General features: G+C 48.9%; 1 protein-coding gene, 1 long non-coding RNA gene and 1 other non-coding gene across 3 annotated transcripts; 2 read left to right on the forward strand and 1 right to left on the reverse strand.

Moving 5' to 3' along the window:
• Positions 1–9,301: 9,301 nt before the first annotated feature.
• LOC116271909 lies at positions 9,302–9,439 on the forward strand. Its single transcript, XR_004180648.1, has one exon. It is a non-coding gene; the product is annotated as a U4 spliceosomal RNA (small nuclear RNA).
• A 17,498-nt stretch (positions 9,440–26,937) lies between these two features.
• LOC103882367 lies at positions 26,938–40,613 on the forward strand. Its single transcript, XR_002521610.2, has 3 exons — positions 26,938–28,648; positions 29,404–29,497; positions 40,290–40,613. It is a non-coding gene; the product is annotated as an uncharacterized LOC103882367 (long non-coding RNA).
• Positions 40,614–58,137: 17,524 nt separating this feature from the next.
• On the reverse strand, positions 58,138–117,702 carry MYOM3 (myomesin 3). The gene is made up of 37 exons (XM_003891324.5): positions 117,407–117,702; positions 112,896–113,074; positions 112,427–112,507; positions 111,506–111,665; positions 110,352–110,509; positions 103,892–103,987; positions 102,114–102,202; positions 99,631–99,675; positions 99,041–99,178; positions 97,162–97,323; positions 96,395–96,536; positions 94,705–94,904; positions 93,986–94,039; positions 93,403–93,530; positions 90,551–90,734; positions 88,534–88,705; positions 85,126–85,247; positions 84,535–84,722; positions 83,870–83,996; positions 82,584–82,762; positions 78,524–78,638; positions 77,678–77,834; positions 76,522–76,631; positions 74,328–74,372; positions 73,483–73,619; positions 70,622–70,766; positions 70,397–70,456; positions 69,631–69,698; positions 68,523–68,633; positions 66,703–66,790; positions 66,122–66,160; positions 65,757–65,865; positions 64,352–64,515; positions 63,679–63,715; positions 63,468–63,490; positions 61,325–61,380; positions 58,138–59,734 (listed from the first exon to the last, which is right to left on the reverse strand). Exons 2-37 carry the CDS (start codon positions 113,054–113,056, stop codon positions 59,471–59,473), a joined length of 4,314 nt encoding a protein of 1,437 aa, XP_003891373.2. The 5' UTR covers positions 113,057–113,074; positions 117,407–117,702; the 3' UTR covers positions 58,138–59,470.
• Between the last annotated feature and the right edge of the window lie 7,370 nt (positions 117,703–125,072).

A 125,072-nucleotide genomic window follows, 5' to 3' on the forward strand; every position in this document is an offset into this window, starting at 1 on the left:
CCCCCTGTTTGTTTTGAAAGTTGTAATTTTAAAGTAGCATTGGCTTTTTCAGTAATTGCTTGGCCTTGACTGTTAAATGGAATACGGGTGGAATGGTGAATATGATATAAAGAAAGGAAGGCAGCCAATTTACAAGAGCGATAAGCAGGGGCATTATCAGTTTTTAATTCAGCAGGAACTCCCATAACCACAAAGCAAGTAAGTAAATGAGTGATAACAGAGTCAGCCTTTTCAGAGGGTAATGGTGTAGCCCATTGGAAATGTGACCAGGTATCAATTGTATGATGAACATATTTTAGACGACCAAAAGAAGAGACATAAGTGACATCCATTTGCCAAATGTGATTTTGTTGAGTGCTGCGAGGATTAGTACCTGGACTTAGAAAAGGTGCAATAATAGGAGCACAAGATGGACAGGCCCTGACAATAGCTCAGGCTTGTCGGCGTGTTATAGAAAATTGCCGTTGTAATCCTAAACTATTAGTATGATGCAATTGGTGCTCATCCTGAGCACGTTGGACACTGCCGATAAGTAAGGAATCAATTTGACTATTGCCAAAAGTCAAAGGTCCTGGCAAAGTAGAGTGAGAACGAATATGAGTGATAAAAAGGGGGGCAGTGCGAGAAGTAAGAGCTATAAATAATAAAGAAAATAATTTTTGTAAAGGAGTTTGAGGGAATAATGGCAATGAAGTTTGTGAAATATATTGAGTCACATAAACAGCATATTGGGAATCACTAACAATGTTATAAGGGGTTTGAGGCCAGTCTTGAAGTACCATAAGAATGGCAAAAAGTTCTCCCTGTTGTACTGATTCAAATGGATAGTGAGAAATTTTAGAGTTATCCTGTGTCCAATATCCAGCTTTTCCGTTACTAGATGCATCAGTGAAAAAGGTGGGACCCTTAACTGGGGTGTAAGAGATGGGATTATATGGCAGTAAAGGATATTGTTGTAGAAAAGCAAATAATTTATTACTAGGATAGTGCTGAGAAAAAGAACCAGTGTACTCAGCGCAGGACTTGCCAACCTTCATGAGTCTCTAGTAGAGATTCAATTTGTTGTTTAGACAATCGGGTAATAATTTTTATAGGGTCAACACCAAGCAACTGATGAACTTGATGTCATCCTTTAATAATCAATTCAGCCAATTTATCAATGTATGGGTGAATTTTTTTAATGGCTTTATTAGCCAAAAATAGCCACTCCAGAATATTATTATCTTGATGTAAAATGGCCGTTGGTGAGTGAGGAGTATGAAAAAGACATAAAGAGGGTGGAAGATTGGGTGCAATATAATTAAGTTGAGCTTCACTGATTCTATTTTCTACAAATGACAACTCTTCTTCTGCTGCAGGGGATAGTTGATGGGAACTATTTAAATCTGAATCCCCTTCTAAGGTAGCAAATAAATGTTGAAATTTGTAAGTAGGTATGCCTAAAATGGGGCGAAGCCAATTCATGTCTCCTAGCAATTTTTGAAAATCATTGAGGGTTAAAAGTTGATCTCTTCAAATTTGAACCTTCTGAGGCCGAATCTGCTTTTCTGCTGAAAGGTATCCCAAATATTGAATAGGAAATTGAGTCTGTATTTTCTCGGGAGAAATTTGTAAATTATATTGAGTTAATTGCTGTTGCAAAGCTTGAAAAACTTGACTTTGCAGGACTTCATCAGGAGTTGCTAATAGAATATCATCCATATAATGGTATATCAATATAGTAGGGAATTGACATCTAACAGGATTTAAGGCTCTATGAACAAATTCTTGACAAAGAGTAGGACTATTAAGCATACCTTGAGGGAGAACTTTCCTTTGGTATCTTTGAGTAGGCTGTCTATTATTATATTCGGGAACAGTAAAGGCAAATTTTTCATAATCTTGGGGCTTTAATGGAATAGTAAAAAAAAAATCTTTAAGATCTATGACCATTAATTTCTAATTTTGTGGGATAAGGGCTGGATTAGGAAGACCAGGTTGTAAAGTCTCCATAGGTTGAATACAAGCATTAATAGCTCTAAGATCAGTTAATAAGCGCCATTTTCCACTTGTCTTTTTAATGACAAACACAGGGGAATTCCATGCAGAAGTACTTGGTTCAATATGCCCCTCGGCCAATTGCTCCTTAACTAAATCTTTTAAAGCCTCAAGTTTTTCTTTAGACAACTGCCACTGTTCCACCCATACAGGAGTTTCAGTTTTCCACTTCAATTGTAAAACTTGAGGCTTGTGGACAGTGGCTATGAGTTTAAAGGATTGTAGCCCATCTTGAACATCATATTTTTCGCAGCCGGAGAAATATGAGGAATGCTTAGAAAGGCACCAAATTGTCGTAAAAGATCATGGCCCCAAAGGTTAATGTTAATGAGAACTATATAAAATAATACTTTTCCCTGTTGTCCTTCAGGTCCTATGCAGCTCAGGGGCTCAGCACTTTGGTAGACTACAGAAGCAGTACCTAGGCCAGATAAAGTGACCGATACTTGTTTCTTTTTCCAATGAGCAGGCCATTGAGCCAAGCAAATAATTGATACATCTGCTCCTGTATCAACTAATCCCTCAAAAAGTATCCCATTAATTTGCAACGAACATAAAGGTTTTTGATCAGAAACTAAAGTTTCCCAGAAAACAGTTTTCCCAGTACTACCGAAACCTCCTTGACGAGACACATCTCTAGACAGAAAGGGAAAAAAAGGCAATAAAAGCAATTGTGCAATACATTCCCCTGCCTCTAGGCGCATAAATTGTGAGACTTGTACCATAATATGGATTTCATCAGTAAAGTCAGGGTCAATAATTCCTGGGATCGCTATTAGCCCTCACAGAGCACTGCTACTTCGACCTAATAGTAGTCCTACATGCCCATCAGGCAAAGGGCCACATACTCCAGTAGCTAATTTATATATACCTCCATCGGGAGACAAAGCATAAGGTTGGGTAATGGCCAAATCAGCAGCAGCGCTTTGCCTAGTAGCAGCATAGAGCTGAGAAACAGGTATAAGATGCGAAACCTTTAAGGATGGCTCGAGGGTGTTCTCTGATGCTGTAGACCATGGCTTACCGGTTATTGTTACAGACTTGTATTGTAATTGTTGGGGCCCCAAGCCTGTGGGCCCCGATTTCCGTTTCCCAGGAGAGGTAATAATGAATTGCCATGTTTATCAGTTTTTGAGCGGCATTCGTTTGTCCAATGGTGACCTTTACCACACCGTTTACAGTCCCCAGAAGGTAGCCTTTTGTCTTTTGAAGCAGAAACGCCCAATTTTTTCTGACACTCTTTTTTAAAATGGCCAGGTTTCCCACATTGAAAACATATACCTTGTTTAGAATTACTCTTTAAGGCTTTGGAAATTGCACCAACAAACAGTTGAGCATTATACATAGCCCCTCCAACACCAGCACAAGCTCTAATGTATTCATCTAAATTAGCTCCACTGGCTTTTAAAGGTCTCAGTAATTTTTGACATTCGGGGTTAGCATTTTCTTTTTCTTTTTTTTTTTTTTTTGGCCGGGGTCCCCTCTCCCCCCCCGGGTGGGGTGCAATGGCCGGATCTCAGCTCACTGCAAGCTCCGCCTCCCGGGTTCACGCCATTCTCCTGCCTCAGCCTCCCAAGTAGCTGGGACTACAGGCGCCCGCCACCTCGCCCGGCTAGTTTTTTGTATTTTTTAGTAGAGACGGGGTTTCACCGGGTTAGCCAGGATAGTCTCGATCTCCTAACCTCGTGATCCGCCCGTCTCGGCCTCCCAAAGTGCTGGGATTACAGGCTTGAGCCACCGTGCCCGGCCCTCGGGGTTAGCATTTTCAAAGGACAACGTCTGCAACAAGATTTTAGAGGCAGGGCCAATGCCTACAGTTTTTAATACAGCATCTTGAAGACGTGCCACAAAGTCGGGGTATGGTTCATTTGCCCATTGTAAGATCTTTACAAAGGATAAAGAAGTTTTATCCGCTATTTCTACCTTGTTCCAAGCTCTTAAAAATAAAGTCTTAATTTGTGTGAGGGCTGTATCATCTAAGCCAGCTTGAGCATCAAGCGTGGCATATTGCCCCATTCCAGTGAGTTGTTCTTCAGTGGGTCCCAGGGGGTTACGTTTAGCATTTTTTCTAGCCTGCACATGTGCCTCTTCCATCCACCAGCTTCGCAGCTGTAACCATTAAGAACGATCAAGAACAGCCTTTCCCAAAGTTTCCCAATCAATAGGAATAATTAAGTTTTCTGATGAGAAGGAATCGAGAAGACTAAGAACAAATGGGGACTGGGGCCCATGATTAGAAATGGCAGTTTTCATTTCTTTTAAAAACTTAAATTGTAATGCTGCAAAATGAACATTATTACTACCATTTGGAAATTGAACGTTAGGGGCAAAAGGGACTCGTGTAATTGGAAACAAATCTAACTCTTCAAAATCTCCTTTATCACCCTCTTCTTCCCCTATGGGAGGGAAGGGTATAGAAAAAACCCTTCCAAATAAAGGCAAAGGAGCCGGGGGTGGTGGTAAAGGAAAATCCTCCTCCAATGGAGCAGATGGAAGGGTGGCAGGGAAAGCCTGTAGTGGTGATTTAGGAGAAACAGGAGCAGTGACACCTTGCAATTTTAACAATTGTTGTAACATATCCAGAATACTCTGCATATCAGAATTTCCTTTGGAAGGAGACCGTGAGAGAAGCACTGGTTCTTCCTCTAACTCCCTATCTTCAGCAACTGGAGCGTAAATAGGCTCCTCTCCAAGGGCAGCTCCTTCTGTTTTTTTATTTGCTGCACCCTCCGCGGCAATATCGCCACGTTCAGAGTCAGTTTTGAGTAACTCTTAAGCTTGTGTAATTGAGCTGCATAAAGTCCACAAAGTTAAAGGCATAGTTTGCCCACGCTGATGTGCCTGTTGCAGGACCTTAACCACTTGTAACCATTCTTTTTGATTTAGCTGTATTTTAGTCTGATATTGAAACCAATAACAATGCTGCTCAACATGGGCAAGCAATCGTTTCAAAGTTTTTTCTTTTACTTCCACTTCTATAGACAATAACAATCCTTGGAGCAACTGCAAATACTCAGAGGCCAAAGAGGTGGAATTCCCCATAATTTTCCCGTGGGTCACCCTTCTTTATTTACTTACTGGGGTTGGTTCCCCTCCGGTTCCTTGCTTTCGTGAAGCCACGGACCCTGCTCGCTGTGCCAGATGTTGGGGTCTGCGTGTTTCCTAGACAAAGGAATGAACACACAAGACAACAGAAGACAAGACAAACATGCCGGCCGCGCCGAATGACAGGCTCTGATTTATTTTATACAGTCGTTTGTGGAATGTTGCCAAGTCACAAGATACATGTTGTTTTTCTGACCTTTCCCTGACTTTCTGGTTTTTCAAGATGTTTACACATTAACCAGTCCCCAGGGTCTGCTGTTTGCAGCTGGCTCCTTTGTCCTTCCTGTTTGCAGGGAAGGAACGTCCTGCTTTGTTTGCAAGAGCAGGACTTATCGGAAACATCTCGTTTGCGAGCATGTAGTCCTCTACAAGGCGGAGGTTACAGTGAGCCGAGATTGTGCCATTGCACTCCAGCCTGGGCAACAAGAGTGACACTTTGTCCCAAAAAAAAAAGTATATATTATATATATATATGTATATACACACACGCGCACACACACACACATATATACACCCATTGTAAGTGCACAATTCAATGATTTTTAATAAAACATATAGAGTTTCTATAGATAGACATATCCAAGTCATATAAATATGTAATAAAGTTGTAGAATTGTGCAGGGTATTTTAAAAATATATATCTTTCATTGTATTTAGTCATAGTTAATTTTTATTTCTTTTTAAATTCAAAATAGTTTAGAGATTAAACACATCAGTAAACAAATTTATTAACATTATGTTTAGAACCATGTTCTATATCAATCATTATTTATTTTCAAATCTGGAACAGTGCAAGGAACCATACAGTTATGGGAGAAAAAACAATCATGCTTTTTTTTTTTTTTTTTTTTCACGTGGAGAAACTTCAGGCATGGAAAGCAAAGAGGTAGAGATTCAACTGTTTAATTTCACTGCTGTTCTTGTAATCCGGTGACTTGCTTAATACACAGCCTGCAGGCAGGAGAATCAGGTGACTTGGAGCCCTGGGTGAGAAGGTGAAGTTGTTACCCAATCCTGATTTAGGGCAAGGCGACCTCTGTTTTAGGACTGTCTTAGGTATTTTTTTTTTCTTCTTCTGGGTCCGAGTCTCACTCTGTCATCCAGGCTTAAGTGCAGTGGCGCAATCTCGGCTCACTGCAACCTCTGCCTCCCATGTTTTTATCCCGCTTCAGCCTCCCAAGTACCTGGGATTACAGGCATGTACCACCACAGCTGACTAATTTTTGTATTTTTAGTAGAGACAGGGTTTCACCATGCTGGCCAGGCTGGTCTCAAAATCCTGACCTCAGGTGATTCACCCACCTCAGCCTCCCAAAGTACTGGGATTACTTACAGGCGTGAGCCACTGCCCTGTGCCAGGACTGTTCTAGGTTTCGACTTTCCTCCCTCTCTGGATTCTGTACACAGTGTTTCACTTTAGAGCATCTTTTTCTGTCTTTTTTCTTTATTTAAGTCTGACTCTTTCTTCCTCTTTGCTCTGTGATAACTGTTGGGAAGAAATGGCTTCTTTATTATTCACTTCGAATGGGCATTTCAGCTTAGGTCCTTGCCTTGAGGATCAAAATATTATCATCTTCACTCATACTCCTTACAAACATATCACCCTCTCTCACATGGTGAAAGACAGCAAGAGAGATGCCAGGCTTTTTTCAAAAGCCAGACCTTGTGTGAACTACCAGAGCAAGAACTCACTCATTACCATGGGGATGGCACCATGCCATTCATAAGGGATCTGCCCCTAAGATCCAAACACCTCCCACCAGGCCCACCTCCAACACTGGAGGCCACATTTCAACATGAGATTTGGAGGAGACACACGTCCAAACTACATCATCATCCAAAGATAAGGATAGTAATTTATGCCTAATAGAATTTCATAAGGAACAAATGTAGTAATACATGTTAAGCATCTTGCACATGGTAGGTGATCAATACATATTTACAAATGTCAATAAATATTAACATTATTATTATTCTCATTCAATGTACATGATTAGGAGTTAGTTTAAGGGAGGAGACCCCCCCTTATATTGTCTTATGCCCAATTTCTGCCTCCAAAGAAAGAAAAAGTAAAAACTAAAAGGCAGAAATGAAATCCACAAGCAGACAGCCTGGCGCCACACCCTGGGCCTGGTAGTTAAAGATCGACCCCTGACCTAATTGGTTATGTTATCTATAGATTATAGACATTGTATAGAAAAGCACTGTGAAAATCCCTATCCTGTTTTGTTTTGATCTAATTACCAGTGCATGCAGCCTCCAGTCACGTACCCCCTGCTTGCTCACAACCCTCTCACGCACACCCGCTTAAGAGTTGTGAGCCCTTAAAAAGGACAGGAATTGCTCGCTCGGAGAGCTTGGCTCTTGAGACAGGAGTCTTGCCAATGCCCCTGGCCGAATAAACCCCAAATAAATCCCTTCCTTCTTTAACTCAGTGTCTGAGGAGTTTTGTGTGCGGCTCATCCTGCTACAAGTTAATAAGAGAATACTTTGGTCAATCAGTACTACATATTAATATAGTTTCAGCTCTGCCAGCAGGAACCAAGATCAGGAAATAATGAATATTAAGAAGATAAAAGAGGCTGGGTGTGGTAGCTCATGCCTGTAATCCCAGCACTTTGGGAGGTGGAGGTGGGCAGATCGCTTGAGGCAAGGAGTTCAAGACCAGCCTGAGCAACTTGGTGGAACCTCATCTCTACAAAAAATACAAAAAATTTAAATTAGTTGGGCATGGTGGCACATGCCTGTAGTCCCATGTACTTAGGGGACTGAGGCGGGAAGATCTCTTGAGCCTGGGTGGTTGAGGCTGCAGTGAGTCATGGCTCACACCACTGCACTCCAGCCTGGGTGATAGAGTGAGACCTTGTCTCAAAAAAAAAAAAAAAAAAAGGATAATTAAAAAGTAAAACCTTAACTATTTGCAAAATTGAAGAGTATAATCAGGGCTGTTATATATGGATATTCAGGTTGTACACTGCCCAACACAGGAATGTAGTTTACATAGACTGTAATATGAATGATGCTCTCTGGATTTGTTCAGTGCACAACTCTTAACAGTTATACATAGTAGCCTCCAAGATAATAGATAATAATGGTCTTCAATGAATAATTGGATGTCTTTTAATAAGGAAAGCAGAAAGCAATTAAAGATGTTTTTGGATTTCGTGATTGGAAGGGTCCTGGGAGATGATCTAGTTCAATCCCCTCCGCATATTTCAGATAACAAAAGTAAATCAGGGGAGGGAAAAATACAAGGTTCATCCAGGGCAGAACTGGGACAAGAACTATGTCTCCAGGCTCTTTGCTAATTGCCCTTTGTGTTTATGCACAATTTCATTGTTGGTAGGAATTAGCATTCCAAATCACATCTTAAAACCCCTAGAGAGAAGGAAGACGTGCAACGGCTTTGCATCTTCTAGCCTTTGTCAGGAACAAACCCAGGATGGCTAAGCAGGAATGTGATGAGTTCTGGGTCTTTGCTCTTCAGTGTCCTGCACGTCTTCTCAGCGTGAACAATTCCTGTTGAGCATTGCCCCTTTGAAAGCTTTTTGTTTGCCCCTGTCTTCGACTTGATGTTAGCTGGCAAGCGATGTGGTTTGCTAATGACCTCAACCAGGTTGCTAGCTTGGTAGTAATCTGAGAACAGAGTCTCTGGAGACCAGCTGAACTCTTTTGAAGTTTGCTGTGGTGAATTGATGTACTGCTTCAGATTTTAATTCAAAATCAAACAGAGCCTAAGTAGGGACGATGGGAGGCTACGCTACGGGAAGCTGATGTTGGGCATTAAGTACCTTGGGTTTTAAATTAATAGCCAGCTATGCATTACCTTTTCCCTATCCTCCACAGTCAGGTATTTGTCAGTAAGTGGATATGTGGGAGGCATTGTGCCACTAGGTGCTGTGGGAAAGCCAGGAAGAATCAAACCCTAGGGGGTGCCTTTGGAAGAGAGCTGTGTGCAGATTTTGAACTTGAGCCATACCTTGAAAAATTGGTACATTTGGAGCAGAAGAGGTAGAAAAGAAAAGGAGAATGGGGAAAGAATTTTGGGTGGGAGTAATGACAAGCTTGAAAGCTTATAGGGAGAAATATACAAGGTGTGTTTGGGAAATGAAATACGGATCAATCTAATCAGTAGTGAGAAGTTATGAAAGGAAGATTGAGCTTTGTGCGATGGCAATATCGTAGCCAATGAGGTTTATCTGAGGTGTGATTGTTGCTAATTGGGGAAGAAAAAAAAAAAGACTTTGGTCTAGCCTGATAGGTCCTTAAACCCCAAATGTGGAAGACTTTATTTATTTAAGATGGGATCTCACTCTGTCGCTGAGACTGGAGTGCAGTGGTGCAGTCATAGTTCGCTGTAGCCTTGAAGTTCTGGGTTCAAGTGATGCTTCTGCTTCAGCCTCCTGAGAAGCTGGAACTACAGGTATGCGCCACTATGCCCAGCTAATTTTAAAAGAATTCACTATGTTGCCCAGGCTGCTCTTGAATTCCTGGGCTCAAGTAATCCTTTCACTGTGGTCTCCCAAAATGCTGGGATTACAGGCATGAGCCACTGCACCCAGATGGATTTTGACTGTATATAACCTGAAGATAAATAGGGAGCCCCAAAAGGTTTACGGACAACAACACTATAGGATGAGGAAGTGTTGGTAACTAACTTCAACTTAGTCTTTGAGTTATTGAATATCCAGATGGGATTGTGATTGGGCTAAAAGATGATTTAGCACCACCCAGAGATAAATTTAGAGGTGGACTAAATTGAATTAAATTAAATTAATTAATTTATTTATTTTGAGATGGAGTCTCACTCTGTCACCCAGGCTGGAGTGCAGTGGCACCATCTCAGCTCACTGCAACCTCTGCCTGCCGTGTTCAAGTGATTCTCCTTTTTCAGCCTCCCGAGTAGCCAGGATTACAGGTGCCCGCCACCACACTTGGCTATTTTTTTTTTTTTTTTGTATTTTTAATAGAGGCAGGATTTCACCATGTTGGCCAGGATGGTCTCGAACTCCTGACCTCAGATGATCCACCCGCCTTAGCCTTCCAAAGTGTTGGAATTACAGGCGTGAGCCACTGCGCCCGACCAGAGGTGGATTTTATATCTCACGTTTTTGAGGAAGAGAATGGGTCTTTGTGGGAGAGATAATTTGCATACTCAAGGAGAAGAGCATGAAGTAGTTTTAATTGTTGTATGAATGTTAAATATAGGCTGCGAGCGGTGACTCATGCCTGTTATCCTGGTACTTTAGGAGGCTGAGGCAGGCAGATCCCTTGAGCTAGGAAGTTCAAGACTAGCCTGAGCAACATAGTGAGTGACCTGTAGTCTCAGCTACTCAGGAGGCTGAGGTAGGAGGATTGCCTGAGCCCAAGAAGTCAAGCCTTCAGTGACCCGTGATTGTGCCACTGCCATGCACTCTAGCCTGGGCAACAGAGTGAGACTCTATCTGAAAAAATAAAGAAAAAGAAAAAGTTAAATGTAGGTAGAGTGACAAAATATGCTGGATAACCAATAGCTTGTGCTGTTGCTCTCACCTGCCCTTCTGCACTCTGGTAGACATTTCAGAGAGTGACAAACTGTATTTTCTAGGCTTCCTTGCTAACTGGCTTCTGTTTATGTTCTCATGATGAAAGGCATTGGTGTGATACTGGAGGACAGAAGGAGGAATTGACTCTCCTCCTGCTTTTGGATTCTGGTGGCATCTTGGCCAGCAGAGGTAACTGATGGTGATGGTGCTGGCTCCAGTGAAAACGGTAGTAATGCAGTGGCTAACACCTGTAATTCCAGCACTTTGGGAGCCTGAGGCGAGTGAATCACCTGAGGTCAGGAGTTTGAGACCAGCGTGGCCAACATGGTAAAACCCCGTCGCTACTAAAAATACAAAAATTTGCCAGGCATGGTGGCGCATGCCTGTAATGCCAGCTACTAGGGGAGCTGAGGCAGGATTGCTTGAACCTGGGAGGCAGAGGTTGCAGTGAGCCGAGATTATGCCACTGCACCCCAGCCTGGGCAACAGAGCGAGACTCCGTCTTGAAAGAAAGAAAGAGAGAGAGAGAGGGAGGTAGGGAGGGAGAGAGAGAGAGACAGAAAGAAAGAAAAGAACGAAAGAAAGAAAGAAGGAAGGAAGGAAGGAAGGAAGGAAGGAAGGAAGGAAAGAAAGAAAGAAAGAAAGAAAGAAAAAGAAAGAAAGAAAGAGAAAGAAAGAAAGAAAAAGAAGGAGAAAGAGAGAGAGAGAAAGAAAATGGTAGTAATGGATCTGGGAGGTGACTGCAGGGACAGGAGCAATGACTTAGAAGTACAGACTCTTGGGTTCCTGTTTAGACAACTGGGATCCCACAGCCAACAGAATCCTTAGAGACAGAATCCTCAGAGATCCTGTCTCTGAGTTTTAGGTAAGGTTTTTGTTCCTCTGTCCCAAGGTGGCAATGGTTTCCTGAAGTTACTGATCTTTGAGTAATTTCATCTCCCCTCTTTTGATACTCCTTTGTTTTTTAATATTCTTGTAGCCAGTTTCATTAATTTATTCTATTTGAAATACCTAGAGTGATTTTCTTGATTAGATCCTGATTGATACAGTACCTAGTCGTCTTCCTTTTTCTTTTTTTTTTTTTTTGAGACGGAGTTTCACCCTTGTTGTCCAGGCTGGAGTGCAGTGGCACGATCTCGGCTCACTGCAACCTCCGCCTCCTGAGTTCAAGCCATTCTCCTGCCTCAGACTCCCGAGTAGCTGAGATTACAGGCATGAGCCACCACGCCTGCCTAATTTTGTATTTTTAGTAGAGATGGGGTTTCTCCTTGTTGGTCAGGCTGGTCTTGAACTCAACCTCAGGTGATCTGCCTTCCTCAGCTTCCCAAAGTTCTGGGATTACAGGCGTGAGTCACCGCGCGTGAGCCACCACGCCCGGCCGTCTTTCTTCACTTGGCTTCTAGGATGCCACACAGGTTTTTCTCGCATTCTACCAGACATTCCTTTTCAGTCTCCCTTGCTGATTCTTCCTCTTAAATCTGACTCTTAATGTTGGGAATGATTTTCACATAAATATTACTAATGGTGACTTTCTTTCCAGTGTCCTGAAGATCTAAATTTATCTGTAATATTGCCCTATCACTCAACATAGGAATTCATCTCATTTTACATGTGAGGAAATTGAAGATTTCTTGCCCGAGGGACTATTTCAGGAATATCATCTTGAGAAATTAGTTCACATATTGCTTCTACCTGTGAGGCTGAAGCTTTGTCTCAGACTGTTAAAGCTAAAAAGAGCCAAAGAGATTTGCTCATGGGTGGGATACTCCCTCAGTAAAAAATCTACAGTCTAAGCTCTGGTCATCTTCTTTACAGGTTTAGAAACTACTTTTTTGTTGAGCTTACCCAGAAACACATCAAATTTAATACAAATGCTTATACTTTTCAGATGTTAATACTATAAAATGTAAGAACCGTTTTGAACAATGAATTATTGATGATGGGCATTTGTGGTTTTACGGTAACTAAAGCATTCTAACAGTATTGAGTGTTCTCATTCGTGAATATGGCATCTTTCTCCACTTATTTAGGTCTTCTTTAATTTCTCTTAGTGATATTCTGCCAAAGTGTTCAGGATTGACGTTTTGCACGTGTTTTGTCAAATTTAAGAATGTACTTCTTGGGGGCTGGGTGTGCTGGCTCATGCCTGTAAACCCAGCACTTTGGAGACTAAGATGGGAGGATCACTTGAGGCCAGGAGTTTGAGACCAGCCTGGGCATCAAAGTGAGACCCATCTCCACACACACAGACAAAATAGTTAGCTGGGTGTGGTGGCATGCGCCTGTGGTCCCAGCTACTTTGGAGGCTGAAGCAGGAGAATTGCTTGAGTCCAGGCGTTCAAGGCTGCAGTGGACTATAATGGTACCGTTGCATGCCAACCTGGGTGACAGCCAGACTCTATCTCGAAAACATAAAAAATAAATAAATAAAAATGAAAAATAAAAAAGAATATGCTTTTTGTACAATTTTGTATTCAGCTTTTTTTTTTTTTTTTTCTGTCAAGCTGTTCTTTATTTCAGGACGAGGGCAGGGCAAGGGCTCGGTCTTTCTTGGCAGTGGCTTTCCTCATGGCAGCCAGGACGTTTCCCAGCTCCTCCCGCTTCCTCTTGGCGCGGATATGCGTCCCCACCCTTTTCTCTTCTTTTTTTTTTTTTGAGACAGAGTCTTGCTCTGTCGCCCAGGCTGGAGTGCAGTGCCGCGATCTCCACTCACTGCAAGCTCCGCCTCCCAGGTTCACGCCATTCTCCTGCCTCAGCCTCCTGTGTAGCTGAGACTACAGGCGCCCGCCACCATGCCCGGCTAATTTTTTGTATTTTTAGTAGAGACGGGGTTTCACCGTATTAGCCAGGATGGTCTCGATCTCCTGACCTCGTGATCCGCCCGCCTCGGCCTCCCAAAGAGCTGGGATTACAGGCGTGAGCCACCGCGCCCGGCCTTCTTTTTTTTTTTTGGAGACCAAGTCTTGCTTTGTTGCCCAGGCTGGAGTGCAGTGGCACAATCTCGGCTTACTGCAACTCTGGCTCCTGGGTTCAAGCAATTCTCCTGCCTTAGCCTCCCGAGTAACTGGGATTACAGGCTGAGCCACCGTGTCTGGCCTCCACCCTTTTCTTGATAAACTTGGAGGTCTTCAGTAACTCCATGGCGTGATGCTCATAAGGGGCGAAGCCACATACCTCTTGGATCATGTCCCGCACAAACTTGGTGTGTTTGGTTAGGCGCCTGCAGCGGCAGCTGTGCCTGGGATTGCTCATGTTCTTGGTCACCCTGTGGCCCTTGTTGAGGCCCATGGTCATAGGGTAGTGCAGAGCCATGGCTGCTGCTCTCTAATGGCAGCCGTGGCGGAAGGCAGTTTTTTTTTAAATAGTATTATTTCCAAAGCATTTTACCATGTCTTTAAAGGGGTTTATTAAACATTGGTAATGGCTGCATTAATTCAGTTGGCAACTTTTAAACCACTGATATTACTGGTTTTGCTGAACACTTTTACTTAATGGTGATGGCTGTGCTTTGTTTTATAGCATCAGCTTTGCTGTGTTAAACAGAAGGTCTAGTGTTGCACTGAGCCCCTTGGGGAAAGTAGTCCAGAGAATTTGGAGGCTCAGTTCCAAAACCAACATTCCAAATAAAGAGGGTTTTTAGTGAAAATGTCAGTTTACCTTGAATATTTTTCCAGTCATGTAAGTAATCCTCATTTTCTTCCTAACATTAAATGTATTTATTTGTGATCTCTGGGCTACTTTCATCATGATAACAATTTGCTATATTTCAGGGATTTTCTTGTGGGGAGAGGGGACTATTTTTTTTTTTTTTTTAGACGGAGTCTCACTCTGTCACCCAGGCTGGAGTGCAGTGGCATGATCTCTGCTAACTGCAACCTCCGCCTCCTGGGTTCAAGCAATTCTTCTGCCTCACCCTCCTGAGTAGTTGGGATTACAGGCGCATGTCACCACACCAGGCTAATTTTTTTGTATTTTAGTAGAGACAGGGTTTCACTGGGTTGCCCAGGCTGGTCTCAAACTCCTGAGTGCAGGCAATCTGCCCACCTTGGCCTCCCAAAGTGCTGGGATTACAGGTGTGAGCCACTGCGCCCGGCGAGAGGGGACTATTGGTCTAATCTTGAATTTGAATGCTCTGTAGTACTCTATATTGCTATATGGCTGTGCTAAATGCCATCACAAATAGAATAAACAGTATATATAATTTGTTTATCCATTTCTTCAACAAGCGTTTAGTGAGCCACCTTCTAGTATATGCAGTGGGAATCTGTTATATTCTGGAGTTTCAGAGCTGAATAAACATAGTATCTCTTGTCCAGGAACTTCCAGGCTTACACCTATGATCACATTAGAAATAAATCAATGCAGGCCATTGCTGACACATTCCTGGAGGCCTGACTCATGCCCACTCACTCTTTTACCCTCCCTCTGCTTTGTTCAATTGTTGATAGAGTCCTGGGGACTCATTAGAGCTATCACTGGCCAGTTTACCTGGATGAGAGTGTCTTCAAAAGCATCACCAACTTAAGACAGGACTGATTTCTTCCAGAATGCTCTAAATTTCCCCCTGCCCATTAACACATTGCCAGGACAGATTCTTTGCAAACGTTGTGGCCAGTTGGGCCTGCCCTCCCTCACAACCCTCTAATCCTTGATTTAATGTTCAAAATATTAGCATCCCCATAATCTATAATACCCTCTATTACCCTATGACCTCTTCTTTTATAGCCTCTTCTCCATTCTACTCTGTGTTTCCTCTTCCCGCTGCCTTGCTCCTCTTCTTTTATAGCCTCCTCTCCATTCTACTCTGTGTTGCCTCTTCCCGCTGCTTTGCCCCTCCAAAGATCCCCCCTGCATCTGCTGAAGGCTCATCCCATGCTATGCAAACCTTTCTAGAATGCGAGCTCTTCATGGAAACTCTGTCTCTACCTCTACCTCTGTGCCTGACGGAAACCCAGACATCGTCTGAGATTTCCTCTGTAGCTCTCTCAAAAGGATGCCACTCCTTATCTACTTCTCAAATACCTGGGATCAGGAAGTGGGTAAGGATTCCTCTTTCCTTTTCAGGGCTACTTCTGAATCATTGCTAGTATAAAGCCCCTTGGTCTTTCAACTCTGCTATGACCTAGTTATACTCCTGTCTGTTCTGCCCCTCTCCCCAATTCCTGGCTATTCCTCTCATTTGTTGAAGGTTTTCAGAAGTGATATTATTAAGAACATGGGATTTAGAGTCAGGTATGTCTGGGTTCCAGTGTCAGGTGTGCCACTTACTAGCTGTGCAATCTTCAGCAAATTATAGTATTTAATCTCTGAGCTAATTATAGTACTTAATCTCTGAACTTAAATTTTCTTCGATGTAAAATAAGATAATGACAATCACCTTGGAGAGTGGTTACTGGCATTCAACATTCATTCAACTAGAAGTAAGTGGAATAAAATAATTATACATTGACATATGTTCTGTGAAGGGTTTAGGATAGAGAATAAAGGGGCACTCCACTATGGAGGAGGTTCGAAGGCGAGGTGCCATTTGAGCTGAGACCTGAAGGAAGAGAGGGAGGGTTAAATGAAATAAAGTACATGGAACCACTTGGCACAGCACGGGCCCATAGTGAACTCAGTGTTAGTGGAAATCGTTTTCCTGGTAAGGGTGGTGGCAGAGGTGAATAGCTTTCAAAGCTGCTGTAATTGTAAGCTGAGTTGATCCTGGTCCAAGTGAAATAGTGGCATTAGTGCTTGGTGGTGGTAGCAGCAGCAGAAGCAGTAGTTTCTCTATCAGATCAGGTTTTCTTCTCTCCTCTCCTGTCCTCTCCTCTTCCTTCCAGAGAACAGAACTAGGGGCTGTAGATTGACCAACCAAGGAACTCTACTGCAGGGATAGCAAGTCCCCACTACTTCTGCCCTGCAGGACTGTACAAGTGCGATGGACCAGAGACAGCTGAGCATTTGCCATGTTCTTTTTTTCCCAAAGGGAGTTTTTATTGCACTTATCCTGTTAGGGAGAGATAAATTGTCTTTAAGCTTACAGATCTCTAGTTATAAGAAGCCATATCGTGACCGTAATCCTCTAGAGATCCTGGACTTTGAGCTGGATTTAGTAACTGGATGTAACTTTATTGCTGTATCCCCGGGGGAGGGCCAAATGCATTTCCTTTTTCTTTCTTCTTCTTCTTTTTGTTTTTTGAGATGGAGTCTTGCTCTGTCTCCCAGGCTGGAGTGCAGTGGCGCGATCTCGACTCACTATAACCTCTGCCTCCCAATTCAAGTGATTCTCCTGCCTCAGCCTCCTGAGTAGCTGGGATTACAGGCATGTGCCACCATGCCCAGCTAATTTTTGTATTTTCAGTAGAAACAGGGTTTCACCGTGTTGGTCAGGCTGGTCTCGAACTCCTGACCTCCAGTGATCCACCAGCCTCAGCCTTCCAAAGTGCTGGGATTACAGGTGTGAGCCACTGCACCTGGCCTCCAAATGCATTTTCTTTGTGGGAAGATGATGTGTTTGAATGTTGCTAGCCAAAGGGAGGACCGTGGCAGCAACTGCTTATTGCCTATCTCAGATCTACTCTCTCTCTCTATTTCTTTTTGTTTTTGTTTTTATCTGAGGCGTAGTCATGCTCTGTTGCCCAGGCTGGAGTGCAATATGGCACGATCTCGGCTCCTTGCAACCTCTGCCTTTATTTCTTTTTTATAGAGAGCCCTGATTTTGTTCGGGGTAACAATGTGCTGGTTAAAAGTAATGTCTTCCTCAGCCTCCTCGAGGCGGTGGCCATGGGGCACATGAACTTAGGGTTTCAGGGAATGTTGATTTCTATCTTCTTCTTCTTATTTTTTTTTCCTGAGATGGAGTCTCGCTCTGTCGCCAGGCTGCAGTACAGTGGCATGATCTCGGCTCACTGCAACCTCCACCTCTGGGGTTCAAGTGATTCTCCTGCCTCCACCTTCCTGAGTAGCTGGGACTACAGGTGCCTGCCACCATGCCCGGCTAATTTTTGTATTTTTAGTAGAGACGGGGTTTTGCCATGTTGGCCAGGCTGGTCTTGAACTCCTGACCTCAGGTGATCTGCCCGCCTCAGCCTCCCAAAATACTGGGATTACAGGCGTGAGCCACTGCGCCTGGCCCTAAAAAGTTATGTTCGCGTCCTAACCTCCAGTATCACACAATGTGATTGTGTTTGGAAATAGGATTGTTGCAGACATAATTAGTTAAGATGAAGTCATTGCTATAATCTGAATAGTCACCCTCTCACCATGCATATGTTGAGAGTCTGATGGCCAAGGTGATGGTATCAGGAGGTGGGGGCTTTTGGGAGGTGGTTAGATCATGAGGGTGGAGCCCTCAAGAATGGGATTAGTGTCCTCATAAAATAGACTCCTTCCAACATGTGAAGACACAGTGAGAAGGCTCTATGAGAAATTAGACTTTCACCAGACACTGAATCTGCTGGCACCTTGATCTTTTTTTTTTTTTTTTTTTCTTTTGAGACAGGATCTTGTTCTGTCGCCTAGGCTGGAGTGCAGTGGCATGATCTTGGCTCACTGCCACCTCCACCTCCCAGGTTCAAGTGAGTCTCCTGCCTCAGTCACCCAAGTAGCTGGGACTGTAGGTGTGCACCACCACACTCGGCTAATTTTTGTGTTTTTAGTACAGACAGTCTCACCATATTGGCCAGGCTGGTCTCAAACTCCTGACCTCAAGTGATCTGCCCACCCGGGTCTCCCAAAGTGTTGGGATTACAGGTGTAAGCCACCATGCCCAGCCCTGCCACCTTGATCTTGAACTTCTCAGACCCCAGAACTGTGAGAAAAAATTTCTGCTGTTTATAAGCCACCCAGTCTATGGCATTTTGTTATGGTAGCCCCAGTAATCTAAGACAGTAATAATGGAGTAGGGTGGGTCATTAATCCAATATGATTGGTGTCCTTATCAAAAGACAACATGAAGACACAGACGGAGGATGCCCCATGTGATGGCCCAGGCAGAAAGTGGCATGAGATGGCTAAGAAGAGGGGAGGAAGGATTCCACCCGGAGTCTTGAGGGGGCGGAGGCCCTCTGACACCTTGATTTTGGCTGTCTAGCCTCTAGAACTGTGAGATAATACATTTCTGTTGTTTTCAGCTCCCCAGTGCGTGGCACTTTGTTTCTGAAGCCCTAGTGCACCCTCTCATCCATCCACTCTCCATCCCAGGTCACCAGGCTCTCATTTTGCCACAAGAGCCTCTAAACTCGTCTTTGAGCTTCCAGTGGAGTTTCCTTTCCATTCATGCTCCATACAACAGCCTGAATGAGTTTTTTTTTTTTTTTTTTTTTTTTTTTTTTTGAGACGGAGTCTGGCTCTGTTGCCCAGGCTGGAGTGCAGTGGCCGGATCTCAGCTCACTGCAAGCCCCGCCTCCCGGGTTCACGCCATTCTCCTGCCTCAGCCTCCCGAGTAGCTGGGAGTACAGGCGCCCGCCACCTCGCCTGGCTAATTTTTTTTGTATTTTAGTAGAGACGGGGTTTCACCGTGTTAGCCAGGATGGTCTCGATCTCCTGAACTCGTGATCCGCCCGTCTCGGCCTCCCAAAGTGCTGGGATTACAGGCTTGAGCCACCGCGCCCAGCCCTGAATGAGTTTTCTAAAGCTCAGATTACTCACCTGTTCACACACCTTTCAGTGGCTTCCAAGGATGCTAAAGATAAATTCTGAATTCCCTTACCTGATACAAAAGGCCGTATGTGCCTTCCCAGCATCAACTTGTACCAGACACTTTTTGTTGCTCTCAATGACTGCAATTGCCCCAACGCTCCTACTGCCTGACCTCTGGGCTTTTTTTTTTCTTCTTTCTTTCTTTCTTTCTTTTTTTTTTTTTTTGAGATGGAGCCTGGCTCTGTCGCCCAGGCTGGAGTGCAGTGGCACGATCTCGGCTCACTGCAACCTCTGACTCCTGGATTCAAGAGATTCTCCTGCCTCAGCTTCCCGAGTAGCTGGGACCACAGGTGCCCGCCATCACACCCAGCTAATTTTTGTATTTTTGGTAGAGAAGGGGTTTCACCATGTTGGCCAGGCTGGTCTTGAACTTCTGGGCTCAAGTGATCTGCCTGCCTCGGCCTCCCAAAGTGCTGGGATTACAGGCATGAGCCACCGTGCCTGGCCTGACCTCTGGGATTTAATTCCCATTCGATATCCCTTCTTCGAAGAAGTCTCCTCCTAACAGTTAGTGCTGTACGCTCTCTTCAAGCCCAGTTCTTACCCCATCAGCACACAGATTCCATTTATTATGATGCACACTTCCCTGTCTATCTGCCTCCCGAATCTGTAAATTCTTCAAGGGCAGGGCAGTGTTTTCTTCAGCACTGAAACATCAGTGACCAACAGTGACTGTCCCATTTCAGGTGGTCAATTCATTGGATTTAGGGGAACAGATGGCTGACTCTTCTTGCTATCTTTTTCTCCATGAGTTTCATATTTTGAAAGATTTTAAGCATTAAACACAATTTATTAATTAAGTTAACCTTTGTGGACTTACGAGAGGATTAATGCATGGTTTTCTTTTTTTCTTTTTAAAATATCAAAAACAGCTTGAAGAATCTCCAGCCTGTTTTCTTTTTTGGGAAATAACTTATCACCTGGTGATCCTGGGTTTTGAATTTAGCCAATTCTCCCAGGTAAAGAAACTGAGGCCGAGAGAGGTGAAATGACTTGTCTGAGGTTTACAGTGAGTTAATAATGGCACCAGGCCAAAACTCAGGTTTCCTGACTTCAAATCCAGGATTCTTTCTGCTCTCTTATAATAGACAGGGCTTCAGGAGACCTGATATAGCCAGTTATGTGCTGGTAAATGTTTAACAACTGGCTCCATAGGAGGAAAAAAGAAAAAGGTCTTGATTTATAGCATTTGTTGATTTCTGTGGTGTAAATAACTTGACCTTGTCTAATTTCAAGCTACCTGAAGTAACTGAACATAAGGGTTGATTCAAGCGGACTCCAGCACACTACTAGATACAGCCCCTGATTTTAGACTTTGCAGGTTTCTATTCTGGAGAAACTTCTATACTCTCTTTCTTAAATATTTGTAGTGCTTGGAGACTCCCATCCCCCAGACACTGGCTGTTGCCAGAACATGCGAAACTCTTGCAGTCAGATGATGCAAAAGGCTATAAATAAAAATAAAGGATCCCACAGGAATGACCTGCTGAAAATATGACAAGATGGAAAACTCATATAAGTACAGAGTGCTGTTCATGGTCATGTGTTAGAACCAAAAGCCAGCGACAAACTCTGGAAAGATGAGTTAATGGAATACAAGTCCCTAAAGCATTTAGGCCGGGAGGAAGTGCCACCTCCTCTCTGTAGCTTTTCTGATTTATCTCGGGCGGAAATAATTCCTCCTTCCTTGGTAGATCCCAAATACTTACACTCAGTTGTTTTATTTTATTTTTAGAATTGCATTGCATCTAGAATGTATTTTACAGAATACATCCAAACTCCTTAGTTTGGCAGAGAGGCCTTTTATTAAATGAGTTTTCAAAGAGGTGGGTGAAACAACAGGAAGAACACAGGCTTCGGGACTTGGATTCTGGGATCAACTCCTGCTGTACCGCTTACTGCTGTGAGACTTCAGGCCAGTTTCCTAACCTAGGCCTCAGTTTCTTCATTATTTTTTTCTTTTTTTTTTTGAGACAGAATCTTGCTGTGTCGCCCAAGCTGGAGTGCAGTGGCACAATCTCGGCTTACTGCAACCCATGTCTCCCAGGTTCAAGCAATTCTCCTGCCTCAGCCTCCCAAGCAGCTGGGATTACAGGTGCCTGACAACATGCCTGGCTAATTTTTTTTTTGTATTTTTAGTAGAGATGAGGTTTCACCATATTGACCAGGCTGGTTTTGAACTCCTGACCTCAAGGGATCCACCTGCTTCAGCCTCCCAAGATGCTAGGATTACAGGTGTGAGCCAGCGCATCCGTCCAGTTTCTTCACTCTTGAATACCTTCCTTATAAGGTTGACACAGACGGAAATGACAGAAGACATGTCAGGTGCCTAATACACCACCCGTTATGTGCTAAGGATGCAAGAAATGACCTGTTCTCTCCTTTTACAGGTGAAACATTTCCTGCTTGTTCAAATCTTCTTTATATTTTTGGAGATATGCTTTCCTATTAATGAATTAGTTCATTTACACAGACTCCTAACAAATATTTAGAGCAAAATTCTCTGTGGACTGAATCTCTGAGTCTACTGTCTTTAATGTCTAGTGGTTTTATTTGTTTGTTTTTTTGGGACAGGGTCTTGCTCGACATGTCGCCCAGGCTGGAGTGCAATGGCACCATGGCGGCTCACCGCAACCTCTGCCTCCCGGGTTCAAGCGATTCTCCTGCCTCAGCCTCCCGAGTAGCTGGGATTTCAGGTGCCCACCACCATGCCTGGCTAATTTTTGTGTTTTTAGTAGAGGTGGGGTTTCACTATGTTGGCCAGGCTGGTCTCGAACTCCTGACCTCAAGTGATCTGCCTGCCTCAGTCCCCCAAAGTGCTGGGATTATAGGCATGAGCCACCGCACCCAGCTTAATGTCTAGTGGTTTTGCAGGACTAGGACACAGATACGTTCTTGGGCTCAGGGGTATAGGTATACCGCTTCCCAGGCAGAAAGTAAGATACCATGAAAGTTGTTCTTAAATGTGATCTAAGTACTAGAGGAAGGTGATGAGGGGGCCTCATCAAATGGAGGATATAACCAGAAGTGACACCGGTACCCCTGCTAAGGACTGGGCACTTACGCCATAGCATCTCCTTCAACCCTCACACTAACCCTGTGGTGGTAGAATGACTTCCATTTCGCTAATGACAAAACCAATGTTTGCAGAAGTCCATGCATTTACTCACCAATCTTCCTTTTGTACCTGCTACATGCCAGGTACTGTTCTAGGTGCTGGAGATAAAGCATGGGCAAAACAGACAAAAATCCTTGTCCCTGTGCAAGTGACATTAACAAGGTGATAAATAAGATAAGGAAGTAATCCCAGCACTTTGGGAGGCCGAGACGGGCGGATCACGAGGTCAGGAGATCGAGACCATCCTGGCTAACACGGTGAAACCCCGTCTCTATTAAGAAATACAAAAAACTAGCCGGGCGAGGTGGCGGGCGCCTGTAGTCCCAGCTACTCGGGAGGCTGAGGCAGGAGAATGGCGTGAACCCGGGAGGCGGAGCTTGCAGTGAGCTGAGATCCGGCCACTGCAGTCCAGCCTGGGCTACAGAGCGAGACTCCTTCTCAAAAAAAAAAAAAAAAAAAAAAAAAAGATAAGGAAGTAAAATATAGAGCATGTCAGGTGGTGCTAACAGCATGGAGAAAAATAAAGAAGAGTGGGGGAGTGTGAGGGATGGGTGAGGCTGCAACTTGATTTTTTTTTTGAGACAGAGTCTTGCTCTGTCACCCAGACTGGAGTGCAAGGGCACGATCTGGGCTCACTGCAACCTTGGCCTCCCAGGTTCAAGCAATTCTCCTGATCAGCCTCCCAAGTAGCTGGGATTACAGGCATGCGCCACCATGCTCGGCTAACTTTTATATTTTTAGTAGAGACGGGGTTTCACCATGTTGGTCAGGCTGGTCTTGAACTCCTGACCTCAAGCAATCCACCTGCCTTGGCCTCCCAAAGTGCTAGGATTACAGGCGTGGGATTACTGTGCCCAGACTGCAATTTGATTTAAAGTGACTAGGGCAGCTGGGCAAGGTGGCTCATGCCTGTAATCCCAGCACTTTGGGATGCCAAGGTGGGTGGATCACCTGAGGTCAGGAGTTCAAAATCAGCCTGGCCAACATGGTGAAACCCCATCTCTACTAAAAATACAAAATTAGCTGGGAATGGTGGCACATGCCTGTAATCCCAGCTACTTGGGAGGCTGAGGCAGGAGAATTGCTTGAACCTGGGAGGCGGAGATTGTAGTGAGCCGAGATCGTGCCATCGCACTCCAGCCTGGGCGACAGAGCGGGATTCCATCTCAAGAAAAAAATTATAGGCCGGGCGCGGTGGCTCAAGCCTGTAATCCCAGCACTTTGGGAGGCCGAGACGGGCGGATCACGAGGTCAGGAGATTGAGACCATCCTGGCTGACACGGTGAAACCCCGTCTCTACTAAAAAACACAAAAAACTAGCCGGGCGAGGTGGCGGGCGCCTGTAGTCCCAGCTACACGGGAGGCTGAGGCAGGAGAATGGCGTGAACCCGGGAGGCGGAGCTTGCAGTGAGCTGAGATCTGGCCACTGCACTCCAGCCTGGGCCACAGAGCAAGACTCCGTCTCAAAAAAAAAAAAAAAAAGAAAAAAATTATAGTAATAACAAAATAAATACATAAATAAATAAAGTGACCAGGGAATGTCTCATGGAGATGACCTTGGAGCAAAGACATGGAGAAAGCAAGGGAGGTGGCCATGAGGATAACTTGTTCAGAAACTGACCTGGGGCTCCCAGGAATTGACAGGGCGGGTACTGGAATCTCTGTCTGGCTCTAAGGCCAGCATTCTCCTTTCAACAAGCCTCTTTTTCAAGAAGCAGTGTCGCTGTCCTCCAAGCAGGCTGTGTGTGTGTGATCCTGTGTGCGTGCACATATGTGCTATTTAGGAATGTGTTATTTTCCATAGGTAGACCCTGTGAGGACCCAAGCTTCCCTACTGATATCTTCCAGAGCCTGAGGCCTCACACTGTTGGTTTTCATGGAAACTTGGCAACTTTCTAGTTATCCCGCCCTGAGCCCTGCACCACATTCCAATGGCTTTATTTGTGTGCCTTGGAGCTCTGCCAAGGCTGGGCCTGGGACAGGTTGCCATGGAGACCTCCCCACTCTTTCCAGATAAGAATTTCTCAAGGATGTTGACGTTGGGCCTGAAATAGTTCTAGCCCGCTCTCAGACTGTAGGAGGATGAACTTTGGCATGGAGAACTGAGTTAGGAAACCTACTCATTCCCTCAGCCTTTGAATTTGTGTACACTGTATCCTGGGTAAGAAAGACTTCTGGGGAGGGTACTCCAGGGTCCCCCAGCTTTAGGATTGAGGATGGCTTTGCTTAGGTACTAGGAGAGCTTCTTTCAGTTTTTCCATTCCAGTTGTTATATTCAGAGCTTGCCTTTGAGAGCCCTCCTAACATAAGATATTTTCCTTTTTTTTTTTTGAGATGGAGTCTCGCTCTTGTCATCCAGGCTGGAGTGCAGTGGTGCGATCTCGGCTCACTCAACCTCCGCCTCCGAGGTTCAGGTGATTCTCCTTCCTCAGCCTCCCAAGTAGCTGGGATTACAGGTGTCCATCACCACACCCAGCTCATTTTTGTATTTTTTTTATTAGAGTTGGAGTTTCACCATGATGGCTAGGCTGATCTCAAACTCCTGACCTCAAGTGATCTGCCTGCCTCAGCCTCCCAAAGTGCTGGGATTATAAGCATGAGCCACTGTGTCCAGCTTTTTTTTTTTTTTTTTTTAAGACGGAGTCTCACTCTGTCGACCAGGCTGGAGTGCAGTGCCATGATCTCAGCTCATGGCAAGCTCTGCCTCCCAGGTTCACGCCATTCTCCTGCCTCAGCCTCCCGAGTAGCTGGGACTACAGGCGCCTGCCACTATGCCCAGCTAATTTTTTTTTTTGTATTTTTAATAGAGACGGAGTTTCACCATGTTAGCCAGGATGGTCTCAATCTCCTGACATTGTGATCCGCCCGCCTCGGCCTCCCAAAGTGCTGGGATTATAGACTTGAACCACCACATCCGGCTTTTTTTTTTTTTTTTTTTTGATGTGAAGCCTTGCTGTGTAGCCCAGGTTGGAGTGCAATGGTATGATGTTGGCTCGCTGCAGCCTCTGCCTCCTGGGTTCAAGCAATTCTTGTGTCTCAGCCTCCCTTGTGGCTGGGATGATCGACTTGTGCCACCACGCCTGGTTAATTTTTGTATTTTTAATAGAGACGGGGTTTCACCATGTTGCCGAGGCTGGTCTTGAACTCCTGGACTCAAACGATCCTCCTGCCTTGGCCTCCCAAAGTGTTGGGATTACAGGTGTGAGCCACTGCACCTGGCCTGAAAGAACAATTGTCACTGGGAATTTGCTATCAGAAAGAAGAAGTGGTCAGTGTTTATGCCTTTAACTCAAAATAATTCTTAAGCTGAAATGGCATATTTTGGGGTGGCGTATTCTGCGGTCCTCCACTTGTTTTTCCCAGTAAATATTATTTTGAGTGAAGAAAGTGACTCGTCCAAAAAAAATTTTTTTTTTTATGACTTGTCCAAGTTCACTGCCTCAGTTATCTATTTCTGTATAACAAAACACTCTTGGATTTAGTGGCTTATGACAACAACTGTCTTATTTGCTTAGGATTCTGTGGGTCAGTTGTTTGAGGTGGGATGGATGGTTCTTCTCCTGGTCTTGTCTGAGATCACTTGCAACTGCAGGCAGCTAGGGGTTTGGCTGGGAGCTGGTTGATCTGGGACCTCAGCCAGGGTATGTTTTTGCTCTTTGTGGTCTTATGTCCAACAGGCTAGTGTCCTGGGCTTCTTTCTAAGAAAGTGAGGCTCAGGGTCTCTTCAGGGGCAGATCCTGAAGCAGTTCTAGGGGTCTTCTCTAAAGAAAATAAAAACCATTAATATGAAATTAGGTCCAGGGCCTTGGAAGAAGCCAGTGCAAGTAAAGGGCCCAAAGCTTGAGCTGCAGGAGCCTTCCTTCCAGAACATCTGCCTTTGGTCTTTTCTGCTCTTGGATCCTCAGTGAGACTTGATGGGGTCTGACATCATTCTTACCCTTGAGAATGGGCCAGGGAACTAGCATGACATAGAACAGGGCCTCTTCTCAGTGACATACCTAAGTGCCCCCTCTCGCCTCCCCAACTTGCCCCTCTCCTCTCAATCTTGAAGCTGCTATTGCTGTACTTCAATACACTGAATTTATTGAGACATAAACTTTTATCAAGCTTTAGATTTTATTTTATTTTATTTTTTGTTGAGATGGATCCTCATTCTGTCACAGTCTGGAGTCCAGTAGCACCATCTCGGCTTACTGCAACCTCCACCTTCTGGGTTCAAGCAATTCTCCCACCTCAGCCTCCTGAGTAGCTGGAATTTCAGGTGAGTGACACCACGTCTGGCTAATTTTTGTATTTTTAGTAGAGACAGGTTTCACCATGTTGGCCAGGCTGGTCTGGAATTCCTGACTTCAGGTGATCCGCCCGCCTCGGCCTCCCAAAGTACTGGGATTACAGACATGAGCCACTGGACCCTACCAGATTTTATTTTATTTTATGAGTCAGGATCTCACTCTGCCACCCAGGTTGGAGTGCAGTGGTGTGATCAGGGCTCAGGCAGCCTCAAACTCCCCATCTCAAGTGATCCTCCCACTTCAGCCTCCTAAATAGCTAGGACTGTAGGTACTCCACAATGCCTGATGACTTTTTGTTTATTTTTTGTAGAAACAGAGTCTCGCTATATTGCCCGGGCTGGTCTCAAACTCCTGGATTTCAGTGATCCTCTCCTTGGCTTCCCAAAGCTCTGGGATTACAGGTGTGAGCCACTGCGCCCCACCCAGGCTTTAGATTTAAAAATTCAACTCCTGCCCCTATTTCCCCCCACAGATATGCTCTCTGGCATAACTTTCAAAGGTCTATTTGAAACTCAAAAGCTAAGAATGGACTCTTTGTTCTGCTGTATCCCCCATCACTTCCTGAGGGAATGAGCTTCAAATGTCCTACCTGCTTCCCAAATGGGCGGAAAGATTCAGGAACAAAACCCACATTAGATAACAGTATAAAATAGCATCCGGCTGCACGGTTAGAATTGCTTGTTTACACAGGCCTAGGAGCACCAGGTGAAAAATGTGAGCTTTGCCCTCACTTGGGGCTCAAATTTACCTGGGCATGTTTGGTGGGGGATGGAGCCACACCGTAGGTGCAATTGTGTTCCAGAGAGAGAGGCGACATTGGAGAAGAAAGAATACACCATGCTAGGCTCAGACATGGGGCCTTGGGTGGGATGTAGGCAGTGGCTCTTTGCACAGGGTGTGGCTATAACTGGGACCTCCGAGTGGTGGCTCATGGTTGCAGTGGGGAAGGAAACTAATCTGGGTATAAAAGCTGATGAAGCTGTAGCACCAGGAGTCCAAGCTGTGAAGGAGGTTGAATCCTTCCTCCACCAGCAGCAGACTGTGAGCTGCAGAGTCAAATATGTAAGTAGCAATTATTGGTGAGGCTGTTGGCAGCTCATGGGCAAGAATAGAGGTTGTTGGCAGGCAAGTAGCAAGGGCAAGGTCAGTGGCGCTGGTTGGGGTCTGATGTGAAGGTAGTGAGAACTGCAAGAACTCTTTTCACCTAATGACTGCAAACTCCTGTGCTAAGAGATTTGACCAGCCCTAGCATGGCTTCTAGCAGCCTCAGGTGGCATCTCTGGGACCATCCAGCCCCCTTTTAAGCTCCTGTCTGTAAAATCTTCGGGCAGTCAAAAGAATGAACTGTTTGTTGGCAGCCAGTACCTAATATAGACCCCTGACACCCACTTTCACAAAGCATTCATGAAAAGGGCCTCCTATTGAGACTCCTTCCTCTGCCCTTTGAGATGTGTGTGTATCTCCTACAACTTACCTTTCTCAAAAGACCTGAAAGCCATTCCTTTGAAATGTGATTATCAGGAAGGCCTCTGTCTCCCAGTCTCTATGGGAGGACAGAATCCCAGCCTTGCTGATCGCCAGCTAGCAGGCACAGCTGGCCGACTGCATTTTCACTTGATAACTTTTCCCTTTAGTCCTTGCTTGCCTCTACCCACTCCCACTCCCATTCTCCCTTTAAAATGCTGTTACCTCTGGGTAAACCAGAAGAGAGCTCAGCTCTTTTCCCTACTGCCCCTCATTACTGCATATAATCTGTTTTCACTGTTTTAACCAGTATCTGGCTTGTTTTTCTTTGACAGTTGCTCAGGGGTTATCAATGGCCCTCCTGGGCAACTCAAAGTTGCAGCCTGCACGAGGGGTGAATCAGAGGAGAACTGGTATCCAATCAGGTGAGAGTGACAGGGCAGAGCAGTGACCTATGGGCAGGAGTGGTCTGGCCAGCATTGAGGATATATTAGGGACCACAACTGGGGCACATGGTGGTTTTTGCCCAAGAGAGACAGCCAACTGTACAGCCTGAGGCAAACTGATGTGGGCAGAGAGCATGGGAGTCACCTCCCCCAGCAGTCCCTGCATTCATACAAGGGGGCAGGAGACCCAGAAAGGAGGCATCCTGCTCATTTTTTTTTTTTTTTTTTTTTTTTTTGAGATGGAGTTTCACCTTGTAGCCCAGGCTGGAGTGTAATGGTGTGATCTCAGCTGACTGCAACCTCAGCCTCCTGGGTTCAAGTGATTTTCCTGCCTCAGCCTCCCAAGTAGCTGGGATTATAGACATGTGCCACCATACCTGGCTAATTTTATATTTTTAGTAGAGATAGGATTTCACCATGTTGGTCAGGCTGGTCTTGAATTCCTGACCTCAGGTGATCTGCCCGCCTCGGCCTCCTAAAGTGCTGGGATTACAGGTGTGAGCCACCGCGCCTGGCCTCATCCTGTCCTTTTACATGTCAGCTGTTGAGTCCACAGTCTTTCTGTCAATCAGAACTTATTTGTGTACATAAACCACAGATACAACTCCCAGTGTACTATCGTGGCAATGCTTGGAGATCCCTGTTCACCCAAGAATCTCTTTATTGAGACCATTTATCACAGTCGTTATCATTGATCTCTTGAATGAAATAATTATTTTGTCTTCTTCCTGCAGGATGGAAAGTTTCCTTTTGAGAGGAGAAAAAATGGTGAAAAGAAAATTCTAGCAAATAAAAAATTAGTTGCAAGTCTCCTCCTGTACTTGCTAAGTAAGTAAGGGGACTCTCTGGATGACCTCAGACTTTCGGGAAATTGAGGAAGCATATTCCACAGCAGCAGTCCCATCCCAGGGTAGGAGTGGGGCGGCAGCGGGGCAGGGAAGAGAGCTGGAAATGGGGCACGAGGCTGAGGACCCAGGACAGAAAAACTCTGCACCTGCCCCTTTAGTGACCAAGAGTGAATTTCAAACCTAGATTTTGAGTGACAGTAAATTTATAGAAATATTTTGAGCCGGGCGCGGTGGCTCAAGCCTGTAATCCCAGGACTTTGGGAGGCCGAGATGGGCGGATCACAAGGTCAGGAGATCGAGGCCGTCCTGGCTAACACGGTGAAACCCCGTCTCTACTAAAAAATACAAAAAACTAGCCGGGCGAGGTGGCAGGCGCCTGTAGTCCCAGCTATTCGGGAGGCTGAGGCAGGAGAATGGCGTAAACCCGGGAGGTGGAGCTTGCAGTGAGCTGAGATCCGGCCACTGCACTCCAGCCTGGGCGACAGAGCGAGACTCTGTCTCAAAAAAAAAAAAAAAAAAATTTTGAAACAGGGTCTTTGCTTTGTTACCTAGGCTGAAGTGTGCAGTGGCATGATCACGACCCACTGCAGCCTTGACCTCCTGGGCTCATGCGATCCTCCTACTTCAGCCTCCCAAGTAGCTGGGACCGCAGGCTCCTGTCACCATATTCACTTAATTTTTAAATATTTTTTTTGAGAGGGGGTCTTGCTGTGTTGCCCAGGCTGGTCTCAAACTTCTAGAGTCAAGTGATCCTCCCACCTCAGCCTCCTAAAATGCTGAGATTACAGGTGTGAGCCACTGTGTCTGGACAACAGTCAATTTTTATGTGTGTACTTAAGGTTTGCTATATTATTTGAAGTCAATTATGTTTCCTTCTATAACTTTGGATTGAGGTCAAACATTGTTGCTCCAGATTTTTTTCCAGATAACTGGAGTGTGGTACATGCTAAAAGAAGCGGGCTTCCCCAGAAGAAATGATACTTACCTGACACAAGGGCTTTAGCTAGATCTGTTTAGCCACTTCCAACCTTTCTTCAAAAGTAAACTTTTTCATTTTCAGATTTCTTCTTTTTATAGATGCCAGTGTTACTTGCCATTTTTTTAAAAATTAAAAAAATTTTTATTTTAGCATAGATGAGGTCTTACTACATTGCCCGGGCTAGTCTTGAACTCATGGGCTCAAGCGATCCACCTGCCTTGGCCTCCCGTATTTTTAGATTTTAAAATACTTTTAGGATTTAGTCCGTGAGCAGTGGCTCACACCTATAATCCCAGCACTTTGGGAGGCTTAGGAGGGCAGATCACCTGATGTCCGGAGTTTGAGACCCGCCTGGCCAACATGGTGAAACCCCGCCTCTACTAAAAATATAAAAATTGGCCGGGCGCGGTGGCTCAAGCCTGTAATCCCAGCACTTTGGGAGGCCGAGACGGGCGGATCACGAGGTCAGGAGATCGAGACCATCCTGGCTAACACAGTGAAACCTCGTCTCTACTAAAAATACAAAAACTTAGCCGGGCGAGGTCGCAGGCGCCTGTAGTCCCAGCTACTCGGGAGGCTGAGGCAGGAGAATGGCGTGAACCCGGGAGGCGGAGCTTGCAGTGAGCTGAGATCCGGCCACTGCACTCCAGCCTGGGTGACAGAGCGAGACTCCGTCTCAAAAAAAAAAAAAAAAAAAAAATTAGCTGGGCGTGGTGGCGCATGCCTGTAATCCCAGCTACTCGGGAGGCTGAGGCTGGAGAATTGTTTGAACCCAGGAGGCGGAAGTTGCAGTGAGCCAAGATTGTGCCACTGTACTCCAGCCTGGGCATTGGAGTGAGACCCTGTGTTTAAAAAAAAAAAAAAAAAAATTGAGTGAAAGAAGCAAAAGATACAAGAGAGCAATACTGAGTGATTCCCTTCATATGAAGTGCGAGGACAGGTAGAAACTAATTTGTGGTTGTGAAAATTAGAACAACGGTTGCCTCTGAAGGGGAATGACTGGTGTGTGGCATGGAGGAAATGTTTGGGTTGATTAAAATGGCCAAAATCTTGTTGGGGATATTGGTTTCACTGTTGTACATGTTTGTCAAAACTCATCGAACTGTACACTCAAGACCTGTGCATTTTTCTGTATGTAAATTATAGTTCAACCTTAATTTTAAAAGAAGCAGTGAGCCCCCAAATTTTAGATGATGAACTGGTTTGGATTGCTACCTCCTTTCCTTAAAGTCAACTGGGGGAGAAACTCTGCAGGGAAACAGATTGCAGAACCAACAGAAAATAAAAATGAGGCCATCCTTCTTCTCTTTGCCTCTACTTCCTCCCTGATTGAAGTTGTCTTTTCTTTCTTTCTTTTTCTTTTTAGAGACAGAGTCTTACTCTGGTGCCCAGGCTACAGTGCAGCGGCACAGACGTGGTTCACTGCGGCCTCAACCTCTTGGGCTTAAGCAATCCTTCTTGCCTCAACCTCCTGAGTAGCTGGGATTACAGGTGTGCACCACTATGCCTGGCTTTTTTTTTTTTTTTGGAGACAGAGTCTTGCTGTCACCCAGGCTGGAGTGAAGTGGCGCGATCTAGGCTCACTTCCATCTCCTGGTTTCAAGCAATTCTCACGCCTCAGCCTCCTGAGTAGCTGGGACTAGAGGCTTGCACCACCATGCCTGGCTACATTTTTGTATTTTCAGTAGAGACCGAGTTTCACCATGTTGTTCAAGCTAGTCTGGAACTCCTGAGCTCTGGCAATCTGCCCACCTCCGTCTCCCAAAGTGTTAGGATTACAGGCGTGAGCCACCACGCCCAGTCACCTGGCTATTAAAAAAAAATTTTTTTTCTTTAAATTTTATTTGTAAAGACAAGGTCTCCCTATGTTGCCCAGGCTAGTCTCGAACTCCTGGGCTCGAGTAATCCTCCCACCTTGACCTCCCACAGTTCTGGGACTATAGATGTGAGTCAATTCACTTAGCCAGATTGAGGCTGTCTTAAACCCGTGTCTAGAGGGTAGGTAGTTGTGGCTGGGATAGAGGGCCGTGGTGGGGATGGTGAACAGTCTGGAAGAAAGTGTTTTTGTTTTTTTAAATGTATTGATACGTTTAGATTTTTTGGATATATTTGTATAACTGCCTGTTTGACCAGGACCTGTTTGGTTTGGTTTGGTTCTGCTTTGCCTTTTGCTGGAGTCCTTTTAGGAAAAACCTTCACTTTCTTCAGGGTCAAGTATTTGTGGGGTGATATTGGCAATACAAAAGCTCTGCAAGGGTGAAGAAAGCAGGAACATCTGTCACTCTTCCTTCTTCTCCAACCTCCAGGCTGTGGGATCATCGTAGTGAGACTACCTGATATCAGGGTCTGTTCTTTCTTTCTTTTTTTTTTTTTTTTTTGAGATGGAGTCTCGCTCTGTTGCCCAGGCTGGAGTGCAGTGGCCGGATCTCAGCTCACTGCAAGCTCCGCCTCCTGGGTTCATGCCATTCTCCTGCCTCAGCCTCCCGAGTAGCTGGGACTACAGGTGCTCGCCACCTCGCCCAGCTAGTTTTTTGTATTTTTTTAGTAGAGACAGGGTTTCACCGTGTCAGCCAGGATGGTCTCGATCTCCTGACCTCGTGATCCGCCCGTCTCGGCCTCCCAAAGTGCTGGGATTACAGGCTTGAGCCACTGCGCCCGGCCCTATCAGGGTCTGTTCTTTCTAAGGGGTTGAGGTGGAACCTTAGGCAGTGGAGGTGCTTGGAGGAGTGGCAGGCAAAGGGAAGCAGCCACAGTTCCTGGGATGACCTGAGGTGAAAGGGGACTTTTGGTCCTGGTGCTCATCTCCCTTTGTCTCCTTGAATTCATGAGGGCTAATCTAAATTCAGGCCTAAACTTTGACTCTTCCTCACTACTTACTTCCAGACAAATTAGCTGATAGAGATCTGATTTGATTCTGATTATTTAGCCATAAACTGAAATTTTTTCCATTTTATCATTCTCACTTTTCCTTCTTTTCCTGTACTACATGCTTTATTTTTTTTGCCTGTCATTTATTTGTTTGTTTATTTATTTATTTATCTATTACAGAGTCTTGCTCTGTTGCCCAGGCTGGAGTGCAGTGGCGCTATCTCGGCTCACTGCAACCTCCGCCTCCCTGGTTCAAGCAATTCCCCTGCCTCAGCCTCCCGAGTAGCTGGGATTACAGGCGCATGCCACCATGTCCGGCTAATGTTTTTGCATTTTTAGTAGAGATGGGATTTCACCATATTGGCCAGACTGGTTTCAAACTCCTGACCTCAGGCAGTACCCCCGCCTCGGGCTCCCAAAGTGTTGGGATTACAGGCGTGAGCCACCACACCCGGCCTTTTGTGTCCTTTAAAACTGTTCCTGGCTGGGCATAGTAGCTCCTGCCTGTAATCCCAGTGCGTTGGGAAGGTGAAGCCAGACGATCACTTGAGGCCAGGAGTTCAAGACCAGCTTGGGCAACACAGTGAGACTCTGTCTCTACAAAATTAATAATAATAATAAAATTAACCAGGTGTGATGGTACCATTTATACTCCTAGTTTCTTCAGGAGGCTGAGGTGGGAGGATTGCTTGAGTCTAGGAGTTCAAAGGTGCAGGGAGCCATGATTGTGCCACTGCACCTCAGGCTGGGTGACAGAGTGAGATCCCCATCTCTAAAACAAAGTCTGTTGCCACTGTGGCAGTCTCCTCCACAGGCACATGCAATATGACATTTCTCATTTCTCCCCACTTTCAAAGTAAATATTATTTCTATGTTTGTTTCTTATATCATTGTTTGCCTCTTATTAGCATGTTCAGCATTCTCCCTGGCTTTATTCTTCTTGGCTACTATGGGGTTGATAATACGTGAAACATTACTTGGACACAAGAACAGCAACATTGTTGAATTGTATGTAGTTCACAATGACCATTCATTACAGCTAATGCCATCTGTTGGTGGAGGGAAGAGTTGACATTCTTTTTTTCTGTGACTGTAGACATTGAAATGTAAGGGGAGAAGCTTGTCTATACATATTACTCAGAGGCTTTAAAAATAATTCATTGTATATAGTAGATACTTTTCCTTGTAAATACATAAATATATCTATTTTATTAATTAATTAATTAATTTATTTTTCGAGATTGTGTCTCACTCTGTCGCCCGGGCTGGAGTGCAATGGCTCGATCTCGGCTCACTGCAACCTCTGCCTCCTGGGTTCAAGCGATTCTCCTGCCTCAGCCTCCAGAGTAGCTGCAATTACAGGCATGCGCCACCACACTTGGCTAATTTTTGTACTTTCAGTAGAGACGGGGTTTCGCCATGTTGGCCAGGCTGGTCTTGAACTCCTAACCTCAGATGATCCGCCTACCTTGGCCTCCCAGAGTGCTGGGATTACAGGCTTGAGCCATTGCTCACAGCCTAGATCTATTTTATTTAAAAATATCTTTGTACTATTCCATAGTGTGGGTGTACCATAATCTATTCAACCATTCCCCAATTGATGGGCATTTAGGTTATTCCCATATTTTATTTTATTTTATTTTATTTTATTTTTATTTTTATTTTTTTTGAAATGGAGTTTCACTCTTGTTGCCCAGGCTGGAGTGCAATGGAGTGATCTCAGCTCACTGCAACCTCTCCCTCCTGAGTTCAAGCGATTCTCCTGCCTCAGCCTCCCGAGTAGCTGGGATTACAGATATGTGCCATCAGGCCCAGCTCATTTTTATATTTTTAGTAGAGATGGGGTTTCACCATGTTGGTCAGGCTGGTCTCAAACTCCTGACCTCAGGTGATCCACTTGCCTCGGCCTCCCAAAGTGCTGGGATTAAAGGTGTGAGCCACCACGCTTGGCCTTATTTTTTATTTATTTTTTTTGAGACAGAGTTTCACTTTTGTTGCCCAGGCTGGAGTGCAGAGGCACGATCTTGGCTCACTGCAACCTCTGCTTTCTGGCAATTCTCCTGCCTCAGCCTCCCAAGTAGTTGGGATTATGTGCCCGCCACCACACATAGCTGATTTTTGTATTTTTAGTAGAGACAGAATTTCTCCATGTTGGCCAGGCTGATCTCAAACTCCTGACCTCGTGATCCGCCCGGCTGGTCTCAAATGCCTGACCTCAGGTAATCTGCCCATCTCAGCCTCCCAAAGTGATAGGAGGCAGGCATGAGCCACGGCACCCAGGCCTAAAGAAAGCTTTTTGTTTGTTTGTTTTTTGAGACAGAGGCTCACTTTGAGACCCAGGTTGGAATGCAGTGGCATGATCTCAGCTCACTGCAACCTCTGCCTCCCAGGTTCAAGTGATTCTCCTGCCTCAGCTTCCCGAGTAGCTGGGACTACAGGCACGTGCCACCACACCTGGCTTATTTTTAAATTTTAATTTAATTTTTTTTTGAGTTAGGATCTTGCTCTATTGCTCAGGCTGGAGTGCAGTGGCGTGACTATCGCCCACTTCAGCCTTGACCTCTGGGCTCTGTGATCCTCCCACCTCAGCCTCCCAAGTAGCTAGACTACAGGTATGCACCACCATCGCTAGTTAATTTTTTTTTTTTTGTAGTGATGTCATCTTGCTATGTTGCCCAGGCTGATTTCAAATTCCCGGGCTCAAGTGATCCTCCCACCTCAGCCTCCCAAAATGTTGGGATTACGGGCATAAGCCACTGTGCCTGGCTTAAATTTTTTTTACTACAGATAATCTCAGAAATTACATATCTTTAGGTTTAAACATACATTTCTTTGATTTTCAATAAGGATATAATTATTCATCATGTCAATAAATAGATTTCTGCTTCATAATTTTTTTTTTTTTTTTTTGAGATAGAATCTTGCTCTGTCACCTAGGCTGGAGCACAATGGCACAATCTCAGCTTACTGCAACCTCCACCTCCCGGGTTTAAGTGATTCTCCTGCCTCAACCTCCTGAGTAGCTGGTATTACAGGTGCATGCCACCACGTGCAGCTAGTTTTAGTAGAGACGAGGTTTCACCATTTTGGCTAGGCTGGTCTTGAACTACTTACCTCAAGTGACCCACCTGCCTTGCCCTCCCAAAGTGCTGGGATTATAGATGTGAGCCACAGTGCCCGGCCTTGCTTCATGATTTTTTAGTGCTTATATAATGTTACAAGATGTAACAGTTTACCCAGATAACCTCTACTGTTGGATATTTGTGTTGTTTCTGTAGTGGCAAACTCAAATGTTCTTTATATCTCTTTCACTGGCTATACGTGTGGGCTTTATTGCAGCAAGGTTGCAGGAGTGAAGCAATAATCAAAATAAACCAGAGATTTCCTGAATAAACCTGTGTCTTCAGACAGTGGACAGTTTTCTTTTCTTTTCTTTTCTTTTTTTTTTTTTTTAGATGGAGTTTCACTCTTTTCGTTCAGGCTGGAGTGCAATGGCACGATCTCAGCTCACTGCAACTTCCGTCTCCCAGGTTCAAGTGACTCTCCTGTCTCAGCCTCCTGAGCAGCTGGGATTACAGGCGCCCACCACTACACCCAGCTAATTTTTCAAAATATTTTTAGTAGAGATGGGGTTTCATCATATTGGCCTGGCTGGTCTTGAACTCCTGACCTCAAGTGATCCGCCCACCTCTGCCTCCCAAAGTGCTAGGATTACAGGCATGAGCCACTGTGCCTGTCTGACAGTTTTCTATAATTATCAGCCACTTCTAGTTTTATAACATCACTGGTCATGGTGGCTTCAAGATTTGTGACATAAGGCATTTTTCTCTGGTTAAATTAAGGTGGAGAAACTTCTTTAGCTGACTAGCTGTTTGAAAAATATCTTACAACTCATGAGCTGGCTTTTGTCATTAATTCAGTTAGGTGGTTTCAGATATTTATATTTTGTTGTAGAGACAGAGAAGCATATTTTTTGAAATGTTTGTCCAAATTCTGAGTGCCAGCCAAACTTTCACACTCCTGTCTATTATTCTAGGGAGTACTACTCTAAAGAATACAGTAGTTCTCCCTTATCTGTGGTTTCACTTTCTTTAGTTTCGGTCACCCATGGTCAACCATGGTCTGAAGATATAAAATGAATAATATCAGAAATAAAAACCATTCAGAAGTCTTTGAGATGGAGTTTTGCTCTTTTTGCCCAGGCTGGAGTGCAGTGGCGCTATTGCGGGATTGATAAGGAATTAGACTGATGGGGTTCAGGAGGATATGTATTGTTTAGGTGCACCAGCCTAGTTGGATTAACATCCAAAGGACTGAGCCCTGAACAAACAGTTAAGTTACCTTTTAAGCATTTCATGGGGCGGGGGGAGATCTGTGCAGGGGGAGGCATATTACAGAAGTGACAAACAAAGACAGTTATTCAATTAATTGAGACATGCATTACACCATTTCTTACTTTTCAAGGACAAACATGTTTTATCTGTCTAGTGACCTTGCAGCTGCACAGTTAGAGAAACAGGGTCTTCACAATGCCTGGGAAAGGAGGAGATAAGGCTCACTAGCCACAGAAAAGCAGGCAGTTAATTTTTAAAGGATTCCAGCTCTTTCTCTTTTTCGGGGGGAATTGGGTTTTCTTACATACAATGAGTTTCTGCTTACACATTTTAAAATTTCTTTTAATTTCTGTTCCAGCACAATCTTGGCTCACTGCAACCTGTGCCTCCCGGGTTCAAGTGATTCTCCTGCCTCAGTCTCCTGAGTAGCTGGGATTACAGGCAACTGCCACCATGCCCAGCTAACATTTTATGCTTTTAGTAGAGATGGGGTTTCATCATGTTGGCCAGGCTGGTCTTGAACTCCTGACTTCAGGTGATCCACCCACCTTGGCCTCCTAAAGTGCTGGGATTACAGGTGTGAGCCACTGAGCCCAGCCCATAAGTCTTAGATTGCATGCCATCCTGAGTAGCGTGACGAAATCTTGTGTCATTCTGCTCCATCCAGCTCAGGACATGAATCCCCACTTTGTCCAGTGTATCCACGCCCTTCCCCCACCACCACCATTAGTCACTTCCTAGCTATCTAGGTGATCAGATCAACTATCTGAGTATTTCAGTGCTTGTGCTCAAGTCACCCTTATTTTACTTAACAATGGCCCCAAAATGAAACAGTAGTGATGCTGGCAATTAGGATATGCTAAAGAGAAGCTGTAAAGTGCTTCCTTTAAGTGTAAAGGTGAAAGTTCTTGACTTGAGAAAAAAATCATATGCTGAAGTTGCTAAGATCTACAATAAGAATGAATCCTCTATTGGTGACATTGTGAAGAAGGAAAAAAAAACTCATGCTAGTTTTGCTGTCGCACCTCAGACTGTAAAAGTTGTAGCCACAGTGTATGATAAGTGCTTGGTGAAGATAGAAAAGGCACTAAATTTGCAGGTGGAAGGAAGACGTGAACAGAAGCATGTTCCAATCTATGGCAATATATTTAGCCAGATTAACTTAAGGTTAATTAAACTTTTTTTTTTTTATTTGAGATAGGGCCTCACTCTGTTGACCAGGCTGGCTGCAGTGGCACAATCTTGGCTCATTGCAACCTCGACCTTCTGGGCTCAAGTAATCCCTCACCTCAGCCTCCCAAATAGCTGGGACTGCAGGCACATGCCACCACACTTGCCTAATTTTGTTCATTTTTTGTAGAGACGGGGTTTCATTGTGTTGCCCAGACTGGTCTTAAACTCCTGGACTCAAGCGATCTTCCTGCCTCAGCCTCCTAAAGTGTTAGGATTACAGCTGTGAGCCACGACACCTGGCAAATTAATTTTTATTGTAAGTTTGTATGTATAGGAAAAAACAGTATATATAGGGTTTGGTACTATTCGTGGTTTCAGGCATCCACTGGGGGTCTCGGAATGTATCCCCCAAGGGGAGGGCCACTGTAATTATCAAATTATAGTTGGGCTGGATGCGGTGGCTCACTCCTGTAATCCCAGCACTTTGGGAGGCCCAGTCAGGTGGCTCATAAGGTCAAGAGATTGAGACCATCCTGGCCAACATGGTGAAACCCTGTCTCTACTAAAAATACAAAAATTAGCTGGGCATGGTGGCGCGCACCTGTAGTCCCAGCTACTCGGGAGGCTAAGGCAGGAGAATCGCTTGAACCTGGGAGGTGGATGTTGCAGTGAGCCACTGCACTCCAGCCTGGCAACAGAGCGAGACTCTGCCTCAAAAAAAAAAAAAAAAAAAAAAAAAAAAGTTGGATAAGTATTATATCAGAACTATTTTGTTTCTTTTTTTGATTTATTAATATATTGGATAAGTGTCTTTTTGGTCGGGGCCTGTTTGATTTGTCCACAGGAAGATCTAGAGCATCACTATTTGTCAGGAAGAGGAAATACAGGCATGAAACCAACAGGACAAACTTTTTTACTTTAAGGATTTTCCTTCTTAGTGTCTGTCAAGGGCTTATGACCAGAAAGAGTTGTCCAGTCTATGGAACTGAATTGTATTAACTTTAGAGATTTTACAGAAACTTGAATTTTGTTTACAATTGGTTCTTATGTGTTTATCTTGATTTATAAAGATGCATCATGTTTGACAGATTTAAACATATACTTCTTTTTGAGTAGTCAGCAGATAATTATAGACTATTTGATTTCTTTTTTATTTTGTAGAGAGGGAGGTTCTCCCTATGTTTCCCAGGCTGGTCTCAAACTCCTGGGCTCAGGCAATCCTCCCGCCTTGGCCTCCCAAAGTGCTGGTATTACAGGCAGGAGCCACCACATCCAGCCAGACTATTTGATTTTTAGCATGCTTCCTAAGAAAGGATCCCTTCCCCGCTTCCTTCCTTCTTTTTCCTATCAAGGGATAGTATACACATTACCGATTTCATAGCCTATATTAATCCTGAGTACTTGATGGATTTTTACAGATGTACGCATCCATGTGACCACCTTCCAAATAAAGAAAGGGAACATCTACAGCAAGCCACTGAGCCTCCATGTGCCCCTTTCCCATCTATACTATTCTCCTGTTGGAGGTAACTACAATTCTGATTTTTTTTTTTTTTTTTTTTTTAGCGACAAGGTCTCCCTCTGTCGTTCGGGCTGGAGTGTAGTGGTGCAATCGTGGCTCACTGAAGTCTGGACCTCTGGGGCTCTCTCTTTCAAAAATTTTAAAGTGGGCTGGGTGCAGTGGTTCATGCCTGTAATCCCAGTACTTTGGAAGGCTGAGGTAGGCAGATTACTTAAGGCCAGGAGTTTGAGACCAGCCTGGCCAACATGGTGAAACCCCATTTCTACTAAAAAAATACAAAAATTAGCCACGTGTGGTGGCACGTACCTGTAATCTCAGCTACTTTGGAGGGCTGAGATAGGAGAATCGCTTGAACCCGGGAGGCGGAGGTTGTAGTAAGCCGAGATTGCACTACTGTACTCTAGCCTGGGTGATAGAATGAGACTCTGTCTCAAAAAAAAATTTTTTTTAAGTGCCTATTGTTCAATACAGCCGTCCACTTCTAGTTATTTATTCCACAGAAATACTTTATCCTATGGATATATTCTATTCCTTGAAAATATTCCATGTGAGCCCAAAGGTATTTGGGTAAAGTTCATATACAATGTCCATCATTGTTTGTAATGAAGAAAAACAGAGGCCAGGCACAGTGGCTCGTACTTGTAATCCCAGCACTCTGGGAGGCCCAGGCAGGCGGATCACCTGAGGTCAGGAGTTCAAGACCAGCCTGGCCAACATGGCAAAACCCCATCTCTACTAAAAATACAAAAATTAGCCAGGCGTGGTAGTGGGCGCCTGTAATCCCAGCTACTTGGGAGGCTGAGGCTGGAGAATTGCTTGAACCAGGGAGGCGGAGGTTGCAGTGAGCTGAGAATGTGCCACTGCACTGCAACCTGGGTGACAGAGAGAGAGAGAGAGAGAGACTCAGTGTCAAAACAAAAAAAAAAAAAAAAGAGAGAAAGAAAAATAGGAAATGGCCCCATATGTCCACCAATAGAGGCGTGGTAAACACGATTTGGCATGTGGTATTATGTTATTATTTTTAGAGACAGGTCTCGCTCTATTGCCCAGGTTGGAGTGCAGTGGTGTGATCACTGCAGCCTCACACTCCTGGGCTCAAGCAATCCTCCCACCTCAGTCTCCCAAGTAGCTGGGATTACAAGTATGAGGCAATATGCCTGGTAGCACATGGTATTAAATACTATGCATCAGTCAGCAAGGATGACGAATGGTCATTAAAAATCTTTAATACTTACTAAGTTCAAAATGCAAGTGGAAGAATAATAGGCATAACATGATTTCATTTATATAAAAATAATGCACACTGCAAAAGAATGAAGTTGGACCCTTACCTAACACCATATGCAAAAAATAACTCAAAGTGGATCAAATACCTAAATATAAGACCTAACAACACCACTACTCTCAGAAGCAAACGTGGTAAACACTTCATGACATTGGATTTGACAATGAATTCTTTTTTTTTTTTTTTTCTTTTTTAAGACAGAGTCTCGCTCTGTTGCCCAGGCTGGAGTACAGTGGTGTGATCTTGACTCACTGCAAGCTCCACCTCCTGGGTTTATACCATTCTCCTGCCTCAGCCTTCCGAGTAACTGGGACTGCAGGCGCCTGCCACCATGCCCGGCTGATTTTTTTGTATTTGTAGTAGAGACGGGATTTCACCGAGTTGGCTAGGATGGTCTCGATCTCCTGACCTCGCGATCCACCTGCCTCGGCCTCCCAAAGTGCTGGGATTACAGGCGTGAGCCACCGTGCCCAGCCCGGATTTGACAATGAATTCTTAGATATGTGTGACACCAAAGGTACAGGCAACAGACGAAAAAATAGACAAATTGGACTGCGTGGAAACTTAAAAGTTTTTGTGCATCAAAAGACACTATCAACAATGTAAAAAGGCAACCCAAAGAATGGCAGAAAATATTTGCAAATCATATATCTGATAAGGCATTGTCATTGAGAATAGGTAAAGAGCTCCTAAAACTCCTCTGGGCACGGTGGGTCACTTCTGTAATCCCAGCACTTTGGGAGGCCCAGGTGGGCAGATCACTTTAGGCTAGGAGTTTGGGACGAGCCTGGTCAACATGGTGAAACCTTGTCTCTACTGAAAATACAAAAATTATCCAGGTGTGGTGGCAGGCGCCTGTAATCTCAGCTACTTGAGTGATTGAGGCGGGAAAATCACTTGAACCTGGGAAGGGGAGGCTCCAGTGAGCTGAGATCGCACCACTGCACTCCAGCCTGGCCTGGGTGACACAGCAAGACTCCATCTCAAAAAACAAACAAAAAACCTTTTAAAAATAACAACAAAATCAATCCAATTCAAAAATGGACAAGGAACTTAAATAGACATTTCTCCAAAGAAGATATGCAAATGGCAAATAAGCACACGAAAAGATGCTCAACGTCAAGAATTATTAAGGAAATGTAAATCAAAACCACAATGGGATAACACCGTAAACCTATTAGGATGCTACTATCAAAACAAAAGCAAAAAAAAAAAAAAAAAACCAAAAACCAAAAAACAACAACAACAACAAAAAAGAAAAGAGAAGAACCAGAAAATAAGCAACGGCTAGAGTGTGAAGAAATTGTGAGTCTTGTACACTGTTGGTGGGAATATAAATTGATAAAGCTGTTATGGAAAACAATGTGGCAGTTCCTCAAAAAATGAAAAGTAGAATTACCATGTGATCCAGCAATTCCACTTTTGGATATATACTCATTAGAATTGAAAGCAGGATATAGCCATGTTCATAGCAGCATTATTTACAACAGTCAAAAGGTGAAAGCTAACCGAGGGTCCATCAGTGAATGACTGGATAAGCAAAATGTGGTATATCCATACAATGGAATATTATTTAGGCTTAAAAATAGGGAAATTCTGACACATGCTATGATATAGATGAACCTTGAGGACCTTATGCCAAGTGAAATAAGCCAGTCACAGAAAGACAAATACTGTATGATTCTACTTATATGAGGTACCTGGGGTATCAAATTCATATAGTGGTGGTTACCAGGGTCTGGAGGAAGGGAAAAATGTTTATTGTGATTGTTACTATTTAATGGGTGCAGAGTTATGTTACTATTTAATGGGTGCAGAGTTACTGTTTAATGGGTATGGAGTTTCAGTTTTGCAAGATGAAAAGGGCTACGGAGATGGATGGTGGTGATGGCTGCACTACATTATGGATGTATTCATTTATTTTAGAGACAGAGTCTTACACTGTTGCCCAGGCTGGAGTGCAGTGTCTGTAACCTTCAACTCCTGGGCTCCAGCAATCCTCCCGCCTCGGCTAGAACCACAGGAATATGCCACCATGCTCAGTAATTTTATTTTCTTTCTTTTTTTTGCTTGTTTGTAGAGATAGGGTCTTGGTATGTTGCCCAGGCTGGACTTGAACTCCTGGCCTCAAGTGATCCTCTTGCTTCAACCTCCCAAAGCGTTGGGATTAAAAGTGGTGACTTACCATACCAAGCCTGAAAACATTTAATAATACTGAACTGTACACTGAAAATGGTTAAGATGGTAAATTTTATGTTATGTGTATTTCACCACAATAAAAAATGGAAAATATAAAAAATGTACACATGGGTTTGTTTATTTATTTATTTTGAGAAAAAGTTTTGCTCCAGTTGCCCAGGCTGGAGTGCAATGGCGCCATCTCGGCTCACTGCAACCTCTGCCTCCCAGGTTCAAGTGATTCTCCTGCCTCAGCCTTCTGAATAGCTGGGATTACAGGCACCCACCACCATGCCTAGCTAATCTTTTAATGTTGGCCAGGCTGGTCTCGAACTCCTGGCCTCAAGTGATTCCCCCGCCTCGGCCTCCCAAAATGCTGGGATTATAGGTGTGAGCCACCGCACCCAGTCACATGGGTTAATTTTTACGTATACATGTACCTGTATATAAATGTATAAAAAAAGGACTAGAAGGATACACGCTAAATCATTAACAGTGGTTACCTCTGGGAGGGGATTAGTGAGTGTCTGGAACACACTGGGGGTTGAGGGAAGGAAGACCGTTTGCTCTTTTTTTTTTTTTTTTTTTTGAGACAGGTTCTTTGTCACCCAGGCTGGAGTATAGTGGTGCAATCCTAGCTCACTGGAGTCTCAAATTTCTGGGCTAAAGCAGTCCTCCCACCTCAGCCTCTTGAGTAGCTGGGACTACAGGTGTATGCCACTCTACCTGGCTAACTTTAAAATTTTTTTTGTGGAGACAAGGTCTCACCTTGCTGACCAAGCTGGTCTTGAACTCCTGGCCTCGAGTGATCCTCCTGCCTTGGCCTCCCAAAGTGCTGAGATTACAGGCATGAACCATCATACCTGGCCCACCTTTTGTGTTTTGTTTTTTTTTTTTCTCTGAGACAGAGTCTCGCTCTGTCACCCAGGCTGGAGTACAGTGGCATAATCTTGGCTCACTGCAACCTTTGCCTCCTGGGTTCAAGCGACACTCCTGCCTCAGCCCCCTGAGTAGCTGGGATTACAGGCATGTGCCACCACGCCTGGTTAATTTTTTTTGTATTTTTAGTAGAGACGGGGTTTCACCATGTTGGTCAGGCTGGGCTTGAACTCCTGACTTCGTGATCTGCCTGTCTCAGCTTCCCCAAAATGCTGGGATTACAGGTGTGAGCCGGCTCCACCTTTTGTTTTTTAAGATATTTTGATTTTTAAGATATTTCTGTACTGTTTGATTTTTTACAGCAAGAACATAGTGACTGGGAAGGAAAGGTTGAGCAGCAGGCCTGAAACCTATTCCTTCTCTTTACCAAGGATCCTTGGAAGAAAGGGATCCCCACTCACATCCCCTTGTAAACACTCCAGTAACCAGAGCTCCTGGTAAGCAAACTAATGGTATTTAGTAGCAGAAAGATAATATCTGTGTAATGCGTTTAGCAATATATACGCTGTCTGCTTAGAGCATTTACCAGAAGTAAACTTGGATTTGTGGATTTATGGGGCATAGCATGCTGGAAAATGTCACATAAGCTGTGTAATTAATGGGGTGTAAAATGAAGATCCTCCGTAATAAATATGGCTCCCTCGTGTAAATGGTGGCATGTGCAATTGCTTAGACTCACACGTTAAATACAAGTGCAAACATATTCTATGCAGTAGACGAATGCTCTCTTGGGGGAGGTGTTGATGGTGTTGGACTTCAAGGGAGGGATGTTTTGCCTGTGCCTTGAGATCATCTGTATCCTTCAAATTAGTAGAATTTGGTACTGGGAGATCTATGATTCATGTGACTTGATTTGACAAATTGGGAGACATAGACTGGGTAAAATCAGCACATAGATGGCATCTTACAGCTGTGGAATTTGAGAGATATAGTCAGAGAGAGGTTGAGAGAGGGCATAGATAGAAAACAGAAGAGCAGGCTGGGCATGGTGGCTCACACCTGTAATCCCAGCACTTTGGGAGACTGAGGCGGGTGGATCACCTGAGGTCAGATGTTGGGGTCCGCGTGTTTCCTAAACAAAGGAATGAACACACAAGACAACACAGGATGAGACAAACATGGCGGCCACCCCGAGCGACAGGCTCTGCTTTATTTTATACAGTCGTTTGTGGAATGTTGCCAAGTCACAAGACACATTGTTGTTTTTCTGACCTTTCCCTGACTTTCTGGATTTTCAAGATGTTTACACATAAACCAGCCCCCAGGGTCTGCTGTTTGCAGCTGGCTCCTTTGTCCTCCCTGTTTGCAGGGAAAGAACGCCCTGCTTCGTTTGCAAGAGCAGGACTTATCGGGAATGTCTCGTTTGCGAGCACGTAGTCCACTACAGTCAGGAGTTCGAGACCAACCTGGCCAACATGGTGAAACCCCTTCTCTAGTAAAAATACAAAAATTAGCCGGGTGTGGTGGTGGGTGCCTATAATCCCAGCTACACAGGAGGCTGAGGCAGGGAGAATTGCTTGAACCTAAGAGGTAGAGGTTACAGTGAGCTGAGGTCATGCCATTGCACTCCAGCCTGGGTGATAGAGCGAGACTCCATCTCAAAAACAAAACAAAACAAACAAACAAAAAAATTTAAAGAAAACAGAAGTGCTTGGACTATTGTAGTAGCTTCCTAACTGGTCTCCTGGCTTCCCTTCTTGACCTCTCCATAACCCAATCTCCACATAGCATGACATCACTGTTTGTAACTTTCCAGTGGCTTGCCATCACATTTAGAATAAAATACAAAGTGCTTATCATGGCCCACAAGGCCCTACACAAATGGGCTCCTGCGACCTCTTAAGCTCAACTCCTAGTACTCTCTTCCTTGTTAACCAATGTTCATGCTGTGCTGGGCTCCTTCAACTGCCTGAGGGCCCTTTTCTGGCTGTTTTCTCTGCCTATGGTATCTTTCCTTTGGGGCATTCTCTGCATGCCTGGCCCTCTCTCAGGTTTCAAGTCTCAGTTCCAGTGTTACCTTCTCAGGGGATTTGCCTTGGTAATGCAATCTAAAGCAGCTCTACCCTAATTCTCTATTGCCTTACCTCATCCCCGTCATTTTATTTGCTTTAGAGCACTATCTGAAATTATTGTGTTTTCTTGTTGATTTTTTTTTGAGACAGGGTCTTGCTCTGTCATTGAGGCTGCAGTGCAGTGGCACAATTATGGCTCACAGCCAGCAAGGAAGAGAGTAGTAGAGGTTGAGCTTAAGAGGCCCCAGGAGCCCATTTGTGTAGGGCCTTGTGGGCCATGATAAGCACTTTGTATTTTATTCTAAATGTGATGGCAAGCCACTGGAAAGTTCCAAACGGTGATGTCATGCTGTGTGGAGATTGGGTTATGGAGAGGTCAAGAAGGGAAGCCTCGACTCCCAGAGTTCAAGTGATCCTCCCAGCTCAGCCTCCCAAGTAGCTGGGACTACAGGTATGTGCCATCGCGCCCCGCTCATTTTTAATTTTTTGTAGAGACAAAATCTTGCCATGTTGCTTAGGCTGGTCTTGAACTCCTGGGCTCAAGCAATCAGCCCACCTTGGCCTCTCAAAGAGTTGAGATTGCCGGGCGCGGTGGCTCAAGCCTGTAATCCCAGCACTTTGGGAGGCCAAGGCGGGCGGATCACGAGGTCAGGAGATCGAGACCATCCTGGCTAACATGGTGAAACCCCGTCTCTACTAAAAATACAAAAAACTAGCCGGGCGTGGTGGCGGGCGCCTGTAGTCCCAGCTACTCGGAGGCTGAGGCAGGAGAATGGCCTGAACCTGGGAGGCGGAGCTTGCAGTGAGCCGAGATCGCGCCACTGCACTCCAGCCTGGGTGACACAGCGCGAGACTCCGTCTCAAAAAAAAAAAGAAAAAAAAAAAAAAGAGTTGAGATTACAGGTGTGAGCCACGGTGCCCAGCCTGATTTTTTAATAGTGGTAAAATATACACAACATAAAATTTACCATTTTAACAATTTTTTTTTTTTTTTGAGGTGGAGTTTTGCCCTTATTGCCAGGCTAGAGCGCAATGGCACGATCTCGGCTCACTGCAACCTCTGCCTCCCAGGTTCAAGCGATTCTCCTGCCTCAGCTTCCCTAGTAGCTGGGATTACAGGCATGCGCCACTGTGCCTGGCTAATTTTGTATTTTTAGTAGAGATGGGGTTTCTCTGTGTTGGCCAGGTTGGTCTCAAACTCCTGACCTCAGGTGGATCTGCCCACCTTGGCCTCCCAAAGTGCTGGGATTACAGGCGTGAGCCACTGCGCCCGGCCCATTTTAACTATCTTTAAGTGTACAATTCAGTGGCATTATGTACATTCATGATGTTGTGTCATCATCATGACTATTTCCAGAACTTTTTTATCATCCCAAACAGAAACTCTATGCCCGTTAGACAGTAATTTCCCATTCCTTCCTCCCCCCAGCCTCTGGTAACCTCTATTCTACTTTTTTGTCAATGAATTTTTCTGTTCTAGGTACCTCATACAGCTGCAATAATACAATCTTTGCCCTTTTGTGTCTGGCTTTCAGGGTTCATCCATGTTGGAGGATGTGTCAACATTTCATTCCTTTTAAAGGTTTTCTTTCTTTTTTTTTTTTGAGGCAGAGTTTCAGTCTTGTTGCCCAGGCTGGAGTGCAGTGGCACGATCTCGGCTCACCGCAACCTCCACCTCTCAGGTTCAAGCAATTCTCCTGCCTCAGCCTCCCTAGTAGCTGGGATTATAGGCATGTGCCACCAGGCCCAGCTAATTTTGTATTTTTAGTAGAGACGGGGTTTCTCCATGTTGGTCAGGCTGGTCTCGAACTCCCGACCTCAGGTTATCCACCCGCCTCGGCCTCCCAAAGTGCTGGGATTACAGGCGTGAGCCACTGCGCCCGGCCTCTTTTAAAGGTTTTCAAGATTCATCCATGTTGTAGCATGTGTCCAAATCTCATCCCTTTTAAAGGCTGAGTAATATTCCTCTTTTTTTGTTTGTTTGTTTTAGACGAAGTTTTGCTCTTGTTGCCCAGGCTGGAGTGCAGTGGCGTGATCTTGGCTCACTGCAACCTCAGCCTCCAGGGTTCAAGCGATTCTCCTACCTCAGCCTCCTGAGTAACTGGGATTACAAGCATCCGCCACCACGCCTGGCTAATTTTTTTTTTTTTTTGAGATGGAGTTTGCCTCTCATTGCCCAGGCTGGAGTGCAGTGATGCTATCTCAGCTCACCGCAACCTTTGTCTCCCAGGTTCAAGTGATTCTCCTGCCTCAGCCTCCCGAGTAGCTGGGATTATAGGTATGGGCCACCACGCCTAGCTAATTTTTTATTTTTAGTAGAGACGGGGTTTCTCCATGCCTGTAATTGCCACCGTGCCTGGCTAATTTTTTTTTTTTTTTTTTTATCTTTTTAGTAGAGACGGGGTTTGTCCATGTTGGTCAGGCTGGTCTCGAACTCCCAACGTTAGGTGATCTGCCTGCCTCAGCTTCCCAAAGGGCTGAGATTACAGGCGTGAGCCACTGCACCTGGCCTTAATTTTTTGTATTTTTAGTAGAGACAGGGTTTCACCATGTTGGTAAGGCTGGTCCCGAGCTCCTGACCTCAGGTAATCCACCCGCCTCGGCCTCCCAAAGTGGTGGGATTACAGGCGTGAACCACCGCGCCCAGCAGATATCTCTGTTAATTGAACAGTTTAACTTGTTTCTGTCCCACAGAAATATAACAAGAGCCATATATAGAATTAAAATTTGTTGTTGTTGTTGTTACTGTTGTTTTTTTGGAGACAGGGTCTCCCTCTGTCACCCAGCCTGGGGTGCAGTGACATGATCACAGCTCACTGCAGCCTCGAACTCCTGGGCTCAAGTGATCCTCCTGCCTTAGCCTCCTGATTGCTAGAACTACAGGCACATGCCACTGTGCCCAGTTATTTTTATTTTTGTAGAGAGAGGGATCTCGCTGTGTTGCCAGGGCTGATGTCAAACTCCTGGGCTTAAGCAATCTTCCCTCCTTGGTCTTCCAAAGTACTGGGATTACAGGTGTGAGCCACTGTGCCCAGCTGAATTTTCTAGTAGCCATATTAAAACAATAAAAAGAGGCCCGGCAAATCACTGGTGAGTTACTTAACCTTCTAGATCTTCTGTTCCCTCTTGGGTAAAATATCTACCAAAGGGCAATTGTAAAGATCAGATGAGGTTGCATATAGAAAAGATATACATGAAAATGCTTTGGTAGTGCAACATCTGATAGTCAAAGTGTTATTTTTGTTTTTCTAGAAATAAACAAATGATTTGCAAAAAATACCGTGTGGTGAGCACCAGATGGATAGTGAGACAAGTTTATTACACGTCTTAAACTGTGCAGTCAGTAACAAAAGCAAGCGGGAAGCAACTAAAGATGTTAGAGCTGGGAAGGCCACCTCATCTGGTCAAAGTCAGGAGGAGCAAATCCCTCTGAGCCACCAGCCCGTTTGCCCACATGGCTTGACCCCAGCTGACAGCCAGTGCAGGAGTTACTGCTGCTTGGGAGACTTGAGATTTTGGCCAGCGGCATGCTTTTGTAATCTTCTATGTGACTATATTCGCTTCCATTTCTGACTCAGCATGAACAGGGAAAGGCGCTGCTGGAAGCTGAATTGCCTCAAAGCCCAGCTCCACCCAATCCTTTGAATAGTAATGAGAGCAATGGGCTCCTCTACACATCACCTAATTAGGGAGGCCCATTTGTTATCACCACTTGGCAGATGAAAGTATTGTTTCGCAGAGGTTAAGTGATTAGGCCCGGATGAGCCAGCAGAGGTTCGAACCCATGTAGCCTGATCCTGGGCTTGGTGCTGTTAGCCCTGAAGCTGCTTTAGGGACTAGAGATTATGTTATTAGGCAAATATTAAATAAACTAAGTGCATTTAATTGCCTTCCCACCCTCAGAAAGCAACCTGGACTCAACCACTTAATTAATTATTAATTAATATCACTCTATTTTGCAGATGAAAAGCACCATTGAGTGTCTCTCCCTCTCTTTTTTTTGAGACAGGATTTTGCTCTGTCGCCCAGGCTGGAGTGCAGTGGTGCAATCATGGCTCACTGCAGCCTCGACCCGCTGAGCTCAAGCAATCCTCCCTCCTTAGCCTCTCAAGTAGCTTCAATGATTCTATTTTTAGTTCTTTTTTTTTTTTCTGAGGCAGAGTTTCACTCTTGTTGCCCAGGCTGGAGTGCAATGGCACAATCTTGGCTCACGAAACCTCCACCTCCCAGGTTCAAGCAATTCTCCTGCCTCAGCCTCCCTAGTAGCTGGGATTATAGGCATGTACCACCACGCCTGGCTAATTTTGTATTGGAGTTTGAGACCAGCCTGGCCAACATGGTGAAAATCCATCTCTACTAAAAAAAAGTACAAAAATTAGCCGGGCATGGTGGCGGGCACCTGTAATCCCAGCTAATCAAGAGGCTGAGGCAGGAGAATCGCTTGAACGGGGGAGGTGGAGGTTGTAGTGAGTCGAGCTATCTCTCCATTGCACTCCAGCCTGGGCAACAAGAGCAAAACTCTGTCTCAATACATAAAATAAATAAAATTTGTGTTGATTAACACAAGCTGATCATGTCTGATTGACTAACTTGTGACCTGTGTTTAAGGGGAAGGCTCAGGGTACCATCACTGGTTGCGAGCCTCTGTTAGTCTGTTGAATAGCTTTTAACTTAGTAATTCATTCCCTTAGACCTAGTAATTCCCCTTCTAGAGTCTATCCTAAAGAATTTTTTAGAGATGCAAGCAAAGATTTATGTATAAGGATGATCATTCCAGTTTTAAGAGTGAAAAATTTGAAATAATTTCTAGCAATATGAAAATAATACGTAATTACAACATAAACACTAATATGGGGTTTTTGAATGTTTTGATGATGTGAGGAAGTTCTTATGATGTCATGGCATATGCAAAACCAGGATGTAAAATTGTTCTTAGGATTTCTCAACTCTGTTAAACTTAGCAGGAAATACACCAAACATGCTAACGTGTGGTGTGTGAGTTGGGAATGATTTCAGCGTCAAGGAACAGAAAACCTAACTCACGGTGGCTTAAACATAGAGGGGTTAAGTTTTCTCTCACGGCCAGGCACGGCGGCTCATGCCCATAATCCCAACACTTTGGTAGGCTGAGGCGGGCAGATCACTTGTGGTCAGGAATTCAAGACCAGCCTGGCTCAAATGGTGAAATCTTGTCTCTACTAAAAATACAAAAAATTAGCTGGGCGTGGTGGCAGATGCTTGTAATTCCAGCTACTTGGGAGGCTGAGGCAGAAGAATCCTTGAACCTAGAAGGCAGAGGTTGCAGTGAGCTGAGGTCACGCCATTGCACTCCAGTCTGGGTGACAAGAGCGAAACTCTATCTCAAAAAAAAAAAAAAAAGTTTTCTCTCATATATAGCCTGTAGCCTGAAGGTGGTGGTTGAGGGTCTGATGGCAGCAGCATGGAGATGTCAGGGCTGAATCTCTGCGATTCTCTTTTTTTTCCTTTTTTTTTTCTGAGATGGGTTCTCGCTGTGTCATCCAGGCTGGAGTGCAGTGGCACGATCTCAGCTCACTGCAACCTCCGCCTCCGGGGTTCGAGCAATTCTCCTGCCTCAGCCTCCTGAGTAGCTAGGATTACAGGTGTGTGCCACCACGCCTGGCTAATTTTTGTATTTTTAGTAGAGACGGGGTTTCATCATGTTGGCTAGGCTGGTCTCCAACTCCTGACCTCCAGTAGATCTGCCCGCCTAGGCCTCCCAAAGTGCTGGGATTACAGGCATGAGCCACCACGCCCAGCCTGCGATTCTCTTTTCTTAATGGTTGGGCTGCCATAAAGAAAATCGAGGCCTGCCCCAGCTCCAGGATGACTGCACTTGAATCAGGAAGGAGGAAGGGGAGTTGTATGGTGCCTGCAGCGTGTGTCCCTTTGATTAGGAACACCAAGAGCCTACCAGGGTGCCCCAGCAGATGTTGACTTATTTCTCTTTGACCAGAATTGTGTCCCGTGGCTACCCCCAGCTACAGGAGAACCCGGGAAGGTGAGTATTTAACGTCCCAGTCTCTAGAGTGGAGGCAGCAATGGGGAATCGGTGGGAATATCTATTAGGTTAGTTGATAAACTAACATTTCATTTCCATTGTACTTCTTTCTGGTTGGTGGGTTTATGGGTGTTTTTACTTTTCTTCTTTATTCTTTTCTGTCTCATCTAATTTCTCTACAACAAGCATTTCTAATTTCTGTTGTTGAAAAAATATGACAGATACTGCTTTAAAAATCCCTTGTGAGGTTGTAGGCTTTCATTTCTGGAAGCGTTCGTACTATCATCAGTCAAAATTGTGCAGAGGGAAGGAACTGTTGAATTCTGTGGGGGTTGGATTGACACCTCTCTCTTTCCCAGTAGACTATGACATCCCTGGGGAATGGGTGGGTGGGGAAATCTATCATTTGTTTAGCTCCTGTCACATACTGTGCTAGTTACTTGGCAAGCAAGTATCGTCTCATCTAATTCTCATAGCAGCCTTCGTTTTACAGATGAGAGGCAGACAGGCTAAATAACTTAATCAGGTCATACATTGGGTAAAAGGAAGCTGGATCTCAGCACCAGGCTTTAATTTTGTAGGTTCCTGAGACATGGTAATCTCAATAAAGTGTGTGTTGAATGAATATGGAGTCAATGAATCCCTTGGATGTGTAAGTTTTTAAAAGAAAACTGCAGCGGTTACCTGATAATTATTTCTTGTAGAGCACCCATTCATTTTAACTTGCGCAATTGAAAAATAACAGGCTGTGTAAATTGCCTGCAGGAGAGGAACTCTGCGCACATTCTCCTGTATCTAATATCCTTGACTAATTGTCGGATATAAATAACGAGTATGACTCCTGTATGAAAAGACAGCCGAAGATTTGTTTCTCATGAGGTCTCTGAAATTTTTTATGATGAAAAAGTTCTAAACATATTCAAACATAGAGAGAATGGTAGTATGAACTCCAAGGTACCCATCACCCAGCTTCAAGGAGCATCACTATTTTGTTAACTTTTCCATTTATCTTCCCTCCTCCCACTTTTTTATTAGACTAGAGTACTTTAAAGCAAACCCAAAGACTCATTTCACCATGAACATATTTATAATTGGAATAAAAGGGATTTTTGTGTGGCCTTGTGTTTTTCTTTCTTTAGATCTGCTAGTACAGGAAGCAATGATGTAAAAATCATCCCAGGACACGTGGCTTTCTGGAGGCCCAGGTAAAAAGAGGCATATTCCTCACAGGCTATGCAATTTGTTTTGCCCTTAACTCCTCTGGCTCCAGCAGTAATATTTTCCTCAAATGCTGAAAATCAAATATCTGGCCTCTCTTAGCTAGATTTCTGAGGAGTGCTTCTTTTGAGACTATTGATGGCATGAAAATATCACTCAAGTTGCTTGAAGTTATTTGGAATTTTTAAAGTATGGGAAGCATCTCACTAGAGCCATGGTTGAGGCTGAGTGGGTAGAGTTACTTATTACACAGGCTGTCATTGCCCATCCAGCTTCTTGCTTTCTGTGCCCGTCTGTGTGATGGTTCTAACGCTTTAGGACGGCCGGGCATGGTGGCTCAAGCCTATAATCCCAGCACTTTGGGAGGCTGAGGCAAGCGGATCACCTGAGATCCGTACTTGAGACAAGCCTGACCGACATGGAGAAACCCTGTCTCTACTAAAAATACAAAATTAGCGGGGGGTGGTGGCGCAGGTTTGTAATCCCAGCTACTCAGGAGGGTGAGGCGGGAGAATCTCTTGAACTTGGGAGGCAGACGTTGTGGTGAACCGAGATCATGTCATTGCACTCTAGCCTGGGCAACAAGAGTGAAACTCCATTTCAAAAAAAAAAAAAAATGCATTAGGACAAGCACTGCATCCTGGCTGGGATGTGAAAGGTGACCCAACAGGTATGCAGGAGGAGTGGCTGGTGGCCAGTAGAGGGGAATCTGCCTGGCTGGCCAGCCTTCCTTCCAGCTGTATGCCCTGCCTAGGCTCTCTGGAAGAGTCCAGAATGTTGGGAGGTGCATGGAGAGTTTCTGAGAACGCTGGGATTGTCTGCGTCTCTTAGTCCATGCTGTGTTGCTATAACAGAATACCACAGACTGGGTTGGTTATTTATTTATTTATTTACTTTGAGACAGAGTCTCACTCTGTTGTCCAGGCTGGAGTGCAGAGTGCAATGGTGCACTCTTGGCTCACTGCAACCTCCACCTCCCAGGCTCAAGCAATTCTCCTGCGTCAGGCTCCCGAGTAGCTGGGATTACAGGTGTGTGCCAACACACCCAGCTAATTTTTGTATCTTTAGTGGAGAAGGGGTTTCACCACGTTGGCCAGGCTGGTCTTGAACTCCTGACCTCAAGTGATCCGCTTGCCTTGGCCTCCCAAAGTGCTGGGATTACAGGTGTGATCCACCGCACCTGGCCCAGACTGGGTGCTTTATAAAGAAATTTAAGGCCAGGCACGGTGGCTCACGCCTGTAATCCCAGCACTTTGGGAGGCTGAGGTATGTGGATCATGAGGTCAGGATATTGAGACCATCCTGGCTAACATGGTGAAACCCTGTCTCTACTAAAAATACAAAAAATTAGCTGGGTGTGGTGGCGGGCGCCTGTGGTCCCAGCTACTCAGGAGGCTGAGGCAGGAGAATGGCATGAACTTGGGAGGCGGAGCTTGCAGTGAGCCGAGATCGCACCACTGCACTCCAGCCTGGGCGACAGAGCAAGACTCCGTCTCAAAAACAAAAAACAAAAAACAAAAAACAAGAAATTTAATTCTGGCAATTCTGGAGGCTGGGAAGTCCAAGGTTAAGGGAACATATCTGGCAAGGGTCCTTGTGCTGCATCATCCCATGGCAAAGGGCATCACATGGTGAGAGAGCGTGGGGGCAGGGGGAAAACTCATCCTTTTATCAGGAAACCGTGATAACTTACCCACTCACAAGAACACTAACCCACTCGCATGATAATGATCCATCATGGATCAATAATTCATTCATGGCCAGGCATGGTGGCTCATGCCTGTAATTCCAGCACTTTGGGAGGCCAAGGCAGGTGGATCACTTGAGGTCAGGGGTTCAAGACCAGCCTGACCAACATGGGGAAATCCTATCTCTACTAAAAATACAAATACTATCTGGGTGTGGTGGCAGATGCCTGTAATCCCAGCTACTTGGAAAGCTGAGGCAGGAGATTGCTTGAATCCGGAAGGTGGAGGTTGCAGTGAGCCGAGATCGTGCCACTGCACTCCAGCTTGGGTGACAGAGTGAGATACCTTGTCTCCAAAAAAAAAAAAAGGAAAAATTCAATCTTGAAGGCAGAGCCCTCATTACTTCATCATGTCTTATAAGAATCAACACTGTTGCACTGGGAATTAAGTTCTAACACATGAACTTTGGGGGACACATTCACATAGAGTGTTTGCCAAGACCTAATCACAGACTCTAGAATGCTTCTCCTCCCTCACCTCGCTGTCACATCACCAAAGGCCCATTTACAGTAGTTCCTTTTTATGCCATGCCTGCCTTTTAACAATGAATTACAAGGCATACTAAAAGGTAAAACACACAGATGAGACAGAGCAAACATTAAAACCAGACTGGGATATGCCAAGCATATGGGAATTATTAGGCCAGGATTTTTTTTTTTTTTTTTTTTTAATTTTTGAGATGGGGTTTCACTCTGTTGCCCAGGCTGGAAGTTCAGTGGTGCCATCACGACTCACTGCAGCCTCAACTTCCTGGGCCCAGGCAATTCTCCCACCTCAGCCTCCCAAGTATCTGAGACCACAGGCACATGCCACCATGCCTGGCTAGTTTTTCTTTATTATTTGTCGAGACAGGGTCTCGCCATGCTGCCCTGGCTGGTCTCAAACTCCTAGGCTAAAGTGATCCTCCTGCCTCGGCCTTCCAAAGCACTGGGATTATAGGCATGAGCCACCACACCCAGACAGACCAGGAATTTAAAAAAATTATGATTCATATGTTAAGGACTCCAATGCACCAGACTAGGAACTGGCTTCTGCCCCCAAACTGGCTTGTCAGCAATCACAAAGCTTACAACCTCTCCAGCCCCATGAAGCACAACTTGTAACTTCTTTTCTTTTTTTTTTTTGAGACAGAGTCTCGCTCTGTTGCCCAGGCTGGAGTGCGGTGGTACAATCTCGGCTCACTGCAACCTCTGCCTTCCGGGTTCACACCATTCTCCTGCCTCAGCCTCCCGAGTAGCTGGGACTACAAGCACCTGCCACCACGCCCGGCTAATTTTTTTGTATTTTTTAGTAGAAACGGGGTTTCACCATGTTAGTCAGGATGGTCTCAATCTCCTGACCTCGTGATCCGCCCGCCTCGGCTTCCCAAAGCGCTGGGATTACAGGCATGAGCCACCGCGCCCAGCCTACTTGTAGCTTCTTATAGTGCAACTGCAATTTGCACCAACAGGGATGCTCACATCATGTTCCACCAAGGCCAACAGGATTTCCTCTTTCATTGAAATTTGTGACATATTTTCATTGACACACTAAAGAAGCCAAGACTTTCCTCTGATGTTGGAAGTGTTAAGAGTGGTAAGATGGGCTAGGATGGTGTCTTTTTGTTTACTACATATTCATAGGAAGAGAAAAGCAAAAGAGGATGGAGTTCTGGGAAATAATAAAATAATCTGGCTGGGCAGGGTGGCTCATGCCTGTCATCACAGCACTTTGGGAGGCCAAGGCAGGTGGATCGCTTGAGCTCATGAGTTCAAGTAACATGGTGAAACTCCATATCCACAAAAAACACAAAAATTAGCCAGGCGTGGTGGTGTGTAGTGTCTGATACTTGGGAGGTTGAGGCGGGAGGATCACTCGAGCCTGGGAGGCAGAAGGTGCAGTGAGCAGAGATGGTGGTACCGCACTCTAGCCTGGGCAATTGCGCCAGGCCTTGTCTCAAAAACAAAACAAAATAAAACAAAAACTTAGTGTCTATTGGAAGGAACCTCGAAATGATCTTCCAGCCTTCTGGTTTTACAGATGGGAAACTGAGGCCCAGAAAAGGAAAAGTGTTGTGCAGGATCACACAGCGAGTGGGTGGTAGACGGATGCTTCAAACAAGTGGTGTTTGCCTCCAAGATCTGCGTGATTCCCCGAACTGCAGTCAGGTCTCCCTGGTCCCCACTGCTCCCTGCAGAGGTCTCATCAAACGCCTGGCCTGCCTGCACCATACAGCCTGGTAGGCGAGCTGCTGGGGAAATACATTACCCACCACGCCTTGATACGTGCAGAGGTGGGGGATGTAGGGGTGACTCACTTTATCCTTCAGTTCAGAAGTCATTTCAGAAATCAGAGGCAGATGTTACTTCGTGGTGTTGGAAGTACAGATTGTTTATTTTCTCCTCTATGATTTCCAGAGTTTTCCAAAATTTTACAACAAACATCTATAATTTTATGAACTCTCCCCATCTTATTTTTAAAAAGAAAGAAGTTGGGGGGCAGAGAAATGCCCAGCTCAGTACTGAGATCCATCAAGTGAGGCCAGTCGGTATCTGTCACACCAGGCAGAGGCCCCGTGCTGGAAGCCCTGGAGGCTACCAGCTCCAAGCCTGGTATCCAAGGCCACCTGGGCAGCCTCAGCCTCCTCCTTCCCTTTTCTCCCACCAGACCCTGCTCCTGAGATGTCCTTCTCCCATTACCACCACAAAACCGGACTAATTTTTCAGGGCCCAACACCAATTCTGCTAATTTTTTAGCGGGGGCTTAATCTTGGCTCATCACAACCTCCGCCTCCCAGGTTCAAGGGATTCTCCCACCTCGACCTTCTGAATAGCAGGGATTACAGGCACCTGCCACCACGCCCGGCTAATTTTTGTATTTTTAGTAGAGATGAGGTTTCGCCATGTTGGCCAGGCTGGTCTTGAACTCCTGACCTCAGGTGATCCGCCCACCTTGGCCTCCCAAAGTGCTGGAATTACAGGTGTGAGCCACCGCACCCAGCCTGGATGAAGGTGTTTTAAAAGCCCTACCTCCCCGTATTGGGACGACCCTCTGGTCTCCCTCCTTGGACCACTGGCAGCACTTTCCTTGGACCTGCTTTATAATCTTTATCATGTCCTGCCTTGTCCTGGAGTTGTTTATGCCCAGGTCTGTTTCTCCCACTGGACTGAGGCCTCTTTGCAAGTGGAGCCTGCTTATCAGTTGCCTTTGTATTTCCAGCTCCATCTATAGCCTCCCACATGCTAGACTTCACATGAATGTCTGTTGAACTTATGTGAATTGAAACTATGGGATCCTAAAAGAGGGGTGTGATGTATCAGTTTATGGCAGGCCTCATGACTCTTGGCACTTTTGACATCTGGGGTCGGATAATTCTATGTGGTGGGAGCTGCAGTGTTTAGCAGCGCACCTGACCTCTACCTATCAGATGCCAGTACTGTTAGATAGCCCCAGTGCATCCGGGTCTCCTACTCCAGGTCCAGGGTTCATCCCGCTCTCCTGGAGGCCACTCAGGACCCCAGAAAGATCTTTGCTTCTCCACTTTGGTGCATCCGCTCCACCCCCACCCCTCACATCCTGGGTTCTATCTTGTCCCCTTTCCTTCTGCCCCACCCCTGTAGCCTGTGCCAGGCTGTGACCCACTGATTGTCCCTACTGGTCCATGCAGACTAGACTCAGACTGTGCCCGGACACACGCTGTCACATGCTCTTCAGCTCCTTGGGCTCGTCCCCGTGCTTGAACACACTGATGGTGACCTGGCCTGTCTCGGAGCCATACTTGTTCTTGACGAAGACGCCGTAGCGGCCGCTGTCATCACTGTTGACCTTCTCAATGGTGATGGTGACCTCTGTCCCCCTCACTTCCATGCGGTATCGGTCAAGGAAGGTGACAGGCTGGTCATTCTTCAGCCAAGAGATTTCAGGGGTGGGGTCTCCTGAGATGACGCAAGTCAAGCACAGGGTCTGTTTGAAAAGACAGGAAGAGAACAGTCTCACCTGCTTGTAACTTGAACTTAGCATTCACTTTCATGGCCCCAGAGAGCTCCCAGCTCAGGTTGCTCCCTGTGATAGCTCAGTATATGTGTTTTATTGTAATTTATAAAGGGGAGAGATTTTATTTTAACCACACATCCTTCATCCTCAACCTTTTATTTTGAGATGGAGTCTCATTCCGTCACCCAGGCTGGAGTGCAGTGGCACGATCTTGGTTCACTGCAACCTTTGCCTCCCAGGATCAAGTGATTCTCGTGCCTTAGCCTCCCGAGTAGCTGGGATTACAGATGCCCACCATCAAGCCAGGCTAATTTTTTTTTTTTTTTTTGAGACAGAGTTTCATCTTTTTGCCCAGGCTGGAGTGCAATGGCATAATCTCGGCTCACCGCAACCTCTGCCTCCCAGGTTCAAGTGATTCTCCTGCCTCAGCCTCCCTAGTAGCTGGGATTACAGGCGCCCACCACCAAGCCTGGCCAATTTTGTATTTTTAGTAGAGACGGGGTTTCTCCATGTTGGTCAGGCTGGTCTCAAACTCCCGACCTCAGGTGATCCGCCCACCTTGGCCTCCCAAAGTGCTGGGATTACAGGCATAAGTCACCGCGCCCGGCCATTTTTGTATTTTTAGTAGAGACAGGGTTTCGCCATGTTGACCAGGCTGGTCTCAAACTCCTGACCTCAGGTGATCTGCCTGCCTCAGCCTCCCAAAGTGTTAGGATTACAGGCGTGAGCCACTGTGCCTGGCCATTCTCAACCTTTCTTTAGGAATACTTAGTCATTAGATTCTCAGACCATAATTACTCTGGCAATTCATTGGTCCCAGAATGGCCTTTGGTTTGTTTTATTGCTTTTGTAACATATATGTCACTATGATTTTATCATGCAAGCAAGATTATATTGCTTGAGTACATAGATTTATGAATTAAAATAGAAAATTACTGAACAAGCTCTAGTGCAGAACACTATAATGTAATTATTAAACACACAGGCTCTGGAGTTGGGCTTCCTGGGTATGAATCTCACCTCTGCCCCTTCAAGCTGTGTGACCTTAGGTCTCTTAACCTGGGTTAAGGGACTCTGGGTTTCCTCAGCTATAAAGTATGATTAGTAATAAATAAAACCCTATTTCATGTGATTGCCTTGATGGTTAAATAAGCTAAAAAAGACAACATACATGGAATCGTGCCTGGCACAAAGTAAGCACCATCAAAAAGTCAGCAATTGTTTTCAGGAACACTAGATTTGCATAAGTAAGTTCAATCCTAGATGGGCTTTTAGGGATCTCCCAGTAGACATTTCTTGTGGACACTGAAGTCCACAGGCAGAAGTCTAGGATGCCCAGGGCTGTCTAGACAGATGGAGTTAGAACTAGGTCAAGCACCCACTGTGGGCTGACACCGGGCCCAGTGGCTTTCCTTTGTACCACATGTAATCAGTGAGGTGTGGTCGCTTGGCCACTCTTTGGCTTTGAATCCACGGCGCTGCATTGTTTTGTGATCTGTGGTGGATGCATGAAGGAACACAGAGTGGGACTGCTGGCTGTGGGCCGGGAAGGGTCAGTACCTTATCCTCCATGATCGTGGCCACATCCGGCAGACCCCTCACCACTTTGGCACGATCTGGAAGGGAAAGAACAGATCCTGGTGACAAATCTTTTTCTGCCAGCCGCTTCCCAGAAGTTTCATAGAGTTGAGGTTTATTTTTAAGCAAGGCTTCTTTCTTTTTCTTTTTCTTTTTCTATTTTCATTATTTTGGATAGAAATCTTTTTTAATTTTTTTTTTCAAAGTTAATTTTTTGAGGTAGAGTCTTGCTCTGTTGCCCAGGGTGGAGCGCAGCAGCACAATCTCGGCTCACTGCAACTTCTGCTTTCCGGGCTCAAGCAATCCTTCCCGCTCAGCCTCCTGAGCAGCTGCGACTACAGGCATGCACCAGCACGCCTGGCTAATTTTTATATTTTTTGTATTTTTATATTTTTTATATTTTTGTAGAGACGGGGTTTCGCCATGTTGCCCAGGCTGGTCTTGAACTCCTGGGCTCAAGCAATCCTCCTGCCTTGGCCTCCCAAAGTTCTGGGATTATAGGCATGAGCTGCCACACCTGACCTTGGATGGAAATCTCTAGAACTGTATTACATGCTTCCTTGTATTCATAAGTAGAATATATGGGACATAGTGTGTTTCTGCCACTGATCTGAGGTCATTTGCTATGATTGGTGGTACCTGGAGGTGATCATGAGATGCTCCTGCCCTCAAGAACCAGGAAGAAGGTAAGTGGGACTACTCTGAGACTTCAACTGGCAAAATCCACACAACGGGTGTGACCAACAAGATCAGAGAAAGCGGGACAGAAGCTTTTGGGACACTTTGAACCTGATCAAACAAAGGACCTGGTGGCTATTGTGGGTGACCAGGAAGAGTGTGGTCGTCAACCACTAAGCAGAAACCTGGTCTACTCCTCATGGTGCAGGGGAAGCTGTGGGAACAGGATGAGTGGTCAGCACGGCCTAGATCAGAGATCAGGGATGTGCAAAGAGCCCGATGCGGATGGCATCTGTCCAGTGGGTGAAAAGGGAGCAGGACCCTGGATGGGGAGGGGAAGGCCCCACAGATGGATGCAGTTGCGGGCAGAAAGTGTCACCAGCCCTTCACAGCTGGACGAAATGATCGTTTCCTTCAGCTCTGATTCCACACACCCCAGCAATCCAGTATTGGTGAATTCAGCTTTTGTCTATTAGGGTCCTGCACGGGGCTTCTGTTCAGGATGTGGCATTCCACGATGGGCAGGGACATTCTTACTGGGTGAACGATTAGATTCGTGGTACAAGAGCCTCCTCCTGGCCTGAGGCTGGTCTTGGGCTGTGCTCCCTCCACCGAGGCGCCCCTGAGCCCCCTGCAGGAGCTTCTTGCTGCATGGCCACTTATACCCCTCAATTGCCCCTTCCTGATAACAGCTATGAGCCTGAGGCCTGCACTTCCTGTCAAGTGGGGACGCTTGGGGACAGTGATGCCATGCAGAACGAATTATCCCCTCCCACACATGGCCTCAAGCTGGCGGTGTGAGTTTTCTTGTCTGTTCTTAGAGCTGTGCTGTCTCCTTCTATGACCACACCTGTGCTCTGCTGCCTGCCCAGGTCTCTCCCTCACTGAAATCCTTACTCCTCATCTGCTGGGCCAGTGAGAGCAGACAGCCAGACTCCCACCACCAGGCTGCTTCGAATTGGCTTGTCTTGGAGGGCTGATGAATGGGACAAGCTTGAGCTCATGGACTTGGTAGTGGCTCCCCCAGTGGCCCAGAGGCCGTGCTGTGTGCCTCTGGGTTTGGGGCTTCATTCTGGTTTCAATAAGACTCTAATGCCTCGAGAGCCATAGCTTCAGCTTTAAAGTCGCCCTGTCCCCACAGATCACTCAGGAAGGCCTGCCCAGCCTCATCCCTGTCTGTCCCCTCCTTTTTGGTCCCACCAATGTTGTCCATGTGCCTGTGAGAACCAGGCTCGCGCTGGGCGCTTCCACAACACAATCCCAGGTGTCCTTGGATTCTGTCTCTGTCCTGCCCAGGTCTTCCCTGCAGCTCTGTAAGACCCCAGAGCCCCACAGACCGTGTCTCCACTGTGGAACGAGGCCTTCAGCAGCCCACCAAGAGGCTTGAGCTTCCGGGAAGTTTCCCCAAATTCAGAAACAAAAACGACAAAAATATTGGCAGACTTACTCTTCTCGATGATGGCCAAGGCTCTGAAAAACAAATGGGAACAAGGTGTGACTGTCCACTTGGTAAAGGACAGTCCAGCCCAGGTGGAGGTGAGGGGTGATGAGGGAAATGTGGAGCTGGCTGGGGCTCCCGGGAAGGAGTCGTGAGCCTAGTTCATGCCACACCCTGGAGGGGCCTATAATTCACACTGAGAAATGTAGAGGAAACTTACTTCAGTCTCTGGTGTTCAGCCATGGCGTCCTCAAAAGCTGTAAGAAGGACAGAGGAGAAAGGGGGCCATCAGGGCCTCTACTGTCCAACAGTGGGGACAGGGTGACCCTGGGAGCAGAGCTTATCCCTGCCTGTCCTCCACTCTCCTCCGCATGCCGATGTTCTTTTGGGGCAGTGGCAGGACTGGGTGGGAGGGTAGGCGTCCCCTCAAAAGACCATGGGATTTTCTTTTTTCTTTCTTTTTATTTTGTTAAAAAAAATTTTTAAATCTTTCTTTCCTTAACGCCTATCCCAGAGTAATCTTTATTATTATTCTTTTATTTTTTGAGACAAGATCTCACTCTGTTGCCCAGTCTGGAGTACAGTGGTGTGATCACAGCTCATTGCAGCCTCTCTCTCCTGGGCTCAAGCAATCCTCCTGCTTCAGCCTCCCAGGTAGCTGGGAATATAGGCACGCGTCACCATGCCCAGCTAAATTATTTTTATTTTTTGTAGAGATGTTGCCCAGGCTTGTCTCACTATGTTGCCCAGACTGGCCTCAAACTCCAGAGCTCAAGCGATCCTCCCACTTCAGCCTCCCAAAGTGCTGGGATTACAGGATTGACCCAGTGTGCCCAGCCTGTTCATGGGATTTTCTAAGCAGGTTTCTCTGCAGACATAGGTTGATGGCTCACCTTGCCCTGAGAGATCTGTTGAGAGCTGCCGGACTTCCTTCCCTGCAGCTATTTCCAGAGTGTATTTGCCCTTGTCTGAGTCTTTGGGGTCCAGGATGTGAAGCCAGATCTCATCCAGGGTGGTGCCCGTCCTTATCCGATCACCACTCTCCAGACGTTTGTCTCTGAATGTGACGGTGAAGAAATGGTTAAGGCTGCCTGTCTGCAGGTCAGCAGATACCCCTGCCCCAAAATCCTCTCCTGTGGTTTTGTTTCAAGATCCGTGGGCTATGGGTGGTGACCATTCATGAGGCACCAGATAAATATCCATTCACTTATTCATTATTCAACCCTTCATTCATCATTCAATACTGCATTCATTCATTCATTCATTCACCAGTTCTTGTGGCATGACAACTATGTGTCGGTGCTGAGTCCGCATTTGTGATGCATGCCACAGGCAGGGACCCTAAGGAAATGGTGCTCCAGGGTCCGTGACTGCCACTTCTCTCACCCTCGGGAGCCAACTTCCTTACCTCTTTATTCTCCTTTTAAACTCTCCCAGGCCTTCTTCCCACAAGCACTCTAACCTTTAGAAACCACATAAGGTGAAACTTTTCTCCTTCTTTACTTAAATTTCATTCCTAGAGACATTGTCCTCTGTTCCCAGTGTTGTGTTGCAGAGGTGACACCTCTGTGCTTAGTCACAGGGCTGAGAAACTCTGGCTAGGGGAGGAACCTATTGTCCTGAAATTCCATCTGGCCTCGGCTCTCACTCATTTGACAACCTTGACCAAATCAGTCAAGCCTTCTCCACAGAATGGGTGCAGTCATGTCTGCTCCACAAGGCTGAGGCATGCATCTGATACAAAGCACTGGGAAAACTCTGCTCTTAGATTATCTGGGGTCACTCAGAGAGTGGCTAAGTCTCTGTGGGTACCTCATCTATCCTGCCTTCAAGCCCTGGCTCTCAGTTAGTGGCCAGCCCTGCAGACCCTTTTCCTGCATGTTTCCCCTAAGCCTGGCTGACCAAATTTGCTAAGGCTGCAGAGGCCCACAAGGATGCCCTGACCCACCTGACCACTTGGCTCTTCTTCGTCCCTGCATCCCTTTCTCCCCCAGTTCCCAGCTGCTGCTCAGAGACTGATCCTGTTGTGGCCATAGAGTTTCCAGAAAAATGTTGTCCCACCAAGGTTCCCACCTTTGCTGGGGGATCTTGGCAAAGCCTTTCTACTCCTCCCACTGCTAATCTTTATCCTCAACTCCTTGTGTGGACAGCAAGACCAGGAAGAGACCCTGTCTCTGCCAACCACTGGGACGGGGCTCTGCTTGGAGGACCGGGCAGGGAGAAGGGAGGGAGGCCCCCATGGGTCAGGTGCTGAATCCTTTCCAGCCTGGCTGGGGCTCTGGGGCAAGGCAGACCTACTTGTGGAACCAGGTGGTTTTCATGTACTCCACGTTGTAGTACTTGACCTTGCTGAAGATCCGGATCCCTTCCTCGGTCCCCTGGATTTTCAGTGGAGTTGCAGAGAGGGCTGGGGAGACAGAGGAGAAGGATGAGTCTTCCCTGAGGCCATTTAGGCATCAGATTTGGGGGCCAGCTTGTCTGACTCTGCGCTGGGGGGCAGGTAGGTGCTGTAGGGGAAATGCAGTGCTGTGAAGAGGCAGGATTTTCTCTTCAGTGTTTGAGGTTGGAAACTAAACCCACCCCCAATAGCCAAGGCCAGTGTTAGGCTGCTTGGAGGCTGCTGGGCATCAGGGCAGGGCTGGGCAAAGAGGCAAGCTGCTTACCACCAATCCTGCCCAGCTCGGTGAAGATGGCATCCAGGGCTGGAGGGAGACAGAGAGAAGGGTTAGCTGGCATAGGGCTCCCCTAGGGATGTGCTAGGAGTGGGGACATCCTTGAAAAAGGCTGGTGGAGCCCATGAGCTGCTCTCGGGGGGACAGGCAGCTCTGTAGGATGACTCTCATAGTTTGGGGATAGGAAGGGGTTCAGGGCACTCGGCGGTGGGGTGGGGAGAAGGGCACTATGGATGGAGGACAAACATGCAAACCTGACAGTTTTTTGCAGGTTGAGCCAATCAGCCTGATAAGGAGCCTGGGCCCACTGTGGGACAGAGGAGTGAACTCAGGCTTTGGGTCTCCAAGCCTGGACTCACTGTGGTATACTGTGGTGAACACGGGCATCAGAGTCACACTGACCTGGCTCCTGCCACTGACTAGCTGTGGAATCTTGGGCTAGTCACTTAATCTCTTTGTGCCTCAATTTCTCCAAGTGACATGGGGATCCCATAAATCTTACTGCACAGATCACATCACAGTCTCCTCCACTGTGCTCCCTCCACAGCCCCTGACCCGTCGCCAGCTCCTACCGTCACCCGTGAGGTCCAATATGGTGTCATCCTCTCCTCGATCATCAGAAACCATCGCTCTGTAAATTCCCTTGTCCTTTTTGGACAACTGGAAAGAAGGATGAGCGATGGTGGTGTCAGCATGGGCTTCAGAAGGAGAGATGGCTACCAAATCAGGAGGCCTGGGCTCCAGGCCTGCCCCTCACTCTCTGTGTGACCTGAGGTAAGACCCTTCTCCTCCCTGGGCCTCCGTTTACTTATCTGGGCTGGGTGAGCCCTAAGGCTCCTTTCAGCTCCAGAGCCCTTGGATTCCTAGCTCGGGGTTGGTCTGGGCCTGGGGAAGGGTTGGAGTAGGGGGAGTTGAGGGCAGAACCAGACACCTTCATTTGTATTCACAGGTGGCTGATCTGAGCACAACACAGTGAGCCTCACTTTGCAGAGCTTGTCTGGGCCTGGCCCACCTTTCACTCCCTGGGGGCTCCTGGATGGAGGGACCTCCACTACCTGCAGTTCCCCAAGAGGAAGCATGTTTTCTCCTGCCCAGGACAAGGCGGTTCTCTTGGCCCATGTTTTTCAGCCCCGAGTTAAGTCTGAACAAACACTCAGCAAAGCAAGAACCTGAGTTGTGCTTTCGAGGCAAGGTCCAGAGATCAGAAGTGACCTCTCATTACACAGCACCTTCCTTCAGTCCCTCACCTCTCAATACTTCCCGGCAGGACCATCTCCACACAGTGGGGTTGGGGCAGGATCCAAGACAGAGGCAGCTCTTAACCTGAGGATTGAGGTGCTGAGCCCCAAAAATCCTCTCTTATGTCCTCGCCATCCCAGGAAGGCTCCAAGGTCTCAGCCAAACCCAGAGTGGGTGGCTGGAGTGGCTTCTGACCCCACCCTCTAGCCTTATGTCTTTACACTGAAACTCTCTGAGCCTCAGTTTACTCATCAGTAAAATCACGGTATCATCCTTGCCCTGCCTGTGTGCTACAGCTGCTGTGGGGATCAAGGGAAGTAACTCGTAGGAGGCCAGAAACTTTGCACCAATGGGACTGATGATTATACTAAAACTCCGTAACTATGAAGCACCTACTTGGTGCCACAGCCTGTCTGAGGAGCTTGCACAGTGGTGGCAAAGGCTGACTTGGCATCAGCCTGGCCAGGATTTGGGAGAAGACTTTGAAATCATTGTTTTCTTCCTAGTCAGCAAACCTCTGTTTGCTCCAGTCCTCCTGGGCACCCAGTGAGGCCACAGACATCAGCAGCAGGGCAGAAAAAGGTTGACGTTTAAGAGCAAGCCTTGTGTTTCTCTCTTAACCAGGCCACGGTCCGCCAAAGGCCACAGGGGAGGACTTGGGGGGAGAATTGAGCTCCAGGCCTGCTTTATTCTGCCCAGATCTGCCTCCCCTGGAGACATCCTTCCTGTCCTGAATCCTAGACTGCTGGGGCAGGAAGGAGGTGTTGAGACAGCATCCCTTCCAACTCGCTCAGGTTGCAGATGAAAGCTGAGGTCAGAGAGGGACGGGGGCTAGCCCAAGCCTGCACAGTTATTGGCAGGGCCAGTACTGGAGCTAAAGAAGAAAATCAGTAATACTGATTCTGTCTCTATTGAAAGTTTGGGGGTTTTAATAGTTTTTGTTTGCATTAATTTTGAGTTTTTAGAATATTGCATACAATATTATTTATCTTGATTACTGAGTTTTTTTGGTGCCCCTTAAATTTTGTGCTCAGGGCTTCACTTGCCTCAACCTAGCCTCGGCCCTGCCTCTGACTCCCAGCCCAGAGCTCTTGGCCCTCCCTGGCTTGCAGCCAAAGGAGAAAGTGAGCCCTGAAGCTGGAGCCACACTTGCCTCTTCGATGCAGAGAAGTCCCGTTCCCGTCTCTGGGTCATACTGACCATCTGGCAGCTCTGCCCTCTGGAAGAACCACTGAAAGTGAGTCTCCTTCTTCGTGTTTGTCACCTGGGGAAGGTGGGGAATGAGGAGACTCTGTCAGGCTTGTTTCTTCTTGAGTAAAAACACACCTGTGCACACCTTCAGGCATCTCAGCCGAGTCCTTTCACATACCATATGACTCCTCTGCTGGCTTCCGGACTCTGAATTCTTGCTAATGGTTTTCCCTCTGCCTCTTGATCCCTGCCCTACTCTATTGTCCTTGTAAATGTTCATATGCTTCAGTTAAATGTCATCTCCTCCAGGAAGCCTTTTTTTTGAAGCACCCCATAGTCACCCCCCAACACGATTCATCAATTTCCTGCCCCCTTCGGGTCAAGCATGAGTGATGCTGTTTTCCAGTGGTCCTGCCTTGACCATGGGCTCCCAAGGCCCACAGTGACCACTTCATCATCTTTGTATGTTCAGGACCTTGCAGAGTGGCACGTAATAGATGCTCTGAGTTTACTGAACGGATATGCTTCTGGGAGAGCACCCACCCTCCCCTTCCCCAGTTATCTCAACAGGCTGAAGGGTGCTAAGAAAGACCTTAGGCTTTGGAGTCAGATAGACTGGGCTCTCCCTCTTACCGTGTGGCCTTGAGCTATTTCCCCATTTGTTTTCTCATCTATAAAGTGGGGATAGCAATGCCTATGTCACAGATGATTGTGAGGCGTATGAAATCATACTGTGAGTCTCTGAGCACAGGATAATCATAAACACAGGGAGAGCCCTCAACATACAAACGCTCGCAGGCTCCTAGACCCCCTGACCCCTCGGAACCCCTGCTGGAGCCACTAGGATCTCGTGCGAGGCTGGTCCACCTCACACTAATCCCACCCCATGGGCGCTGGGAAGGTGGGTTTGCTTTTTGGGTTACATGCAGTCTCCTCGGGGGCTTCCTGTGTGTGCGATCAGCCAAGTAGAGTGTGGAATTTAGGGGGCCAGGTGGGCAGGGACAACAACTGGGCTTGGGGATAAGCCACAGGTCCCCCCGCGCTGGGCCTGGGGGCAGGGCAGGACTTGCCTTGCACGTCAGCTGCACTTGGCAGTCCTCTGTGACCTTCCACTGCAACGGCTGCTCGAAATAGGGACCTGTGTGTGCAAAACAAATATGCCCACCGTCAGAGAGCCACGCTCAGCCAGGGTGCCACCTGTGTCCAGGCAGTGATGGGGGGAGGGTCAGTTAATGGCTATGGGCTTCTCAGATGCTGCCCCTGCCAGGGCTGGGACTGGGATGAGGCAAGGGTGGTGCTCAGGGTGCAAATTTCTTTCTTTTCTTTTCTTTCTTTTTTTTTTTTTTTGAGACAGAGTCTCGCTGTGTCGCGCAGGCCGGAGTGCAGTGGCGCAATCTCAGCTCATTGCAACCTCCGCCTCCCAGGTTCAAGGACTCTCGTGGCTCAGCCTCTTGAGTAGCTGGAATTACAGGCATGTGCCACCACGCCCGGCTAATGTTTGTATTTTTTGTAGAGATAGGATTTCACCATGTTGGCCAGCCTGCTCTTGAACTCCTGACCTCAAGTGATCTGCCCACCTTGGCCTCCCAAAGTGCTGGGATTACAGGCATGAGGCGCTGTGTCTGGCTTCAGGGTGCAAAATTTGAGAGGGCTCAGCTCTCACCCTCAGGTCAGGCAAGAGCTATTTTGATCTGGCATTGGGACAGAACTGGACTGAATGGCAGTGGACATCCCTCGGGGTCCCAGCAGGGCTGGGGGTCCCATTAACCCCCAGTCCAGCATCTCTAGCACGAACCAGTGGCCAGGGATTTTGAACTTCACTCCAGCAGCTCTTACCCTGTTTTCTCTTCCAGTCCCTTCTCTTAGCATCTGCCTGCCTCAGAAGTTTGTCAAAATCTGTGAACACAGAGGGAGGAACCAGCATGAGCCCAGAAGAGTGTGCGTCTGGAGAGGGGACATGGGGCAGCAGAAGGCGAGGGGTGTGCTCAGCAGACTGCAGAGCCGAGGACTCAGGGCTGCGGGGCGGGCCGGGTGTGCAGGGCAGGGCAGGGCGGGGCTGACCGTCATCCACCAGTGTCAAGGTAATCTGGTTTTTGGCTTTTCCGTCTTGGAGTTGAGCGGTGTACGACCCTTTGTCCTCCTCAGACAAGTTCTGGATGATCACTTCCACCAGGCCCTTCTCTCGGTCAAAATTGATTTTGCGGTTCTGAAAAGGACAAACTCCAGAGTCCTTTTCCCTGTTCTGGGAACTTTGTTGAGGGTAGTACATCAGGGTGTAGTGGGCTTGGGGGTGGTAAGCACAGAGCTGTCAGCCTTCAGAGACTTGGGCAGGGTGTTGGGTAACCCTCTGCGGCTCCCCCCACACCCAGTCCCCTGGATACTTGAATAAGTTACAATTTTTTTGTTGTTGTTTTGTTTTTCTTGAGACAGTCTCACTCTGTTGCCCAGGCTGGGGTGCAGTGGCGCGATCAGTTACAATTTAATAATAAGTCCCCAACCCCCGCTGTGCCATGGTTTTGCCTGTTTTCTTTTCTTTTCTTTTTTTTTTTTTTTGAGACAGAGTCTCGCTCCATCGCCCAGGCTGGGGTGCAGTGGCGCAGTCTCGGCTCACTGCAGCTTCTGCCTCCCGGGTTCAAGCCATTCTACTGCTTCAGTCTCCTAAGTAGCTGGGATTACAATCATGTGCCAGCACACCCAGCTAATTTTTGTATTTTTAGTAGAGACGGGGTTTCACCATGTTGGCCAGGCTGGTCTCGAACTCCTGGCCTCAAGTAATCTGCCCGTCTCGGCCTCCCAAAGCACCGGGATTACAGGCGTGAGCCACTGTGCCCGACCACTTATTTTCTACTTCTTTTAAAATAGGAAATAGGAAATTTTAAATAACATCGGCATGTGTAAAGGACATTGGAAAAAAAAGTACTCATGTACTTGCTACCCAGTATTAACACTCATTTACATTTTACCATATTCTAACAGTTTTTAAAATTTCATTTTCCTCATCTAGGTTCTTTCTCCCTCTGGCTTTATTTGTATGTATGATTTGGAGGAGTGATCTAATTTTGTTTTATTTTTCTATAGGGACAACTGATTGTCCCACCACTGAATACTAATGAGTCCAGACTTTGTAACACTTCCTATACCATGTGGTAAGGTCATTGCACAATCTTTATGCAGAACTTTCAAATCAGTTTTCTGATTTGCACCTTTTGATGCTGGGACAACCAGCCCCATTGCACAGATGCAGAAACAGAGGCACAGACAGGTGAAGAGACCTGCCAAGGTCATATAACCCACAGGGGGTGGACATGAGACTCCTGTCAGAACTAGTACCTTCTTTCTATAATACATATTTTCTTTCTTTCTTTCTTTCTTTTTTTTTTTGTCATTGGACCTTTGATATATATAACACATATTTTCTTTCTTTCTTTTTTTTTTTTGAGATAGAGTCTCACTTTATTGCCCAGGCTGGAGTGCAGTGGCGTGATCTTGGCTCACTGCAACCTCTGCCTCCTGGATTCAAGCGATTCTCATGCCTCAGTCTCCTCGGTAGCTGGGATTACAGGTGTGCACCACCATGCCAGGCTAATTTTTTGTATTTTTAGTAGAGATGGGGTTTCATCATATTGGCCAGGCTGGTCTCAAACTCCTGACCTCAGGTGATCCGCCTGCCTCGGTCTCCCAATGTGCTGGGATTACAGGCATGGGCCACCCCACCCAGCCACAACATGTATTTTCTAATGGCTGCTTTGCCATCTGGAGATGAAATTCACAAATAATATGAGATTGAGTCACGAATTTGAATGTCTCAGGAGGTTGAAATTGCCATGTCAGCAGGTAAACAGTTGAATATCGACAAATCACGTGGTTCAATCTAATACAACCTGTCTACAGATACGATTTACAAAATAATATCATACTCTAACCATAATATAAAGAAGAAATAAGTCATTTAAAATAAAAATATTTCAATATAGACGTGCTTGGATATAACCTCAATTATGCCGCACTGATTTATAATGAATTGGTTTGACTTTAAAAGAAGAAAAACAAAAAAACAGAAGCTATTCTGTACAAAAGCAGGAAAATGAATGAGCGTAGGTAAAGTAGCCAGCAGAATAAAAATTCTCCATTCAGTGTATAGTAAAATTGCACACTTTGGGAGGCTGGGTAGGAGGATCGCCTGAGTTCAGGAGTTTGCAGCCTAGGCAACAAGGCAAAACCCTGTCTCTACAAAAAAATATTAAAATTCGCTGGGCATGGTGGTGTGTGACTGTGGTCTCAACTACTCGGGAGGCTGAGGTGGGAGGATCGCTTGAGTCTGGGAGGTTGAGGCTGCAGTGAGCTGAGATCATGCCACTGCACTTTTGCCATGATAACAAAGTGAGGTTCTGTCTCAAAAACAAACAAATAAAAACAGAAAACAAAAAATAAAATTGTTCGGGAGACAGAGGCAGGAGTACTTGAGGCCAGGAGTTCAAGATCAACTTGGTCAACACAGTGAGCCCCCATCTCTAACTAAAAAGATTAAAAAAAAGAAAAAAATGTACAAAAATACTTTGTATTTGTATCTAAAATAGAGTTAGGGTCTAGCCTTGGATAATTATAGGCATGAATGCAGGTTTTTCATCTTAAGAATAGTGGGGTAATCAAAAGTTGTGGGGGGGATGGAAATTCTTTGTTTGTGGGAATGTCCCTTGCATTGGCCAGCATGTAGTGTCCCTGCCAACCCCCACCCCCAACACCAGCACTGGTACTAAAAGCCAAAGGTCCTCATCCTGTCCCCATCACTGAACAGCAAAAGCACACCGTCATTTCTGAAATGGCCACTAGGGGGAAGTACCAGCCCATGCAGAATCACGACCCCGTGAGGCCACCTCCCCGGCAGGGGAGCCTCACTTCAGGGATTGTGAGCACCCAATTACCGGAGAGCTGAAGATCTCCTTGTTGTTGAAGATTAGATGCAGCTCAGCGGCTGGAGATAACTTTTCTACTTCCAGCCAAAGCCGCACCTCTCCTCGTTCCAGGATGTCAACGTTCCAGCCGGAGATCAGTTTGATCACTGGGAGGCGCAGGATGGGAAGGGGGTGGGTTGGACCCCTTCTCCCTTTCCCGCTCCCTTCCAGCCCCACCTGGAGCACACCCTTGGCATCTGACATTGCAAAACGCTTAGAGAACCTGAAGGAGACTCTACCGGGTGGGGCTCAGAGGAGGGTTTTCCGAATGCCCACTCTGGATCTATTTAATCTCAGCGAAGCATTTCCTCTTCTAAGAGCTCTGGGGCTGCCGTTGTCAACCTGGCCGGGCATTGGATCCCCGAGGACTTTCAAAAACCCTAGCATCTGGGCTCCATCCTCAGAGATTCTGATTTGTCTGGGGCATGGCCTAGGTATTGGGATTAGGAAAGGCGTCATCATGGTTCTTTTGTGTAGCCAAGTTTGTGACCTCCCCTGCTCTAGGGACTGCACACACTGTCCCTAGCCAACGGAGGGAAGCAGAGGTTTAGAAGATCCCAAATCCTAATGACTGAAGAGCCAATAATAGTAATTATAGAAGAGGACAACGCCCACATGTCCCTTCCTCGCATCCCCTTTCCTGCTGCTCTTTTCCTTCCGTGAGCTTCCTGAGTGGTGTCTGACCTTCTAGCCCTGTGGTTCCCCCACCCTCTGGGGGTTGTTTCCTGGTCCTTGGCCTGACTCTGCTCTGCTCAGAACATGCCAATGGGCCCAGTGGGGACTGCACAAGGCTGCAGCTTGGACTGCTTGCTTACCTGGGTTTCTGATTTCATGACTCAGCTTCTTCAGCTTCTCCAGCTCTGGGATGGGGGGAGTAAGAAAGAAACCAGAGAGAATGAAATATGCTGACCGGGGGTGGGAGGCCCACAGGAGCCATCCAATGATCCTGTGCTGGGTCAAAGTTCCAAGAGACACCTCCCCCCAAGTTGGGGTCCCTTGGCTCCATAGGGGCCATGATGAATACTGTGGGCCTTTGCCCTGGGGCACTGAGGGTGATGCCAAGGCTGCTGCTGACCACCCTGAAGTTGCATCTTCTCCCTGTCCTTCAAGGCCTAGATCAAGTCTTACTTCCCTAGAGGAGCACCTACCATGTGCCTGGTTCTGCATACTTCATTAGTCCTCTGCAATGCTGTGGGCTGAGTATTACCGTCTGCCTCTGGTCACTCTGGGACCACTGGTGCCAGGGCCTCATTGCTCACCTCTGTCATATGCTATCTTAGTGTCCCTGGGTCTGGACCACACAGAGCACTGCAGCCCAGAAGTCTCAGATTGTTCTAGAATGCTGTCTTATTTGCCGACTGTTTCTTCTTCTTTGTCTTTTCTTTTTTTTGAGACAGAGTTTTGCTCTTGTTACCCAGGCTGGAGTGCAATGGTGCAATCTTGGCTCACTGCAACCTCTGCCTCCAGGGTTTAAGCGATTCTCCTGCCTCAGCCTCCCAAGTAGCTGGGATTACAGGAGTGTGCCACCATGCCCAGATAATTTTTTGTATTTTTAGTAGAGACAGGGTTTCACCATGTTGGCCAGGCTGGTCTTGAACTCCTGACTTCAGGTGATCCGCCCGCCTCAGCCTCCCAAAGTGCTGGGATTATAGGTGTGAGCCACTGTGCCCGGCCTGCTGACTGCTTCTTTGTGTTGCCTCTTCTGCTAAGGCGAGCTCTGAATCTACATGAATGTCTTGTACACACTAGGTGCTCAGACAATACGGACTGTGTGGATGAACTGGCGGGGCAGAGCCCACGCCTCATTTTCTCTAGTAAGCCCCAGAATCCTTAACACAATGAGTCTAGATTTACGGCAAGCACACGGCAAACAAAACCAAAAAACACCATCATTTTCATGGATGGCTTTAGTTTGCATAGAATCATCTGATTGTATCTGCATAACAATATTGTTTCAGGTGGGGGCAGCCAGGGATTATAATCCCTCTTTATGGGTGAGGAAACTGAGGCCCAGGAAGGTGGCATGACTTGTCCAAAATCAGCCAGCAAATTATGGAACCGGAATTGGAACCTGGGTCTCTCTGGCTTCTGCTTCTTAACAAAATCAAAAGGCCTCACGTGCCACGAGCAGGACAGACAATGGGCAAAGGCTGTCCTGGTTGCTACGGAGGGAGCAGAGCATCTCATTGGCTGTGAGCACAGGCTTTGGTTCAGTTTAATTTATCAAATATGGATGGTCCTTTAGACGTGGTATTCACTCTTTGGTTACCCACAGTACTCAACACTCCCTATTGTCACCCCATTTCTCAGACCAACTGCTGTTTGCAATTTATTATCACACTTGCACTGTTGTTTTTGGGGGCTACAGAAGGAAACAAAAATAATTCTAGTACCTTTGCTTTTACCAAAAGTGGGAAAACAGGCTAGGCACAGTGGCTCACGCCTGTAATCCCAACACTTTGGGAGGCTGAGGTGGGCAGATCACAAGGTCAGGAGATTGAGACCATCCTGGCTAATACAGTGAAACCCCATCTCTACTAAAAACACAAAAAATTAGCCCGGCGTGGTGGCAGGCGCCTGTAGTCCCAGCTACTCAGGGAGCTCAGTCAGAAAAATTGCTTGAACCCAGGAGACAGAGGTTTCAGTGAGCCGAGATCATGCCACTGCATTCCAGCCTGGGCGACAGAGCGAGACTCCGTCTCAAGAAATAATAGTAATAATTTAAAAATAAAGAAGTGGGACAACAAAAGAGAGACCAGAAAAATGTAAATTTCACTGGGCGGGGATTTTTGTCTGTCGAGTTCACTGATGTAATATCCAGGGCCTACCTGGCCTGTGGCAGGTCCTTAATAGGTATCTGTTGATGGAAAGAATGGGTGGGTGAGGGCCTACTTCTCTGTGGAAATTGCCACTTTACTTATTTTGGTTGCTTCTTGCTGACCTCTGTGCGCATTTGTGTTTGGGACTCTCTCTCTGGGGAGGTGGCAGGGAGGGGGGCAGGTGCATTACCTTCCTCGGTCAGCGTGTGGCTTGCGGAGATGTCTTCATCGGCATCAGTGACTATGACTGAGTAGGTGCCCAAATCCTCGAGGCCAGGTTCTTTCAGGATGACCTTGGACCTGGTAGAGAGAGGAGAGCAGAGGCTCTGGGAGGAGCTCCTTAGTCTTGTGCACTAGAGGCCTGGGAGCCAGGGAGTCCAGGTTGCCTCTGGTGAGCCTGTACCACAAGCAGACCCTCGCCAAGTCAGGAAGCACAGGCAGCTGCCTCCTTCTACCTCCTCAGGGTCCCCTCAGGGTCCCACCTTCAATGGTGCCATTATCTGGGCTCTCTGGCACTGGGTCTGCACTGGTCACACCACCCTGACCTCCTCCAGGGCTTGAGGCGTAGGCTTTATGCCTTGCTGGACAGAGCTGAGGCCATGAGCCGCTGGGGGAGGAGTGAGACATGGGGGCATCTGACAGGGGTCCTTGTGGTCATCTGGTCCAACTCTACATGCTATAGATGAGGAACCCAAGTACAGAGAACTTGTAAGAGCAAGTCCCTGGCACCCAGGCTAGAAACCGAGTCCTCTTTGAAGGTCTCCTCGAAGGTACTGAGTTAGGGGCATATATAATTCCCTACGGAAAAGGAATCTCCAAAAGAACAGTGCCATTGGCTGAGCGCAGTGGCTCACGCCTGTAATCCCAGCACTTTGAGAGGCTGAGTGGGGAGCATTGGTTGAGCTCAGGAGTTAGAGACAAGCCTAGACAACAGAGTGAGACCCCATCTCTACAAAAAATACAAAAATTAGCTGGGCGTGGTGACATGTGCCTGTAGTCAAGCTACTCAGGAGACTGAGGCGGGAGGGTCGCTTGAGCTTGGGAGGTCAAGGCTGCAGTGAACTGAGATCATGCCATCGCACAGCCTGGGCAACACAGCAAGACCCTGTCTCAAAAAAAAGAAAGAAAAGAAAAGAAAAGAAAAAATAGCGCCATTGCAGTCCCATAAGTGCACTCTCCACTCTTCTCACTAAAGTTGCAGTCAGTGTCCTCAGAGAAAGACCGAGCAGCACCTTTCAGCCATCATCGATGAGTCCTGCCCTGTGGTCTCAGCAGGAGTGTCTGCCAGCTCCTCTGACAGTATTTGGGTCTCGTTGAGCAGTTGTTTCTCCTCTCGCCTCACTTACTTGTTAACTGTATCCTCGATCGTGACCCTCTGGGGGTCCAGTGGGCCCTTGTAGTCTTTGGACCACTGAAACTCTGAGTCGTCAGGGGCTTCAGGGGCTTCGAAAGCCAAATAGATAGAACCCTCTTCATCCACACCAACCTCGATCTCATGGGCACCTGAGGGCGAGATCCAATAGAGGGCAGTGGATGTTTATACATAATAAACCAGGTCACACCCCTCCCCTGCTTAAACCTCCAGGGCCTGCCCATTGCTCTTAATAATAAATTTGACTCCTTGCTGTGGCTGCCAAGGCATTGCATGATCTGGCTCCTTCTCACCTCAAATGTCACCTCTTCAGAGAGGCCCTCCTTGACTGCCCTAGCTAAGCAACCTTGCCCCATCCTATCATCCTGTTTCTTTTATAATAAAGCACTTATCTCTATCTTAAATCGCTTTCCTCATGCAATAGTTTACTTGTTTACTGCTCTCTGCTCCCCCTACTCCTACATTAGAGCAGGGATCTTACTCTCTCATTCACTCCTGTATTCACAGTGCAACGTGGGCATCACCAAATATTTATTAAATGAATGAATAATTAAAAGAATGGAAAGAGAACATGCTTTATAGTTGGGAGAGGTGGGTGATTCTGTCATATACTAGCATGTGACCTGGTTGATCTTCTCTGAGCTATAATAAAATCAGTGTCAATGTGGGATGATGACCCCTCCCTCAGGGGCTTGCTGGAGGGCCAGAGAAATGTGAGAGCTTAGCACAGCATCAGGCTTCTCCCAACTTCCCTTGAACACCACCCGTCCCCAACGGTGTAGCCCAGCGGCAGAGCTCTGGCCTCTCCGGCCACCCTTACCTGGCTTGTCCTCCAGGAGCACAGGATCGGTGGGCATGGACGGTTGCCCCAGACCAGCCGAATTCATGGCCTGTACCTGGAACACGTAACTCTTTCCTGGCTGCAAGTCAGAAACCTGGGGGCAGAGGGCAAGAACCAGCACTGAGGACAGCAGTGACTTTTCCTGCAACCCAGGCCCCAGGGTGCAGGAAACCACTCGGGGAGCCACTCTCAACAAGAAAACCCTCTCTCTTCTTGTGTCCCTCATCTTTCCATGTGACAAAGATGGCCGTTCAACACCTGGGGATTGTCTTTGCCATCCTTTTCTTGGGCTGTCTCCACCAATCACCAGGTTCCATCTGTTTCATTTCCCTAATGTTTCTTTCTTTCTTTTTTTTTTTTTTTTTGAGACAAAGTTTTACTCTTGTCGCCCAGGCTGGAGTGCAGTGGCACAATCTCTGCCCACTGCAACCTCTGCTTATCTGGTTCAAGCAATTCTCCCGCCTCAGCCTCCCGAGTAGCTAGGATTACAGGCACTCGCCACCACGCCCGGCAGATTTTTGTATTTTTAGTAGAGATGGGGTTTCACCATGTCGGCCAGGCTAGTCTCGAATTCCTGACCTCAGGTAATCCACCTGCCTCAGCCGCTGAAAGTGCTGTGATTACAGGTGTGAGCCACCACGCCTAGCCTCCCTAATGTTTCTTAAATGTGGCCACTTTCCTCCAGGTCCCATCCACAGCCATGATTGAGGCTTTGCTTCTCCTCACCTGGGGTAGTCCAACAGTTTCCTAAAGGGCGTTTCTGCCCTGGGACCCTTCTCTCCAAGTCTATCTTTCCCTCTGCCGATCTGATGATGTGTACATCTTTTAGTGGCCTTCAGGGTCAAGTTCAAATTTCGAGGTTGAGTACCTAGAGTCTTCCTAACCTGGCCTTAGCCTGTTGTCCTCTTGTCCCTCCATCTGTCCCCTTCACGCCACAGCTCTTTCAGCGTCCCCACATTCATCACACCATTTCACACCTCCCTGCCTTTGCCCTTGCTGAGTGCGCTGCCTGGGATGCCGTCCCGCCTCCCTCCTGGCTCACTCCACTGTAGCCTATGCTTCATCACTCAGTTTCGGCAGACGCGTGGATTCCAGGAAGCACCTCTCACCTTCTCGTTTGAGCGTCCAGAATTCCTGAGACCCCCTCAATTGCAACATTTATCACACAGTATTGTTATTGCCTGCTACCCAACAACTGTGACTTATTTAGTTTCTCATGCCTAGGAATTGGTCCAGGCCTGGCATTAAAGCAGGTGTGAAGAAATGTTTAGCCAGTGGCTGACTGACCGAATGGTGGCCAACAGTCCACATGCAGAAGCCGGTGCCAGGTCACCAAGGCTGTCCTGCCCTGGCCTGGACCAACGTACATGCGGAGGGGGCGAGCCACTCATATAGCACCTATATGAGGTCAGGAGACCTCAAGGTCTCAGCAGAGTCCCCTGGCTGAGGCTTGTCTTCCCTGATTCTGTCTGAGGTGGCTTTAATTTCATTTTTTGTAAAATGAAGGTATTTTAATTTTTCCAATTATAAAAGAAATACACACTTGTTGCGAAACATTTTAAGTGACAGAGCACAACATGCCATGAAGGACTAAAGCGCCCCTGGCAGGCCCTCCCCCAGACATCACCAGAATGAACCATTTGGTAAAAATTTTTTTTTTTTTTTTTTTTTTTTTGAGATGGAGTCTCACCTGTTGCCCAGCGGGAGTGCAGTGGCGCAATCTCAGCTCACTGCAAGCTCCGCCTCCCGGGTTCATGTCATTCTCTTGCCTCCACCTCCCAAGTAGCTGGGACTACAGGCGCCTGCCACCACGCCCGGCTAATTTTTTGTATTTTTAGTAGAGATGGGGTTTCACCATGTTACCCTGGATGGTCTTGATCTCCTGACCTCGTGATCTGCCTGTCTCAGCCTCCCAAAGTGCTGGGATTACAGGTGTGAGCCACTGTGCACGGCCAACGTAAAAATCTTTTTAGAGATTTTTTTTTTTTTTTTTTGAGATGGAATGTCGCTCTGTGGCCCAGGCTGGAGTGCAGTGGTATGATCTCGGCTCACTGCAACCTCCGCCTCCCAGGTTCAAGTGATTCTCCTGCCTCAGCCTTCTGCGTAGCTGGGACTACAGGCATGCGCCATCACATGTGGCTGATTTTTGTATTTTTGTTGTAGAAACGAGGTTTCACTATGTTGGCCAGGCTGGTCTCGAACTCCTGACCTCAGGAGATCTGCCTCGGTCTCCTAGAGTGCTGGGATTATAGGCATGAGCCCCCACCGCGCCTGGGCAAAATCTTTTTAGACTTTTCCAAGGACATAATCCAGGTAGAAACAGGACATGCACCTATCCTATTTGTTAGTATCTTATTCTTTCCCATTGTGACGGGCTTCTTGAGCCAGCCTTCTTTCCTCCGGCTGCTCCCTAATAGAATGTTGATGAATGGGCTTGAAAACTGCATATCTTCCTGCCTGCTGGGGAAAAGCACCCAGGAAAACGGGCTGGAGAAATACTTCACCTTTCCCTAGGGCTGCAGAAAATGGAACCTAATCCACTCACATTCTTACAAATATTCCTCAAATAAAGGAGGCCCTGAGACACGCTGGCCTTAGGTGTAGACACTATGGCCTGTGAAAGTGGCCTTCAGTCACCTGGAAGTCTAACTCTGATTGGTTGTCTCAGGTAGTAATTTGTGTCTGCTAATAATGCTTCCAGTGACATCTTTGTTTCCTGACATGTCTAAGTGTTTGTGAATTGTCTTGGTTAGGCCAGGAGAAGACTCTGTGATTTCCTCACCTCCCGCACGGCTGGAAGTGAAAGCAACCGCCACTCCAGAACAAAACCAGTGATTCTGCTAGACTTCTCATTCAGCCAAAGACTCTACAGTTTGTTTCTCATTTAAATTAAGGAACATGTAGCCTCAGCCTCCCAGCTGGGATGTTCGGGGGCTCTAAACAGTTCTGTTCAAGGTGGGTCTGCACTGGAAACTGATCTGGATGGCTGAGGCAGGGGAACTGGAGACCTCTGTCAGGCCTGCAGGCGTCTCACCTGGCTGGGGCATTGTCCACTCTTTGCACTCATGCATACATGTTTATTTATCTATGTTATATATAACATGTATATATATTATATGCTATTCACATATAAATATCCTACTCTGTATTCTGCTTTGCTTTTCTTAGCCACATAGGATGGATACCTTTTTTTGTTAATACATGCATGTAGGTCCACCTCATTCTGTTTTTTTTGAGACAGGGTCTTGCTCTGTCCCTCAGGCTGGAGTGCAGTGGTACGATCCCAGCTCCCTGCAGCCTGGACCTCTCTGGGCTCAGGTGATCCTCCCACTTCAGGTGATACTCCCGAGTAGCTGTGACTACAGGTGTATACCACCACACCTGGCTAATTTTTTTTTTTTTTGTAGAGATGAAGTTTCTCCATGTTTCCCAGGCTGGTCTCGAACTCCTGGGCTTCAGCAATCCTCCCACCTCGGCCTCCTCAGAGTGCTGAGATTAAAGGAATGAGCCACCATGCCCTGCCCATCTCCATTCTTCACACCGTCTTGTTCCTTTAACTGCCTTATTCTTTATACTGCCTGGCACAGGATTCTACTTTTAAGATACACTGTGATGAACTTAAGCAACACCCCTACTTAGAGATGTTTCAGTTGTTTCCAGCTTGGGCCATTATAAACAAGGCTATAAGAAGCATCCTTATCCTTAGATCTTTGCACATTTGCCTAATTACCTTTCTATAATTCAATCCCAGGAGCAGAATTCCGGGGTCAGGGGGCATGCATGTGCAAATGGTGATATACCTGGCTGATAGCAAGTGAGTCTTTACGGAGGCGCCTGCCTAGCGTGGAGCAGGATATGGGCACCAGCCAGCCAGACCCACCTCCAACTTGCTGTGTGACCCTAGGTAAATCGCTCTTCCTCTCTGGTCCTCTGCTGCCATTAAGTGAGGGCAACGATGTCTGGAGGTCATTCCGGTGCTAATGTTCTAGTGGCAGGGAAGGCTCAGGGCCAGTCAGAAGATGAAGGCATAAGAACTTACCCTCAGGTGGGTGCCAGAGATGGGGCCTGGGGTGACTGGCTTCCACTGCTCAGAGCCTTCCTCCTGGAAACTGACGTGATAGCCTGTGACAGGCCCAGCTCCCATATACAATGGGGGCTCCCACTGCAGCACCAGGGATGTGGCCCGCACCTCAGACACCCGTACATCGTACGGGGGGCCTGTGACAAATGAGAGATGGGCAGGGATGTGTGAGTTGGGCAGCAAGCCCAGCAGTCAGTCAACAAGCTTGTCAATCCATCAGTCACAGTCAAGCCAGGAAGGGCCTGCTCTGGGTGTCGCCAAGCCCGGGCCAACCTTGGCATCATGACAAAGCTTGGCTCTGGGCCTGAAACAGGGTTCACTTTTCAAAATGTGCTCAGCCTCCCCTCCTCCTAGTAGCTTCCCTGACCTTCCCCATCCCCATCCCAGACAGCACTAATCATTCTAAAGTGCTTCAGTGTTTAGTGTGGGGGCCAAGGGTGTAACTTCTAGAGTCAGACCTCTGGGGTTCATGTCAAAACTCCACCTCTTCCAGATATGGGGACTTTGGGCGAGATAGTTAGCCTCTTTGTTCCTATCCCCCCATCTGTAAAATGGGGATAATAATAATTCTTGTAATATAGTGCTTTTGTGAGCATTAGTGAGATAATTTATGAAAAGTGTTTGGTACCTAGTAGGTACCCGATAAATATTAGTTGTTTATAATTGTTGCTGTCAAAAGCATCATGTTTTAGTTATCTGCCACTCAGGTAGAGGTTTTGTGTAGAAAACAGAACTGAACTGAACAAAATGATGGAAAGGTGTGATTCTCCTTCCTCAGTGGGAGGTGAGGGGCTCATTTGTGAGAAGGCTTACAGGGTTAATGGGAACAGTGGGTAGGGTGGTCAACTGTCCATTTGTCCAAGACTAAGAGGGTTCCTGGGACATGGGATTTTCAGTAGTAAACTGAAAGTCTCAGGCAAACCAGGACTAGTTGCTCACCCTAGCAGCGCACCTTTGGGGCTGGAGATTGGTCTATGTCCAGAAGCAGGCAGGGTCTCGGGTTGGGAAATAGTTTGTGCTGGGCCAGTTGATGGCCCAGATCAGGGGTCCTTTAAGACAGGCTTAGGACTCCATTTGTGTCAGGAATTACAGAGTGGGTTTGTGGAAGGGCCGGGGGCCTGGGGTGCAGGACAAACAGTGCAAGCCTGAATGCACAGAGGAGTGCTGCGGCCTTCATCTCATTGGGTAGGTTTGGGGAAGGAGGGAAGGGCAGGCACTGGACTTCAGGCCTGCAGGCCTCTCACCTGGCTGGGGCATTGTCCACTCTTTGCACTCGAACAGGCTGCTGGGTGCCGACAGCTCGCCAACACCTGCCCAGTTGGCAGCCCGGGCACGGAACTCATAAAAGTGGCCTTCACGAAGGTCACTGACCTTGAAGAGCAGAAACGCAAACTGTGAGGCTGAGGCTGGGGGAGGGATGGGGAGCGACTCAGAGCAGGAGGTCTGTGGGGGCTTTGCTTTTGTGTTTATTTTTTGAGACATGGTCTCACTTTGTCACCCAGGCTGGAGTGCCATGGCACGAACATGGCTCACTGCAGCCTCGACCTTCTGGGCTCATGCAGTCCTCCCGTGTCAGCCTCTCGAGTAGCCGGGACTACAGGTGCGTGCCACCACACTCAGCTAATTTTTGTATTTTTTGTAGAGACAGGGTTTTGAACATGTTGCAGACTGGTCTCGAACTCCTGACCTCAAGCAATCCACCCGCCTCAGCCTCCCAAAGTGCTGGGATTCTTGGGAGCTCTAAACAGTTCTGTTCAAGGTGGGTCTGCACTGGAAAATGATCTGGATGGCTGAGGCAGGGGAACTTGAGACCTCTGTCAGATTCTGTCAGACTCCAAGACTCAAGCACTGCCCTCCGGTCTCTGCTAAACCAGTCATGACACAGGCTGGGGCCACCTTCCAGCCTTACCTTGCAGACCCGGGTGGGGATGGGCTGCTGATTAACCGCGTGCCAGTCCAGCTCTTCTGAGTCATGCTGGTCCAGGAAGTAGCCCAGGATCTTGCCACCTCCACGACGCTTGGGGGGTTTCCACCCAATGACCATTTCATTCTTCCCGCAGTTCAGGAGGGCAAAGCCATATGGGGCAGACGGGGTAGCTACAGGGAGGTAAGGAGGTGAGGACAGCTGCTCCCTAGGGTGGCTGGATTGGACAGTGGGGCCTGAGGGAGCCGATGAGCCTCCCCTAGTTGGTGCCCGCCCTACTCCAGGGGTTTTTCCCTGAGCCAGCAGTATCTGTGCCTCAGGAGGGCATCGGAGCCTCAGGTTTCTGGGCCTTAAGGCTTCCCCACCCGCTAGAGCTGCTCAGGCCTCATCCCATGACCTCAAGCCATGGTTACTTCCTTCCCAAAGGAAAGGGCGGCCAGGGCCAGCTCCAGTTTCCCTCAGAGGTCATGTGTGCCACAAGCCATCAGGACTGGGCCCTTCAAGATGTGGTCTATGAGCCCCAGCTCCCCGCCCAGCCCAGGGAGGTTTGCAGGCTGGACCTGCCCTTGGACTCACCCAGAGCCTGCTTGACCCTGATGGGCTCGGTGGCGGCTGAGCTCTCGCCTACCCCAGCCTCGCTGACTGACCTGACACAAAACTCATACTCCTTGCCCGTCCTCAGCCCGGGAACTGTAAACCTGGGAGGGAAACGTGCAGCTTTCACGGATGTACAAACAGCCTGGAGACATTCCCAAACTTTCTAGAACAACTTTGTGGACTAAGTGGTCACCAGCGTGGTAGAATTTGAAAGTTCCAGGTCAATTCTTCCTAAAAATATTGCCCTTGATCCCATGGCAATGCCCGAGATGACACCGTGGAGGGGGTAGACCTAAGGGTTTTAAAGGATGTTTGCTTTTCCAGATCCACCCTTAACATGCAAACACGCTAGGAAAGGTCCTAATTTAAAGCAAAGGCAGCCAACCCTGGACCCAGCACCACATGGTACATCTTCAAGACTTTGGGCTTTGTCCTTGAAAAAGAACATGTGGCTGTTAATGCTTGCACTAATGCTGTGATGCAAAAACACGGAGTCCTTTCAGAGCCCTCAAAGACAGTTGTCATCCAGGGACATGCAAGGATGCTCTGGCTTAGAGAAAAATGTCCTTTTCATCCTGCCCCTTCTTGATAAGACCCAAATTGTGGCCCTCTCTCTCTTTTTACCTATCAACATTCTCCTAGAGCAAATCTTGTTTTGCAGGGAGCTCCTCTCAGCTAGTGGTCCCTGAGGAGTCCCCAGGACTTCAGTCACATCAAGTGTTGACAGCTGGCAGAGCAGCGAACTCTCTGCTTGGGGACAAGTGCCTCTAAAGGGGGAACATGCCTTTATGGGACAGAGGGAGCACTGAAGTGGGTGATGGTCAGGCAGCACCTGAACAGGGGAGGCTGGGATGACTCCCCAGACCAGACCCCGTTGACAACAGATGACAATGACAATAATGCTGATAGCAGCGTGCCCTTGTCTGGCACTCACTTTTTGTCTATCCACCAGGTGCTCCTCATAACACCCTCTGAGGAAGATGCTGTTACTTATCCCTTTTTTGGAGATGAGGACAAAATCTTGGGTGTTGGAAGGGCCCTTAGGGGTGAAACGATCCCGTTTTTTCATGTTACGAGTAGGGAAGCACTACCACAGAGGCCGAGATGGCCAAGAGTACACAGCCAATTAGGGGCTCAGCCCAGATGGTAGCCAGGTCTCCTGAGCACCAGTGTAGCACCTGCCCACCCACCGTTCATTCATTCATTCATTCATTCAGACATTTTTGCGAGCCAGGCTCTGTGGAGCCTGATGATTCCATAGTGACCTGGGCCACCACAGCCCAACTTAGCTCCTTTTCTGCTGTTGCCCCAGGCTCCAACTCCTGGGCAGCAGGGTTTAGCCTCTTTCCAGTCATGACACATGTAACAGATGACATGCACATATGGGACAAGTTCTCTGGACATGCCAGAGCAGCATGCCACCTTCACTTCTGTATGCCATGTCCCTCGGTCATGCCACCCCATTCGTGCCAGCCCTCCAACCCCTGCCCTCCCCTTCAGGGAAGCACAGCTGAATGCAAGTTGGAGGAGAGGTCTTACTCTAGGGATAAGCTTGACTCTGAGCTAATTTGTCAAAAACCTGATTATTCTCCAACTTGGGAACTTTATCTGTTTCTAGTAACAAATTATGAGGGACCCCTCACAGCTAACTGTGAGGCACCAAAGACCAATGGGGCACTGGGGCTGTTCCTTTTTCTCAGTCAGATGACCTTGGCTCATGGCCCAGGGTGCAGGCAGCCTAGTCAGGTGTGCTCAGGGCTTGGCAAGTTGTCTGATGGAAAGGAAAGGGAGAGGTATTATCACCTAAGCCCTCTCCCCGACAGAGCTCCTATATCAAGAGAAGTTACTAGCCCAGAAGCCCCAGGACTCACTGTGCCTGCTAGGATGAGGGTCTTTCAGGGCCAGGGGATGAGGAGTGAACCTCAGAGTGGAGTGTGAGTTGGAATGTCAAGAGGCCATGAATGTGGCCCCACCCTCCTGGTTTACAGAGGAAGGAACTGATGCTTAGGGAGGGTGATGGTTGAGTGTCAACTTGATTGGCTGAAGGATGCAAAGTATTGTTCCTGGGTGTGTTGGTGAGGGTGTTGCCAAAGAAGATTACCATTTGAGTCAGTGGACTGGGAGAGGCAGACCCACCCTCAATCTGGGTGTGACTAGGATAAAGCAGTGGAAGAATACGGAAGGAGGAGACTGGATGATCTTTAGCCTTCATCTTTCTTCCACGTTGGATGTTTCCTGCCCTTGAAAATTGGACTCCAATTTCTTCAGCTTTTGGACTCGGACTTACACCAGTGGTTTGCCGGGAGCTCTCAGGCCTTCGGCCACAAACTGAAGGCTGCACTGTTGGCCTCCCTACTTTTGAGGTTTTAGGACTCGAACACAATTCCTTGCTCCTCAGCTTGCAGACAGACAGCCAGTTGTAGGACTTTACCTTGTTATTGTGTGAGTCAATACTCCTTAATAAACCCCCTTTCATAGGTACATCTATCCTGTTAGTCCGTCCCTCTAGAGAACCCTGACTAATACAGAAAGGGTGAGGGGTGGTGTGGAGCCTGAACGCAGGCCTCCCTGCCTCCAAAGCTCTCCACTGCTCTGCCCTCCCCACCTCTCTCTGGCTGTAAGCTCCTGGAGGGATGAGACCAAGGCATGGTCATCTCTATCCATGGAGTCCTGCAAATAGCACATTCTCAATGAGGTTTGTTGAAAAAGACCATCTGGGTTCAAGTACCAGTCCTGCCACTTACTAAGCTACAGGGGCTTTGGCAAGTTATGTAACCTTATGTAACCTCTCCAAGCCTCAGTTTCTTCATCTGTAAAATAATAAAAATAATAGTCCTACACGTATAGGCTTGCAGGTAGAACTAGATGACCTCACATAGGAAAAATGCTAGAACAGTACCTGACGCAGGGTAAATACTGTGAAATGCTAGGCTTCATTATTATTATGGCCTCCCTTCAAGGATGCCTCGTGCAAGAAGGGGGGTGATCTGGTTTGACTCTGTGCCTCCACCCAAATCTCAGGTTGAATTGTAATCCCCAGTGTTGGGGAAGGGACCTTGTGGGAGGAGATTGGATTTTTGGGGCGGATTTCCCCTTTGCTGTTCTCAAGACAAGGAGCAAGTTCTCACGAGGTCTGGTTGTTTGGAAGTGTGTAGCACTTCCCGCTTTGCTCTTTCTCCCTCTCCTGCTCCCGCCATGTAAGACATGCTTCCTTCCTCCTCGCCTTCCTCCACAATCATAAGTTTCCTGAGGCCTCCCCAGAAGCAGAGGCCCGTACAGCTCCCAGAACTGTCAGCTGATTAAACCTCTCTATAAAAGAAATCACCCAGTCTCAGGTATGTCTTTATAGCAGTGTGAGAACAGACTGATACAGGTGGGCAGACGTACCTGGTGCCTTGGATGGGTTTGTTGTTAACTGTTTGCCACTCAGATGACCCCACCTCCCGGGAGTAGATGTAATAACCCAGGAGCTCTGGTTCTTTCACGGGATCCCATGTCAGGGTGACAGAGGTCTGCGTGTCTCGGAAAGCTTGAACTTGAGCTGGAGGAGGGAGGGTAGCTAAAAAATAGAAACATGGGCTGAATGAGAAGGTTGAGTTACATGGCTCTGACAGGCTGGGGAAGGGGAGGAGCATGGGGAGAGGCCAGAAGGACCTCCCACAGCAATCAAGGTGCATGAATTCCTGACCTGCTGGGGACTTTGGGAACTCTTCCATAGACCCAGAAGTGTATCCTAAAAGTCCTCTCTCCCCTTACCTCCGAGCATCTCTGCTTCCTCACTAAAGCACAAAAGCATACTCACTCATTCATCCTTACATACACACTCTCCGTCACTCAAAAGTCACCAAATCTGATAGCTTTCCTCAGTCCTTATCTTTAATCTCAGTTTTCTTTCCTTGAAACTTCTCTACCGATTTTCGTGGCTCCCTGAAACTAAGCTCCTTGAGGTAGGGGCTGCTGTAACTTGTTTAATGGATAGATGGATGGTTGGTTGAATCCATCTATCATTCCTCAGAGATGAGTTGGTTCCTCCTCACCTCTTTGAAGGTTTCACCTCTAGCCCTGCCCTCCCTTCCTTTCTGAATTATACCAGAGCCTTGCCTGGTACAATTTAAGTCTGGTTTATGGTCCAGAGACTGCCCACATCTGATGACAAACTGCTCACTGGCTAGGCCCCAGATCAAAACCAAATGTTCACCAGAATTAAAGAAAAACACCACTTGCTCACCAACTTGTTCATACGTGCTGTGTGTGCGTGTGCATGTGCGTGTGTGTACTTTTTCCCTTCTAAATTACTGAAGCAGAACAAATCTAGAACTTTGAAATCTTCTCCAAATGGGACCTTCAGCAAACCACGCTTTTCTTGCATAAGTGGCACTGTAGAAAGGTTCCTTAAAGGGCTGGTTGTGATGGCAGCTACAGGGAACTTTCTAATCTGATGAAAGGGTAAAGAACCCCAGAATCCAGAGGTCTCAGAGGTGGGAGCCCTGGGAAGCTGGGGTCAGGATGGAGTTGCAATTGGGAGACTCAGGAAGGAGCCAGAGGTAGGAGCAGTAACGAGGCCCTTTAAAACAATGGGTTTGGGCAAGGCGCGGTGGCTCACGCCTGTAATCCCAGCACTTTGGGAGGCCGAGACGGGTGGATCACGAGGTCAGGAGATCGAGACCATCCTGGCTAACACGGTGAAACCCCGTCTCTACTGAAAATACAAAAATTAGCTGGGTGCGGTGGCAGACGCCTGTAGTCCCAGCTACTCGGGAGGCTGAGGCAGGAGAATGGCGTGAACCTGGGAGGCGGAGCTTGCAGTGAGTGGAGATTGCACCACTGTACTCCAGCCTGGGTGACAGAGCGAGACTCCGTCTCAAAAAAAAAAAAAAAAAAAAAAAAAAAAAAAACCCAAAAAACGCAATGGGTTTGCCAGTTGAGGACAGCAAGGTGTGCAGCTTGGAAATGACTCTCCCAGGTCCCCCGTTATGCTGCAGATGAGCAGTGTCCTGCCTGGTAAGCCAGGGCTCAGGTGGGACAGCTCAACTTCCACCAGGCAGGGTGCCAGGGGCTGCTTGGCAGTGAGCTGCAGGGTCTAGGGGCAGGCCAGAGACCTGTAGAATGGAGGGACGACTCGCTTACACAGCTGCTGTGCGGGACCCAGCTGCACTCTGTAACCCATTCATTGCTGATCTGGAAAAAAGCAGAAGGCTGTCTCCCTCCATGAGCCTCCTGCCCAGAGAAATGTAATTTCTGATGTCTTAAAACTCCCCAGGCCTGAGGTCAAATTGCCTTTCAGCTTCATGATGGGCAGAAGGGAGCAGGGACAGGGAAGTGGGCAGGGCTTTGTCCTTGCAGCTTCAGGTCTTGAGCCTGGCCTGGCCTGCCTCCTCCCCGACCCCCTGCATCATGAGGGTACCTGGCTGGCCCCGCAAGGCGATGGGCTCACTGGGCTCTGAGGGATCGCTCAGGCCATACTGGTTCATTGCTCGCACTCTGAAGACATATGACTTCTTTTTCTCCAGGTCCAGAACGGCGAATCTCGGAGATTTCACAGGGCTTTCCGTGCTGATGGCCTCCCAGGTGCCACTACCTATGACTGACTGAAGAAACAGAGGAACTCACATTGGCTAAGCGGTTGCCCAGACCGGCTCTGTACTGGTCACCTCCAATGATCTCTGTCCCCAGCCCATGTGCTTTCATGATCCTCTATACTCAGCCCAGGCTGCCCCTGAGCACGGAGCTCTGCCTCATCTGCCTCCTCACCTCTCCACCTGGATACCTACCGAGACCTCATGTCCAGCCTGTCCACGATGCAGCTCCAGAGCTTCCCACACCTGCATTGTGTTGGTGGCTCCCATCCTTCCAGTCCCCCAGGTGAAATCCCTGGAGCCACCCTTGGCTCTTCCTCTCTTTGTCTCATGCCCTAAATGTGCTCCAACAACAAACCCAGTTGACTCACTCTTCAAAATTTACCCAGAACCCAGCCATGCTTTATCGCCCTCATGCTCCCCACCATAACCTTGATGGAGGCTGTCAGTACCTCGTGCCTGAATGATCTGAATAGCCTCTTGGCTGGTCTCCCCTCCGTTTCTATCTCTAACCCCCTTCCATCTTGTTCTCTGTTCCCTTCTACCAAGCCCCGCATCTCCCTCAGAGCAAAAGCTTCCCCATGGCCTGACCCCTCGGTCTGTCTGGCCACCGTTCCCTTTGCCCTTAGTCTCTATGCCTCTCTGCTGTTCCCTAAGGGCCCAAGTCCCACCTCCTTCCGGGCCTTCACACTTGCTGGTCTCTCAGCCTGGAATGTTCTTCCCCCAGAAATCTCTTGGCTGGCTTCCTGTAGGCCTTTATTCAAAACCCACCTTCCTGGGGAGTGGCGAGGCCCTCCCAGCCACTCCATCTGAAAATGTCAGCACCTCCTCTCCCCACACTTCAAGTTCCCCTCCCTGCTCGACATCTTTCTCCTTAGCGCCTACCACTCACTACTGTGCGTAATATTCTACTGATTTACCCCGTTTATCATCGGCACTCCCTCCCCCGCCTGCTGTGTCCCCAGGACCGAGAACAGCACTGGCACATGGCAGGTGCTCCATCTATGTTTCTGGGGCAAATGAATGAATGAAAGAATGAGTTCTCACAATAACCCTGCAGGAAGGTGTTAATTTCTCTGCCGATGAGGGAAGTCAGGTTCAGAAAGTTTCGATAATTTGGCCAAAAGTCCTGCATCTAATAACTGGTGGATATGGTATTTCACTTCGCTTAGGTGTGGGTAGCTGCAAACCTGTTTACTCTCCACAGTGTCAGGGACCCAGAAAGCAGCCAGAAACTCTGAGTCTCTGGGCAGATGGAGGGTGAAGAGCCCAGGGTGATACAGATGAGAGAGGCACCCAGAGACCGTTTCTGCTGAGTCTGGGCAAGAGAGTTAAGACCTTGAAGCACAAGAGGACCCACTGATTCCATCCTCTGTGGTCTTCTCCCTCCCAAGCCCATCTGGCTGTCAGTGGCCTAGACCAGGTAGGACAAGAAATCACCATAAGAAACCATGAAGACTGCTGAGCTCCTACTGTGTGCCAGGCTCTATTCTAAGTCTTTATGTGCGCTAATTAATTTGATCCTCACATTAACCCTACAAGCTGTGTATGATTATTATCATTTTATGGAAGAAGAAACAGGCGTATAGAGAAACTAAGTAACTTGCCCAAGGTCACGCAGCTGGTAAGTAGCAGAGATAGGATTTGAACCCAAGCAGTCTGACACCAACATCTCCACCAAGATACCCTACCACCTCGCAAAACCAGTCCTCAATTATCTATAGCTTTCCTATGTCAGAGAAAAAGGATTACCCATGAGTGTGAAAAGAGAGGCCCGTTTGGATAACCAGAGCCAGAGATTCCTCCCTGGAAATTTTAAATGCATTTATTCCCTAAACCTTCTCTGTCCACCTGGTTTGTGCCAGGCATTGTGCTGGGCACAGAAAGTAGTGAGAAGATAAACTTAGTCTCTGACTTCAGGGAGATAGTCAAGAACACCTCCTTGGGAAGCACTGACAGATCCCGGGGACTGCAGGCTCTGGCTGTGGGCTGTGTTTTATTTCATCTTCACAGGGCAGGTTCTCTATTCTATGCTGGAGGAAACTGAGGCTCAGAGAAGTTAAGACACTCACTCAGGATCACACAGCAGAAGGCAGGATTTGAACAGATTTTAACACCCATGCTGTCTTCTACTCCGCCATCCTGCCTCCCCTCCACTGTGAAGTCCACTCTACAAGACCTGCTGCATCCTTGCCGGGGTCTCCCCTGACCCCACTCGATCCCCAGTGAGAGCCACCTCCTAGTACTAATCACTCCGTAGGCTCTGCAAGTGCTGCTGGTTCCTGTCCCTGGCTGGAGGGTACCAGCCTCGTTTCCCTCCCAACATAGTCCCACCAAGAAGCGCTTGGCCCAGTGTGTGGTCTGATGCCAGCCGCCCCGGGGGCAGGGAGGTACCCAGGAAGTGGTGGATCATATTGTCATTGTTGTCTGTGCCTTGTATTTTGTGTACTTCCACGAACAGCCTCAGGAACAACCAGCAGTGACTGGCCTCCCAGGGCTAGAGGTAGCCGCAAAGGCTATTCAATCCATCCCCATGCCTCTGTGTGCGGCCATGCCTGGGCCCTTCCAGCCAGGGGCTTCTTTTTTATTCTCTGACGGCCTCCCCAGGGGACACTGCCCAGGGTCCCACGGCACGCTGTTTCTCAGGCTGGCCTGGGGCTGGGGCCTCGGGGTCCCCTACCTTCTCCAGGGAGTATGCCAGTGGCGCTCTGCCCCGGGGCCTCGGCTCCTCCCAGGCCAGAACCACATAGGCCTCTCGGATCTCGCTGGCGTGGACATTGGTCGGCGGTGAGGGGATGGTCACAGTATCTGGAATCAGAGTCACCCGGGGCCGAGATGGGTGGGCCTTCAGAGACCCCCTAATCTCAGTGCCTCATTCCGTGGAGGAGGGAACTACATCTCCACCCATCCCCAAGACAGGGGTAGTAATTGGCTCCAGGTCACCCAGCAATGCTAGGGATAGCTGGGGCCAGAACCCAGGTCTCCCCCTGCCCTGGCCAGGACTTTTCCCAACGTGTTCCCTCCTCCAGGAGGGCCACAGCCAGATGGGCCACAGTGACCCCAGCACTCTGGCTGCCTCCGACTAGGCCCCACCTGCCCTGATCCCCCACACCCTGCACAGGGACAGTTTCTGCCTTCTTGCCAGCTCACCTCCCAGAATTTCCAGAACTATACAGATTCCAGAACTATGCAGAGTTTCCAGAACTATACAGAGTTTCCAGAACAATACAGATTCCAGAACTACATAGGAGGGTCCCGCATACCTTCAAAATCGTCTGTGCTGATGGTGATCTTGTTTCCCAGACCAAAGGGGATCTCTAGGATGAGAAGGGAGCATGGGAGGGTGGGGGGTGGGACAGGAGGAGTTAGGCCAGGGCCTACCCCACACCAGGCTCTGTGTCCTGCCCTGTCCCAGTCCTGGCCTTGCAGCCCTCGCTGTGCAACCTCAGACAGGTGCCCTGTGACCTCAGCTTTCTCAGGAGTCCCAGGTGGAGCCCTGCTGCTCTCAGGCCCTGGCAGACGCTCTTTCTCTTGGGACAAGTGGAGACAGAGAGGAGGAAGGAGGTGCCTGGGGCCGGGCACCCTGCCATGGTGGAGCTTCTAGCACACCCAAGTCAGCGTGGCTCCCGAGGGCTGAGAGGGCCGTGTCCCCACACTCGAGTTGAAGGACATCTGACAGGTGCTGGGGTGGGGTGCTCCCTCAGACTGGTCTCTCCCATGGACGGTTTGGTTTCACCCATTAGACTAGCTGTATCTTTCTTCTCAGGCTAGGGGTTCCTAAGGACCGGATTGTGCCTCCTCCATCAGACTGGAAGTTCTTGAGGGCTGGCCTTTGTCTCCTTCGTCAGACTAGTGTTTACTGAGGCCTGGGCTGTGCTTCCAGACTCGGGGTTCCTGAGGGCCGGATTGTCTCCTGTGTGAGGTAGTCCTGAGGGTTCCCTGACTGATGTTCTAGAAAGTCGCTTAGGACCTCTGTACCCACCTGTCTTCCTCCGGGCGGCATCATGGTCGCCCATGACAACCAACTCTGAGGCCTTGGAGGGGAGGCTGCTGCCCGCCTTGCTGATGGCTCTCACCCGGAACCGATAGCTCTGACCTTCAACGAGGCCTTGGATCGGGCACCGACAAGTCCCTCCGGGGGCCTCATGGCAGGGGACCCATTCCCCAGAGTCACCCTGGCACCTGTTGGAGACAGGCCCCCCTTTCAGCCCCTGCCCACACTGCACACCTTCCCAAAGTGAGCCTCTACGAGGACTTTCCTTTTCTTTCTTTTTTTTTTTTTTAGACGGAGTCTTGTTTTGTTGCCAGGCTGGAGTGCAGTGGCACCATCCCCGCTCACCACAACCTCCATCTCCCGAGTTCAAGCAATCCTCATGCCTCAGCCTCCAGAGTATCTGGGATAACAGACACACGCCACTACCACCTGGCTAATTTTCATATTTTTGTAGAGACAGGGATTCACCATGTTGGTCAGACTGGTCTCGAACTCCTGACATCTCGTGATCCACTTGCCTAGGCCTCCCAAAGTGCTGGGATTACAGGCGTGAGCCACCGCGCCCAGCCTGAGGGCTTTTCTTTAACTGGGGGAGCCTGCCGAGCTCATCTCTACCAATTAAAGTTCTTCTCTACAATAGAAGAGGCTGGTTCCAACTTTGGGTCCCCGGGAGACCTTTTCACCATCCCTGATGCTGACCAGCAGCAGTGCCTTTCACGGGGGATCATCGTGAGCCCACGGCTGTGCTGTGCCCTCCACACCCAGCCCTTGTTTCATCTCCCTGGAAGTCCTGGGGGCATGTGTGGTCACCTTCACTGTACACATGGAGGGTCTGTGGCTCAGAGAGTGACCAGACCTGCCCAAGGTCACACGGTTAGGATCCACCTGAGCTTGTCCCCTCCCTAAGTTGGCGTGCATTCCAGGTTGACCCTCCAAGCCTGGGCTCTCTGGACCCTCTTGGTACCATTGTCCCAGGCAGTGTGACAGTGCACATTACCCTTATTGTTACCAGCTGGTTGGGGTAGTCATAACATGTGGGTCCAAGTCTTGTCTCCACCACTAATGACAAATGTGTCTTTGAGCAAAGTCATCTCCCCACATGCCTTGGTTTCCCTATCCATAGAAGGGGGCATTAGATAGTCCCCTTCTCTTTAGAGCGGGGTCGTTGTAAGGATGGAAAGAGATGAGGCGTGCCCCTAGCATGGTCATGAGCCCGTCTGTGGCAGCATTCGCTATTTCCTCAAGCTGGGCCTTCAGAGCCGGCCACACAGGAAGGAGGCTGGAGGTTCTGGGCTGTCTACCTGTTTGCCTCCTCCTTTGGGATCAGTGCTATTCCATCTCTCTCTGTCGTTCAGGAAGGAAAATAGCCCAAGAATCCACTGTGCTCAGGGTCCAAGCACTCCCTGCTTTGCCCCTCCGGGTCAGCTCTAGAGGGTCCACAGGGCAGTAGCCGACTCCAGTGTAGAATTCCAGGTATCAGCATGACAGAGACTTGGAGGCACGGATGCCCCTCCATTGCCCCTAAATGACACAGCACAGCCTGCCTCCTGTCCTGTTCTGAGGAGCGGGGCTGTGGGGTTTCTCTGAGGCCAGGCATGGGGCCTCCTCTTTGATGTGGCTCCCACAGCCAGACAGAATTCTAGCCCTAGGGCCTCTGCCACTCAAGAGGCCGACTCACCGCTCGACGGAGTAGGCAGTGATGGCGTTGCCCCGGGTGTCACTGGGCGGGGCCCAGGTCAGGATGAGGCAGTCTCTGTTGACATCCAGGCATCGGACGTTCAGCGGGGAGCCTGGGGCCCCGGGGTTCTCGGCCTCAGCATCTGAAACCCGGGGGTGAGAGGGAGGCCCTTCTAGTCAGTGGCCATTTGGTGACAGGCCCTTCCCACTCCCATCCGGCATCCTCTTCTCATCCATCCTCCAGGGGCTGTTTTGATCTTGAGGACTGGGGCCTGAATATTAGTCCCCCCACCCCCATAGCAGTATCTGAGGGAAGGGTGACAGTACCATTTCTTGGGGGCCCATTTTACACCAAGTACCTGAACAAGTGGAATAATGAATTCCAGCCCCAGAGCAGCCTTCCCTTCTTTGGATGGGGAAACTGAGTCTCACGGAGGTGAGTGACCTGCCCAAGGTCACCCAGCTGGTGAAGCGACAAAGCCAGGATATGAACCCAGGCCCTAAGCAGTGGCCAGAATCACTCCAGCTCCACACTCAGCTCCCCGCCTCCTTGGCTCCAGGCGGGCTAACTCTCAGGCCATGTCCCTTTGGAGAGTCACAGGATGTCATGTGGAGTCTTGGAGACCCTAACCCAAAGCCCTGATTTTATGGCAGAGAAATTGAGGCCCTAAGACAGCAGGGCCCTTGCCTAAGGTTCCACAGCAAACGAAGGGCAGAGCCCTGGTCTCTGGGCTTCTGCTGCCACCTCGCACGCACCCATGCCCTCACCTCTCACAAGCACGTAGGTGCTCTGTTCCCGGGGTCCGAAAGGTGAGGGCACCTGGACCGTGTAGAGCCCCTCATCCTCCTTGTAGGTGCTGGACACCTTCAGGGATGCCTGGCAGTCTGCGTAGAGGATCTTCCGACGTCTCGAGGACCTCAGTAGCCTCCCTGTGGAGGGGAAGTGGGGGGCCATTGAGTTTGTGGGGGGTCCTGGTCTCACCTGGGAACCGTGGAAACTCGGGGGGGCCTGGAGACCCTGGCTAGGCAGACGGAGAGGCTGGTGAGGCTCATCTCAGGCCTTGGGTGCAGCTGGTGGCCTCCAGGGCTTCGCCAAGGTAGCAGAGAACTCTTCTTTGCAGAGGGCTTGGAGAGGAGGGAAGGGCCAGTGTGGGGCTGAGGCTCAATGAGGGAGTGAGGGTTTAGGGACATAGCCAGTGACAAGGTGAGGAGTTGTAGGTTCTCTGAGGAAGTAGGAGCAAGAGAGATGGGTCCCTGTATGGGGTCAGGGACTCAAAGAAGGAGGGCCCGTTTGCGGGGGGTGGGAGCTCAGTAAAGGGCCTGGGTCTCATTGAGAGAGCTGGGGCCTCGGTGAGGCGGGTGGAGGACTTGTTGAGGGGTTAGGGGTCAGGGAGGGGAGTGAGCGCTCATGGGATGGGAGCTTAGGAGGTGGATGGGGACTCAGAAGCGGAGTCCGGGGCTCAGGGGCGGGCCCTGCCCTGAGGCCACACTGTGGGGCCAGTTCTTCTCTTTACCCCATGGGAAGACTCTGCCCTCCAGTCAGCACCTCCATTCCGGAAGATCTACAAGTTTGGGAAAACATCTCAGCCTTGTTATTGCAGCTGTCAGGGATCCTGATGGCTTCCCTACTCCCTACTGCCCCAGCAGGTACAGCCTCCCTGGGCTCAGAGCTGGGGGTGCCAGAGGGGCACTCTACTCTGGGTCCTTAGGCTATAGGCCTGGTCATGGATGGGGTAGGAGGTCCACATCTTCCTGCCTTGGCTCTGACCAGGCTTCTCCAGGCCTTGCCTGAGACGTCCCCAGAGGCCTCCCAGCCCACGGGTCAGCAACTGTTTATCTGCACCACAACCCTGACTCTGAAAAGCCCGATGCAACTGTCGCAGCCTGCCCCGAGCGCTTGTGGTGCTCTCCTGCCTCCTGACCTTGGGGTCTGTTCCCATTGCTTTAAGAGCCCTCACTCACTTTTTTTTTTTTTTTTTTTTTTTTGAGACAGAGTCTCACTCTTGTCCCCCAGGCTGGAATGCAGTGATGCCATCTTGGCTCACTGCAACCTCTGCCTCCCAGGTTCAAGCGATTCTCCTGCCTCAGCCGCCCAAGTAGCTAGGATTACAGGCACCCACCACTGCACCTGGCTAATTTTTTGTATTTTTAGTAGAGACGGAGTTTCACCATGTTAGCCAGGCCTGAACTGTTGACTTCAGGTGATCCACCCGCCTCAGCCTCCCAGAGTACTAGGATTACAGGTGTGAGCCACCACGCCTGGCCTCCCTCACTCACTCTTAGGGAGGTAACAATGCATGTAAATGGCTGAGCAGGTGCTTGGTCAGTGCTGGTGGCTACAATTGTGCTGATGGCTTCCTCCCTCCTCCCTCCTCCCAGGTGGACACAGCCCCTGGACTCATGCACATCTGCCCCTACCCTCTGCCCCAGTCCCAGCCCAGGGCCTGGCACCCCACAGATGCTTGATGGCCATTTGTGGGGTGGCATGGTCTGACCACACCTGGCTGTACTCCTGCTCTCCTCTGCCTCTTCAGCTCAGTTGGTACTGGTTGGAGAGAGTCTCTCCGCTAGGAGTCCTCTCTGGCTCTGAGTTGAGCTTTGGAGGTGCTAGCTCTGGAGGCTGGGGGCCAGGACTGGGGGTCCTCACCGTCTCGGAACCACTGGATGCTCTCAGCATCTAACACATCTTCCGAAAACAAGCATGACAAGGAGAAGGGTTCCTTCTCACGAGCAAAGACTGGCTTCAGCACCGAGGTGAATTCCACGCTGGGGCCAAACATCGATCCTGGGGTGGGAATGAAATTTGGGGCAGAAGTTTTTGAGGCAGCCAGCCCGGCCTGGGACTTAGGAGTGAGGACTTTTCTGGGGCATCCCCTCTCTTCTGGGTCTTGACTGGGAGAAGGGGACCTGGCCTTGGGGTAGGATGGGAAGAGATTTATCTAGGTAGGGGCCAGAGAAGCCAAAGAGCAAACATCTGAAGGCCAAGTCCGCTGGTTTTTCTGGCTTTGCCTTTCAAACCCAGTTTTAGTCAGAGGACAGTTCAGCAGCCGGGGACAGCTCTGGGGTACCCTGCGGCACTTAGAAGTCAGGTGCAAGTGTTACCAGCTCATAGACAAACCCTGGTGGACATCCTTTTATGGGCAGCGGATGGCTATTTTCTAAACAGGTACCAAAGTGGGTTGGGGAGCAAAGACTGAACAAAGAATCCCAGGTCCCATGCTCCCCCAGCCGACTTACTTTTGAAGATCTCTGAATCGAAGCCGGCATCCTTCCCCAGGTAAGCTGAAAACCAAAGGCAAACGGAGTTGGAGAAGGCTCAGACCCCACATTCCTATGCTATTTTGGGGACATAGGCTTTGGATATGAGTTTGAGTCCTGGTCTGTTGGTGGCTCCCCCTTGTGGCTTTGGGAAAGTTCTTTCACCTCTCTGTGCCTCAGTTTCTTCAGCAGTAAAATGGGACAGTAATTCCTACCTGGGGCAAGGAATGAGCGGGTTCACATGAACCAAGCCCCCAGCCATAGCCTGACACATGGCAGGTTCTCAACACATACTGGTTTCCTTTGTCTCCCCAAACTTGCCCCCAGGATCACACATTGTCTTCACAGCGGTCAAGCCCAGTCAGAGACGCAGAGACGCGGGCATTTCTGGTGGGATCAGGGAGAGTGGTGGGGGAGGGGCAGCACTGAGAGAGTCCAGGGGCTGAAGGGTGAAATCCAAGGTAATGTTGCCACAGACCACCAGAGAATAGTAACAGCAGCTCTCACTCACACAGTGCTTGCCCCATGCTGTGAGGATTAAACAAGCCAATTAAACACATTGACTCATTTAATCTTCACAACAGCCCTGTCAGTGGGTACTATTATTATCCTCTCAAACAGATGAGAAAACTGAGGCACAGCTGTTCAGACAACACCCCAGCAGCCTGAAGCTATGACATGACACTGGTCCCTGGAAAGGCCCTTCCTGAGCAAGGTCCAGAGAAGGGCAGGAGGCTGCCCGAGATCACACAGGTCAGTGAAAGAGTTAGGATTGGAACTCAGGGCTCCTGCCCCCCAGGCCACTAAAATCACCCAAGTTGCTATGGAGATGAGAGCAGAGAAGAGGGTGGTAGTGGCGGTGATTAGAGTAGGAGGAGCAGGGGGTTGGCTGGAGTCTGGGGCCAAGAGCAAGCCTGGTGGACCCTGGAGCTGCCAGCCTTGATGGAGAGAGGGACAGGGATCTGGAAGGAGTGGTGGGAAGGATGGGTGGGCAGAGGGAGGCAGAGCCCCAGTCCCTGACCTTGGGCTTGACTCTGGGCACGGCCTGTGGGGACAGCTCAAATTTCTGCACAAGAGCTTGGCCTGGCAGCAGGATCTGCCTCCGAAGAGCTATTTAGGGAACAGGACAGTGGGTGGAGAGGGCTGTGCAGGACAGTTTAACAAGGTCTGATGAGAGGCAGGGAGGGTGGGCTGGGATCCACCTGTCTACCGCCCAAGACAGCTGCCTTAGGAGTGTGTGTATGAGTGTGTGTGTATGAGTGCATGTGTGTGAGTGTGTGTGAGTGTGCATGTGTGTGCATCTGTGGGCTTCTCTCTCCCGGGGGTCCTGGAACTCAGGGCACGGCATTCTTCTGGGCCCAAATGTGTGACCTCCTTGGGCAGTGCCCTGCCTTGGTCATGGGAGTGGGTACCACATGCCAAGGCTTATCACCTCATTTAATCAACACGGGCATCTGAGAGAGGTGGTAGGATTGTAGGATTCTTCCTTTCACAGATGAAGAAATAGAGGCTCAGAGAAGTGAGGTGGCTTCCTAGGTTTACACGGCCAGCTGGTGGCAGAGCCATGATGTGAACTCGGGTCTGGCTGACTCCGGAGTGTCTCCCTGCTCTATGCTGTGATTTCAGATGCCCAGGGGGTGACCTCCAGGAGGGGCCCAAGCCCAACTGGAAAATGTGCACCAGAACCCACATGGGGCAGTGAGGGTCAGGTGAGGAGTTGCTGGGGTTTGGCCTTTGCCCTGAGGACCCCTCAGTAGGGTTGGCAGGGCCAGACCACCCTCCCAGAGGCCGTGAGATGGATCCCGACCTAAGCGCAATCCGGTGGGCCAAGCATGCTCTTTGGCATGGCGGGCAGGTGGGTTCGCCTTGAACAGCTGTGTAGGTTGTGCTCTGCGCAAAGACATCCCCTGAGAGAGCAACGTGGGGGCTAAAATTCAGTCTGTTTTCCATTTGCCAAGCCATGTGCCCTGGAGTGGGAGCTGCACCTGCCTGCAGAAAAGGGGCCTCTTTCGCTAATTCATCCACTCAGTTCACACAAAGGTGCCCACCATGCCAGTGACGACTCTGCAGAGAGAGCTGAGTTCAAGTCCCAGCCCTGCCACCATCTGGCTCAGGATGAAGTCAGGTACCATTAAGGGTGTCTGGCACACAGTGAAGACTCAGGAGAGGTCAGTTCCCTTCCCCTCTACCAGTTGCTCTTGACACCAACCCACAGGGACAGGTGATCCTGCCTCACTCGCCTTCCACCATCAGCCCATGCCAGGCTGATGGAGGAGACTATCACCCGCTACGAAGGCCTCCAGGGAAGCGGGAGTCTCCAGGGCTGCCCTGGTCACCCAATGCCAGGCTGAACAGCCTTGTGCCAACGGCCTTTCCTCAGGTCTCACGCAGACCCATGTCCTTGTCTGCTCAGCTAGGGTTTGCTGTGGCCCAGACTGCCTGTTGGGGATGGGAGGACTTACTGCGGACGAGGACTTTGGCGAAGGAGGAGGCCTGGCCGTAGGCATTCTTCACTCGCACGGTGTAAGTGGCTGAGTCCTCAATGGTGCATCTGAAAAGGAGAGAAGGAGAAGTTCCTCCCGAGACTGCTGGGCTCCAGGGGAAACACAAGTCCCCATATGTGGGTGGGAAAGGCTGGAACTAAGGAAAGCCTCATGGTGCCAGGAAGAGACTTTGGTCACAATCTCTGAAAAGCTGTGTTTTTAGGTTGGCCACTGCACCTTTCCATGCTTCGGTGTCCTCTGAAAAACTGGGGACACGACACCACCTAAACCATCTCAGGAGAAAGTGCTTTGAAAATATGATATGCCACATTGCAGTTATTGCTGACTCTGGAGGATCAGAGAGGTTAAGTGACTTTCCCAGAGTCACAGAGCAAATGGAATTCAACTCAGCTTCAAACAAGAATCCTGGAGCAGGAGGCTCCTTCCTTCTCAGAGAGCAGCAGACAAACTTGGTCAAGGCAGACGGCAATCTGGGTAGAACTGGGCCAGACACCCAGGTGTTCCCAGTCTCAGATACGGGTCTCACCACCAACCAGGCCAACCCTGTCATGTTCCCAGTGGAAGCCTGGGCCAGCTCCATCCTAGGGGCACCCTGGTGACAGAGGGGAGGTGGTAGGATGTGGCACCTCTGGCCCCATTAGCAAGCAGAGGCCCCTTGATGCCTCCTTTTTGCGCCAGTCACTCAGCGCAGGAATCCCTCTTGCTTCTGCCTGCCCCTGGAGGTCCCCTGGGCCTGCACACCTTCCCCGACTCTGCAGTCCATGGGGTGCCTCCCTTATATGGTCAGATAATTGTGTCTCCCCACTTCTGGAGGGTAAGATGAGTGTTCTCTTTATCTTTGTGTCTCTGAGGTCTGGGTCGGTTGAACTGGAGGGTTTGGTGTTTGGGAAACAGCCCAGATAGTGAGAAATGGCTCACACCAGGCCCTGCCGCATAGCAGCTGTACAAGACCCTTAACTTTCTGGGCCTCTTTTGTCGCCTGTGACATGGGGTGCTCCCTCAAGCATGGTGGCAGGGATTATGGATTGTATGTGAAAAGCACCTAGCACAGGGCTCGGCACCTGGGAGGAACTCAGCGTGTGGCAGCTGATAGGAATGATGAGTGACACATATCATCTCATTTAATAAGCCACCACGCCTTATATTCCTATGTGGCCTCCCCGCATGCGCCCTGCCTCTTCTCTCAAAACCCTGCTTAGGACTCACCATCTGCTGAAAGGCTGAACTCTCTCCCATGTAATTGCTTCCCCTCACATGTGTACGTCTGTGTATACAAGCACATGTGTGAGCACTGTGTACGTGCATGTGTGCACGTGTGTGTGCACTGTGTATGTGCATGTGTGCATATGCGTGTGCACAGGTGCATATGTGCGTGTATTATGGTATTTTCTTTCCCCCACAAGGAGCCTTCCCAGCATGCCTAGTTCAGCATCCAGTCCGCGTGGCCAGCCTCTGAGTCCAAATTTCTCACCGTGTATCTCAAGGCATCGGAATCACATAGTGGGTGTGTGTTAAATATCAATTCCTGGCTCCGTTCCAGACCTGCTTAGTCTGAATCTCTGGGGGTAAGGGGAGGGTCTGTCCTGTCCCAGGAATCGGTATTTTCACCAGCACCCCAGAGACTTCTGAAGAAGGTGAACCTGGGCCGCGGCTCTGAGGAAGGGTTTGGGATCCTGCTCTGGCCTCGGCGGTGGCAGGGCCCGGAGTCATGGGTCTCTCCAGGTCCCCAGTCTCACCTCCTAATCTCCAGGGACAGCAGCCCGTAGTTGTTGGTGATTCGGTATTTTCCGGCAGGAAAGAGGCGGGGATCAATCCTTGTGTCATTTTTGTACCTGTGGAGACACAGCGGTCTGTGGCAGGCAGTGTGTTCCAAGTGGGAGGGGTCTGGAGTCTCTCGGACAGGGATTCCAGCTGCAGGGTTTTGTTTCGTTTTGTTTTGTTTTTTGAGATGGAGTCTTGCTCTGTCGCCCAGGCTGGAGGGCAGTGGTGCGATCTTAGCTCACTGCAACCTCCGCCTCCCAGATTCAAGCAATTCTCCCTGCCTCAGCCTCCCGAGTAGCTGGGATTACAGGTGCCCCCACCACGCCCAGTTAATTTTAGTATTTTTAGTAGAGACGGGTTTCCCCATGTTGGCCAGGCTGGTCTCGAACTCCTGACCTCAGGTGATCCACCCGCCTCAGCCTCCCAAAGTGCTGGGATTATAGGCGTGAACCACCATGCCTGGCCTTTAGTTGCAGTTTTGTGTTGCTTACTTGCTGGTGCGATCGGAGCAGCACTTACGCCACTCTGAGCCTCAGTTGTCCTGACCTGTGAAATGGGGGTATGAACGCACTGGCCTCACAGGGCTGCTGTGATAATTAAATGGGATGAGCATATAAAGGCTTTCCCCTGTGCCCACATACCACAGGTCCTTAAGGGTTTGTTTCCCTTCTGGGGGCAGAGAAGAAGGAGCCTGTAATTAGGGGCAGCTGCCCCTCCCCCTACCCAGCCATCCCCAGGGGTACCCTAGGACCAGGCCCCAGCTTTTCCCTTCCCTCTGAAGGGGCTTGCCAGGGAAGGAACCCCAGACCCCTGCCTCTCTTCCCAACCCCTGAGGATGGCTGTTCTTTTTGGTTCTCATCACAATAGCTGGAGGAGCTTTCAAAAATCTCCATGCCCAGTTTTTGAACATAAGGCTGTGGGAATTTACATCGGAAACTGCTAATTGGTTGTCCAATATCCATTCTCAGGGGGAAATAGAATTTACTCATGGGTCACCCAATATATGACATATCTCCTTGCCTCTCTTTCTGCTAGGTGTGGTCGTATGACTTAGTATTGTCAACAGCAAGCGGGGACAAGAGTCATGTGGCTGCCCCGATGACACCCTTTGCCCCCTTTCACGTCATCGTTCCCTTTGTCCTTGGCAGGAACAGGGAGGTGCTGGTGGCTGTCTCACACCCTGAAGCTCAGGGTTGACCCTCCAGGAGTGATCTGGAGCTCAGTCCCTGGGGAATCTGCATCCAGGCATTTAGATGGAAGAAAACAAGCTTCTAGCTTATGTAAGCCATTAAAAACAAAACAAAACTCCAGGTCCAGGCTGCATCCCAAATCAATGAAATCAGAATTTCTGGGGATGAGACCCTCAGATCCGTATTTTGAAAATCCTCTGGTGAGGCCAGATGCGGTAGCTCATGCCTGTAATCCCAACACTTTGGGAGGCCAAGGCTGGATGATTGCTTGAGGCCAGGAGTTCAAGACCACCCTGGGCAATATAGCAAGACCGCATCTTTACAAAATATTCTTTAAAATAATTAGCTGGTTGTGGTGGGGTGTGCCTGTTGTCCTAGCTACTCAGGAGGCTGAGGCAGGAGGACTGCTTGAGGCCAGGAGTTAGAGGTTGCAGCGAACCACGATTGCACCACTGCACTCCAGCCTGGGTGATAGAGCAAGACCCTGTCCCCAAAAAAAAAAATTGTTTTTCTTAATGTCCTCTGCTGATTCCCAAGGGTAGTAAAGCGGATCACCCTGCCCTGGATGTTGCCCTTATTTTCTGTGAACTTGGGTCTTGTTCCCCCTGCTGTGTGGACAGGACATTGGGGTGGCCTGGGGTCCTGGAGGCCTAAGCAGTAGGAGCTGAGGAGTGAGGATGAGTGACACTTAGGAGACCTGGGTTTTGACACAGCTTGCTGTGTGACCTTGGGCAACTCCGTACCCCTCTCTGGGCCTCTGTGTCCCTGAGGCCATGGAATGGAGTCTCACAGGATGAATTCTTCTCTCTGCCCTGGGTGGGTGGCTGAGGTTGAAGAGGAGGCCTCCCAGAGAGAGGGCACCCCGGCCTCAGTCCACTTCCTTCCCTGGACGTGGCCTCATTCATGCCCTGTTTGTCTCCAGGGCAACCAAACACAGCCACACCCATGCCCCACCACGCAGCCCCCAGTCTGGCCCCCTCCTGAAAGGACCCCGGCTAAATCTCCCGCAGAGAGGGTGATGTCTAATCTGGGTGCTCAATCTCCCCAGCTCTCCAGGCCTGGGGGCCAGGGTTAGGCCCCCTACCACGCACCTGTCAGGAAGATTCCAGACACCTCAGCCTGGCCAGCTTTTCTTTTCCTGGAAAAAGCAGCTGCTGCAGCTCTGGCATGGCCGAGACAGCCGGAGACCTCAACGCTCACCCCTCCCTCTCTCTGGGCCTCAGTCTCTGCCTGTGCCATCAGGCCCTTGAAGGCACAAGCAGAGGACCACCTGAAGTGGCAGCCAGTGACAAAACAAGCTTGACTGGGACAGGGGAAGTGAGGGGCCTGCCCAGGGTCTGGCTCTGCAAGGACCTCAAAAGGAGTGAGATTTCTGTTATTTATCTAAATCTATTTTTTGGCCTCACATATTTTGGTGTTCGATTTTACTTTTTAAGACTGCTTTAGGGAGGCTGAGGTGGGGGGATCACTTGAAGTCAGGAGTTCCAGACGAGCCTGGCCAAAATGGTGAAATCCCATCTCTACTAAAAATACACACAAAAAATTTAGCTGGGCATGGCGGCAGGTGCCTGTCATCCCAGCTACTTGGGAGGCTGAGGCAGGAGAATCGCTTGAACCCGGGAGGTGGAGGCTGCAGTGAGCCGAGATGGTGCCACTGCACTCCAGGCTGAGCAACAGAGTGAGACTCCATCTTAAAAAAAAAAAAAGAAAATAAGACCAGGCATAGTGGCTCATGCCTGTATTCCCAGAGCTTTGGGAGACTGAGATGGGAGGAATACTTGAGACCAGGAGTTCGAGACCAGCCTGGGCAACATAGTGAGACTCTGTCTCTACAAAAAATTAAAAAGTTAGCCAGGTGTGGTGGCACATGCCTGTAGTCCCAGCTACTTGGGAGGCTGGGGTGGGAGCATCGCTTGAGCCCAGGAAGTTGAGGTGCAGTGAGCTGTGATTGAACCACTGCACTCCAGCCTGGCAACAGAGTGAGACCTTATCTCTAAATAATAATAATAATGATAATCATTGAATGAATAGACTTGTCTAATACGCCAGGTGAGCTGGAATATTCCTCCAGCCCTGAGGCTGGACAGAACCTCTGGAGGTCAGTCCTGGGGCAACATGTGGCCCTGCCTGATGTGACTGATGATGGAAAACCAGATCCATCAAGCCAGGAGTACCAGGGGCCACCTGAGTTGCCTGGGCTGGAGGTGGACCTGAGCTTGGCTTCTGCCAGTTGTCAGGAATGCTCAGCTCCCTGTTGTGGCAACCTCGTTGGCAGGGGTAGAAACAAATCCCAAGAGGTTTCCAAATGCCTTCGATGTGGGCCTCAGTGCCAGGGCTGAGCAGAGCTTGGCTGCGGGGCCAGGACAGCTGAGATGCTAACCTCCACTTGGCCCGGCCAACGCTGGGAGCAGTCCTCCTAGTGGAACCAGTAACTTGCCTGCAGGGACCGCCCGGTCCCCACAGCATCCCAGAGCCCAGCAGGGTACTTGGCATACTTTTTGGAATAAATTCCAGCTGGCAATGACCAGCCCTGAGGCCAGCTCCCTCAAGATGCCTTTCTTGATGGCTCCTGGCCTGAGTGATTTCTATTTCTCTGACTTCTGAAGCATTATATGTGCTTTAAGGAAAGTAACACTTGTAATGGAACAGGAATTAAAAGAAAAATTAAAGAATGTGTAAGCAAAAACTCAGCTGTATGTAAGAAAACCCAGTTCCCCCTGAGGAAGAGAAAGAGCTGGAATCCTTTAAAAATTAACTGCATGTTTTTCTGTGGCTAGTGAGCCTTATCTCCTCCTTTCCCAGGCATTGTGAAGACCCTGTTTCTCCAGCTGTGCAGCTGCAAGGCCACTAGACAGATACACTCAAGTCGTAAAACACGTTTTTCCTTGAAAAGTAAGAAATGATGTAATGCATGTCTTAATTGAATACCTGTCTTTGTTTCTTGCTTCTGTAATATGCTTCCCCCTGCACAGATCTCCCCTGCCCCCAACCCACAAAATGCTTAAAAGGTCACCGGACTCTTTGTTCGGGGCTCAGTCTTTGGATGTTAATCCGACTGGGTTGGATTAACTAAATAATTAAATAATGCCTCCTCAACCCCCTGGTCTCTCTGATTCCTTAATTATCCCATAGCAGTAATAATCACTCTCCTACTCTCTAGGCCAGTTGAAAGAGTTATGGGCTTAGAGGCAGGAGACCTGAATTTGAATCCTAGCTCACATTGGCTGTGTGACCTTAGATAAGTCACACTACCTCTCTGAGCCTTGATATCCTTGCCTGTGAAATGGGCGTAATAGTTCCTGTCTCATGAATGGCCCTGATGCTCAAATGAGAGTGAAGTTCTGGGTCATTGTAATGTGGATTCACGTATAAGAGGCCTCTGTTTTCCTTTGTGTTTTCCATTATTTGTGCCTCTATTCTCTCTCCTGCTAGACCATCGGCTGTTCCCTGTCAAGATCTGGCTGATATACAGCCTCTTCTGAGAAGCCTTCCTGGATTCTATGGGCTGAGGTAGCCCCTTCTTCCTTTTCACCCAGACTCTTTGATCTCAAATATCACCCACGAATATACTTCTTTGCATGTTGATGTTTCTTTTCTGGGCTAAGAGTTAGTTCCTTGAAGGTGAGATTGTGTCTGGTTATTTCCTTTCTTTTCTTTTTTGAGACAGAGTCTCGTTCTGTTGCCAGGCTGGAGTGCAGTGGTGCAATCTCGGCTTACTGCATCCTCTGCCTCCCGGGTTCAAGTGATTCTCCTGTCTCAGCCTCCCAAGTAGTTGGGATTACAGGCACCCGCCACCACGCTCAGCTAATTTTTGTATTTTTAGTAGAGACAGGTTTTCACCATGTTGGCAAGGATGGTCTCGAATTCCTGACTTCAGGTGATCCACCTGCCTCAGACTCCCAAAGTGCCGGGAGTACAGGTGTGAGCCACCGTGCCCGGCCGCTTTTTTTTTTTTTCTGTGAGACAGGATCTTACTCTGTCATCCAGGATGGAGTGCAGTGGTGCAATCATGGTACACGGCAGCCTTGACCTCAGCTTCCCAAGTAGCTGGGACTACAAGTGCAGGCCACACGCCCAGCTAATTTTTAAATTTTTTGTAGAGATGGGGTCTCCCAGCTGCCCAGGATGTTCTCAAACTCCTAGGTTCAAGTGATCCTCCCTCCTTGGCTTCCCAAAGTACTGGAAGTGGGCCTGGGCTTGTTTGGTTATTTCTGTGCCCCAGTGCCTCAGTCAGGTCCTGGGACAGATGACACTCTCGGTAAATATTTGTTGAAACCACTTCCTCATCCCCCAGGGTACTGGGCAATGGGCCTTAGATACAGGGGGCACTCAGGAAAGAGTAGCTAAGCCATGTGAATGACGTGTCTTCTTCTGTGGTGAGACTGAGACGTGGGCCGCGGCCATGCCCACCACGATCTGTGCCTGTGCAGGAGACCCCTGCCCCTGCTCTGCCCCTCCCCAAGTGAGGCCTAGCCTCTGGCGTTCTACCCTCCCAGGAATGGCATTTCCTGTTTTCCCAGCCCTTTTCAAGTTCTGAGGTTTCCATGCTATTGTATTAAATTCTCATCACACACAAGCTGGACAGGAGGCCTTCAATCCATTCTTCAAAATAGGAAATGGAGGCAGGACCAGGGAGTTTAAGAGGCATGGCTGAGACCTCACACTGAGTAGAGAGAGAGAAAGCGAGGGTGGGAACACAAAGCTCCCCCCTGCCCCTGAGGCCTGTGCTCCTTCTCTGTAGGTCCTGCCCTCCCCATCTTCTCCCTGCCCCTTGGCCCCTGTCCCGCCTCTCACCATCATCCTCAACCCTGGAGACACCCAGCTTGCAGCACCTGCCTTCTCATGAGACCAGAATTATATTTTTATGAGGGCTGGCTCCCCAGGGGCCCAGTCTTCCAGCCCCAGGCTGGCTGGGGGGCAGCTAAGAATAACCCAGGCCTAAGCTGGGCGTGGTGGCTTGTGCCTGTGGTCCCAGCTACTTGGGAGGCTGAGGTGGGAGGATCTCTTGAGCCCAGGAGTCAACACTGCAGTGAGCTATGATCACTCCACTGCACTCCAGCCTGAGCGAGACCCCGCCTCTAAAAAACAACCCAGGTCTGGTTCCTCAGCAGCTGCTCTATTTGGTGGGTGGACAGAGCTCAGGGTTCATGGGTCCACAACAAGAAGTCCTGGCAGAAGTATTGGATGTGAGGAACTCACTCGTGACCCCAGAGGCCCAGAACCCCCTCCTGCCCCAGCGGCTTACCAGGTGACCTGGGGTGGTGGCGAGGCCTGGACAGTGCAGGTCAGCAGGACCGTGGTGTGCTCCCAGACAGCATGGGAGCGAAGAGGGATCCAGAACCAGGGCCCGCGGCCAGAGCACAGCTCTCTCAGCTCCTTGGCCTCCTGGACCTTCTCCTCTGTCTGGAGGCGGAAGGAGGTGTATGACGCTGTGAGCCAGGGACCACCTCTCTGCCATCTTCGCCATTACCTCCCCACTGACACCCAGACTCTGTAGTTAGACCCACATGGGCTGGAGTTCCCGGTCCCCCGCACTAGCAGAGCAGGGTGGCACTGTGGGCAGGGCATGAGCTTCGGAGCCAGCTGGCCTGGGGTCAAGGTATTAACTAGCTGTGGTACCATAGGCAGGTCCTCAGTGTCCTTATCTGTAAAATGGGGATGATAGCAAAATCCCCTGCCCGCTGTGGGGGTGTGGGGGTGAAAGTCACGACACTGAGAGAGCCTGTGTAAGTGGGAGCTGGGGAAGAGATGTGGAGAGTGGCTCAAATCCTGATACTCATCAGGGCTAGCGTTTCCTGAGGGCCTTCTGTGTTCTAGGCAGCGGGAAAGTCACTTTCCAAACCCAGTCTCATTTAAATCCCACCTCAGCACTGATAATTGTTACAATGATGTCTATTTTACTTTATTTATTTATTTTTTAAATTTTGAGATGGAGTCTCACTCTGTAGCCCAGGCTGGAGTGCAGCGGTGTGATCTTGGCTCACTGCAACCTCTGCCTCTCGGGTTCAAGCGATTCTCCTGCCTCAGTCTCCCAAGTAGCTGGGATTACAGGCCCGGCTAATTTTCATATTTTTAGTAGAGACAGGGTTTCACCATGTTGGCCAGGCTAGTCTCGAACTTCCGACCTCAGGTGATCCACCCACCTTGGCCTCCCAAAGTGCTGGGATTACAGGCATGAGCCACTGTACCCAGCTCTGTTTTACAGATGAGAGCACTGAGGCTCAGGAACAGGGTTGCACTTGCCCAGGCTCACACTGCTGGAGTGTACAGGCATCAGATGCAAACCCAAAGCCTGGACTCTGCCTAGGACGTCCTGACTCTTGGGAAGGGGGTGAGGATGGCAGCAAGTGGTGCGTTGCAGGTCCCAGGCCCTGGGGGCTCCACAGCCCACACCCTTACCCGCTGCCTCAGCATCTTCCAGTTCCGCCTCTGGCGCAGCAGCCGGTGGGTCCGCAGGAAGGCGATCTCAGTCCTCTCCCAGTCATTGCCGAAGCCCACCCGCTTCTGCCCTCGCTCCTCCAGCTCCACGGCAGACGTCTGGCATCTCAGCTGGGCTTCCCTGCCATGACAGAGGCCACTGGGGCTCAGGCAGGGATGGGGGCACCAGGGGCATCCTGGCCAGTTCCATTCCCCATGCCCAGCAGTGCCAGGATGCTTTAAACTTTGGGAGGACATGTATGACTTTGCATCTTCCCTTGCCTCCAAAAAGGCCTGGAAGGGCCCTGCTTACAGTCGGTGCTTAATAAACAGTTGACTGTTTTCATCGTTTTCAAGGCTGTTTCGCAAACCTTTGTTCATCTTGTTTTCACAATACCCAAGTGGCCAGGCCTTAGTGTCCCTATTTTATAGGGCAGGGACTGAGGCTCAGCAACCTGCTTCAGGTCAGCCAGGACCACGACCCAACCCTCCTAGCCCAGGGGCCTGCCCCAAGCCGGACGCTGCTTCTCTAAGCCGGCACACTCAGAGGCTTCCTCAGTCTCTGGCCTTGTGGGAAACTGGGGCCTGGTTTACTTGCTCCTTCTGTCCTATTCCTAGCTCCCTCCCTACCACGTGAAGCCTGGAAGCCTGTCGGTGAGGTGGGCCCCCACCCTCTCCCTTGGGGATGTCCCCAGCTATGACACGTGCACCCTTCCAGAAGGTGGTGTGTGGGCTTTGTGGGCAGGCAGCACTGGGCTTAAAATCCTGTCTAGACCCTTATTCTAGATGTGGGATTTTGGGCAGGTTCTTTATGCTCAGGGTGAGAGGCCAGCAGGGAGGCCGGGGACTGGACAGGATGGCCCCTTCTCAGCCAGGGCTCCCTGGGAAGCAACTCTGACTTACCAAGACAGCTCAGAGGAGGCCGTCAGAGCCAGGGCTGCTGCCAGGGCGTAGTCTGCGGCGCTGAACTCATGCTCTTCCTCGCTGCTTTCAGAAGGAGGGGAGTGAACAGCTCCTGAGGGATTGGCTGGGGGCTCCCTGAGATTAGGGCTGCATTTGCCCACCTCAGCCTCAGGGCACCAACAGGCAGGACTGTGCCTCCCTCCTCATACCAGTCTCAGAAAGCAAGGCTACATCCCCCCAAGACTGATCGTGCTTCCCTCCTCAAACAGGGTTTCCAGAGGACAGGGCTGTGCCTCTTCCATCACATGGGGGTCTCCAGAGAGCCAATTGTGTCTCCTTCCTCAGATAGGGGGCTCAGAAAGCAGGGATGTCCCTCCCCCCATCAGGTTGGAGCCTCCAGAGGGCTAGGGGCCTCCCTCCTCAGACCGGAGGCAGGGCAGTGGCTGGGCAGGGACCCCGTGGCTCCCACCTGCTGCGGAAGGTGTGCCTCCGCACGGAGGAGCCCATGTGCAGGCTGTGCTGCCGCTCCTCCTTCCGCTCCTCCTCCTGTCGGTGCTCCAGCCTGTGGACCTCCATGGTCTGGGGGGGCCGGGGGTCCCCCGCACTTCCCAAGCTGTGCGGCAGAGTCATGGCTACGAGAGCAACAACCTGTCAAGGCCAAGGTCCACGGTCATTCCACCAGGTGCCTGCCTGTCCCCTCCCATGCAGTCTTCCCAACATCTCTAGGAGGCTGGCAGGATGGGGGAGTGGGGGTGTCCTCTCTGTAGTGGGCAGACAGGGAAACTGAGGTCTGACAGGGAGAGGGACCTGCCCAAGGTGGCAGAGGCAGGCTCTGAGCCTGGCTTCTCCTCTACCACACGTGCTCCCCAGCTGAGTGAACAGAGCCCCACGTTAGGGAGCAGGGCCCTGGCTTCTAGCTGCTTCCAGCTGCAGCCCAGCCCTTGTCTTGCTGTACGATCTGGGGCAAGGTTTACCCTTCTCTGGGCCTCAGCTCCCCAGACAATGAGTGATTGAAACTGTGATGTCCACGGCTTTGTCTGTGACTCAGGACGGGCAGGTGTCCCAATTCTTCCTGCACCGGCCACGCTCAGTCCTACCTCTGAGCCTTTGCCTGTGCTGGTTTCCTCTCCCGCCACACCCTTCCCCTCCTCCTGGCCCACTTAACTCTAGTCATGCTTCAAACCCCAACTGAGGGCATGCTAGTTAGCACAGAGACTCTGAATCCAGCCCACAGGGTATGATCCCAGCTCCTCATCCCAGCTTACAAGTGTGTAACCTTGGGAAAGACTCATGACTTGGCTTCCTCATCTGTAAAATGGGTCTACCAACCTCCCAGGGTAGTTGTGAAGGTTAGATGAGTGCTTGGGGCTTAGTAAGTACAACATAAGTGTTAAGACATTAGCATTATTTTTCTTTTGTTTTGTTTTGTTTTGTTTTGTTTTTTTGAGACGGAGTCTAGCTCTGTCGCCCAGTTTGGAGTGCAGTGGCCGGATCTCAGCTCACTGCAAGCTCCGCCTCCGGGTTTACACCATTCTCCTGCCTCAGCCTCCCGAGTAGCTGGGACTACAGGCGCCCGCCACCTCGCCCGGCTAGTTTTTTTGTATTTTTAGTAGAGATGAGGTTTCACCGTGTTAGCCAGGATGGTCTCGATCTCCTGACCTCGTGATCCGACCGTCTCGGCCTCCCAAAGTGCTGGGATTACAGGCTTGAGCCACCGCGCGCCTCCCAAAGTGCTGGGATTACAGGCATGAGCCACCACTCCCGGCACATGGTACTTTTTAACTTTTACTAACTTTCTAGAATGGGATGTCTTAGACCAAGGCATCTAATATTACTACTTAATACTAAATTGGACCTATATTTTTTTTTTTTTTTTTGAGACGGAGTCTCGTGCTGTGTCACCCACTGGGGTGCAGTGGCCAGATCTCAGCTCACTGCAAGCTCCGCCTCCCGGGTTCCCGCCATTCTCCTGCCTCAGCCTCCCGAGTAGCTGGGACTACAGGCGCCGCCACCTCGCCCGGCTAATTTTTTATGTTTTTAGTAGAGACGGGGTTTCGCCGTGTTAGCCAGGATGGTCTCGATCTCCTGATCTTGTGATCCGCCCGTCTCGGCCTCCCAAAGTGCTGGGATTACAGGCTTGAGCCACCGCGCCCGGCCGTTTTTTGTATTCTTTAGTAGAAACGGTGTTTCACCGTGTTAGCCAGAATGGTCTCGATCTCCTGACCTCGTGATCTACCCATCTCGGCCTCCCAAAGTACTGGGATTACAGGCTTGAGCCACCACGCCCGGCCGACATTAGCACTATTTTTCTAAGAAGCCGTTCTGAAAAACTACAGGCCACCTAGAATTTTCCCTCTTCTAATTTCTTTTGTACTTATTTTCTAGCACGCCACAATTTAGCATTGATTCAGACAATGCCTTCTCTATGTAATTATTTTGTATCTGTGCATCTTGACTGTTCAACAAGATTGTAAGTGAATTAAAAGTAACAATAGTGAGAACTTACTATGTGCCAGGCCCATGTTAGTTTTCAAATGCATTATCCCCAGTCCCTGCAATAACCCAAATGAGGACAGCACCATTATTATCCCATTTTACTGATAAACAGGGGCAGTACTTGCCTGAGGTCACCCAGCAAGGTGATGGGGCCATGACTGGCAGCCAATCCTTAGCCCAACCCCTAGCTCTTCTGACCTCTATGTCATATGTCCACTCAAGGGGAGGCCATGGCCGAGGCTGGGGACACGGTGGGCCACAGGGCCTTTCTCTTCATAAGGGGATTGCAATGTACACATCTCCTTTGCGTTCCCGAGGCTCAGGTCTAGGCCCCTGATGGCGCCCAGTGGGGCTGGATCACACTGACCCGGGGGAGGCTCAGGAAGCTGATCCATGGATATGGAGAGGCAAGTGAGGGGTGTGGGAGGCCCGTGCGCCTGTTGGCTGTGGGTTTTTGCACTAAGTTCTTTCTCAGATCCAGGCTTCTGTCACTGCTGGGTCTCTGAGGGCCCCTCTGATGCTGAAGCTGGAATCCCTGGAATGGCTTTCACACCTCCTCCAGGTGGGAATCCTGGTCTGCAGACTTCTGGCGTGGGAGGGTTCCTGCCCAGACGTGGGGATGGAAACAGAAGAGGGACGACTGCCTGCCTTGGCCCGCTCCTGTCAGCTTTTGTGGGGTCGTCTCTGTGTGGCCCCTGCCTCTCTAGGGGGGCCTGCTGGAGGTGGCAGAATGTGTGTGTATGCGTGTGTGCGTGTGTGCGTGTGCGCGCGTTTGTGTGTGTGTGCGTGTGTGCGTGTGTGTGTGCGTGTGTGTGTGTGCGCATGTGTGTGTGCGTGTGTGTGTGTGCATATGTAGGCTGTCTTCTGCCTGGATGTGAACACAGCACCCAGGTGAGCATTTCTCTAAGTCCATGACATGGAAGGTGAACCCACTGGCTTTACTGGAGAGCCCTTGGCCTGGAAGGGGCATGTGGTGGGGGTGTCGGGGGCTCGGGCTGCGGAGGGTCAGTCTTAGTGGGCTTTTACCCCTTCTGCTTCCTGGAAGTTTGCTCCTTTTGGGTGTCTGCAGTTGTGGGCATCAGGAAAACAGAGTGGATGGCTGCAGGGTTAGCTGGGACCAAGGGCTGCCCCTGAAGCTCCCTGGGCTCCTGTTAATCATCTCAAATGACATAATGGGACAGTCACCCTCTTTGGCTTCGTATCACCCCCTCCTGATGGAAGAAGTTCTCCCTGCACACAAAGAAGTGACTAGCTCTGCTCATTCTGCTCTTTCTTCCTCATGGCCCAGGAGGAGAGCTGCTGGGTACCACCCTAGGTGGAGCCAGGACCCCCCACTCTGCCCCGGCTTTCCTGGGACACGATGGCCCTGGCTCCAGTGGCTGAGAGTTAACATTCCCTGGCACCAGCCACTGGCTCCCTTCCCCTGGATGCTCTGTTCCCGATTAGCACAGCGGGCAGGGGCCTGGCGCGCGTCCCTGACCTCGGGGCCTCCAGCAACCAGACCCCTGGCTTTAGCGGATGAGCCACCAATTCTTTTTAAAGCACTGACTGATGCGTGGGATTAAGCAGGGACAAGTTTGCAGCCTCCCTGCCCTTTCCCGAAGGACCAGGGTGCCTCTTCCGAGAACACCGTGTGTGCCTGCGTGAAGGGGAAACTGCCCCCTTTTCCCTCTCTTGGGGTGCAAAAATCTGGGTCAGAGGTCCCACTGCATGGTCTTCCCAATTCCCCTCTGCTTTGCTCCCAAGCCTCCATCTGCGGAGGAGGCTTCTCCCCTTCTTCAGGAGGGAAAGAGAAATGCATAGCAGTTGAGCCAAGACCCCTCTGCCGGCAGGGGAGCTGCGTTGGAGGTGGGGTGGGGTGGCTGGGAGCAGAGACACATCCTGCGCGCGGCGGGTGGCACAGGCCGGGACGCGTTCTTAGCCAGGGGCTCCACCAGCTTCCGCGAGGCCGAATCCTGCCCTTGCCAGTCATGAGCTGAGGCAACTCCTTTCCCGTCTGGGCCTCGGTTTCCTGCCAGGCACTGGATGAAATCCCTTCCAGCTCTAAGATTTGGGATCTGAGGGCTTGCTCTCTTTCCCTGCCTGTGGGGCTGGCCAAGCCGGGCTCAGCCAGCTCCGCTCTGAGTTCGTGGAGCTTGCCAGCTTAGCCGGCTCCCGCTGATCGCTGCTCCATCGCAGGAAAGACTCCAGTTCCCAGGGCAGCCCCCACCCTTTTTTTTTTTTTTTTTTTTTTTTTTTTAACTTTCACATCACAGAGAGCTCACCTCTCAGAAGACCCAGGGCCACACAAAACAGTGGGATGCGGCAGGGGTTTCTGGAATCCCCTCCCATTTTCACTTGGGTGCTGCCTCAGCACAAATTTCCCAGGCTCCTTTCACAACACACAACCGCGCGCACACGCACATACACCCACAGAAATCACTCCCCAGTGGCTGACTCTCAGGAGGCATCCCTCCCCAGCCCTGACTTCCGGGGGTGACTCACAGAGCAGTGTGCCCACTTAGGAGTCTCTGGGGAGAAGATTCCAGAGGCCAAGAGGGTCCTTGTTCTCTTCTTGCCCTCGGCTCAGCGGGCACCGGGAGAAGAATGCGATCCTGGAGCCTGCACCGTCTTAAATATAGCAGCGCCGAGACAGTACGATGACAATGGATGAGAACTATGGCATGGGGGACGGGGGGCCAAGGGGAGGGGCCGTTCCGTGTCTCCAGCCTGCTGGGCAGCAGCGACAGGTGGAGCTGTCCCCCGCGTCCCCCGCACTGCGCCTCCTCTCAGCTGGGTCCTTTCTGCCCAGCCCCAGCCCCCGGAAAGGAGGGAACAGCTCAGGCCTGGTCGTTTATGGAGGGCAGATCCCGTGCGGCGTTCCCAGCTGTCGGGAGTTCTGATCTGAATTCTGCCCCAGCTGACTGGGTGCCCTGGGGAAGGCGCTCAGCTTCCCCGAACCGACTGCCTTCTGAAAAACGGAGACGGTGACACGGGGCACCGGGACTTCACGAAGACAGTGGAAGGAATATGACCTAAGAGTGAATGTTTTGTGCTCAGAAGTTGTCACTGGCTAAAACAGCAATGTGGGGCTCCTGGTCCCTCCACCACTCCAGCAGTTACTACACAGCCCCCGCCCTGACCACAGTCATGTGTGTGTGGTGTGGGGCAGGCAGGAGGAGCTGGGGAGCCACCTACTGCTTCACGGTCCAAACTGCTCAGGCTGCCAGAGTGGCCACTGCAGGGCCCTCATACAGGGTAAACGCACCCGATACAGATAACTGAAGAGCACCCCAAGAGTGACCCTGTGTGGAAGACCTGAATGTGCATTCCGAGCTAAGGAATCTGGGAGTGGCCAACCTGTTTCTTACCTACGAGGAACATTGGCCATACAGGGCCATACATTGGCCATACATTGGCCAGGACAGGAGCCCCTGTCCCATCCCTTCCAATGGAACACTGGCCATACAGGGGATTGAGGCCCTGAGTTTTGGGTTAAATGAAGATTGCCAGGTGGAGGTCATTAGGGGAGGGTGTTAAGTGAAAATGCTCTATAAACTGCATGCTGTTTGCAAGGGGCTGAGGTTTTCCCGACCAGTCGGCTGCCACTGGTATGTTGTCCAGCCTGCCGCCCCGGACCATTTCTGTATGTAAGGTGGTTCTCCTGTCCAGTTCACCGCCACTGGACTCTCTCCCCTGTAGGCAAGTCCCTAATAAACTCCCATGTTTCTTTTCCTTCCTTCCCTTCCCTCCTTCCTTCCCTTCCCTTCTCTTCCCTTCCCTTCCCTTCTCTTCTCTTCTCTTCTCTTCTCTTCTCTTCTCTTCTCTTCTCTTCTCTTCTCTTCTCTTCTCTTCTCTTCTCTTTCTTTCTCTCTTTGTTTCTTTCGAGTCAGAGTCTCATTTTGTTGTCCAGGCTGGAGTGCAGTGGCATGATCTCAACTCACTGCAACCTCTGCCTCCTGAAACCCCCATGTTTCGTTTGCTGGCTATGGATCCTTTATTTGGCCTCTCAAACCTGGTGCCTTCCCTACTGAGGTTAACAGGTGTTTGGTACCACACCTCTTCCCACCCTTGGCCCTGCCCTGCCATTCCCTCAATCTCAATTCTTTCCCCCTCACATTCATTGGCACCTACCCTGTGCCAGGCCCTAACCTACAGGGGAAGTCAGGCACTTATGACAGGAGGTGATCAGGAAGGTGTACCTGGGTCGGGTCTCAGAGAACGAGCCAGTGAGGGGAAGGCTCTATCGGCCCCCAGCCAGAGAGCGCAGCTTCCCTCCCTCACCCCTTCCTGGGAACTCAGGTGGCCACCAACACTACACCTGTCACTGTTGCTAGTGCCTCGGGGACTCCTCACTGGAGAGAAGGAGAGAGAGAGCACCAGTGAACTCTACAGGCAAAATCTGAATCCCCTGCCCTATTTGAAAACCCCTTTCTAAGCTCTCCTGTGGCTCTTTCTTACAGCATCTTTTGGGGGAGAACCTTTCTCTCCCATCTTCTATTGACCCAGTCGAACAAGGGCTTTCCAAGACTCATATTCATACATTTGCTGTGAGGGGTGAGTGTGAGTGAATCTGTACAAAGAGCAAAGAGGGGTTTGACCTTCCAATTAAGCAGGAGACAGCCATTTAAACAGGTCCTCTAGCCCATCCTCCCAAGGCAGTCTGGAGAGATGAATGAAGGTGCATTGGAGAGGCAGGGTGTATCTTGGAGTCCAACCGGCTTAGGCTTTCAATTCAGTCCCACCACTTACTAGCTGGATGACCTTGGGGAAGGCACTCAGCCAGTGTGGTTTGATTATCTGTACAGTTGAAGACAAGCATTTCCACTTTGCTGTCTGATTGAAAATGTTCAATTAGTCTGGACATGGTGCATCAGTGGGCTGGGTGCAGTGGCTCACGCCTGTAATTCCAGCACTTTGGGAGGCCGAGGTGGGCGGATTATGAGGTCAGGAAATCGAGACCATCCTGGCTAACATGGTGAAACCCCGTCTCTACTAAAAATACAAAAAATTAGCCGGACTCACACCTGTAATCCCATCACTTTGGGAGGTCAAGGCAGGCAGATCACCTGAGGTCAGGAGTTCATGACCAGCCTGGCCAACATGGTGTTAGCCATCTCCACTAAAAATACAACAATTAGCCAGGTGTGGTGGTGGGTGCCTGTAATCCCAGCTACTTGGGAGGCTGAGGCAGGAGAATCGCTTGAACCCTGGAGGTGGACGTTGCAGTGAGCTGAGGTGGGGTCATTGCATTCCAGCCTGGGTGACAAGAGTGAAACTTTGTCTCAAAAAAAAAAAAAAAAAAAAAAAAAGAAAGAAAAAGGAAAAGGAAAAAGAAAAGAAAATGTTCAACCAAGAACCATGAAACCTTCAGCACAGTGTCTGGCCCCGGACAGACGTTTGCTAAATGAAAGCTCTAGGAATCCTGATGGCTTTCTCTTAGCCCATGCTTCTGTGGGGTACTAATGGGACCAGTGCCGTTACACCATCACCTTGTCTCTCCGTAGCCTCAAATCAGCTCCCTAGAGGGACCCCCATTACACCCACTGTTGTAACAGAGTTGAGGGTGGGTGTACTGCATGGCTGTGATGCCATAAACTGCCAAGCAACACGGTTGACTTCTTCTCTTTCTTATGCCTTTGACTACTGGGGACTGGTTCCCATGTATCTCTTTGTTGACGTTACCCCGGTGAAGCACTAAAGTCATCACTGGGACCTCTGTAAACATGGTCAACCCTAAGGTCATGCGGCTAAGCAGAGAGATTAGATGACTTGATGTTATACAAGCCTTGGTTTAAATCCCAAACTCTGGTACCTCTAACTCACTAACAGGGGGACCTTGGCCTCCTTTCTGGGCCTCAGTTTCTTTCTCTGTAAGCGGAGGACACGTTCCAAGACAGCAGGGAACTTGCCTGTCTGACCGTATCCCTACTCCCGAGGACAGTGCTTGGCATACAACTGGGCCCTCAATTCACACATGTTTAAAAATGTATCAGTGGGCCGGGCGCAGTGGTTCACGCCTGTAATCCCAGCACTTTGGGAGGCCAAGGCGGGCGGATCATGAGGTCAGGAAATCGAGACCATCCTGGCTAACACGGTGAAACCCCATCTCTACTAAAAATACAAAAAACTAGCCGGGCGAGGTGGTGGGCACCTGTAGTCCCAGCTACTCAGGAGGCTGAGGCAGGAGAATGGCGTGAACCCGGGAGGCGGAGCTTGCAGTGAGCCGAGATGGCGCCACTGCACTCCAGCCTGGGCAACAGAGCAAGACTCTTTCTCAAAAAAAAAAAAAAAAAGAAAAAGAAAAATGAATCAGTGAATGGTTACTGTCTTAGTTTGTTTAGGCTGTCATAACAAAATACATTAGATAGGGTCATTTATAAATAATAAAAGTTTATTTCTTATGGTTCTGGAGACCAATAAGTTCAAGATCAAGGTGCTAGCAGATTCAGTGTCTGGTGAGGACTTGCTGTCTGCCTCACAGATGGCGCCTCTTGTGGAGTCCTTGTGTGGTGGAAGGGGCTAGGGCACTCTCCTCAACCTCTTTTATAAGGGCATTAATCCCATTCGTTTGTGTTTTTTTTTTTTTTTTTCCAAGACAGGATCTTGATCTGTTGCCCAGGCTGGAGTGCAGTGGTGTGATCATGGCTCGCTGCAGCCTCAACCTCTTGGGCTTAAGTGATCCTCCTACCTCAGCCTCCTGAGTGCTGGGACTACAGGCATGCACCACCACACCAGGCTAATTTTTGCATTTTTTGTAGCGTCAGGGTCTCACTATATTGCCCAGGCTGGTCTCAAACTCCTGACCTCAAGGGATTCTCCCACCTTGGCCTCCCAAAGTGCTGGGATTACTGGTGTGAATCACCATGCTGGCCTCTTGATCCCATTATTGAGGGCATAGTCTTCACGGTCTCTCAAAGGTCCCACCTCTAGCTACTATTACATGAAGTTTCAACACACAAATTTTGGGGGGAACTCCAACATTCAGACTATAGCAATTGCCTATCTTGCAGAACTCTTGGGAGACTCAGGTGAGGTTAAATGTGTAAAATACCTACTATAGTACCTGGCTCATCTTTCTTCTTTCTCCCCTCTCCTTTTCTCTTTTATTCCCTTCCCTGGACTTATGCCCGTTAAGAACAAGCTGACTGCTCTGAACCTCCACACTGTTTCTCGGACAGCAACCAAGCCTGTGACTTTCTCCCCGCCTGTGTTGACACTGTACCTGCTTCAGTCTCCCGTCACTCCCTCTGTTGCTCTTGCATTCCAGTTAATTCCGACTGCTGTTCTTCTCATATGGACTGGCCAAAGCTTATCTTCCCTATGCCCCCTTCCTCCTTAGAGTGGGAAGGGAAAATGGGCTCCAGTAGCCAAAGGGGCGGAGCAGCAGGCTCTGGGGTCAGAGTTGTTCCGTCAGCCTCAGCACCAGCAGGGGAGGTGAGGGCTGCCTCCATCTCTCTGGCTATACCTGCCTCAGCTTATTGTTTCTGTCCCATGGTCTGGAATGCAGGTGGGGACAGCAACAGGGGGCAAGCATTGGTGACATCAGGCCATAGCCTCCCTGTCCAGGTTGACACTCAGACTTGAGAGGGACACAGAGGCTCTGGCTGTCTGGGAATCTGAAGGAGCTCCAGTCCCGCTGGCCCAGTTTTCTGGGTGGAGACTCAGGCAAGCCCTGTATGTTCCTAGAGTCGGGAGCTCGGGAGGTCAGAGGTTTGCAGGCATCACAGCCATGCAGTACCCCCACCCTCAACTCTGTTGCAACAGCAGGTGTAATGGGGGTCCCTCTAGGGAGCTGATTTGAAGCTATGGAGAGAGAAAGTGATGGTGTAACGGCACTGGTCCCTCAACTTGCTTGAGAGGAATCACCAAAGAAGTTTATGAAAAATACAGATTCCCCCCAGCACTTTGGGAGGCCAAGGCGGAGGATCACTTGAGCCCAGGAGTTTGAAGCCAGCCTGGTCAACAGGGTGAAACCCTGTCTCTACAAAAAATACAAAAGTTAGCCAGGCATGGTGGTGTGTGTTTGTAGTCCCAGCCACTTGGGAGGCTGAGGTGGGAGGATCACCTGAGCCAGGGGAAGTGGAGGCTGCAGTGAGCTGTGATCATGCCACTGCAATCCAGCCTGGGTAAAAAAGTGAGGCTCTGCCTCAAAAGCAAACAACCAGATTCCTAGAAACTATGAGTTTAGCAGATCTGGGGTGGGGTTGGGGAAGCTGTATTTTTAGTAAGCTTCCCAGGGTATTTTCATGAGCCTGGGCAAGTAATCTCTGTGAGCCACATTTTCCTCCTTTGTAAAATATCAATAAGACAACCTATGATGGAGCCAAGGGTACCAGGAGGATGAGTGATCAAGTACATAAACTGCCAAGCAACATGGTTGACTTCTCTTTCTTATGCCATTGACTACTGCTACTATTATATTACTAGTCGTTTATTCCTGGGCTTGACTCTGCCATACTTTGTAGGCAAGTGACAACTTGGAGAATTACCTCCCTCGCTGGGCAGGGTGGGGCTGTGGAGATTCCTGGAAATGGAATTGGACCCAGGACTCTCAGGAACGATGAGGTCCCCAGCGAGCTCCCGGGTATGCGGACGCTCTTCTGGAAACTTCTGGCTGGTTCCAGCTCCATCTGCAGCCCTGGGCTGCCCAGGAGCCAGGGGACCTCAAGGGTCAGGCAGCCTGGTCCCTGCCCCTCAGTCGAGACAGGGCCAACCTGAGGACGGGTGAGTCACAGACTCGGAGCCATCCACCCCTCTCTTCAGACACTCAGACTCCACCCTCCCAGAATCATTTCTGAAATGTCTGCCACCCAGAGGAGGGCAGAGAGCTTCGTGGTCCTGTGAGCTGGAAGATATATTTATGGCCCTTAATAAAAAACTTCTTTTTTGAGATGGAGTCTTGCTCTGTTGCCCAGGCTGGAGTTCAATGGCTGGATTTTGGCTCACTGCAACCCCTGCCTCCCAGGTTCAAGTGATCCTCCTGCCTCAGCCTCCCAAGTAGCTGGGATTACAGGCGCCCGCCACCATGCCCAGCTAATTTTGTACTTTTAGTAGAGAGGGGATCTCATCATGTTGGCCAGACTGGTCTGGAACTCCCTACCTCAGGTGATCCACCCCCCCTCGGCCTCCCAAAGTGCTGGGATTACAGGTGTGGGCCACTGCGCCTGGTCTTAATAAAAAACTTCTGTAGCTCCCGGGTCTCATTTACTTGGTAAGAATAGTCCACCTGTTAGGTTGTTTTTCACTAATAAACAAGGTGAAGACAGTTAACCTTTGGCCAAGTGTGACCCAAGCAACAGGAAGCAGACTTGTTTGCAGTGGGTGGGGAGAGGGGAGCCGTCATCCGGCTGACTTGGCTGCCGTGGAGGGCTGAATGGGCTGGGGGTGCTGTCCAGGGAGACCCATCCCTCTGCACGGAGGTGTTGGGTCTAAACCAGTGACACCGAGGAGAGGTTAAACATTAATTACCGTCAGATAAGAACGCCACCACCTGTCACTGTGTCCCAGGAAAGGGGAGGGGTGGGGAAGAGAAGAGATGTAGCTGGGAAGAGAAGGACACTGTCCACTCTGGGAAGGGTCCCTCTGAGGCGACTGATGTTACATCCTCTTTCTCAGAAATGTTCAGAAAAGGCTTTGGAGGCCGGGTGTGGTGGCTCACACCTGTAATTCCAACGACTCGGGAGGTTGAGGCAGGAGGATCACTTGAGCCCATGAGTTCAAGACCAACCTGGGCAACACGGCGAAACCCTGTCTCTACAAAAAATACCAAAAATTATCTGGGCATGGTGACATGCACCTGTAATCCCAGCTACTCAGGAGGCTGAAGTAGGAGGATCACTTGAGTCCAGGAGGTCAAGGCTGCAGTGAATCGTGTTCATGCCACTGCACTCCAGCCACAGGGTGAGACCCTTTCTCCAAAAGGAAAAAAAAAAAAAGACTTGGGAGCAAGGTGACCAGGAGCACTTGTCTCTGGGGACCCCATTAGGAGGCCTCCCCTCCTTAGTCTCCACTAGTCTCATCCTCCAAGAATCCAAACAGGCGTGGAAAGCTTCCTCTCTCGATGAGGACAAAAAGCCCTCGGTTTGCGCTCCAACTCTGTCACAGCCTCAATAGTGGGATCTCGGGTGGTTCCCCTCTCCCTCTGGGCCTTGGCTTCCTCATGGTAGGG

Source organism: Papio anubis, chromosome 1 (genome assembly GCF_008728515.1).
Source record: "Papio anubis isolate 15944 chromosome 1, Panubis1.0, whole genome shotgun sequence".
In the NCBI taxonomy this organism is placed as follows: Eukaryota; Metazoa; Chordata; class Mammalia; order Primates; family Cercopithecidae; genus Papio; species Papio anubis.

What these genes read in the sequence shown, in the direction of transcription:
- MYOM3 (XM_003891324.5), bottom strand. Translation starts at nt 113,056, where the DNA reads ATGACTCTGCCGCACAGCTTGGGAAGTGCGGGGGACCCCCGGCCCCCC. An exon ending in GACTTCTCTGCATCGAAGAG is followed by an intron (nt 66,791 to 68,522) that starts GCAAGTGTGGCT and finishes CCTTCTTTCCAG; the next exon opens with TTGTCCAAAAAGGACAAGGG. An exon ending in AACAGATCTCTCAGGGCAAG is followed by an intron (nt 63,716 to 64,351) that starts GTGAGCCATCAA and finishes TCCTTCTTACAG; the next exon opens with CTTTTGAGGACGCCATGGCT.